The sequence below is a fragment of the Vigna unguiculata genome, chromosome 5 (genome assembly GCF_037176805.1).
Source record: "Vigna unguiculata cultivar grain cowpea cultivar isolate G323 ecotype 2 chromosome 5, ASM3717680v1, whole genome shotgun sequence".
Classification (NCBI taxonomy): Eukaryota; Viridiplantae; Streptophyta; class Magnoliopsida; order Fabales; family Fabaceae; genus Vigna; species Vigna unguiculata.
In genome coordinates this window covers 6,517,239-6,621,679 of record NC_140796.1, presented here as the reverse complement: position 1 = coordinate 6,621,679, position 104,441 = coordinate 6,517,239, and the positions used below count along the sequence as shown (strand labels likewise).

At 31.1% G+C, this 104,441-nt stretch overlaps 10 protein-coding genes across 18 annotated transcripts; 7 read left to right on the top strand and 3 right to left on the bottom strand.

Annotated features, from left to right (window-relative positions):
- Positions 1 to 13,596: 13,596 nt before the first annotated feature.
- Positions 13,597 to 15,832, top strand: LOC114182935 (uncharacterized). Its single transcript, XM_028069746.2, has 3 exons — positions 13,597 to 14,131; positions 14,929 to 15,032; positions 15,246 to 15,832. Exons 1-3 carry the CDS (start codon positions 13,970 to 13,972, stop codon positions 15,565 to 15,567), a joined length of 588 nt encoding a protein of 195 aa, XP_027925547.1. The 5' UTR covers positions 13,597 to 13,969; the 3' UTR covers positions 15,568 to 15,832.
- An 8,358-nt stretch (positions 15,833 to 24,190) lies between these two features.
- LOC114183135 (AP2-like ethylene-responsive transcription factor SNZ) lies at positions 24,191 to 25,011 on the top strand. The gene has a single exon (XM_028070036.2). It carries the CDS (start codon positions 24,349 to 24,351, stop codon positions 24,829 to 24,831), a length of 483 nt encoding a protein of 160 aa, XP_027925837.2. The 5' UTR covers positions 24,191 to 24,348; the 3' UTR covers positions 24,832 to 25,011.
- Positions 25,012 to 25,364: 353 nt separating this feature from the next.
- On the bottom strand, positions 25,365 to 30,609 carry PFC1 (Ribosomal RNA adenine dimethylase family protein). Of its 2 annotated transcripts, XM_028070530.2 has the most exons (10): positions 30,322 to 30,607; positions 29,764 to 29,913; positions 29,449 to 29,505; positions 28,839 to 28,928; positions 27,928 to 28,023; positions 26,760 to 26,844; positions 26,403 to 26,455; positions 26,240 to 26,323; positions 25,944 to 26,054; positions 25,365 to 25,816 (listed from the first exon to the last, which is right to left on the bottom strand). In XM_028070530.2, exons 1-10 carry the CDS (start codon positions 30,556 to 30,558, stop codon positions 25,751 to 25,753), a joined length of 1,029 nt encoding a protein of 342 aa, XP_027926331.1. In that variant the 5' UTR covers positions 30,559 to 30,607; the 3' UTR covers positions 25,365 to 25,750. The 2 variants fall into 2 exon arrangements, with proteins under 2 accessions (XP_027926331.1, XP_085529133.1); XM_085673007.1 differs by lacking the exon at positions 29,764 to 29,913 and having other exon boundaries at positions 30,322 to 30,609.
- A 1,285-nt stretch (positions 30,610 to 31,894) lies between these two features.
- Positions 31,895 to 37,079, bottom strand: LOC114183823 (5'-3' exonuclease family protein). Its single transcript, XM_028070974.2, has 8 exons — positions 36,754 to 37,079; positions 36,034 to 36,207; positions 35,641 to 35,811; positions 34,451 to 34,632; positions 33,454 to 33,697; positions 33,216 to 33,351; positions 32,668 to 33,128; positions 31,895 to 32,376 (listed from the first exon to the last, which is right to left on the bottom strand). Exons 1-8 carry the CDS (start codon positions 36,949 to 36,951, stop codon positions 32,119 to 32,121), a joined length of 1,824 nt encoding a protein of 607 aa, XP_027926775.1. The 5' UTR covers positions 36,952 to 37,079; the 3' UTR covers positions 31,895 to 32,118.
- Positions 37,080 to 52,627: 15,548 nt separating this feature from the next.
- On the top strand, positions 52,628 to 56,051 carry LOC114183190 (UDP-galactose/UDP-glucose transporter 2-like). Its single transcript, XM_028070117.2, has 7 exons — positions 52,628 to 53,268; positions 53,706 to 53,734; positions 53,833 to 54,034; positions 54,257 to 54,499; positions 54,726 to 54,827; positions 54,922 to 55,029; positions 55,612 to 56,051. The coding sequence occupies exons 1-7, from the start codon at positions 53,143 to 53,145 to the stop codon at positions 55,873 to 55,875; spliced, it is 1,074 nt and encodes a 357-aa protein (XP_027925918.1). The 5' UTR covers positions 52,628 to 53,142; the 3' UTR covers positions 55,876 to 56,051.
- Positions 56,052 to 57,827: 1,776 nt separating this feature from the next.
- LOC114184277 (uncharacterized) lies at positions 57,828 to 59,787 on the top strand. Of its 2 annotated transcripts, none has more exons than XM_028071566.2 (3): positions 57,828 to 58,140; positions 58,742 to 58,953; positions 59,174 to 59,787. In XM_028071566.2, the coding sequence occupies exons 1-3, from the start codon at positions 57,927 to 57,929 to the stop codon at positions 59,573 to 59,575; spliced, it is 828 nt and encodes a 275-aa protein (XP_027927367.1). In that variant the 5' UTR covers positions 57,828 to 57,926; the 3' UTR covers positions 59,576 to 59,787. The 2 variants fall into 2 exon arrangements, with proteins under 2 accessions (XP_027927367.1, XP_027927368.1); XM_028071567.2 differs by having other exon boundaries at positions 57,835 to 58,140; positions 59,192 to 59,787.
- Positions 59,788 to 61,194: 1,407 nt separating this feature from the next.
- Positions 61,195 to 68,306, bottom strand: LOC114183365 (SET domain-containing protein). 2 transcript variants are annotated; one of them, XM_028070376.2, is made up of 16 exons: positions 68,154 to 68,306; positions 67,942 to 68,032; positions 67,470 to 67,644; positions 67,282 to 67,387; positions 66,710 to 66,792; positions 66,026 to 66,052; positions 65,834 to 65,946; positions 65,578 to 65,697; positions 65,075 to 65,155; positions 64,861 to 64,925; positions 63,934 to 63,990; positions 63,587 to 63,658; positions 63,253 to 63,501; positions 62,704 to 62,819; positions 62,364 to 62,477; positions 61,195 to 61,559 (listed from the first exon to the last, which is right to left on the bottom strand). In XM_028070376.2, the coding sequence occupies exons 1-16, from the start codon at positions 68,202 to 68,204 to the stop codon at positions 61,397 to 61,399; spliced, it is 1,683 nt and encodes a 560-aa protein (XP_027926177.1). In that variant the 5' UTR covers positions 68,205 to 68,306; the 3' UTR covers positions 61,195 to 61,396. The 2 variants fall into 2 exon arrangements, with proteins under 2 accessions (XP_027926177.1, XP_085530112.1); XM_085673986.1 differs by having other exon boundaries at positions 67,733 to 68,032; positions 68,154 to 68,230.
- A 7,514-nt stretch (positions 68,307 to 75,820) lies between these two features.
- On the top strand, positions 75,821 to 82,882 carry LOC114185736 (uncharacterized). 2 transcript variants are annotated; one of them, XM_085674009.1, is made up of 13 exons: positions 75,821 to 76,175; positions 77,531 to 77,640; positions 78,325 to 78,363; positions 78,499 to 78,591; positions 78,691 to 78,807; positions 79,542 to 79,637; positions 79,922 to 80,035; positions 80,309 to 80,362; positions 80,550 to 80,597; positions 81,092 to 81,242; positions 81,443 to 81,608; positions 81,930 to 81,999; positions 82,087 to 82,882. In XM_085674009.1, the coding sequence occupies exons 2-13, from the start codon at positions 77,575 to 77,577 to the stop codon at positions 82,333 to 82,335; spliced, it is 1,263 nt and encodes a 420-aa protein (XP_085530135.1). In that variant the 5' UTR covers positions 75,821 to 76,175; positions 77,531 to 77,574; the 3' UTR covers positions 82,336 to 82,882. The 2 variants fall into 2 exon arrangements, with proteins under 2 accessions (XP_085530135.1, XP_027929422.1); XM_028073621.2 differs by having other exon boundaries at positions 75,821 to 76,177; positions 77,534 to 77,640.
- A 1,047-nt stretch (positions 82,883 to 83,929) lies between these two features.
- Positions 83,930 to 88,390, top strand: LOC114186366 (uncharacterized). 5 transcript variants are annotated; one of them, XM_085672878.1, is made up of 6 exons: positions 83,930 to 85,715; positions 86,276 to 86,314; positions 86,440 to 86,529; positions 86,627 to 86,746; positions 87,907 to 87,981; positions 88,062 to 88,390. In XM_085672878.1, exon 1 carries the CDS (start codon positions 83,948 to 83,950, stop codon positions 85,631 to 85,633), a length of 1,686 nt encoding a protein of 561 aa, XP_085529004.1. In that variant the 5' UTR covers positions 83,930 to 83,947; the 3' UTR covers positions 85,634 to 85,715; positions 86,276 to 86,314; positions 86,440 to 86,529; positions 86,627 to 86,746; positions 87,907 to 87,981; positions 88,062 to 88,390. The 5 variants fall into 5 exon arrangements, with proteins under 5 accessions (XP_085529004.1, XP_027930235.1, XP_085529003.1 ...); XM_028074434.2 differs by having other exon boundaries at positions 87,847 to 87,981; XM_085672877.1 differs by having other exon boundaries at positions 86,627 to 86,751.
- A 7,328-nt stretch (positions 88,391 to 95,718) lies between these two features.
- LOC114183128 (uncharacterized) lies at positions 95,719 to 96,359 on the top strand. Its single transcript, XM_028070023.2, has one exon. It carries the CDS (start codon positions 95,811 to 95,813, stop codon positions 96,141 to 96,143), a length of 333 nt encoding a protein of 110 aa, XP_027925824.1. The 5' UTR covers positions 95,719 to 95,810; the 3' UTR covers positions 96,144 to 96,359.
- Positions 96,360 to 104,441: the final 8,082 nt, after the last annotated feature.

Here is a 104,441-nt window from a genome sequence, read left to right as displayed (position 1 = left end):
TTTTAATATAGGACAATCCTTTCGGTGTGAGAAATAAAACCCTTATGCATAAGCTAGTTAATCAAACTCCATATATATGATTACAAGAGACCAAAATAAAAAACACAAACAAGTGTCTACAACTAGCGAATACATAAAGAGAAAAGGTTCTCAAATATGAAAAACATAGTAATATAAACCTAAATATAAAACAACAATATATAAGATTGGTTTCTCTAACAATAGACCTTCAATTGACAATCCCAACAATCAAAGTAAAAACTCACATGTGCTAAATATGTTGTCAAAATTTCAGTCTGATCCAATAGTGGACAAAGCAAAAATCACAATTTTATTGAGATGTTTTAGTGAATATGTTACCAAATTTTTCTCTCCTTTTTCTTTTCCAAAAGTTATAAAAATATCAACCTAGATGAACCTTCTCCACTTAAGTTAAGTGAGACAAAATAAGTTTGACTAGTTTGAACTTTTTAGACACATAGTTGGGAGTTCAACCTAACACATCTCCCCTTCATAAATATGTGAAAGCAATCATCAATTTGATGATCTTACAATAATCTTTTAACATCTGCCTTATTCATTAAAATCAATACTATTTTTTTTTTTTGCTAAAACAAAGTATTATAAACCTAAAAATAGAGTAAGGTTATGATACTAATTTCTCTAACCATAGACATTCAATTGACAATCCCAACGATCAAAGTATAAAAATTATATGTCATGAATGTGGTCAAAATTCCAATATGATCCAATAGTGGACAAAGTGAAAATCAAGAGCGTGTAAGTGAATATATCAACAAATTTCCACTCATTTTTTTTTTCAAAAACTATGAAAATATCAACCTAGAAGACACATATCCCCTTAAATCAAGTGAGACAAATAAGCTTAATTAATTTAAACCTTTTAGACACATAGTTGGAAGCTTAACCCAACACATCTTCTCCTGACAAATATGTGGATGTGACCGTAAATTCGACGATCTTATAATAAGTTTTAAATTTATGTACTTGACCCAATTAAATCAACATTATTTTTTTTCTAAAACTTTTAAGTACTGATATAATCTTATACTTTAAAGATGTAGAATTAATCTCTTGTTTCATCTTGAATATCCACGTGTTCTCTAAAGTTTTTTTTTTTGTCCTTAAACAATTTTACAAAGTCATTTAAAGATTTCATTTCATATCCACCTACTCTTTTCCTTTTCTTCACTTTCCTAAACTTCTTCAAAAACACTCAAGCTTTTTATCATCGGTCAAAATTACATGCTCGATAGGATAGCTGAACAATGTTATATTTGTTAGTAATTTTGGGTCATGCATATATATGACACATAATTAAATGTGTTAGGACCATTATTTATAAAGCCAAATAATAAAGTGATCTGACTAAATTAAAGATTTGGCTAAAGGCATGTATCATGAAAATAAATATTGAGTAGAGACCAGTTAGTAATTTCTAATTTGATGAGGGACCAAATTAGAAATACTAAAACTTAAGTAATTCAGCTTATAAATGGTCGTGGTCCCCTTCTGAGAGCACACACAGAGTCATAACATACTTTTCATGTTCCTTTCTCCCTATCCCCATCAAAAGAGAAAACCAAAGGGAAATAAAGGTGCTCTACAGGAGAAAGATCACTGTATCATTAGTGCTCTCTAATATTATCGTTATGGCCAATTCAGGTACGCTTCCGTTTACTTTTTATAGCATGATTATCAATATGGGATATTGTGTATGAGTTTATGATTGATTATTAGGATCATATTTTGCGTTTATGCTTACATGTGGTATCAGAGCCACCCATACTTGATTCATGTTTGTCTTTGGTTAATTTAATTAATTTCTATTCAGAATGCTAAATCCCTAATTCTGAAACCCTTAATCCCAATTTTGTTTTTTTTGGGAGAAAAACCCCAAATTGAGAATCTTAGGGTTTCTTAAAAGCCTAATTGAAGTAAATTATTTTAATTAATTTTGAATTTTGGGTTCAAGACATTTGAACATAAGGATTTATATTTTAGAATATAAATAATTTTATTTATTTTATATAATTTTTGGTTGTTTAATATATAAAATAAATATATTTGGTTTTGGAATAAATATATAATCAAATTTTGGTTTTGTTTAATATTTTAAATGAACTAATTGAATCAAGAAGTTACCAAAGTGACCTCTCTTGAGTAGATAGTTCGTGAAAAAATGTTGAATGTTGGTGTTTATGTACGTTCATGCAGTATTGATCGGTCCAAAGGAAGATTAATATTTGGTCGGATTGCATACACAATTGTGATGATAGACATATGATAATTATAAGGATTTGCTTTGTCGATGATAAATTAATCCAAAGATTAGTTTGTTGTTGGACGTGCTTTATTATCAATGTTTGATCATTACAACCAGATACCTCTAGCAGTTGATATTACTGTCCAAAGACTTGATATTAATGGTGCATTGGGTGTTTTGGGATGGGTTAAACCATTAGTTGAATATTTTTATAATGATTTATTTTATTATGTGAGCATAATAAATTATTCCTCTTGTTTTATATATATATATATATATATATAGCTTCAGTTGCTTTTGTATCTACTAATATGAATTCTGTTCCGATCCTCAACGGAACAATTTTTAAGGACTGGAAAAGGAACATGGAAATTGTTCTCAACTGCATAAGTCTAAAGCATAGTCTTGCTATGGTCTGTTCTGAGGTTAATTTAGCGTCAGTACCTAGTAACACTTAGTGGTTAGACTCAGGTGCTACTACTAACATCAGTGTTTCTATGAAGGGTTGTCTAAACTACCGGAAGCCAACTAATTCTGAAAGATGGATATATGTTGGAGATGGTAAATCGGTGGAGGTGGAGGCTATTGGGCATTTTAGATTATTGTTATGTACTGGTTTTTATTTGGATTTGAAAGACATTTTTGTTGTGCCGTCATTTAGACGGAACTTAATTTCAGTTTCTTATTTGGACAAATCCGGTTATTCTTGTTCATTTGGAAACAATGAATTTAGTTTGTCTTTTAATTCAAATATTGTTGGAACTGGTTCACTTTTGGCTTATGATAATCTATATTTGCTTGATATTGTGACCACCTATAATGAAATCCTCAATACAAAATCTCATGGTACTAAACGTAAAATTGACAATACTCAATCAGGAGCATTATGGCACAAGCGCTTAGGTCACATCTCTAAAAATAGAGTTGAACGACTTGTGTCAAATGGAATCTTAGAGTCCATTGACTTCACAAACTTTGATATTTGTGTTGAATGCATTAAGGGCAAACAGACAACGCGAAGAGATTAGGTGCATATAGAGCTTCAGACGTCTTAGAGTTGATTCATACGGATATTTGTGGGTCATTTCCTGCACCTTCTTGGAATGGTCAACAATACTTTATATCATTCATAGACGATTACTCAAGATATGCATACTTATTTCTTATTCATGAAAAGTCACGGTCTTTGGATGTGTTCAAATCTTTTAAAGTTGAAGTTGAAAATCAACTCAACAAAAGAATTAAGTCTGTTAGATCTGACCGTGGTGGTGAGTAGGGATGTCAAAAAAATCCGTACCCGCGGGTATCCGTGGATAAAACCCGCAATGGGTAAAAAATGGATATTAAAAATGGATACCCGTTACCAATGGGTACGGGTATTTTTGATACCCGCATGTTAACGGGGCGGGTACGGGTATCATAGTATCCGTATCCGTGGATACCCGTACCCGCTAAACTTACCCCTTGACATTTTTCTCTCTCCTTTCTTTGAAATTGGACATATACATCAAACCTTATATAGACAATGAAGTTTATGGTATGCATGTTGTCAAGTGATGGAATCAAAATAAGAATACTTGACACGTGACAATTGAGGTTTATTATTTGTTTGTTTTGTTTATTTTTCAGTATTCAATCGGAGAAGGTGGATGAGTTTGTTGATCAAAGCACTGATTAAAGAATTTCCATTGTGTTGAATGTCATTTTATATTTACTTTTACAATTATTTGGACTTGTATCAACTTGAGTTTATTTGAACTTTATTTAAAATTTATGACAGTGATGTATTTTATTTTATTTTATTTGAATTTATGATTAAATATTTATTTTTTAAATAATTTTGCAAATACCTACGGGTACTCGTGGATACCCGCGGATATGAAAAAAATAGACGGATACCCGCATAACGGATACCCGACGGATATGGGTACAGGTACAGGGCAAATATTTATCCAGCGGGTAGGGTACGGGGGAGCTACTACCCGTACCTTACCCGCCTCGTTGACATCCCTAGTGGTGAGTACTATGACAGATATGATGGATCAGGTGAACAGCGTTCAGGACCTTTTGCCAGGTACCTAGAGGAGTGTGGAATTGTCCCACAGTACACCATGCCGGGATCACCTAGTATGAATGGTGTAGCTGAGAGACGAAACCGGACTCTTAAGAATATGGTAAGGAGTATGATTTGTCATTCCACCTTACCAGAGTCACTCTGGGGAGAGGCACTAAAAACGGCAGCTTATATTCTAAACAGAGTACCAACTAAAGCAACTACTAAAACACCTTATAAGCTTTGGATTGGGCGAAAGCCTAGTCTAAAGCATTTCCATGTGTGGGGTTGTCCAGCTGAGGCAAGGCCTTATAAGCCAAATGAAAAGAAATTGGACTCCCGAACAGTAAGTAGTTACTTTACTGGTTATTCTGAGAGATCCAGGGGATATAAATTTTATGATCCCATATTAAAGACAATTTTTGAGACAGAGACGGCTACATTCGTTGAGGATATTGAGTTTGGGGGGAAGGATCAGATTAGGAAATTTGTTTTGGAGGAAGAATCGGTAATAATTCCAGAACCGATTCAAACAATTACTTTTGATGAAGTAAGTTTGGAACCTCCACAAAACATTGCTGATGAACCCCATACTCAAGATGATTTGGTTGTTCGTGAAGAACAAACTCAAGATCCTCAACAACCTATGCTTCATGAGCCAGCACCTTTGTGGAGATCCATGAGAGAAAGGAGATGTGCCATTTCAGATGATTATGTTGTATTTCTTCAAGAAAATGAAGATCCTAACAATGGTGTGATGGAAGATGACCCAATCACCATCCGTCAAGCCATACAGGATCCTAATTCAGAAAAATGGATTGAAGCAATGAGGGAAGAGTATAAATCCATGCAAGACAATAAGGTTTGGGAACTTGTCCCATTACCAGAAGGTGTGAAACCCATTGGTTGTAAATGGTTATTTAAGACCAAACAGGATTCTAAAGGTAATGTGGAGAGGTATAAGGTTCGTCTTGTAGCTAAGGGATTTACTCAAAAAGAAGGGATTGACTTTAAAGAGACTTTTTCACCAGTTTCATTAAAAAGACTCTTTTAGGACAATTATGGCTCTTGTTGCACATTATGATTTGGAGCTTCATCAAATGGATGTCAAAACGGCGTTTCTCAATGGTGACATTGACGAGACGATTTATATGGTGCAACCAGAAAAATTTTGTGTCGGGAGACCCAAAGAATATGGTTTGCAAATTGACTAAATCCATTTATGGACTAAAACAAGCATCCCGTCAATGGTACCATAAATTTCATCAAGTAATTCTCTCATTTGGCTTTGAGATGAATCTTGTTGATGATTGTGTGTATCACAAGTTTAAGGGGAGCAAGTTTATTTTCCTAATCTTGTATGTTGATGACATTCTGCTTGCCACTAATGATATAGGCATATTGCACGAAACTAAGAAATTTCTGTCAAAGAATTTTGAAATGAAAGATTTTGGTGACGCCTCCTTTGTATTAGGAATTCAGATACACCGAGATCGATCTCGGGGTATTCTAGGATTATCACAAAGGAGCTATATCGATAAAGTTCTTAAAAGGTTTAGCATGCATGAATGTAAATTTGGGGATACTCCAGTTGCTAAGGGAGACAAGTTCAATCTCAATCAGTGCCCAAAGGAAAATTTGGAAATTGAAGAAATGAAGAAGATTCCTTATGCGCCAGCTGTAGGGAGTTTGATGTATGCCCAAGTATGTACGCGTCCAGACATAGCATACATAGTTGGGGTTCTAGGCAGATACTTAAGCAATCCATGAATGGACCATTGGAAAGCAGCAAAGAGGGTCATGAGATATTTAAAGAGAACAAGAGGTTATATGCTCACATACAGGAGGTCAGACCAGTTGGAGATCACTGGGTTTTCTGACTCAGATTTTACAGGATGTCAAGATAGCTTAAAATCTACTTCAGGTTACATTTTTATGTTGGCAGGTGGTGCGGTTTCTTGGCGCAGTGTCAAGCAAACCCTTACAGCTTCATCCACCATGGCAGTAGAATTTGTAGCATGCTATGAGGCATCTAATCACGGGATATGGCAGAGAAATTTTGTCACAAGGCTGAAAATTGTGGAAAGCATTGAAAGACCACTTAAGTTATATTGTGACAATAAATCAGTTGTATTGTATTCCAACAACAATAGGAGCTCGACTAAGTCGAAGCACATCGACATTAAGTTCCTAGTTGTTAAAGAAAGAGTACAGAGTGGACAGATTTCCATAGAACATTTAGGGACAAACTCCATGATTGCAGATCCTCTAACTAAAGGACTTCCACCCAAGGTCTTTTATGAGCATGTTGCTCACATGGGTGTTTTACAGTTTGAGGAATCTGAGGTTTAGTGGGAGATAGTTATTTTTATATGTTTTATGTTCTATGTTTAATTTCTTGTATGCATACATTAAACTTTCAGACATATTTGGTTATTTATATATGTGGTTTTAATTTTACACTTTGTACATTAAGTTTTTATATTGATCTCATTAAGTTAAAGTTTGGACCAGTTGAAAATAGATGTGTATATATAGATCACCTTCACATAATTTTTCATGCTACACATTTCATGATGAATCCATGTCATTTGGTTGTGTCAGGATTAATGATCATTGTTGTTTTAGTTGTGATTGATGCAATGAAAAACTGGTTTGGTTCTAATTACTGATATAATCAATGGACGGGACTTTTGGAGTATACTCGAGTAATATAATGGCAATTTTGAGCTCATAAAGTCTAACACATTTATAAGGTTGTAAGGACATATATATTTGTGACCAGTGGGAGATTGTTAGTAATTTTGGGTCATGCATATATATGACACATAATTAAATGTGTTAGGGCCATTATTTATAAAGCCAAATAATAAAGTGATCTGACTAAATTAAAGATTTGACTTAAGGCATATGTCATGAAAATAAATATTGTGTAGAGACCAGTTAGTAATTTCTAATTTGATGAGGGGCCAAATTAGAAATACTAAAACTTAAGTAATTCAGTTTATAAATGGTCGTAATCCCTTTCTGAGAGCACACATAGAGTCATAACGTACTTTTCCTGTTCCTTTCTCCCTATCCCCATCAAGAGAGAAAACCAAAGGGAAATAAAGGTGCTCTACGAGAGGAAGATCACTATATCATTAGTGCTCTCTCATATTATCGTTATGGCCAATTCAGGTACGCTTCCGTTTACTTTTTACAGCATGATTATCAATATGGGATATTGTATATGAGTTTATGATTGATTGTTAAGATCATATTCTGCATTTATGCTTTCAATATTGAGTCAATCTTAAAAGAAAACATATATATATATATATATATATATATATATATATATATATATAAAGATAAGTTGATCAACTAAACTCAATCCATTTTATCATCTTTGTATAAAATTTTAACTTAAACGGCAATGTAATCCCAGCATCTAAATCGAAAACAATTTTAAGCATATTGAATCTCTACAAGGACTAAATTGTGAACCCAAGAAATAGAAAATTTATTGAGACTCAGATGAAAAAAAGAAAGTACAATACTTTTTAGGTAATAAAATCATATCAAAGCACTTTTTTTATCTGGGAAAAATACATCTGAAGTATTCTTTTTTTTTTCCTTTGTTTATTGCTAGTGCCTGGCTGTGACAAGGAGTAATCATCCAAAACATGAATCTCAATCTCGAAAGTTGTTTAGAAGGCCAAAAGTAAATAAGTGTGTCATTGTTTTGGGTTGGAGTGGCCCCGTTTGTCATCTTCCACTGTGAAAAACAGTTCCATCTTTATGGGCATGTTAATGATGTTTCCTTCCAAGTTCAGATATTTGTTTTATTTAATATATTTATGTCCTTTCATGAATCTGATTTTTCAGTACTAAAGTATGATGGAGTGAAGTACTTTCCCTTCCCTTGAAGAAGAAAATAAAAAAGAGAAAACAGCAAGATACTCACTTGGATCATGAGAGCAAGATACTTTACTTTGATCATGGAACCAACAACTATTTATGTTTGTTGGTTGCATTGGATAGAATTGAAGTACAATCCATTTACACTCAGAATCTCCAACTACTGAAGCTGTTGGGTCATGGTACTTCTTCATACTCAGAAACTCAACAAATTTGGCTCATTCTATGCATCTTGCTAGCTACTTTCTCATGCCAAGTTTAATATTAATTTCATTTTCTAAATCTGATATATATAAAATCATTCCAATAGTTTTTGTTAGTTTTTCTGTGTATATTGTTTTGACTCAAGATTTAACCTTTTAAATGTATAAAATTTGTAAAAATCGATATTTGTGGATCATTTTGCAATTGTCTAATAAAGGAGATTTCATAAATCAATCAATAATTATGAGGAAATATGTTGATACAAAGAAAATATAGATGACTTTTTCTTTTAGAAAAAAGAACATCCATGTTATCGATATCAATATTGAATAATATTGTTAGCGGAAGAAAATGTATTTTTAAAATGCTTTTGAATTAAAGTTAACGGTAAAAGTCTCACATTGATCAAAGATAAAGACAATCTTAATATATAAGTGGGATGCAAACATGACCTTACAAAATTAATTTTTTGAAATTGAGAAATGCACTCCTTAACATGATATCAAAGTCACTTAGAACCTATATACCTGGACGTGAGAGAAATATGTTAGAAGTTCACTCCTTAACGGTTAAAGACAATATAAATATATACTTTTTGTTTTAAAAGCAAAATTATGATAAGAATTTAAATAATATCTCGTGAATAAATCAATTAATCCTAATAATATTATCTCAACAAACTTATAACTAAAATAGTAAATATTTTATATCTACATATTTTTCGTATGAATATGAAATTTTTTATCTTTAATTATTAAAATTTAGATTTTCTTGTTCAATTTAATTCCCCACAATTTTTTTTAAATACAAAAGTAAAGTCCATTAATAAAAATGATAACTAGTCCAAGCCATGACTTAGGAACATTTCCTCACAACATCATCCTCATCCTATTGCGAAAAGCATATATAATTCCACACAACTATTATATTAAATGAGAAGTATATATATCTCATTTATATATATATCGTCACCACTCAATATAAAATTTCCAATGTTTACATGTTTTTTGGTGTGCGAAAATGATACATAGTATGTTCAAATCTTTAATTAAGCATTATTGTGGCTTTGCAACACCGTATCATATAAATTATTAATCAGCCAATACCAAAAGTAGTTATATTGAATCTTCCCCCACTTGCCTATAATTTTTCTGGATTTAGAGAGAAAGAGTACATAGATATGTCATACTTCAAAATGTTTAATAACTCAAATATTAACTGTCATAATTATATGATGTCACAATCCATTTAGCTTAATGTAATGTACTTAGGGAACATTTAAAAGAATTTGTAAAGTGATTTATGATGTGTTTATAAACTTTTTCTTAATATCAAACTAAGGTTTTTCTAAAGATTTTATCTCAATAAGTTTTATCATTATGAAATATCACCTAATATATCTATTTTTTCATGCAACCAAAATTATAATTTCCATTTTCATGCAATTGACAGAAGGAATCTTTGGTACCATATATAGTGGTCAGATCTTAAAAGGAGTTTTAAAAATCTGAAAAGTATTTTAAAGAGTGTCGTGTTGGAAGAAAGTGGATATCGTTTTCAAAAAATAGTGTTGACTATTATTGACACTGAAGTTTAATTAATTTTATGAAGAAAGTATCTAGTCTCTTCCCTAATTAATGGTTCATGTCTTTTCTCATGAACTATTATTTTTTTTTTCCTTGAGCTAAGTGCTGGTGTTTGTATTTTTCTCTTTTCTTTGTCACATGACACATTGAGAAGCTCACACAAGTCCATGATTTGGTCAACTAGGGGTTGGTGGAATGGGAACATAGGGGGTGTTAAAGCTTCATTTTATATTATCTTTCATTACAAAATGTGGTGTTTTATAATTAAAATTAATCTTAGTTTAATGTATTATGGTAGTTTTTGTTTTGTTGAGTATACAGTCACTGATTAAAGTTTAATAATAAAAATTAAATATTTCATATGTTAATAACAATTTTTTAATGTACATTTTGAAATAGTTAAATAAAACTTGAGTATATACTTTTAAAAATATTAATATTTGAAACATAATATAAATGAGCTTTAGGAAGGAAGTATAGTTGAGATGTGTAAGAGTGTATAATGATGCTTAGTATAAACTTTGACAAGATAATATAAATGGAAAGGTTTTATTTACAATTTTAATGGAAAAGTAATTTATTTTGTTTATATTTTTGTGTTATTTCTTTTCAAAATAAATCAAGATCTTCATTTTGTATTATAATTAGACATAAAACTTAAATTATTTTCCAGGGTTACAGTATTTTTAATTCCTTCTCACTCAAAGATTTGAATAAAAAAAATCAAACAATTCATGTTTTAAAATTGGTCAATTTGAATTTTAAAAAAATAAATACATAAATCTAACTCATATACAGATTAATCAATATAAGAACAATGTCTATTTGATTGTGTAATATTTCCATTAATATTTTATTTATTAATATATATTTTCCATACAATGAATTTAGTTATGTGTATTATTGTATTAGTTTCTTATATTTATTTGCATTTCAACAATATCTCTCGATGTGGTTGCATTTTTAAAAATATCACAGAACTGAAAGAAACCGCTTCAGGGCGAAAATTCAAATGTATTTAGATCGTTATCATATATATTTTTTAAAAAATATATAATGAAACGTAACCATAATTAAAACAAATATATGATTTTAAAAGGTGTGTGAAATTGAAGATAGTCCAAATCAACCATAAAAAAAAAATCCCCCCTATTTTGCATCACAAAAACTATCAAGTGGTACGCTCTTTAATATTCATCAAAGTAATTTAAATAAAATGACACTAATTTTCGAAATTAACATTATTTCTTAAAAAACCAATGTTGACCTATGAAAAAAATATACAAACCATTATTCTCTAATAACAAAAATGATAAATCACGTTATGAAAATCAAATCAACATTTTCTTACTTTGTTTACCTTTATCCGAAAAGTGCTCAGAAGTATGGAAGAATAACTCAACCTTGGAAATTGAAAATATTGAATTAGTATTTCTCAGCCTCTGCTTTTCGTTACAGATTTCTACATTATATATATATATATATATATATATATATATATATATATATATATATATATATATATATATATATATATTATAACATGTTAATTAAAAATTATGGCAGTACGTTAGATTAAAAGTAATTAGTAGAATATTAAATTGATTGACTTTGGTGGCAATTTGTGACAATAAAAACTGGGCAATTAAGACAGCACACAGTCACAGTGATGATAAGCATTGAGATAAGAATCCCATTAATTTAATTTTATATAAATCTGAGATTGAATATGAACACCATTCACTCTTCAACGGTATTGCAATATGAACACCATTTATTTTTAACTTCATATAGGGATCGGTTACTGCAAAAAAAAAATTTACATTTAAATGTAATTATTTTAAAAACGATAAGTAACATAGAAACTTGGATCTCAATTTTTTTTCCCCAAAAAGTCATTTATATATACTAACACTTATACTTAAAAAAAATCAAGGTAATTAGGAAAAAACAAAGAAACAAAACATAGCATTAAAGATGGTTTTCCTATCACGTTTGAAAATTCTAATTTAATAATTTGTAATGTAAGCATAGATAAATATGATTGGGATTTGAGTATAAAACCTAATAAAAGCAAGATTTATTCTTAATAGAAAAAATATATTTCTTTCTTAAAATTAAATTATACACCTAATTTTCCTATGCACCAAAGATGAGTAACACGTGAACGTCGTATTAAAAAATCGTGTGAATAACATCATTACTTTCCTTAATTAGTGAGATTATTAAAATCTTTTAGTGTTTTATTTTTCACTTCCAAAAAAGAAAAGAAATAGGGAAGTATATGGAGTGGTACAAAGAGACAAAGCACGAGGTAAAGTAAAGTATAAGTAAGTAAAACAGCTCATCCTCAAGAATTGATGTTACCGATGCATTTGGTGGTTTTGTTGTTATTTCTTTCTTACACACAAAGATATAACATCAGTGTTAGAATGGAGAAAGTGAAAAAATGAGGGAAAAACCACAGAAGACTAACATAACCTTATTTTTAATTAATTGTTATTAAGCATTTCATTAGTTTTTAATTGTTTGAATTAATTATTTCTGTCAATAATAGTCAATAGTTTACCAAATATTGAACAAATACATAATCTCTGATGACATTTTCAAGGATAAATGAAAAAATATATTATTAAATTATTTTATATTAGTTATAGCTTTTTTAAAACATAACTCTTATGATAGAATAAAATACATTGAGATCGAGACTTAATTAGTGAGTTTGTTCTCAATATTTCTTCTTCTTCTTCTTTTTTCTTTATTCATGCTGCTGTTTAATTAATTATTTGAAATACCTTACATGCATATATTTTATTGTTATTATCCAAAACATAGATTGCACTAAATATGTATGAGGAATTTATATACATTTTTCCAAATCACATTAATTTAAAAAATTGTAAACATATTAAAAATGCAAGATTTACGGAATGTGTATTTTTTTTATTTAAAATTAATTACGAAGGATACAAATAAGAAACAAAAATAAAGAGTAATAAAGATGTAATCCATGATTGTTAGTTATACATGTTTTCTTGGAATATCTAATCATATCTTAAATATTAATTATACATATTTCTCTTTTACATAGTATCATTGTTTTGTCTATCAGAAATATAAACATAAATATCAATTATTAAAAAATATAAATTAGTATGATTTTTAAACACATTACTATGTTAAAAGTAACAATTAATTTTAAATAGTAGTAACAATGGAAGGTGCATTTAGTGTATGTTAAGTCATATTCTTAAAAAGACTTTGTTGCATATCAGAATGATTTTCCAAGAAAGATGTAACAAGAGAAATGGACAGAACATCAAATCTTGTCCTCCTTAAGCTTAAACAAGTTTGAGAATTGTCAGATCTTCAAAATCCAGTGCTGTTCTTTCTTTCATAGTTTTTTTTTTTACCGTTAAGATCTTTTGCCGCCGAAAAATTGACAGCCACTCTCAACCGTCTGATCAACAAATCCCCAACATCTGTGAGGGTCCACCTCATGCAGTGGACCCCACCTGCACCGTTCTAATTCCCAAGTAAGAAAATAAGAGAGTTTTTTTTTCTCTCTCTACACGCTCTTGTCTGTTCCCCCACCACCATCCTTTGAGTCACACCAAAGCCACTGTGATTCCATTCCATCTCTTTTCTTTTCCTCTGAATAGCTCTAAAGTTTCCATTTTTCTGACATGGGTATCTCTTTTCTTCTGTGTTTTTCTTAGTTTTTATCTTCTCTTGTCTGTTCCGACTTGTCAAGTGTGGACTTTGTCTGGGGTGCCATCATGCGTTTGGGTTGAAGAATCTGTGAAGTGGCGGTGTTCTATATGCTGTGGTGCTGCTTCTGTCGCTATTCCTGCTTCTAGCTTGAGGGGTGTGTTTGTTGTGCTTGCATCACTTGGCGCGTGCGTGTGTGTGTGTGGATTGGTTTTTGGGTTGGAGATGTTGGGTTCAGGTACCAATTTGGTGACCACGGTCATTGGCTTTGGCATGAGTGCCACTTTCATTGTGTTTGTCTGCACCAGAATCATATGTGGAAGGCTAAGAGGAGGTGTTGAATCTCGGATGGTGTATGAGATTGAATCAAGAATTGATATTGAACAGGTAAGTTCGACTGTGCCTTTTTCTTCCTTCCCCCTTTTCCTGTTTTTGCCAGTGAACGGGGCTTGATTTTGCGTGATTTGTTCAATTTCTATGAAACTTCTATCAATACTGTAATCTCTATTTCATTTGGTCACGACTCATATGTTATTTTTCTGATCCGGTACTTAGTGTAAGAGGAATGATGATTGCTGCGATTTTTACTTGTTCCTTCTAACATTTGATTCTGATGCAAATGCTGCATTCTGTTTCTAAAAAGTAAATCTGTGGCTTGTCTCTAAGCTTTTAATCAGATGTTGGGAATTGGAAATAGGTATCATTAAATGTGTATTGCCCCTTAAGTTAATTGCCATTTGTCATGATAAGATTATGCTGATGTTCTAATCCAATTCGTAATCGAGACTTTTTCAATGTTAATGACAAAAACAACTACAAAGCCTTATCTTACTGGTGGGGTCGGGTAAATACATCACACCACACGACACACCATTGAGCTGGGTCAAAAACCAAATCTTTATAGTCAAAAACCAAATCTTTACAAGTATTCACACTGCATTCGGGTTCCGATGCAGCGTTTGTAACTCATTTAACAACTTAGCACTAGCCAAATTCTGTCATGAACAAGTTTCATTGTTAATACTTCGTATAATTTAAAGTTCATGAATTGAATGTTTCGGGACCCTCCAAATAAATGGTGGATCACAAGAGAATGGACTTTGTCTAATTTGCAATTTAGTTTGTGATTCTATACTGTGAAGGTTGGTTGCTTTAGATTTTAATTTTTCATTGTTTACTGATAGCCAGAACATCATGTTAATGACCCTGAATCAGAACCTGTTCTGCTTGATGCAATCCCTACTTTGAAGTTCAACCAAGAGGCTTTCAGTTCCCTTGAACACACACAGTTAAGTTTTAGTCTCTCAATTGTAGGTCACAGAGAACAAGTTCCTCATGTTTTCCTTGACAGAAGATTTCAAACTGTTGCAGCAATTTCTTACTGCATAGCATTGTTCATAGCACATGATATACAAACAACTTTGATAGATTATTAAGCTCTTGCAAGGAGGAGATAGATAGATATAGATATAGATATATATAACTTAGTTTGGTTCTGCAGGTGTGTAATATGTTTGGCAGATTACAAAGAAAGAGAAGTTTTGCGTATCATGCCGAAATGTGGCCACACTTTTCATCTTTCTTGCATTGATATATGGCTGAGAAAACAATCTACCTGCCCAGTTTGCCGTCTGCCACTGAAGAACTCTTCTGAAACAAAACATGTAAGACCTGTGACGTTTACCATGAGCCAATCCCTTGATGAGTCTCACACATCAGAAAGAAATGAAAATGTAGAGACACATGATGAAGAAGCTACTCCTACTGCAGCCAGTAACTCTTTGCAACAACCAACTTCAGGTGAAGAAGGAGCAAGGCAATGATCTAAGAAGAGAAGAGTGAAAAATTTCTGCTTTTATAGAGGAATGCTTCTAATTATAGATTGGATTCAAATTCTTTGTCTGTGATATGGCCTTCATATTTAATCTCTCGGTGGTGTAAATATGCTTCCTTTTGTAGCATATGAAGGCCTAGTTTTTGGTGGAATCTCTTGCATACCATGCTTAAGTTCTTTTCTCCATGGTATCACTCAATCAAACATACCTCTCGTTAATGCTTAACCGATTAAACAAATGTTTGATTTTCTTATTTTTCTTCTTGTAAATTTCTTTTCATTAGCAGATTCTTTGTTTTTAACAAATGTATCTTGAAAATTTGGATGGCGAGAAAGGAAATAAGTCATTATAAAATCGTAATTACATTAAGCAACCATTAGTGCCAGCTGTTGAGGGTCCATTTTTAATAATATTTATGGCAGAAAGTTCTTTACCAAATACTAAACGGCCAGTGGTCCCCTGTAACTACTAATAACAATAACTGCACACATAATATTATATCAAATATATCTGTAAATCTAACACATTGAAATATTATAAAGAATTCACAGAGAAAAGTCTTGTTATAAAATATGTTTATGTAGCAGGATAGGTTCTCTGAGTGATGTTCAAGCGAGATCAAAACGAATATGCAAAACTTAATGTTGTTAAAGGGGATATGCTATGATCACTTTTTCAGGATTCTTGTACAGATTAGAAATAGGATACAATCCATTAGTTATATATATTTATAATTTTTCTGATGTAAGTTGTACATAAAATGCCATTAATAATTGAAAGTGTGTCTTTACTATTTATGGAGGAATAGAGAATCAATCTAGAAAGGCATCAAAGCCAAATTTCCTAACATGTTTACACATGCCAGGTCATCTTGCAAGTTGTAACTATGATCATCTATCCATGTGCATTGTGTTACCTTATACTCTTGTTTTTGTAGGAAAATAGCAACCTAATGGACTTAGATCAATGTGCTACTTTCATGTGAAAATGTTGGTTGTTGGAGGTGTTGGTGTTGCTGATGATATTGTTAGGAATCTAAGTGTGACTATAAGTTTTATATTAAGTAGAAATAAAAAAGTTGAACAACACAAGAAAACAAATACTCATAAAATTATTGTTTAAATGTTTTACGTTGAAATGGTATTAAGTGTGTTATATAGTTTTGACTTAAGCCACCATCCATTGTAGACGTAAGCCACTACCATCGTTCGTCGTAGATGCAAGCCACCACCACTACTAGTCACGTGAGGGAGAGGATTGTGAACAAATCGTTTATTCTTTCCCTAAATCACGTTCTTGACCTAATCGCATTTTCCCATTTTCGATTTTGTCCTAATTGTGTTTTTTCCCTTTGCAATTTTGTCCTGATTGTGTATTCATTGTTCTCTTATTGTGTTGGGAATGTTGATTTAGCCCTGGTTTTGCCCTGATTGTTGGATGTTATGTTGATTTAAAAAATTTCTTGCTGTTAATTTTGTTCTTTGAAATGGTTCCTTAGAATGCAAATCATAAGAAAAAAAAATTCGAAACTGGCGAGCCAACCCGCCAGCTCGCTAGTCTGCCTTCATGTGGGTTGAGTTCTAAGTTGTAACCCATTTTTAGTTGGCGGGCCAACCCGACCTAATCCGTTTTCAGCTGGTCAATATCGGGTCGGGCTCAAACAGGTGGGGTTGACCCGTTTTGCCACCCCTAATAACTCTAAACAAAAAATATAATCAAATATTCATAATATTCAATAAAACAAATATTTCTAACTGTAAATAATAAAAACTAATGAAACAATTTTATAAAAAAAATTCAAAATTCAAAACAAAGTAAAAAAAACTTACCCGTAATGGAGACCAAGACACTGGTAACGAAAATAGATTAATGAAAACGGCTATGGTAGTAAGTAGCACCTGAATAGAAGGCCAACGGGTGCAAACTCAAAACGAAAATATGGCGCGTGAACGAAAGGCTAATGATGTGAAACGAAACTGTCATGGAGAGGGGTTGCGAGGCAAACACCACAATGGTGTGGGGACACGGCGATGCCTTTGCACGAAGATGGTGGCGACGCCGTTAACGTTTGAAAACGGTAGACGGTTGGACGAGTAACACAAATGAGGACGAATAAAGCAGTGACAGGAGGAACTATGTGTGATGAGAAGAAATGGTGGAGGTGCAGCGACAGGAAACAAAGAAGAAGAATTGTGCATCGAGGAAGTGAAAAAGGCAAGACCTTTTTATCCTTCGACAACTAATTAATAACGGTTATTTCACTTCATCGTGTCATTTCGTTGTTTCAACATGTTCAACGACGGGTCTAGGTCAAACCCTCGTTATTTTGTAAGTTTTCAACAATGAGTGTTGAAAGAGTCATAATTATCCAACTTTTGTAGCAATGTGACGACGGGTATTTGGAAATTGTCATTAAAAAATTATCTTTATTTGCTAAAATAACATCCTGTTTTCATTTTACTACGTGAGCATTAGAAACATTCTTAATAAGCATCATTGAAGACTCTTTTTGCACTAATGTTTTCTAGTGTCCCTCAACTCCTTTAGTATTTTTTTATGATCATTAAAATCTTCACCAAGTTCAATTTTTTTTACCCATTATTAACCGATAATAGTTCTTTATGTAAATTGAAAATCTTCATCATTGATTTTTAACTAGAGACCCATTTGCTTACTATATTTCAGAGCTACATGTATCCCAGCGAAAATTGAAGCTAAACACAAATTTTTTGAATCAATTATTAAACCGACCCTCAAATGTGACAAAAAATTGAATATACAATGTTTCAAAACTGATACCATATTTGTTTTATGATTTTGGTTAATAATTCAAAGTATAAATCAAAGAATTAAATAACATATAAGAAATAATGTTTATAAGAAGTAACATTTATTTTCTTATTCATATTTTATTATTGTTAAATCTTCATAAAAGTAAAAGTCATAAATAAATTATATAGAGGGATTATTTTTTACTTTAACAAGTGAAAGCTTGAATTTGTTCAACTACAAAAGAAAATATTTCTTCTAATTATTATTTCAATGCATTTTAACATTAATTTAGTAAAACTATATTAATTTATTTGTTTTTTAATAAAATACTAAACATCATATTGTTATTTAAATGTATTTATTAATTATGTTTTATTTACTTATTAAAGTTATCAATGAGACATTTTTTATTACATATATAGTTTATTGTCTACTTGTACTAAGTACTAAGACAGAAACGACTCATACATATCACTTCAATTTCATACTTAACTTATATAAAAACCTATTTTTATTGAGATCTACCAAATGAATGAAAACCATTAGTCTGCCTATGTGAGCCAACTTACACTTAAAAAAAAGAATTATAAATTGAATATAATCAAACTTCTATATTTTTTCAATAATGTCAAAATAGGTGATTATTGTCATAATAAGGTTATTGCCTTTTGAATTAGAAAACTATTATGATTGAGCTAAAAACTAATTCTATTAATTCTATATTTCTATTATCATAGTGTGGACCTTTTGCCGAACAAACTTGTTGATGTTATATCCTTTTCATGTTACATAACATTACCTTTGGTTTATTTGCTAACCTCATCCAAGTTTTTGAAGTATTGGAATAAACCACAATTGTATCTTTAATCAAGTTAAGAATATCTTGTTATGGTCATTAATCAACTTTTCTTATTTATCTTTGCTTCCACATATTGTTTGTATATGCAATAATGTATAAGGCTACTTTTTTAGTTTATTTTATACAATAAATTTTTACAAATATTTTTATTTTCTAATACATTTTCATAAGTATAATTCACCATTGTAATTGCATAAAGATGTTTTATTTATAATGTAATATTTTAGTGTCATGGCTTGTTTATCAACCTCCAACATAGATTGAAGTTCAAAACATGAAATATATATGTCAAAATTTGAATTATTATTAGTTAAATTTTTTTTCTATATGTATTATTTTTCAAGTGGTGTTGGTATAAGAAAAATATCTCATTATAATTTAAACAAAGAAAATAAAGAGACATTTGGAATATTTTAAAATTTTTATTTGTTTTCTTTTTATAATTTTTTTTAAGTTTATCAAATTTATTTCATTAACACAAGTGAAATTTCTCAACATTTGTAAAATAAATAGATTCTTTGATTGTCATGAAATTTTAGTTATGTGTAATTCTTTAATATTTTATATAATTGTTTGACTTTCATCAAATTGTCATTTTGTATGTAATTATAATTTCTTTCTTAATATTTAATGTGAAAAAAAAGAGAATATGTATTTTTTACATTAAATATTTGATAATATCATGTTTTATTTTTATGTTTTTTATTTTATTTTTTATAAAAAATATTTCATTGATATTAAAACAATAAGAAAATGAGTTCAAATATATACTCATTGTCTGGTGAAAATGAGGATGAGACAAAAATTATATATATATATATATTATATATATATATATATATATATATATATATATATATATATATATATATATATATATATATAAATAACATGAGATAAAGATAGAAATGATCATAAATTTTTATTTTAAAAATGAGAATGAGATAATAAAAACTCGTCCCCACCCTATTTTATTTTTATCCTAAGAGATTGTTTTTATCCTAATAAGAGATATGATAAAACTATTAAAAGTAGTTATCTCTATGTATCATATAGGTCCATGTGCCATAATAAATCTTTATGCACCAAATTCACCTATTAGTCTTCCTACAACTCATCACACTTAATTAACATTTAGATACCAAGGTAAGGTTGTGTATCCTCCAATTGTATATCACACACTAAAGGTTGAAAATATTGATTGAGTTATAGCATTCACTAACATATATAATGACTCTCCACACATATTGACCTCATGTCACTAGATAACGAAAGACTCAAGTAAATAAATTTAAAAGAGTGAGAAAAATTAAAAACTTTTATAAGACATTTTTTTCTCTCAATAATTTTTATAATTTATTTCAATTTTATTCTTATATTATTAGAAATTTCAATTAAGTAGTTCAGATTTTAACTTTGATAAATTTGATGCATTTCCTCTATTAATATAAATGATGTTATCAAACAACATAATAGAAGTGACCATACAAAATTCATACTAATTTAAACATTAAGAAAGTTAATTAAAACTTTTAACAATATAAAGATTGATAACATTATATTAATATATAAATATAGGATTAAATTAAATAAATTAGTGAAAATACATGGTCTAAGCGTATGTGTTATTTTTTATGGTAATAAAATCATTATTATAATTATAAATTTAAATATAAATATTTTTATATTTTTATTTTAAACAATTTTTATTTATTTTGTAGATAGTTTTATAATTAAAAAATTGTCAAATTTAAGAAAAAAAATTAAAAAAGAAAGTTAAATATAAAAAAACCGACTAAAAGTAAAATTGGAAAAATAATCATATTAATTATATATATATATATATATATATATATATATATATAATAAAATTAAAAACAAAATATGAAAAAAAAAATCGATATATGTATGAAAGATATAAAAAGTATATACCTAATTTGTTATCCCCTGATGGAAATATTTGTTATGCTGTATGAATCAGATCAACCAAAAGTCTTATTAATACAAGTGAAATTTGGACAAAAAGTTTAGGGGTTAAATTATACTTTTTATATATAATTTTTTTTAGTTAAAAAAAATTCTTCATTTACTTTTTTCATTTATTATGTTTAAAACAAGCACACATAATAATAGAATTCAAGAAAAATATGATTATCATTTATTATTATATCATGATACCAAATCATGAATACTATTTTATTTTAGATAAGCTCTCGTACTTCATCAATTTGATCGGGTGGGTATTGTCAAATTTGACGATGTTCGTCCGGATTGCGTTCTAATAAATTTTTAAATTTATTTTATGTAACTCTAAAAATTTTAGAGATTTGTTTTTCATTATCTTGAATTCTTCATAAAAATTGTCAAGTTTAATTATTGTAGATGCATTTTTTCATCTTTATCATAAACCTTCCTTCTTCAAGAAAATAATCAATTATTTTACTCTTTATGATAATCTTTCTAGTGTAAATTTATCACTTCTCATCTATTTAGAAAAAAGATAAAATTTATATTCACAAATCACATTTATCACACTGCAAAACATAACAAAACTCATACTTTAATTAAATAAGCAACCATGTATAAATTCAAAGCTTTACAAAATTTACCATAGGCAGGAAAACACAAAATCACTAAAGTTCACAATTAAGGATTATACTAATTTGGAAAAAATTATAATTAGGGTTCATATCAATTTCATAAAAGAATTCCTAAAATCATAATTAGGATTTATACCAATTTGAGAAGAACATCCTAAGAAGAATCATAAATCTAATATACATACATCATTATAAGATACTAACCTTTTATAATGTAAGAGATCATGTAAAAATGTATATTTCAATCTCAATCTATGTGTTCTTCGATCTCTGTTTTCCAATTTATCTCTTTGTATTTTTTTCTTTTTACACACTCTTATGATAACTTACATAGTAAAAACATCTTATAACAAAAAAAAAAACTAATCTTTTTTATAAATCAATGTTTTCATTAAATTTTTTACTTTACTTTATATTATTATTTCCATAATATAAACTTAATATAATTAATATATAATTCTAATTTAAGAAAGATATAAATATATATAAAAAAGAATTAAAAAGCTTTTGGAAGTCGTGCCTCACTTGTCACTATAATGTTCCGTCGGTGCTTATTAGAAGAAATATTAACAAAGCCATAAAATTTAAGTTATTTTTTGCTCAAAATTAAAGCCATTTAAACCTAGAACTTATCAATTCATTTTGTTTTTACACATTCAGAAATTGGACTGTAATAGATGGATATTTTTAAATGTGGGGTAGTTTATAAGATATCCAAAATTTCCAAATCTACTACTAATTATACTTTAGTACTAACTAATGTGATTTGTTCATAAACTACAAAACAAAAAAATAAAACAGAATTATAATTTCCATGTAAAAAAGCTAAATTTCCTAATTCCATATATGTATATATATAATTTATTCAATTTTTACATTTTTAAATTCTCTTATTTTTTAAAATAATGTCAATTTAATTATCCTGTCAAATGATTCAACACGGAGTGAAGGTACCAAACCAATTAAAAATTAAAAAATTTAGTCACACTTTTAACAATAATTGAATAAATTTTATAAATAAGAAACAATTATCTAATTTAACTGTTTGTAAAGATAATTATGTAAAATTTAAATTTATAACAAGAGATGTTATTTTTTGTGTCATTATTTTAATTTTATCTTTAATTATTTTATAAATAATTTATTTTTAATTATTATTCAAAAAATATTGTCTTAAATTATTATTTAAAAAAAGTTATACATATTTTATTTTTTAATTTTATATTAATAATTATTTAAAAATTAATTATATATTTATTATTTATTTTAACTTAAATTTTTATGAAAATTAAAAATTCGAACACGTGTTTCACTAATAATTATTAAGAGAATTAGAAAATAGCAGTTTTTAACGTATGACTAAAACATAAGTTAAACCATTATTCAAACATTTAAATAAAAACTTACCAAACAATCAATAACGTATTACCAAATAAAAGAGTCTAAATTTTAAATAAAAGGCAGTTTAAATAAATAATTCAATAATGGACAAATTAATTAAAAAGATATCACAGAAACATGATTTCATTCGTGGATGCAACCCAATGGGCCACAAAGAGACATGGTGAACCAAAATGCAAAAATAATTTAAAAGTTTACCTTTTTTATTATATTATATATATATATATATATATGTATATTATTTGTTAAACTATTAATATAAGTTGTAATTATTAATTATATTAAAAGTAACTTAATATATAACAAGTAATAGTTATTCAATTTATTTAATTAGAAATTTTTATTAAATAATAATGTTATAAAATTTTTATTTCTTTAACTGTTATATATATAATAAAAAATAAAAAAAATTATATAAAAATACTGACATAAAATTAACATTCCCTTGAAACCAATTAGCCTCTCAGCAAGTTTAACTATTATGAATCAATCTATTACTATTATTTTCTTTTTCCTCTTTTTCCTATAAGTTCATAATTTCAGTCTGTTTTTCAATAAACTTTTATAGTTTAGATTGTATAATTTGAACCGTAAATTTTATACTCTGAATTATAATTTGAAATATATTTTCTATTTTCTGTTTCAGAATATAGAATCTAAAAATATATAATTTAAAATATAAAAAATTATATATTTAAAAATAGAAATGTAGGTTAAAATTATAGAGCTACGGAACGATACTGCTCTATCTTTTATAGATCAAAATGTTAGACTAAATAATTTTACGGGCCTAAATATATCTGAGGCAATATAATCTACATTCTACATGCACTAAAATAAGAGTAGAAGAGTAATTTTCTCAATTTATATGAGGTGAAAAGAGTAAAATAGTTGGTGAGAATAGCAGAAACTAAGATTACAAGAAGAAGAGTTGAATTGGATAAAAATAATTAAGCCATTCTACACCTGACTGCAACAACAACAACCAATAATGTCAGTAACGCTCCCAATAAACAATACAAAAACATCCTCAATTTCCGCTATTCTCAAAACAGCACTTCCTCATTCACTATCAAACACTCAAGTTTTGTACTTGTGTTCCATCCAACACCCAGAAACAAAATTTCAATTTTTTCAATGGAAGAGGCACCCCCATCAATCCAAGACCTCATTTTGTCACTTCAACAAGCCACTTTAATGGCGAAGCAGTTACCATCATCATCCACTGCCAACCCCACCCATCTCCACCAAATCCACTCTTCCCTCCACCAGGCCCACCGCCACCTCTCCTCCTTCCTCTCTGCCCTCCAGCTGCCACCATCTTATGCCGCTGAGTCCTCTGCCACCGCAGAACCGATGCAGGTGGAGGACGGTGGCGATGGTGGGGTGGATGATGAAGAGACCACTTCAAAGTGCACCATTGACTTGGTTGAGGAGAAAATGAGACAGTGTTTCATCAAGAACAAACGCCCCAAACGGCCTCTGTCACCGTCTGCAACGGCGGCAGCCATGGAGGAGAAAGGGGTTGCCGGTGATGCATACGTCGAGCGGATCAGGGACTATGATCCTTATAATATGAAGTTGAGGGCATTGGACCTTTTGTATCAGTTTCATGCGTGATGTGGTGTCAGATGTGATAATGATGTTGCTAAATTTTCTTAATTGTTTTTGTTCTGGCTACAAAAATTTTTAGTTTTATTTTGGGATGATTGGTTTTGTTGATGAACATGTAATGGATGATTTGGGTTGTATAGTTAGTTCAGTCCATTAATTAATCATATTTAATATTAGTTATTTGCAGATTGTCTCTGATTTCATACCCTGCTGACTTTCTCTGATTGCTTATAAAGAAGATCAGAATTGAGTTACTCAACAATTGAGACTCCATTTAACTAGAATATGCTTCTAAAGTTGACAATATACAGAAATACAAATACAATTAACCGTGATGCATAATTCTATTGATCAAAGTAAATTATTATTCACAGTTATAGATCTAAATTGTCATATGGTTTTGTCACAATTGCTTAACATCGTGGGAAAATTCCACAATTGCAATTGTATTGCGTTTGGACACTTCAAAAGCCTTGACATTGTGGTCAAAATGACAGTTGCAGACCTTTTTTTTTACAACATTGGTTAGTCTAGCCATATTTATAATATTCAAACCATAAAACGTGTGCTCATTTTCCGATGAAGACCAGGCAAACATTTGTTTCAGCTTCAAGAATAGACTGCTCTTCATTTACAATATAGGGTGGCTGATTCAGTCCACTCTAATTATATTCACAGAACAAGTTAAGCGCAAATTTTTTTTCAGATATGAACACATGCCCGTGCTTAAAACCTTGATAGTTGGAAGGAGAAAACTGTTGGGAATTTAATATATCGCCAATCTGATATGCCACTTCATAGTTCTTGAAACGTTGGTTCTCTATTTGAATCGTATGTATTCCTGCAACAAAGAGCTTTATGAATATGTGAATCTCTAGGGGCTTCTGCTTGAGGTTGCTCTTCAAATCCACAGTAATCCAGATTGCTACTCTTTGGCTATCAAGTTATGCAACTTAACAAAATCATCCAATGTTAGTTCCTCAGGTCTTGACTGTAAACATCAGAAGTTCAGATGGATTAGCACAATCCTTAGAAACAAAATACCTGAAATGAAGTTTACCGAGGGCAAAGAAACAAACAAAAAAATTAAAGAGTAGTTGCACACACTGATCACTTACAGTAGCTAGAAGACCTATGCTTGTTAAAGCTTCTTCGATCTCAAGGGATGTGCATATGTGTTGAAGTGACTTGCGCAGCATCTTACGCTTCTCATTGAATGCTGAATTAACCTACAAATATATAGGACTGAAGTGTGATTGAAATGGTGAAAGAGGTTTGTAACACATACGAGACATTAGCAAACTCTGGTATCTTCAGTTGCTCATATTACAGTGCCACGAGACTTTAACTGAAATTAAAGATGAAGGTCCTTGCAAACTCAATGCATGACAGCATATGCTGGGCAAAGGAATACCATTGAAAAGAAGCTTTTCGTGGAAGAAACATGGGGATATTCTGACGGTAGCTTCAGCTTGAATGAGACAACAGCTGCGTCAACCTACACATTTATGAAAATGAGTCATATTGATGATTTAAGAATTAAGATCTCAGGCATATTTAAATATCATATCACTTACATTAGGCTGAGGGAAAAAATTGGTTCTTGGGACTTTAAATTTGTACTCCGGCTCTGAAAAGGAAAGTCCGAACTTACGCATAAAATTAACCAAATTGTGGGCAATGGATAACAAAATCTCTAGTTGCATTTTGATGTACAAAAAAGTAAAACCAATATTTTTACAAGCACTTGCTTGATTTACAGGTCCTTGTGTTATAAATGGCAACACAGATTAAAGGACAAGTCTGAGAGTTAAATATTTTCTATTAATGGATCAGTTTTACAGGTTTTGTTTGATACACTGCAAGAAAATTTATGATCCTTGAATGTAAAAGAATAGCTTAACATGATACTACACTATTTTTTGAATATATACCTGAATAGAAATTAACAAATACATTGATGGGACGATACTCAGGGGTGCGGAGTGATGACACTACCAAGCGGACAGCAGTCTCCTCCTGTAATGATTTGATCTGGTTAGTAAGAACTGTTATTGTATGAAGTTTCCTTTATTATTGGAAGTAAGTTGAACCCTTGTCATTTTTCGAACGGTGTTAGTTTTAAATATATGGGATTTAAAACCTTAAAGGGGAGGTTGGTAGAAACTAGATCAAAACACTCCCATTTGATGTGAATGTAATGTACTATCTTATGCAGATAATGATATTAGATATTTCAATATATGTGGAGAGGATTTACTACAGAAGACAAAAAACTAAAACAGAGGGAATTCAAGAGACTGCACTCTCCCCCAACCTTCTCCGCATTTCTGGTCACCCCTCTATCTTCCTCCGTCTCCTTATATCCATAAAGATCAAACTTTCCCTCTTAGTTACCCTTGATTGCTTCATTATTTGCATTGACTATTCCTTCCCTCGGAGACCTAGGTCCTTTGCACTCTCCTAATATAGCCATAGTGATTGGTGGTTTCCTCACAAAGGTTCATTACACCTGGCTCCCATCCGTGTGAGGTCTGGGGAAGGTGGGATATATTTAATTATAGTCCCCGTTTGTAATAAAAAAAAAGAGAGAGGCTATTTCTGTGACTAGACACTCAAACACTAGATCACAAGGCTACAATCTTATTTTATGCCAAGGTCTACACTTTGAACACAAGAAATATTACTTCAAAAAGAAAAGAAAAAGGAAATGCAGGGAATATATAACGTGGCTTTTGGATATCTATATAACTTGGGTTCTTTAGTATCCAAAATAAGTTCCACAACAGGTCACAGCTCTTTTGCAATCCCAACCAGTTCTTGCCAACAGATTTGGTCATTTCATAAACAATTTTTCCCTACCATCGAATTTCTAATTTCTGTAATTTCTTTCCCAGTTCTACGTAGATATCTGTGCCTCAAGCTGATAATACTGATCAAGATGCAAAAACAATGAACAATGGAAGCACTTGAACTTCAGATCCAGTAATTAGTGGGTAGGAGTTGAGTGATAGGAACGGAAACATTAGAGGTTAGGAGTTAATGAGAAAAACTAAAAACCATGCAATAAATTATAGACACTAGAGAGCTATCAATTCGAACCTGGAGCAATAGAACCACTTCTGAGAAAATGTCACCCATCGGAAGAAATAATTTGATCACATCTGTACTGATATTAAAGGGAATGTTAGCAACCACCTGCAAACAATATATTATACCAGGCCAATTCAGGACTTGCATTATGTTTTCTGGTATATTTTTGGAAACTTTAGCAGCAGAACGGAACAACATAACTTCATGGTTAATATATAGCTTCCTAATTTAGGGCCCTGAAGTTAAGCTTCCAAGTGAATTCATTTAGGCTTATAATATTAATAGTAGAAGATTCACAACAATCACATATATATAAAGCGTTAAAAAAAGTTACTTGACCCATTACACTCACGAATTACCCTTTCTACCCATATAAAGTGCAAGCTATGATTTCTAATTCTTACAGTGATGAGTGGAGAAGAATGGTAAGTTCAATTCCTTTGTTAACTTTGTTAACAGCAATATTTATCTTCAAATGATTTCTTCTGACGCCAGAGCTACCTAAAGGTTTTTACTACGGAAAGATCTCCAGAATTGAGTCTAGAAACATTTCGGTAAGGATTTCTTTTGTTCAAAGTTAATGCATTGGACCAGTGAACTGGCCTACATGGGGTTGTGGGCCACTGGAAACTCCCAAATTGATACCCCACAAGCAACTCAATAGAGTCGTGGATTTCTTTTTTAAATATTGTTGTTAGAGATGTAAAATATATCTTATATTTCTAACTATTATCATCATATCTATTCAGTTGTAACTTGAAAGGCTTAGGCTTCACACGTAACTTTAATTATGCAGATTATAAAATTAACAATTCTTTTTTATTCCAAAACCAAAATGAATAAGATAAAACAACATGATTTCTAAAAGATGACAAGTAATTAAATAACGTAGTTTGCTAGTTTAGGACGTAGAGCCTCACTTTGGCATTTCTGGATTTTGAATATGTGCTTCCAACCAATGATGACATATGAGAGCGCACATGACACTTGACAATATCCTCGGTCAAAACCTGCAGGTGTTGTAATCAAAGCGTCAACATAAATTATAATTTATACAGAAAAATTGGTCCTGATTTATCATAATTTCAGCAAAGAATCAGACTTATGACAGAGAGATTGGAAGACGAAATACAGACTTCCAACATAATGAACTGACTAAAGTAACAAATGAATTGACATATCAAGAATTATGAGGAAATTACAGACAGGCATTACTTTAAAATGCAATAAGAAGAAACTGGGGGAAAACAACCAACGCAAATGTGGTTCCAGCCTCTGATTTCAACAATCAAGATCAGACAATGAGTGTGTAGTAATCCCCAATTATGTCATGACAGATATAATCTATATGAACACTATAAGTAACTAGATTTCAGTGTTAAACAACATCAATTAGTATAACTACAGTACATATTGAGCTTCTATAAATAATATGGAAACTGAATTATAACTTATAAGCCTAATTTGCACCTCAGTAGCACAGAGATTACAGGCATGCAATATAAAGTTCAAATTCACCATGAGTTGTACCTTCAACTTTCCTGAACTTGAAAATCTTTCACTCACAAGGGCAGCCATGTGTTTATCCTGAATCAAATGAAAGATACAAGAAACATAAAACTTGAGTTGAAGTAGAAGACAGCAATGAAGAATTATTCACCACTCCAACCTACCGCAAAGGTGGAAATTTTACACAGCCTACATTGTGAGCAGAAATTATTTACACTGTAGAGATATACAAATTAACAGCAGCACAGATCAAGAAGGACACAAACACACTAATGCTTAGAAATTGGGATCTTTGTACTAAGATTATTTCTACAGATGACATGAAAATGACAAGACCTTTTCAACTGCAAGTACGTATGCTCCCGAATTCAAAAGAACATTAGTCAGGGAGCCAGTTCCAGGTCCAATTTCCAACACGACATCGCCTTGTTCAATACCGGCCGCACCAGCAAGTTGGTCATTTATGTCAGAATTCAACATATAATGCTACAATTACATCAACACCCAAATGAGAAAAAATTCGCAAGAAGATTCATTTTAAACCAAACCCCAAACAATTTTTACAGCCAAACAACAATTCATGCCAAAGCACCCAGTTAGACACCCATCAACTGTTTGATAACAGACCCCAGTGAAGCACTCAAATAAATCATTCCAAACAACAACAAAAAAAGGACTAAACTCACAAAACTAGACGTTGCGGTGGTACAGCGCAAAATTCAAGTAAAACCAACTATCCCTTGCACATACCTCAAAGAAGCACCCCAACCACCCCCCCATACAATTTTCATAAAAATATCTCAAAAAAGGAAATAAAAAATATTGGAGCACCGCAACATAATGGGTCATCCCAAATTTTCTAAGAAAACAAATAAAACAGAAAAAGATGCAAACCTGGCCAAGAGATTTTCTGGGGAATCGGCCTCTGGATTTGAGAGCTTTAAGAGTGGCATGGTAATCATCAGCGCTTCGCGTGGAAGCTCTGCTACTTCTTTCAGCACAAACTACGTATGGAGCTCTCCGCCTTACGCCGGCGGTGCTATCATGCGCCGGTTTGCGGTGGCGGTAAAGCAATGCGGAGTGAGATATTGGCGGGAATGTTTGAAGAGAACATAGCGACGAAGGATTCATGTTTGGTTGTTCGTTACTTCTGTAGTTATCTGTTTCGAAACTTCCCACGTTTATAAAATACACAATTCATAAAAAGTAGTGATCTTTAACTAACAATTTTAATAAATAAAAAAATACTTTTATTTTAAAAAATGTCTCTAAAGATAAAGGAGAATTGAATATTTAAATTATTTCAGACCTCAACTTTTAAAGTTGAATTATTAGGTGCAATAGGAACAATTTCTTAAACATTTGTAAGGTAAATGCAAATTTTGAGCAAGCTTTTAAAAGTTTTGATTAGTGTTACTCTATTAAAGTGTAAAGTAAATTGAAAGATAACAAATTTCTTCCTATCATGTCATATCACATGCTTGTACTATACACAATTATATTAGTTAATTTGCGTATTTCAATAAAAGGAAGACGAACAAGGAGTGTTATTTTCTACATATTTTATCTCATTTTAAAATTAATTTACAGCATTTGTTGTGTGAAAAAACAATGCTTTCTCCATTTTCCAGAAAAGATGAATATAAAGGTTTTTTTTTTTTTTATCTTTGAACAAAACTTCAGTTTATTTAGATCGAACTTTGATTCAAATATATTCTTTTTCATGTGATATATCATAGACTTTGACTTTGATACATTAGTAGTCACAATAAATTAAAAAACTTTTATATTTATATTTTGTAAGGATGATTTAGTTGAATTTCAAATTTAAAATCAAGTATCAAATTAAATTGCTTATTATGAGTTAATTAACAACTAAGAAATATATATGACTATATTTTTGAAAGATTATTTTACAATTTGATTACATTGTAATTACAATATTACAATATATTTATATTCATCCAAACATGATAGCAAATTTGTATTGTAAGGTTATAAATTATGTTTATTTGAAACTATCTATCATCCTATCAATATTATTCAATACCGTAATATAAGGCACTATTTCTTACAAACTTCTTGGAACTACATTAAAATTATATTTAATATGCTATGTTACCATTAAAAAATAGACAATTTTGAATATAAAACAACATTGCAGCATTTGGTTGAATATTTACTCATTGTTACTTATTTAATATTTTTGTTAGAAATATAATTGTTGATTCTTATTTTTAATTCACATACATATCTTGCTAAATTAGTCTTATGATGTAATGTATTCTGATTACAAGTCCTTGTGAGAGAGATTGGAACCGAATATATAGAAAATAAATTGAGAATCACCATCATGTATTGAGAATCCGGATCACATAGAGAATAAAATGTATGTTTTAATTACATCCTTTCAATATTTTGTACACACTCGTTACACTTGAACAAGAAAAAAAAAATAGAGATGTAATTAAACAGACAAGCTCTCATTTATTTAAGCACTGTTGGGTTTTTTAGAGTTAAGTTTTGCACATAAACAAAAATCTAAAAATTACAATAGAGAAAAAAGAACTAACTAAAAATTATTCACAAAATTAGAGAAGCAGGTAACAAGGTCAATACAACTCTATTTTCACTGCTTCGATACTGTTAAGGTCAGCAAATTCAAAACTCAAGCATATGTAAATATACTCACTAGTCAAACAAAAGGCGACGCCTCACAGATTTTGGAAGATTGTCAGAATTAGACACTTTTCTTTTAATTTTGGAACTCTTGCTGCCCTCACTATCAGCATCATTGGATGATTCTTCTCTTTGTTTTGATTGACGATGTTTAATTTTGGTTGATGGAAAGAACTCTGTGATGTTTAGCTGAGTACTTCTTGAGTTTGGAGAAACTGAGTTTTCATTTTCTTGGCACCTTGATTTTGAGTTCTTTCTCCTTTTCCTTTCCTGCAATTGAAGCACCAATGTTTGGTTGAGAAATTATATATACAAATATATTCACCAGTCACTCTTTTAGCACTGTTAACCAGCTTAGTTGATCTAGAAGGTTTTTCAGGATGAACATCAAGTTTATCTTCTACCAACTGCTACAGTTGTTATAGTAAAATCCTTGCATACTTCTTGGACTCAGTTTATGAAAATCAAGAGGGATCCAAAAAAATGGAAGCATAGGATATTAAAATGACAAAGCAAAAATAAACACAAGTTATAGGAAGAATGATGGAGAATAATAAACACCTGCTCCTGCAAAAAACTTTTGACTTCTGCTGGAAAAGCAGTCCCTACTAGGTCCATGTTTTCATCTGTAAACAGAAAGCTACATCCATCTACATGAATCTCAGGAGCGTCGTCCAGTAGATCCACCATTTCATCAAGCTCTACTACATCTTGTTGCGCACTGGATTCATTTGATGGAACTTTGCTGGTGTTAATGTTTACCCCTGCACGTTTCCACTTGACCACATAAAACTGATATCCATATCTCATCTTCACACGTTCAACCGAATCAAACTCATATTGCCCAAATAACAAAGTTTCTCCCGTAGGTGTAGTGGACATATCTCTCAGAAAGATAGTGGACATCATAGGAAACATAGTCCGTCGAATGTAGGATGGATCCCAACGCTGATGGAAGTTTAAAAAATCAATCAGCATCTCAATATTAGGTTTTCCCCATATGATCCGAGGACCATCACTTGCTGCAAACAGAAGTTTATAGAATGAATGCCAATACGATACACACCAGCAACTCTATATTATAAGATTCATATCACAGTTCAAATGACCTGAAAAGTAACCATTGTCATTGCATAAGTACATGTCAATGATTTCATCTTTGGGAAAGTTTGGCTCCTCTGCAATTTTGAGACAAATTTTTGAGTACCAATTTTCCTCTCTTTTTTGCTCCTTATGTCTCCTATTCTGCCAATCAAATATCATTGAAAATAATATTTTCAATTACAACCTGTTACATACATTTAATTCAAGTAAAACCAGAGAATTGCAAAGCCTTCTAAGATATACCAAAACACAGGAGCAGCAATCACATTTAAAACCCTCTGGTTTTCTCCGGCAGCCTTCATCATCCTTTTTGACACAGTATTCACAAGAAAATTTCATATGATCTTTCTTGCTGCCAGGATGCCCACATAATGAGCAATGAGGTTGTTTTATATTCGTGCAGTTTCCATCAACATCTTTGTTGTCCTCGAATATAGTGCAGCTGGGAATTTGTGAAGTATTGCCCCCTTTGCCTATCTCCCGTAATCTGCATCAAAAACATAATCAGAATGCCAACACCAAAATATTTATCCAGGTTATCAAAGTCTCACTTTGCGACCACTATTTCATTTCTAAAACAAAAAGGCCAGGATATAATTAAATGTTTAGTGAAATGGATAGAGATATCCCTTGAGTTTGTTAAATATTACAATAAGGTAAGGAAATACCAGAGACTTTGTCTTGTCACATTAAAATACTTAAATAAGCGGGGAATTTATTAGAGTTTAAAGGCATTTTTGGATCCCTTTAGGTTGGACTGTGCTATTTTGGTCTTCCAAGTCTTCTCGGAGACAATTATGTCCTACTTTTGAAATTTAGTAAATTTGGTCCCTCCTCGGTTTTATTTAACAAAAACCTACAAACTTTCGTTCTTTACTAAAAGTCTTTACAAATTGTATCAACTGAATTGCTTTCTGTTCAAAACTAACCAATCAAATTATAAAAAATAGTTTTTCTTCCTCTTCAAACCGTAACATCACACATTAAAACATCCTTCAAATTTTGTCAAGTTTCCACTAAATTTCTTACCTATAAACTTTTAAATAATTTCATGTCCCAATTCAATCGTGAACCCCCAAATATTAGGATAGAAAGATAGATTGAGCTTTAAAGTAAAAGAAAATGAACAAACAACCAAATTTTATTTAAATACTTCAGATGATACAACACAATGTTTTCCATAACATTTAAATACTTCAGATGATTCAAAAAAATGTTTATCACTCTGAAGGATCCATACCTGTTCAATATATCATCTTCATTAAAAGCCTTAGCAAAATGAAGTGCATTATCAAGCCCAATTCCTCGAACACCATTCATATCATGATCATTTCCAACTAAAAGAGAGATAGCTATCAAGTGTTTCCTCTTCAATCCGAGTCCAGCTTCAATATCTGACATGTTGTAGCATTCAAATGGTTCCTGCATGCAATGAATTTATTCAAATTTGTTCCTAACCAGTGATTTTAATGGTACTGAATGTTGGATGCTAAGGATCCAACCAAATCATAAGCTCTGTTTTGGTGTAGAGATGACACATTGAATGAGTAGCCATACTAAAAAAGATAAACATTAGTAATAAATGCATTCAAGAGAAAGCAGGTGTGGTATATATGTAAGAAAAGTTGATAGAGTTGCCACTAAGATGGTTTGGTGATGTGAGAAAAAAACCAACATAATCCCCAATGACTAAAGGTAGAGAAGGAGACTGAAAAAAACCCTTACTGAAACCAGTAAGATGGACTTAAATCTAAAAGACAGCCTCCTCACTGGCTTGGGTTAGATAAAATACAACGGCTGACCCCAGATAATATAAAAAGAAAAAGCCATTGATTTTTAATATGATAAATTGTTTCTTACTAGTAATATTTTCAAACTTAAATTAAAAAATATAAAAACTCAAATAGAGGTATATTTTACCAGATACAAATAATTATAGAAGTGTACGACACTCAAAAATATTAATACTCCATAAGTGTTCTCAAGTATTTCTTTTAAGCATAAAAGGAGCATGCAATGTTTGCAACTTCAGGGGATATACAGGTAAAAATTTTAAGTAAATGTTTGAAATCAATCAACTGCTGTCATTGCTAAGTTATGTTTTTCAAAAAGACAAAAAACTATCATAGAAGAGCAGGAAAACAATTCACTTTATAATATGGTCAGTTGAGGAAGAAGCTAGGGGTACATAGATAGATATCATACATAACTTTGAACTATATCAGGCCAGACAATAATAAGTTTGTAACAAGTACACAGACTATAAAAACTCAAATTTAAAGTGATCAGCCAATGTTAGTATCCGGATTGATGAAACTATTTAGAAAAAGTCATCTGGAATATAAATATGTGAACTAAGAAAACCTACATCATATTTTTTATAATAAATTGCCAGGAGATAAAGAAAATACAATTACCATAGTAACTTACTTTGGAATTGGGACAGAAACATTTTATAACGCATTTGGCCCCAAAGAGGAATGCATCACTGTCAGCTGTGATGCAAGCATCTACATGACCTTCATTATTTAATTGAGCGCAGAGTGCTTCGGCCTCTCCTTTAGCCTGTAGTACAGGCATTCCAAGTAGTTTGCCCAGTTCCTATAACAGGGGAACAGGTAACTATCAGAAAACAAATTGACAAAACCTGCATACATATCCGACAAACCGATAATTAAATAAGTGTTCTTGCTATAAAGTGTATATAAACATTAGAGAAACAAATTTAGATTGAAGTGCTGTGTAGCATGAGACACAAAAATAAGATTATCATAATAGTTTCAACTTGGTGGTAATCATCAAAGAAAAGTAAAAGCATCGTACCACACATTCTTGAACTCGACTTGAAAACAGACTGCTCCTATCTGCTGAAACACCTTCTGAGACTGGCAAGCTAGTCAACTCAATGCCAGAAGACCGAAAATATCTTGCAATCCTGGACTGTGCTTTCAATGGTGATGGAGTTCCATCAACAATGAACACAGGAAGTGCCCCAAACTGCAAAAATGAACATATCATCGTCAACCTTCAAGTTCATCCTTTGTTTTACCATTCCATATCTAAACTAACTTAACATACAAAATATTAAAAATAAAAGGAAGACTAATTTAGATTAAACCCGTCACCTTGCATGACACTCCAATCCAAGAGTATCAATAAGTACATTTAAGTCTACATAAAACATAAAAAGGAACAGCAATTCAGATAATGCTATGGCAACCAAAATCACACTCCAATCCAATACTACAAGAATATCAAGTCTAAATCATTAAACCTACTAGATACTTCTTTTTTGTATACAATATGGACAGTTCATACAAAATACCTAAACTTCCAACACTCCACTCAAAAAAAAAAAAAAAAAAGAAGACAATAACACCTCTTAACATAATCATTTGTTGAAACAATCAATTAATCTTAAATTTTCTTTCATGTAATTGAAAGGTGCTAAAAAATAAAAATCTTCAGAAAAAAAAAAAAACAAAATTCTTCTTCAATAAAATAAAATGCCTAACTTCCTGATACATTATTTGGGTAGAGAACCTTGGAGAAGAGATTTATGGTCCGGAAGAAGGTAAGTCTGAGGTGAGGTTTTCTGACATGAGTAGCTTTCATGGCATTTTCATGCTGAACAATCCAGAATGATAGGTCCACAGCAACTCGCTTGTTCCTCAAGAAATCAAAACCCTCGCGGCGCGCATAGGGCTTTAGCAGCTCCCAGAAATTACCACCAACCCCCATCGATCAGACAAGAAAAATAGTATGCGAAAACATTGTGAAAATTCTTTTTGTTCTTATGTTCAGTGAATTAGTTGTGTTCTAGGTTATCGTGTTGAGATGAGATGAGAACGCAGTGACTGCCATTGGTCGAGACGACGTGGAAATGAAAATATAAATATAGCCGTTGGATTTCTTACCGTTATAGGTGAAAGGAGAAGGTAAAAGTTCAAAAGCCCATTTGGGTTTATTGGGCTCAAATTTGTACATGGGTACGTAGTATTTGAAAAAAAAAAATTACGTGATTTATATTTAATATAATATGTTTTAATTAAGGTATGATTTTTAAATGTTAGTTTATTTAAGACAGTCTAATGTCTACATTAGTCTATATTATATTATCAAGCAATTAGAAATTATTTATGATATAACTTTTAAGGTAATTAAGTTATAAATAAAGCATGGGATGAAGTTCATATTTTTTTTAATTAGTTTTAGGAGTTTTAAAATATTTTTCAAAAACAATTTTTTTATTTTGTATGTAAAAATATTTACAATTCTAGTGAAAAAAATTATACTTATTATTTTTACATGAAAACAATCTCATTTTGAAACTAATAGATAGTTAATTACGCTTGACAAAAAAAATAACCCAAGATTAAAGAAAAAGAGTTCAAAATTGTGCCAGGTTTGATGCAATATTCAAAACATTGATTGGGGAATTATTAAGATTTTATATATATATTTTTTATTCTTAATTTTAATTATAGATTTGGTTTTCCTAGACTTCAAGAAAGTCTTTGGAGTTCTATATTTGTAGGTCAAGTATGTAAATCTTACAATAAAAGAGTTTTGAAAGAAAACAATATTTTTTTTTCTTTTTATGATTTTGATCATCTTTGTTTATTTGTATATGTTTTATGAAAAGGTAAACTATTTTTTCTTTGGAGATTCTACATTTTATTGAGTTACAAGTATTTGGTGAATTATTTAAAGATTTAATAATTATGTTATATTTTAATGAATTTTTAAGTTTTTTTTTTCTTTTTTAGTTTAATCATTGAGATTAACTAACCTCAAATTTTCATAGAAAATGAAATATGAAAAGACTTTTAAAATAAAAAGATATAAATGTTTAAAGTAGTTCGTACTAATAGACAAATGAAATCAAATCATTATTGTTAGATTTGTATGACAAATTACATTATCGTTGGACAATAAATCTCCTTTTAGTTGTGTCGGACGCCAATAAATGGCATCAGACGATACCAAAACAAGGAGTAGGCTTCTGATGCCAGTTTGGATGCGTCAGGTGGTACCAAAACAGGGAATAGGTTCCAAGCACTAGTTTGGATGTGTCGGGCAGTGGTGTAGCTGCTAACATTACCTAAAAAAATCACAAACCTAAGCTAAGATTGAAAGATAAAAGAAACAAAGATGTTAAGGGAGTGCAACAACCTTTAATATGAAGGTATATAAGTTGAGTTATCATAGCTCTCTGAGATTTTCTACTCTTTTGTGGTCATAAGAGTGTGTTCAAATATTTAATTTAAGCTTTCTATGTGTAGTTAGAGCTGCCTGAGGATTTTCAGTCTATGAGTGAGGACTCTCATTTGAGGTAAGGGAAGCTTTTGTATTTAGGAAACTACAACTATTAATATGTGGATTTGATCGGATATGTCTAAGTTAATTTGATGTGTATGTGATGGATTAATGTTAAAAAGTGAATTTGTTGATGTATGATATGCATTGATTGTTTAAAATTATTTTGTGTTGAATCTATGTGATGCACTTGAGAGATCTTCCCGAGGTATCTACCACTGCTTTGGTCTATCAAATACTATTTTGTAACTTGATTGATGTTGTTCTAAGCTAAAACTTATGCCTAGAGGGATGGATAGATCAATTCAGTAATCTAATAGGCTTTATGCAAGTTTAAATTATACAGACTCGTTGAATGAGAGCATAATTTCTCAAGTTAGAGAGACATGGTAGGCCTCTCTTGATAGACGAGTGATTTGCTTGCTAAGCGATAAATAATTTGTGAAAGTAAGAAAAGTATGGATGTGTCCTCTCGCTAGGTAAGATAAGAATCATTTGGCGAGATTTGAGAATTTGTCCCAATGGTCCTATTCGTTGGGTGAGAGACATGCTCGATGAGTGAATTATTGGAATATTTTCTTCTAGTTGTCAATCGTTGGACGAGTCAAGTTGTCCCTTAGTGAGAGAGGATGATTAGGTATGATATTTATTTTTTATTTTTATTGTTGAGAAGGAAATTATTAACTTGAGTTAAATGATGATTGAAAATCTAAATGAATTGAGAGCATTGATATGTTTGGTTGTATGGTTTTGCTTTTGGGGATAATGTAGAGATTTTTAAAGAAAAAATACTATATTTATCCTGTTTACGGTGTATTGAGATGTTGATTTGTAAATGGATTATACTAACTTTGCTAGTATCCTATTCATATAGTGAAAATTTTTTAGTTGTGAGAGTTGAAGAAAATTTTGTATGTAAAATTTTTGTAGTTGATGAAAATTGCAAATTAAACATAGAGTATTAACACATGATTTTATGATATGTAAATCAATATGTTGGTAAAAGTATTATAATTTAGAATTTTTTCAATTAATATTATTTATATGTTGATTATGAAAAAAATATAAGTTTTACATTTTTTACTAAATTATAATAAACACAGTTTATATTGGTAGAAAATTTTCTTATACTAAAATAATTATTAAATTCTATTTTAACAAAGTTAAAAAAAATAATTAAAGAATTCTTCTGTGAAAAAATAATGAAATTCTATCCAAAATTTGAACATATAATTCTTTTTCATCAAAACCAAACTCAAATATCAGGAGTTCATTTGTTTACATTTTTAATAGTTGTCCAAGTCTGGTTTCTATCATGTAACTTAACATTCATAGTCTGCTTCACAATCATGTTGAGCAACTTCTTTGAAGGAGAAAGGTTCAATTTGGGCAGAAATATTATGACAAAGGATAGTATGGTTAGGAGAACAATTATCATAAGAAACAAATAGATGCATTGGATTAGGCGTGGAAAAAGTAGAGTATGAAGTGAAAGCAACACCACAATAATATTGATCTAAGTATTGATGCCTGTTTTTCACTCTATGAGAAGTTCTAAGATCAGGATCAATAACTTCATTATTATAAAAAACAAGACTAAGAGCAGGGTTTGTGGCATGTGAAACAGGTAAAGCTGGGAAATCATACATGCTAGTATCACTTGAATGAGAATCATTAATTGAAACAATAGAGTTATCAGATGGCAAAGAGAATGAGTAAGGAAAAATATTTTCATGAAAGATAACATTCTTAGTCACAAAAATAGACTTGGAGTGAAGATCATACAAAACATATCCTTTTGTTCCAGATTTATAACCAAGGAAAACACATTTTAAGCTTCGAGAATCCAATTTCGTTCTTCCAGTAGTGACAGAACTGGCATAAGCTAGACAACCAAAAACTTTTACATCAGAAAAATTGGGTTAGTAGAATAGACCAATTCATAAGGAGATTGATTATTGAATAAAGGAGTGAGTAACCTATTAATGAGATGAACAACCAGTTTAAGCGAATAGGATCAGAAAATGTTTGATATTTTTCTTGAAAAAGAAGAGCACGACACACATTGAGAAGATGTTGATGTTTCCTCTCAACAATCCTGTTTTGTTGAAGAGTTGTGACACAGGAAGTTTCATGAAAAATACTCTTACTATTATAGAAACCATTAAGGAAACTCTTTTTCCATTATCGAAACATATTTTTTTAAGCTTACAAGAAAATTGAATTTCTGTCAAAGTAATAAAATCTTGAAGAAAAGGTCTGACTTCAGTTTTATTTTTAAGTAAAAGAATCCAAGTAAGTCTGTTATAGTCATCAACTATAGCTAAAAAATACTTGTATAATCAATGGAAGAGACCGAAATCGGGTCCTAATTATCAACATGGATAAGTTCAAAAAATTGAAGAGATTTACTAGTGCTTGAAGAATATTTTAGACGTTTTTTTGGCAAAAGCACAAGCATAAGAAGTAATAACAGAAGGAGAACAAATATCAGAATGATCAGAAACAAGAAGCTTTAAAATGTTATTTGAGGGATGACCAAGTTTCATATGCCACAAGTTACAAGGACTAGCATTACTAATGAGAGCAAAATGTGGTGAGGAAATATTTGTGTCAAATATACTCAAGTTACGTCTATCTTGAGAACTATCTAAGAGATAAAATAAGCATTGATGTTTCCTAACAGTGTCAATCGTTTGGAAGGTATCGGGCTGCCCAATAAGACAAGTATTGTCGGAGAAAAAACAAATAGTAGAATTAAGCAATTTAGGGATAAGAATGAGTTGAACAGAAAATTCAGGAACAAAAAGGGTGTTATGAAGGATAAGATTGTCCAAGATAATGGTACCCGAGAAGTTAGCAATGACAGAGTTTTGGTTGGATAATTGTATAGAAATAGAAAGAATAGGTTTGAGGTTTGAAATAAAGATTTAAAAGGACAAATATGGTTAGTAGCACCATAAATCCAAGAAAAAAAGGTAAAAACAAAACTTGTGAATTTGGTAGTACATTAATGAATTATAGTTGTGTGAGAAGAATCATTTTGAGACTAATTTGATTAAATTAAAACAATTAAATCTAAATTAATTATGTCTTTAATGGCTAATCAACTCCCATTAATCTCCTTGTCTATGTCTAGATTCGTAGAACCTAGACCCAGCTTTTCATCTACTCAAATTCGTCCCCAAGGCAAAAATATAAGATGTTATAATTTTATTCTAGCCAATGTTCAAACCCACAACCTCCCAATTACCAAGTACAATGCACAACCATTCAACCAATTCATATTTCATGATAATTACTATACTTATTATATTATCACTACATATGGACCCGCATATTAGTAAATAATAAAACAAATAAATTCACACACTAATAGCATCCATAGCACTCGAACCCAAGTCTCCTCATAATAGCCAAGTACTTTCAACCACTTGAGCTAATACTATTCGTTGTTTTTTTTTCTCCACATTAATTAACTTAGGTATTTCTGACCTCGCATTTATTAAATAAATATTTATTTATTTATGTAATTTTCCCGGGTCTTACACTCTCTAGAGAAACCAAACTGAGCTTCAACTTTTTCATCATTTCCGGCATAAAGATCGAAAGGATATGAGGCGGTATCAACCATACTAGCAGTGGGCTTGAAAGAATAGACTTTGGTGTTTTGATGATAGCCTTGAGGCAGGTCATGCTTAATCCAACAGTTACCAGAGGTGTGATTGGTTTGGGGTGACAGTGGTCACAATATTTGGGAATTGCGACCACCAGACGGATGAAAGCGTCCTCGTCCACGATTTCCATATAAACCACCGCAAAAATGTTTACCATATCCCTCGTGAAAGGCAAGATTGGCAATAGAGTCTTGAGAAGTAGAATAAAAGGTAGACTTAAATTCACATTCTTGTTGAAGAATCAAAGAGAAAATTTTCGCCATGGCAGGAAATCAACAAGAAAGGAGAAAATGCAGAAGACGATTTAAATCAGATACCATGTTAGATATGTATAAGCCATGGAAAGAAAAAATATGCACAAGAGGTGTTTGGTGAAAATAACTCAAAGAGAGATTGCTTGCTGAATTATTAGAATATTGATCAATATATAGAGTACAATGTCCCATCATAAAAAGAAAAGTAAAACCTAATAAAACATAATACAAAATATTTTATAATAATAAAAGAAAATCAAATATATAATATATCTCTCAATGTATAAATAAAAGTAAAAAAGATATATATTATCTTTATCAAATAGTCGTCACTATTATGGTTAATCATTTGAAACTTCCAACTATATGGAGAACAATTTCAGGAAGAATTTTCGTGGACCTTTAAAAGTGAAGCATTACATAATGTAAATTAATATAAAAAGTGTATTATTTATAGTTGAATTTTAGTCCAAGTTTCTTGTATTTTAGTTTTACAGTTCTAAAATAAAGTTATATACTTTATTTTAATTATACCACTAAATAACTAATTAACATGAGACTAAACCATGAAGTCGCATTGAAAATTATTTTCAATACATATCATTTAAAAGTTTATATAAATTGGTCTTCGTTCTCTTCCATATTTATACACAATACTTCAACAAAAGAATAGCATTTATTTAGGATTTAAAATTGTGTTTTAAGCACCTCCAACTATAATCATATTAGAAAACAACTTCATAAGAAGAAAGAAAACTCATACCAAATTGTAGAATAAGGCATGTGAAAGTATAATTGACTATAAGTAAAGCATAAACCCTAATTAAGTTATTGGACATGAAACTCAAATAAGTGATTTTTAAGAAATATAAAACATTAATTTATTATCTTCAAGGACCAATATGCACATTTAGCTTTTTGTTGAAGAGAAGAAAACTTTTCAAACACATTAATTTAAGGAAGAATTAGAATCCCACAGCCTAAGGCACTTGCATGTGCTTTGGAGAGTTGACTCAAAGTTGGCAAACTCGAGAAGTCAACATCTTTACATAACGTGTAAAATGGATTTATATTCAAACGTTAGTAATATTCATTCACCAAAACTTCCAAATATTTTTAGATTCCTACCATTTTACATGTTTCAACAGCTTCTATTTACATCCATATTTCATTTTTTTTAATTTAAGTTTTCAACCTTTTCTTTGTATTATGTATATTTTCTTCCTTTTTCAAACAATCTAGTAATGAAATTTGATTTAAAGTGTTTTTTTGTTGCATTTTTCCTTGAGTGTAATAGTGTTGACTAGTTATACCTGAAAATTAATTAACACTCCAATGGTTTTAGGTTAAGTTTAATTACTTTTTATTATATAAATCGAGTAACCTGTTATAATTTCGATTTTCATGAAATTAATTTTAAATCGTTCAATGCAATTAAGATATTTGAACTATATTTATTATACTTGCTTCTGGCATAGAAATATTATTAAAACACCTTTTTATTAAAATTACAGTAATTGGTTTTTCTTTTTAATTTTGAAATAAATAGGGTCCACTCTATATACTCATACTTACTCCCTTCTACTGTTATTATTTAAACTAATTGTCAGAATTAATTAAATTTAAGTGCACATCAGAAGAAAATTATTTAAGTTGAAACAATTTCTTTACAACGCAGAAAAAAAATTACTTTTTTTTTTTAAATCCAAAACAAACCAATCAATAAATAAAAATTCTTTTTCTCGCATCCGACTCCATAACCCGTTTTTAAAATAAATAAAATGAGTTTATTTTTGTTTGTATGTTTTAGTTTTTTTATAATTCATTAATAAAAAAAAACATTTGATTTTAAGTTTACATTATCATAAAAACTACTAAATATTCATTTTATATACAAGAAGAAACATAAGTTAGTGGTATTTATTTATGGGTTAAATATGTTTTTGATCCTTAACTTTTACTGAAAATTGGATTTACTCCCTCTTCGAAACTTTAGCCTAATTTAGTCCTCCAACCTTAGAGATGTTTGGATTTAGTCCTTTTAACCAATGTTTTTAAAGTTTAGTTAACGTTTTAAACGCGTTTCATAAGAGCATTTGAGTTGTTTATCCCGTTTGATATATTTTCGCTTCAATGTTAGATAAGAAACTGTTTTAAAACACGTTTGAAACGTCAAATAAACTTAACACAATCTTGTTACACTAATGCAGAAAGGGTCTTTGGCAGCGGTTGTTTTCACTATTCTGCACCGGTTCGGGAATCGAAGCATATTGGGGCGAGGCCAAAAGGTCATAACTTTTTGCCTCGGTTAAGAACCGAAGCCATAGAGTCCCCTTTGGCCTCGATTTTGGGTACACCCGAGGCCATATGGGCTTTTTTGATACCCTTTTGGCCTCGGTTTTGGATGCACCCGAGGCCATATGGGACAGCTTCCTCCAGCAGGGTTCCAGCCAGACGAGCCCTCGAGTCCCCCACCAATCCCCTTCTTGGCTCGCCGAATCCCGACACAGAGATCCCCGTTTTCTGCCCTCAAAAACACAATCGAGTCTCCTACAACAATCAAAGTACCTCGGAACAGAAAACCCCCCGCCATTGTTGGCATCAGATTGGGTCAAGGTTTTCGCAAATGAAGCAGGCTTGTCCTGAGCGTGCTTGCGAGAGAGACCGCGCGAGAGAGAGAGAGCGACGGAGAGACGCGAAATGGAGGGGGCTCGCGCACTGGCCAGAGGTGGTCGCAGGTGGCCGAAGATGGTCAACAGTGGTCGGAGGGTGTGGTGGCAGTGGGTGCAACAGAGAGAGAGAGAGCACGCGAGAGAGACAGCGCGCGAGAGAGAGCGCGAGAGAGAGAGAGCGCGCGATGGTGGCCGGAGGAGGAGGTCGCGTGGTGGTTGCACTAGCCGGAAGGTGTGGTGCAGCGGAGAGAGGCAGCAGAGAGAGAGAGAGAGATAGAGTTGCAGAGGCTGGCGCGGGGAGGAAGAAGAGGGTTCGCGATTTTTGAACCCTAAATAAACCCTATGGCTTCGGTTCTTCGAACAACCGAAGCCATTGACCCCTTTTGGCTTCGGGTCCTGATGGACCGAGGCCTATACCCTGACTTCCAGCCACCTTTTGGCTTCGGGTCTTGATGGACCGAGGCCTAAACACCTCTTTGGCACCGGTTTTGAGCGAACCGCGACCTATACCCCTCTTTGGCTTCGGGTATTTGGAGAACCGAGGCCTAAAACTTGGTTGTAATTGCAAAAATGCCACCGCGCCATTATATGCTTCGGTTCCTGGCCAACCGAGGCATATAAGGCGAGGTAAAATAGGAATTCTGCACTAGTGTTAAAATGACTAAATCCAAACATTTGTAAAGTTTAAAGACTAAATTGGGTCAAAGTTTCGGAGATGGACTAGTTCCAATTTTCACCGAAAGCTAAGGGACAAAAACATATTTAATACTTTATTTATTCAGATTTTTAAAGCTACCATGCTTAAAAACAATTAACAAAATTTTATTACAACAATAAAAAAAATGAAAAGAAAAAGCACATCAAAAGCAATTGGAAATATTAGTAGCAGATAATGGTTGACACATTTAAGTATAGTGATTTAACTTTTTATCGCTACCTAAGTGTTTGAGTGTTTGAGAAGAGGAAAATTATAAGAAAATCAACTTCCACTTAAATACTTATATTTAGATATACATACATATATATAGCATAAATTTTAGCATAAAGTGCTTCCATATTTTTTTGGTAAGTAATCAACCATATCTCGTGATCTATTGTTTTTCTTTTTTGGATTTAGGGATATTGCACCAATCGAGGACGTGACTGAAACGGAACACCACCCATGATTTCATTTCATGCATACTTTTTTTATTTATTAAAACTCCATGCATGGTATTGTGTAATTATGGCAAAAAAAAAAACGCATTTAGAAAATATGAAGCTTTATGGTCACAATCACTTATCCACGAGTCTTCTGTGCTTCTTCTACTTTCACAACTTTTTTTTTGTGCAACGTGTCAAAAAAGTTGAATTATTGTAAGTTTTCGCGTTTAATATACTAGTAAATCACATGTAGGGTCAGTTAAAATTGATAATGAAATTCTCAATTCAAATTTCGAAGTTCATAATTAATTGCAAAAGTACGTCGGTATAAAATATTTAAAGTACTGCTGGTAGACCCAGAATTCAAAGAAATCCATTCATGTGTGATTAAAATATGGATAATTGATCATGTGAATAATGTTTTAAATATTTTAAAAACCTTATAACTTGTTTCTCAAATACCTTTCCTTAACTTAATTAAACTAAATTTATTAGATATGTAAGGAAATGGATACACTGAAACTTTTCAGGTTTTGAGTATAGTATCTTTATATATATATATATATATATATATATATATATATATATATATATATATATATATATATGAATGGGTGAAACAATATTGTAGTCATTTAAGATATTCTAATAATATCGTAGTCATGTGAAAATGGGAGTGTGGTAAAAGTAAATGGTAGTAAAGTGGATATACATATATAATTTTATCTGTAAAAAATAGGTGAAAATGGTTAGACTTTTAAGATAATTTTGTATCTTAGTTCCATATTAAAAAAATAACATTTTTTTTACACTTTTTTTGTGATTGTAATTGAGTATCTTATAAAAATAAGAATTTACTGTGAGTATAATAATTAAAAAAATTATAAGATTAATATATTATTATCTAATACAAGTAAATATTACAAGACAGTATATTAGTTAAAAGTTGACTTTAAAAATACATAAGATTGGTATCAAATTAATTGATATTAATTTAAATAGATATAAATATTAAAAGAAGTAAGATTAGTATGGATTAAAATAACACTAAATATAATAAATACTAAAAATAGATTTCATTAATATCGAATAAATTAACAATAAATTAAGTAAATAATAAAAATAAATTAAATTAATGTGGGTTAAATAAATATTCATAAATATAAATATTAATTAAAATTAAAGCCCATTATATTTATATGAATATTAACTTTTAATAATTATTAAAAATAAATTAAACTAATTAATATTATGTGAACTTTAAAATTAAATTCCATGTATTTAATTTTATTATATCTTTTATTTTAACTTCAAGGTAAAATCAATTTAACAATTCTATTTGTGTCGGTTATACTGCCAACTCTATTCATTTTATGTTATCTGACCAATGTTATTACGTAGAAGTTAATTCACAATATCCCTATAATGAAATAAAGAAACATATGAAAATAATATATTAAAATAAATAATACAATCAAATATATAATCATACTTATAAATATATAATATTAATAACAGATTGGACTACAAAATCCGATCTGAAGCAAAATTCAGAAACATGACATTATGTGTATATGAACCTTTATGAATTAAAAATGTGTTATTAGATATGAACTTTAAACAAAATTAGATTATGAAATTTGTACTGTGATAATACGTTAACTTTAAAAATGTTTTAACGAGTGTTATGAAAACCTTCAATTAATTTTTTTATTTGAATAAGTCAACTTTTTTTCTTTTATTTGAGTTTCAAATATATGTTCAGTGAGAGTATGCAACCTTCTCTGGTTGCATGAAAGTGTTTTTATGTTCAATATGGGTTTATGTCATCTTATAAATCAAGTAGTATGATTCAATTTTCAAATTAATGATCTTTTTGTGTAAATAAAACAGTCTTGAACTCTTTCGAACGTATTAACTATTATAAGAAGTAAATTTATGGAAGAAAAAAAAAATACTACGAATCGACATATGATATCCACGAACATTACATTAACGTTAATCTAAGGTTAACTAATTTAAAATTTAGTTATGCTTTTCTGTTGTTTAAACTAGTTATTTATATTTATTATCGTCTTCTGTAAATTAAGAAAAATACAACTGTACTCCATCCATGTCAACGAGCCTGAGTCGTGACTGATTAACGAACAAAACGACCTTTTCAATCAACAATAATTAATTAATTGCATAACATAAATTATAATTTATAATCCATAATTTTGTTTGACTTCAAAAGCAGAAGAACAAAAAAAGTTTGGAAAGCCATTTGTCTTTATAAAGCTTAATTAACTTTTATTCAGTCTAATCCTTACCTACCACCAACATATGCTAACTAAAACAATTTTTCTAAACTTCATAGCTTTTTCCAAAGGTTCCTCCCAACAAAAAAAAATGGAATTCTACATCTACCAATTTTTCCAATATAGTCCGTACTTATAAATTTATAATAAAATGGTCCAAATGAGTGTCACGCGCCGTTCTTTTCTTAATTTTATTTATGTTATAGATTGATTTGAATTATTCACTGGTCATTTGAAGACAAAGAAACATCGCAAAACATTTAATTTTCGATCCGATATTTGTTTAGAGAAAATCTAAATTGTCGTAAATAATATTACATTTATATAAATAATAGTAGAGCAGTAGTCATAGTGACAATGATACTAATAGCCATAATATTGCTAATAGTTGCTAGTAGAGGTGTTAATAAAGTAGTAGTTAGAGATGAAAAAATATGTTTTTTTAGAATGTAACTTAAATCGAACCCATTTCTTAATTTCTAGATTAAATGGATTTGAGTCGAATTAAAGGTGAATTAATTCACCAACAATAATTATTTCTTAGTTTTTTTATAACTTTTTTATTATAATTTTAATAATTTTATATTTTTAAATAATAAACTAATTTTGAATAATATTTAAATAGTTTGAACGTTTAATTTATTTGTTTGTTAAATGATTTATGTTGACTCTTTTTTAAGTTTTATCTTTATAATAATATTTGATAAAATATGTGAATATTTTGATTACTATTACAAAAAAATTAATTAAGTTAATATACTTTAATTGTATTGTAAAAAATATATAAATAAATTGGAAGAACAAAATCTTAAGTGAATTAACTCACTAACTCACAAATCTGGAATGAGTTGAATCAAGTTACAAAATTTTTTGCTGGCAAAAAAATGAATCAAGTTGACATCCCTAGTAACAGAGGTAGTTATACGGTTAATAATAAGAATAATAATAATAATAGTAGTAATCATAATAATGACAATGACAGTGGTAATGGTATGACGTAGTAGTAGTAGTAGTAGTAACATCGACTGTAATAATAATAATAACAATAGTAGTAGTAGTGACAGTGGTAGTAATAATAATAATAATGATAGTTGAACTAGTCATACACTACATAAGATTTTAGTTTAAACAATAACTTAAAAATGTTGCCTAAAATAAGAAAACAATGGCCTTAAATTTAGGCAACGATTTTACCACGATTTTTCAGCTGTAGAATATGCAGTTGTGACCATTGCTAAAAGATAACATTTTTTTTAAGGTCACAAAAGTTTTGAAAACCATTGTCTTAGAAGAAAACAAAAATCTTGACCTTGATTTTGATACCAATTGTTGTATTGAATATTTACCACTAAGCCAAAAGCTATAACTAATAGTTAAGATTGTAGAAACCAAATTACCATGATTTGATTATGACTTGATCACTTACCCTCCACCATAAGACATTAATATATTTGTGACATTTTCTATATTTAGGCAACAATTGTATACACGTAGGCTAGTTCACTGGGCTAAAGTAAAAAATTGGTGTGACAACAATACAACTAGGGGTGGCAAAACGGGCTGGGTCCAACAGGCTGGTCCGTCAGCCCGTGTTAAAAGGTCCGTCAGCCCGTGTTAAAAGGGATGAGCTGGGTTGAAGATGTCAACTCGTCAACCGTTTTGGCCCGTCCCATCCAGCCTATCAACTTGACAGACCAAAGTACGGGCCAACCCGTCCTGACCCGTTGACCTGTTTTAAAAAAATAAAATAAAATAAAAGTAATTAAAAAGATTAAATTTTTATTATAAATTTTTTAAATATGTAAATATATAATAGTATTATAATTTAAATCATTAACACATATAAATTAAGTTTCAATTATTAATTATAATTGAATAATTTAATATGTAAATTTAATAATTATTTTAATTAAAAACATTAACTAATCAATTAAATTTTTTAAAATATTTTATTTGATTAAATATGCCTTTAATAATAATTAATATCTAAACATAAAAAAATTTTAAAAATTAAAAAAAAAGAAAAAAAGTGCACGGGCCAACCCGACCCGGTCCGTTAGCCCGTCTAATACGGGATAGGCTGTGATTGTTGGCACGTTTCTGTTTGACGGACCAACCCGGTCCGACCCATTTTTTTACGGGCTACAAACGGGCCAAGCCAAAATGGGCTGGATGGACCTGTTTTTGCCACCCCTAAATACAATAATGTTAATAATAGTGGTAGTAGTAGTGATAGTGACAATGATAGTGTAAGTGATAGTGACAATGACACTGAAAGCCATAGAGGTAGTGTTAATGATAGTTGTAGTACTTGTAGTAATGATAATTCCAATATCAATAATACTTGTAAGAATGATAGTTCCCATATTGGAAATGGTAGTGACATTTGTACCTCTACAACTATCACATAAACAGGTTTTTCAAAATATTGACTCAACCCAATTTAATCCTATAATAGGTTAGATCGAATTAAGTTTTATAAAAAAAATGCAGAAAATAAACCTAATCCAATTCAATATTTTGTTAGTGGGTTGGATAATAAGTTTATCTAATTTCTATATAACCTAACTCACAAACACTTTTGTTAAAATTGTAATAAGAAAACAAATTAATCTCTGTCCATAAATGTTTGGTTGAAATTTTATTTTTTTCATGTATTCTTATATTTGATTGGTGAGTTATAAATGGTTAAGCATAAAAGTTTTTATAATTAGACTAATTTATCATATTATTATAATTTTAAGGATTATTTTACTAATTTTGTATTTACGAGAGAATTATGATTATCTATAACAATATGAATGAAATTGATCAATAATATGTACAGTTTTAATAATATTATACCATTTTATTAGTTGTAGTGACCTATCGAAAAAAAGTTATAATTTCAATCATTGGTGGTTTACTCGTCACTAATTTCTAATTTATGTAATAATTACTTTCAAGCTTACGTCAAAAATAAATTTTAAGGAATTAATAATATAAAATTATGTATCTTAAAGTTAACGTAAATCATCCTACCTTTGCCGAAAAATATGGACATTACTAAACGTGTTTTATGGTACAACTTTAATTATCAAGTAAAATTCCTCGATGAAATTAACGTATTTAAATAACCCTCCAAAAGACGTACGTTTAACTGATAGTTTTTAATGTAAAATTTATTATTAAGAAAACGATTATATAGAAACATTTAATAATAAGCTATATTGTTATTCCTTTATATATAAGCAAAATATAGTTCAATTTTGTTAAATATCTACCTAATCAGTTACACTGCGCTAAAAAGAAAATATGTGTTTTTAATCTTTTTATTTTAATTAAATATGGACAAAATGTTTATATCCTTATTTCATTTTCATATTTAAAAAAAAATGGAAAACCAACGTCTTGGGACATTAATTAAAATTTTAAGAGTCCTTTTTTACGTGGAAAAACACATTACGCAAATTACTATAGATATGCTTCCTCATCATTTCCAATAGTTTTTTCTCTTCATAATTCTCAACCGAGGACGACAATCTTTTCAAAAACATGTAAATTAAATCTTTCCCAATTGTAAAAACCAAAACATGTTTTTTGAAGAATTCAAAAACCAGATTCATGGACACGATTATAAAAAAGTATACAGATAATGTAGAGAATTAAAACATATTTTTTTCATGGCTGATTACAATGAATCAAATTCATTGACATGATGTATATTTCCTAAATAAATTTTCTGATAAAGGAATTAATCATTGAAAAATCATAATAAAATACATAAAAATGGTTTTCTAATCATTCCTAATTTGGTGTATGTGAATGAGTGGAACTCCAAAATGGCCAATAACCAGAAGTTACATTGGTTATTGGGAACTTACACTTGTGAAGTTAAAGCAAAACTAAAGAAAGGTCCCCTCCAAAATCATTCCCATGTAGGACCTACCCTATGTGCTCTATATTTTTAGGACTATAATAATAATAATAATAATAAGACAACATTGTGATTATAATAAGAACAAGGAGCATGAAGTAAGGGATATATGCATGTAGCCCACATGACAAAACTGCCCTTAACCCCAAGCTGGTCTTCTCCTTGTGCCACAATTTAATACTCCTAAGTCCTTCCCCATGAAATGAAGAGCGTCCCTTGAAAATTGAAAAAATATTGAATCTTTCTCTTTCTTTTCTTATTTATTCAATTCCTTCCACCTTTGCTTGGAATCAACATTACATGAACATATAGTGGTACATAGGAGACAGCTGAGATTATGTGTATGAATGATCACATTTACACACACTGCTACTCTTTCAATTTCTCTCTCTTTTTACTTTCTCTCTTTCAATCTTACATGCACAAAGTGGTGACCCCCTGCAATTTGCTTGCAGAGACTGGTCACTGATCAGATAAGTTTCAAGTTTTTTTTTTTGTGATCAAAATTCTTTTTTTTTTTTTGGGGTTGGCGAAGTCGACATGCAAGAGCAAGATTTCTAGGCTGGTTGATGGTTTGAGTTCCAAAGGTGTTGTCTTTTTGGTGAATTGGATTCTGGGTGTGGAGGTTGTTGAAGAGTGGACAGAGAACAGATGAAGAACGAGGAGCAGGCTCGTAGTTTGTTTGGAATTTCACTCTCTGACCGACCAAGATGGCAGCAATTCCTTATTTGTTCATCGGGCTTCTTCTTTGGATATCTTGTTAACGGCATCTGTGAGGTAGATTAGATACCAAGATGGATCATATATCTGCTCTGCTCTGTTCTCTCGCTTTTCTTGAATTCTTGAGTTCGATGTTTTTGGTTCAAAGTTTCTGCAACTGGATTGCAGAATACAATGGCTGAGTAAGAGGAGAAAGAAAAAGAAAAAAAAAAAAAACAGAGTTTTTTTAGTGGTAAAACGGATTTGGTTTTCTTTGATTTTGTACATTTCTTCCTTTTTTTTTTTATCTTTCTTTTCTTTCACAATTGCTAGCCTAAAGATTATTTTTCAAGGAAAATGTTTTCTCGAAAGTGCCAAGATTTGTCTGGCTTTTGTTGTTCTCTCTGGATGTTCTGTTGGGACTTTTGGCTTCAGTTTTGTTTCTTTTCTTTAGTTATTGGAATGAGAATAATCATGTTTTAATAAAGTTTTCTCTCATTTGCTTTATTTTGCAGGAATATGTGTATAATAGGCTCCATTTTAGGTGAATGATTTACCTTGGTACTATTCTATTTATTACTGTTTTGCAGCTTTGAATGGGGTCTAACAGTGAAGTTGGTGGTTTGTTTTTACTTGTTTTAGCTATGGTTGGTATTTCACATTTGTTCAAGGGTTTGTGTACCTGTGTCTGATTTACCTTCAAGGCTTCACAAGCAAGCAAATGGTGAATCCATGGAAAACTTATGTGAAGCTCTCAGCTGTGCTTATGGGTTCTCATGGCCTAACAAAGGGTTCCTTAGCTTTTCTTAACTATCCTGCACAAATCATGTTCAAATCCACAAAGGTAAGTGCCAAAGGCCCCTGAAAAGAAATTCTATCATATCCTTACTTTACTCATTTTTGAAGGAAACATCTTTGTATCAGCTATAGTTAAAACACCTTAAATGAGGTTTTACCCTCAATGATCCCAAATCTTGGTTTTTTGCCCCTAAAACTGTGTCACCATGTTGTAGCTAAACTGAGCATTAAACATTGAAATGTAACTGAACCAGTTTTTGTGTTATAGGTTCTGCCAGTGATGATTATGGGTGCCTTCATTCCTGGTCTGAGAAGGAAATATCCATTACATGAATATGTATCTGCAATACTTCTTGTAGTTGGCTTGATCCTGTTCACTCTAGCAGATGCACAGACATCACCAAATTTCAGTGTCATTGGTGTTGTTATGATTTCTGGAGCATTGGTCATGGACTCTTTCCTGGGAAATCTTCAGGAAGCAATATTCACTATGAACCCTGAGACCACACAGGTGATTTTCTTCTCTTTCTATCCCTTCTTTTTGCCTTTTAAGGTGCTTGTTCACACTATGACTTTTTACATAAACTAGTGTTGAACAACATAGATATATTTTAACCATATATTATAACTAGTTATCAGTACTTATTCTGGTGTAATAGTTTAAGCCTCATAGGAACCATAAATACATATTATAGTACCCTTTTAAATTTCTTGTACTTTTTTCATTGTAAACACAGATGGAGATGCTCTTTTGTTCAACAGTAGTGGGTTTGCCTTTCTTAATCCCACCCATGCTTTTCACAGGAGAATTATTCAAAGCATGGACTTCATGTTCACAGGTAATTTTGGAATAAACACTGCCTTTTTTTCCATTCTACTAACATGTTATGCTTTTGTTTTTCTAAACAGAATCACTTTTTCTTGTCCTTGCAGCATCCCTATGTGTATGGAGTTTTGATCTTTGAAGCAATGGCCACATTTATAGGTCAAGTATCTGTCCTCTCCCTCATTGCCATCTTTGGTGCTGCCACCACAGCCATGGTAAATTGCTTTCACATGATTTTACTTCCTTTATTATCATGTCAGTTTTCTTGGACCATTTTACAGCGCCTAACATTAATTACCCCCATGTGAAAAAACAAACACACCATGCTCCATTCCTTCTCACTCTTAAATGTTATTCAATGACCAAACATTTGATCCTTTTGTATTGAAAAACTTAACTTGAATTGAAAGTTGTTCTGACATAGGGATAGTTTTTAGCAACACTATTAATAGTATTAGGTGAAAGTCATGTGAGCCTTCACTAAATATGTGAGTTCCAATGCCAGATTATCAGGACTTTCATTCATTCAGCTGATTGGAAAATTGTTGTTTAGTTTATCATTGCATGAGTATCAACTAATAAGACAGAGTGTTATGGAAATAAAGTAAAGTGTTAAAGTGTTAAGAGAGTCTGTTACTTTACTAGTCACAAATGAGATGAAAATGAAAACAATGTTGATTCTCACTCACCCTTTAACTTGATTCAATCATTCAGTGTTGTCATAGATATATAAAAACAAAAAACAGCATATGGGGTGTTAGAAAAATTCAACTTTAGCTCATTGAATGTTGTTGCAGATAACAACAGCAAGAAAGGCAGTGACATTGCTACTGTCATACTTGATATTCACAAAACCATTAACAGAACAACATGGGAGTGGACTTTTACTCATAGCTATGGGAATCACACTGAAGATGTTGCCTGATAGCAAATTCAGCAGCAACAAGAGGGACTTAAATTCTTCTCCAAGGGATCTCAGAGCAAAATCCAGTGGTGATCAAGAGTTGGGGAATCTGCCAAATTCTGAAGGGGAAAATGATGAAAGGAGGCCCTTGGTCTAGCTTAATATGTGTTCTAAATGAAACCAAATTTTATTTTTTGTAAGTCATATTATTTTTAAATTCACAATTTCTTTGTTATTTTCATGTCATGTGAAAGGAAAAAGAAAATAATTTGATGTTCAAATTAGTATTTTATATTATTTTTTTAATGGAAAGTCTCAGATTTTATTGCTTTACTGTCAAAACGTATTTAGAGCTTCTGTTCTTTCTCCAATGTTGCTATTACCTCAAATTTATTGATACTGTTACTGTTTTTTCAACAGTGAGATTTGACATTATAAGTTCTGCAGCTGAATGAATACTGCAATAAATATAATATATATATATATATATATATATATATATATGTATGTATAAGTTTATTAGAGTTAATTCTTAGGTATTTTGTAAGGACTTATTTCCATGAAAAGGAATTGTTTTATTTTTTATTTTTTCTGTAAGATGAATTGATGTGAATAACATTGAAAATGTATCTCTGAAAATGATTTTTAAATAATTGAAACTTATGAACGTATGAAAACAATTCACTTAAAATTCTCATATTCCCTTAACCAAAATACACACAACTAATAGCATGAACAATTTTATTTGAAATTAAATGAAAAACTTTGAGATATCCTTTAACCTCAAAACTTAATATGTAATTGCATGAATGACAAAATAAATAAAAATAGTTCGTTTTAATGATAAAATAAATTAATTGAAAAAAATAAAACATTTTTATGGAGTTTAGTTCTAGTTTTAATTCTTATATCTATATTTATATAGAGTGGTTCATTAAAAGCATAGTCACAAAAATGTTAATATAACCATTGATTATCGTATTACTCTAGCAACTTGAAATATTAGTAATAACGAATATTTTATTATTCCTTCACATAGAATATTGTCTTTATTTACTTAATTACATAGATTTAGTGTTATATTTATTATTTTTTTATTTTTCTTAAAATATTAAATTTATTTTGAGTCAAAATTTCATGTGTTAACGCGAGATGTAATATAAAACCATAAGATTGTAATATTTACACAAACTAGTCTTTAAAAATAGGAAAATTATCTTTTGACAACAAAAATTTTGACAAACTTAACAAAGATTCTAAAATTAGAATTAAAGTAGATTAAAATTTTATCTTTAATTAAAATAAAATAATAAAATAATATTATTTTACCAGAAAAAGAAAGTTTGTCAAAACTTTGTCAAAAACATTTTGTTAACCTATCATAACTCTTAAAAATAATACAATAGTAAAACAGTCTCTAAAATTATAAACCATAAATTATATTACTCCTTGAAATTGTTAAAAAAAATGAAATTATTTTTTACAACAAATAAAATGATAAAAATACATATGTAAATATAAATTATCAATTAATTTAATTTTTAAAGGTAATTGTGAAACAACTTATTCTATAATTATAGATATTTAATGCATTTAAAAGCCTAAATATATGTTCATATATAATTTGTAAGAGTTAAAATTTTATAATTAGAAACAGTTTATCTTATCATTATCATTACAATTATAAGTACTAAATTATTGAAATTTATACTTTAAAGAGTATTTTATGAATTGCATAGATCAATTTGAGGCAACTAAATTGATGATGAGAACTTTAAGAATTACTTTCTTATTTAATTAATTTTCAACTTACACTTTTAATAATTAAATTGGTAGTTTACTTTTAAAAAAAAATCAATTGCTTAAGTTTCAGTATTATTCTGAAAAGCCAAAAGAGCTATTATAACCAAATAAGTAAAGTGTGTTCTTCCATGGTAGTTTGCAGAAGAAGACAAGTGTTTTTGAAGATGAAACGGTGGGAATGTGGTGATGAATCATCATGGTAACGTGTCAATCAGACAATGAAAAACAAATCCACTCATTGCCAACGTGTTTGTGCAATCGCATGCATGGTGACACCAATTCAAGCTTTCTCACATGAATCAATCACTATCAAACCTAGAGTGAAAAACAGTTTCAATTTTTTACCACTCTGGTATACACCTCAAAGTTCCAAAACAAATAAAAAAGTATAAGGCTTGATTTTTAATGGTTGAGAGAGGTGGCAGCAGTGGTGGCACCACCACAAGGCTCCTCCCGACAGCGGCGGAGGACGGTGGTGACTCAGACAGAGAGAGTAGTGAGAGACCAAGAGAGCCTTGGAAGGGAGAATATGTAAAGAGCATAGTTTTTGCAGGGCTTGATGCCATTATCACTTGCTTTGCTCTCATTTCTTCCATCAATGCTAGCACTAGATCCTCTGGTATTTATATATGTTAATTTTTTCTTTTAACTGTAATTAGGGTCTTTGATATTTTGGTGAAATTTTGAGAATGTTTAACAGTTGATGCTTAATATCAGTGAATCTGTTTGCTTTTTAATCACAGCAAATCTAAATGTGTTTGCTTTTAAACAAACACATTTAGATTATGTGTTGAAATTTCATTTTCTTTTAAACAAATGTCCAGTGTTTCCTTGTTGAATGGCTGAGCATAAAAGACCTCGTGATTATGTGATGGAGGTAAAAGAGATTTTCAGTGCTATGATTGCATGTATTTGCAGCTTTGGTCCTTTTCACACATTTTTAGTGCTAAGATTGTATGATAGGTACTCGAAGCAGCTTGTCCTTTTCCGCAACAAATCACAATAATTTTTACAATGGAGATTATGGGATTTGAATTTAAGACTTTAGGCCTTTCAATCACAAGGAGATTATTATGTTGTGTGGCTAAGATTCTTGTCACTGTGTATGCATTTGTATATTTGTCAGAAACACTGATACAGATTGTGATGCCATTGATGCCATTGATGCCAATACATAGAATAAATGCTATTTTAACTTATATGCTACACTTAAATTGCAGGGCATGTGCTGGTTCTTGGATTCTCAAACCTTGTGGCAGATGCAATATCAATGGGGTTTGGGGACTCTGTGTCTGCTAGCTCTGAGCAGGAAGTGATCATTGAGGAAAGGAAAGTGACAGAATGGGATGTTATCAACCAAAGGAAAAAGGAGCAATCAGAGTTAATCAATCACTATCAAGCTCTTGGGATGGACTGCAATGATGCAACCATGGTATGCATGAAAAAATCTACCATTTGAAATAAAATTAGAGTTTCACAATGTGTAAAATTTTATACTATCTACCTACCCTTTAGAAACCATCACAGATACTACTTTCAACTCAACTAATAGAAAAACAAAGTTATCATGCATTATAAATAAATGCCAGAAACACTCTTTTGAAGACACTGTTATCAATAAATTGCTTCTAACTTGTACACTTTGGCTGAAGTTTGTTACTTGGTGCAAGGTTGTGAACATATTCACAAAGTACAAGGACATCATGGTAGACCAGAGAATGATGGCAGACAAGGGAGTGCTGCCAGCAGATCAAGAAGTGAAGCCATGGAAGAATGGCCTTGTGACCTTTGCATCCTTTATGCTCTTTGGCTCAGTTCCTTTGCTATCCTTCATCATCCTCATACCATTCACTGACAATGAATCTATCAAGTTTGTTAGTGCTTGCCTAGCTTCTGCACTTGCCCTTGCTCTTCTTGGGGTGGCAAAGGCAAGGATTGCTGGCCAAAACATCATGTTCTCTGTGGCTGTCACACTTTTCAGTGGTTCCATAGCTGCAGCTTCTGCTTATTTAGTAGGGTGGATGCTTAAGCATATAGCAGGATTAGAGAGTTGATGAATGACTATATAGTTGAATTTAATGGATCTGACAACACTTTTTTTTGGATAAATGTAGTTTTCATACCATGGCTAGCACACAAAGTTCAAGTTCTGGTACATAGGTTTAATAGTTATATTTTGGATAGTTTATGAACTTGCTATTTATCCAAGCTGTTGGCTAACTTTTCTGAAAATGCTACTTATGCTAAGGCAATGTTTTTAGTTGAATTTCTGCATATGTGCCTTTAATTCTTTTTCCACCCAATATTAATCTTTACCAAAATTTATATAATAATAAGAAACCTTCATTCATTCATGAGAATGAGAATAGAGTAATGCTTTATTCGATTGACTTTTAAGATATAATTTTATTATCACTGTATTTTCTTACCTGATAATTATGTTCAAAACTGTGTATGATAATGTCTTTTCTTTTTTCCATTTTCAACTCCTAACATTTCAAAACAGGTTTACTTTTAAATATTTTAAAATATTTTAAAAAGGTTACACTCTGATTAATTATTTTATGAAGTTACATCCTTCTTAAAATCAACTTAGTCTTATTTTCGGCATTTAAATTTGTTTTTAATTAATTATAAACATCATAGTTTTAAATATTAAAAAATTACAAGACTTGATTATGGATAGTTTTCTGAAACATTTTTGTATTATCTTACTTGTAATACTAAACTCGAATTCAGAAATATGCATGATTGCAAGGCACAATGCTTATTTTATATATTCAGCAAAGAAACAATCCTATTTTATTTTATCACAAGATAGCTTCCATTATTAATGAACCAAAAAGCATCTTCCATCATTAATTTAATGGCAAACAACTTACCCTTCAGACACATGTTACAGAGAAAACCAGAGTCCTGGATCACAAAACGTCAAACCTACAAACTTCTATATTTCTTCTTAAACTTTTGCACATTAAATTATTCATTTAATTCTTATACTTTCTCATTTTATGTTTTAATCTTATACTTACTTTAAATTACACATTATACTTTCATGTATTTATAAATTTATTTTTGTAGTGATCAATGTGCCTTGACTCTCTTAAGTAACATAACATACAAAAAAATTTCTAGCAGAAATTTGTTGTTAAATATACAATAGATATGAAGACTAAAATATTAAAACTGCATAGTTTAAAGACTGAAACGGATAACTTTTATATGCAGAAAACAGTAAAATGTTACAAACACAAAGATTAAATGTTAAATGCGTAATTAATTTATTTTATGATCGTTAAACATAAGTTTTAATGAGCAATGGTTATCCAACTTGCAAACCAATCCTCTTGAGTTAGCTACTGAGATAGGGAGATCATGTTACTGATAACTTTTGACCAAAACTGTTTCATTCTTGCTATTATGCAGTTCACGCAAACAGATTCAAGATTAAGGTTTTTTCTTCCCTCTTTATCGAGCGTCATTTTTCTGTTCTTGGTGTGTCAACAGTTATCAAACTCCAAGAGTATGTTTAAAAAATTAATGATTTTCTATCAAATTAAGCATATAAGTTCGTAATTTGTTTTTATACTATTACACTTTTAAAGGCCCGCAGTTAGACAGGTCTAAATTTATTACTTTTAATGAAGTTGAAAGAAGTAAAGAATGAACAATGTCAACCAATAAAAATGACTAAATTGTAGAACATATAGATGGAGCAATTCTTGAATGAATACAGTGTTTACAATTATTTCAATTTATCTTTTGAGGTTTGATTGTGCCTATAGGCACTTGGCCTATTTAAGAATTACTCAGAGAAAAGGAGTAACCATTGGCTAAGATGAGAGTGAGAAAATAGCACTAAACAATGTACATAGTTAGCAAGAAGTCACTTCTTCTTCATTGAGTGATAACTGCAAAGCATGTTCTGCTTCTTTCAGGAATAACCTTGTTAGCTCTTTCTGTCCACGCCTATATACTATAGCAGACCACTTGTTTCTGGTCATCAACTTTGGTTCCTCTGAGTCATTTGTCTTTGTGCTGAAATTTTGAGAAAAGCAAATTATACAATGAAATGGTGTGTAAATAGATGTTTCTGTATATGTTGTCTCTGTAATAAACAAGGAACATAGTAAAAATATTTTCATATAAGTTGTTTTCATAGGATATCAATAGCTTATTCAAATAAGTTGCAATAAAAAAGCATTATAAATTAGGCTTAAATGTGTTTTTGGCTAAGGATAACATTTTGGTCCCTAACAGGTTTTTTAAACTTTTGTCATTAATAATTTTTTTTACATGGTGAAATAAAAATATTTAGATAATGTTTTGGGGACAAAAACAAAGTAAAATATTTATTAAAGTTGGAAAAAGTTTAACAAAAACTATCAAAAACCAAAACCAAAACCAAAAAGCAAAATTTAGTAATTTATCAAAAATAAAAACATATTTAAGTCTATAAAGTATATGTGTAAGTTCTCCTAACTCCTAAACACTTCCACAACTTATGTGTGCTCATCAGTGGGCTCTGGTAGAAATCTCACATCTATTACAAGCATAACTAAATTATAATATATAAGTGAAGGTAAACATTAACATGTAAGTCAATTTTATAAGATTAATTTAGGATTAAATTCACTCCCAAATGGGCTCCATTAATCAATATGACTAGTCAAATATTTCCTGGTTGGCAGCTTAATATTGTTTTAATATTTGAAAAGCAATTGAAATGATGGACGACTCAGTGTAACTACCTGTACCCTTGAAGAAAGATAGGCATCAGAGTCATCATCCCTAATAATTAAGGCATATATGAGTACTAAAATCATGTATACTAATTTCTACCTTAAATTGCTCGTGCATTGTTTGCTATCTTCATGTTCATCAATAATAAGGGCTTTCCTGAGTAAATCAAGGTCATCTTCATCTGGTCCAGAACTCTCTTCAAGATTCATCATCCTTGAATGCAGTGAAATCAGTTAGGCATTGCACATAACATTTGATGTTCTGGTGTGTCCTTATTCACTCAAAAAATGAAATGATGAATTAAAAGAGATTAAAGCATCATTTGCAGAAACCAAATGGCAATCACTAGCATGCAGATTAGAAGTAGGTAAAAATCGTTTCAGTTTATAATTAACATATTCATATCAGAAATCATGGCTATGTAATTCCTGGAACTTACTTCACACGAAGAAGATCAACAAGCAATTGTAAAGCTCCAGAATCACCACACACCTCCCATACTGCTGATTGGACATCTGTATCTGATAGTTCTCTCTCCCTTTCAGGTCCAGCAAGCTTTTCATAGAAAGCATGAAAATAAACAATTAATGAAACATGTAAAATTGTATTGAGGTTGAAAGTGAATTGTACTAAAATGGATTGGTTCAGTATTTGAATAGTCATCAATAGCACTGTTTTGCCATATGCTCGGCAGTGACTATACAGTAAATTGTTTTCATTTAGTATTATCAGTCTGAATATTACTAAGTTGTAAGCAATTTAACCGTAGGTAAGGCAAGGGTTTTTGTTTCTCTTTCAAAGACAAAGAGGTTGTCATTGTCACTTAACCTGTAGCAGTTAACTAATGGAATGGGTAGGAAATGTGGTAAAACTAGATAGCAGACTAACGAAAGAAAGAGAAAATACAATTTCAGTGACAAAGGTAGGAACCAATAGTCTAACATTTCAAGGGAAATATGAAAAGAAAATTTTTGTATAGAAACTGAACCTCTTCCAGCATTGATGAAACCTTGTAAAGCTCTTCTTCTTGCATGGCTATGGTCCTCAAAGTAGTCATAAATTTCTCAGGAAACACTAGCTTGTTTGCGTAAGATGGCATCTTGCGCTGACCACTCCAACTATAGTTGCAAACTTGTTCAGCTTTTCCCTTTTTATCTTCTCCACTGATTTGGGTCCCTAACGGAAAAAACCCATTATCCAGAAACGTTTTGTGTAAAAGACATCTCATTTCAGCATTCTGTAAACATTTAGAGAAACAGAAAGTGTAATTACAGAAGTTGGAAATTTTAGAACAGAAAGATGAAGGTAAACTATTAGCATACCTGCACTTCGAGAAGCTGTCCTTTGGACTCTGAAAAGGAAATAGTACTCATTGCTTCTGTTGGATAGTGGACCTGGAGGACCAAACAATTCAGTCAAGGATTGAAATGCTATTATAGTTGCAACACTGATTGGGTAATTATTGCAAGGAATTGATTAAGAAAAGAGGTGGATATCACTAAATACTTTTACTAAAACTTGCCACAAATTCAAATTGCAATTAAGCAACAAATAAAGGGGGTGGTAGCCATAATTAAAAAATGAACACAACAAAGCTTCTCGAGAGTTTAAACTGAATTATGCTAACAAGAACAATCTGGGTGCGCAATGTCTAAGTATAAGTCATTACCATGACATAGTCATCTGTGTTCTCATCAATGACAAAACCATACAGATATAGAAGTTCCTGTGCCAGGTGGAAAAATACGAAAACCATTAGCACTTGAAATAAGCTTCAAAGTAACTTATACTTCAATTTTTATTTATATATATGTATATATCTATATCTATATCTATATCTATATGTGTGTGTGTGTAACTATATAAAAATGGGATATACCGCTTTAGTGTACACATTTTGTATATTCTATTTTTACTCCTGTAACTACCACTGCAAAGTATTATTTCTCTCCCAGATTCCCCAAATCACTAACTTCATCCAAAAACCCACATTTTACCCACTTAATTATTATCATGTGAACTTTAAAAAAAGATGTTTTCGCACATTTTACTATAATGTTTTCCAATTTGTAAGCATTTTATCATGATGTTGGTAACAAAATGATGTTGGTTTGAAAAGAAAAAAAAAATGGTAACAAAACAGCATCATGTTTTAGGATGTCACAATTTTGTTGAAAATTGAAAAATGTGATAGTAAAATGTGCGAGAAAAAACTTGACGGTAAAATTTGAAAAATGATGATAGTTGTGTAGTAAAATGCAACTAAGACATGCATATAATGGTACATGTGAACTCAAAGAAGTTAAAGGGGCAAATCTACAGGGCAACCCAGTCTTGCAGTTGATTGACAAGGCAATTATGTATCTGGGTCAATGAAATCTTTTGCAGTGAAGTTAAATATATTGCCAACAAGACATTACACCAGAGGTTGCCACATGGAAAACCTTATTTCCCCTTGCAGACTCCTCGGCTTGAAGCCCACAAAATTGGAGCTTAAAATGAATGGTAAAAATAGAACAGAAAAGTAAACGAGAATATAAAAAATAATATAGGAAAATTGTTTCAGTTTTGAAAACCACAGAACAATATAAAGTACCTCATTTCCCTTGTTTCCATAACTAATAGAAATTTCTTGGTCATTTTGCAAGTGACTTTGAGCAGCTTCGCAATCAACAAATGAAAAATGGAGAGAAAGAAAAATATAAATTAAATGGAAATTTGAAAGAAACTACAAATTCAGAGGCACAGAAGTGGAAAACAGTTATTTGGATGTTAACAAGGAGAATGAATGAAAAAAGAAAATTTGTTACCCAAAATAAGATACATGGAGAAAGGTACTCCTGTTGCTAAACCAGTTCCATCAACTTCCCACGTTGCTATCGGCTTCAGATCTGATTGGCCATATGATCAAGGTAAATAAGGCATTTGTTATATCTAACATATATTACATGAAGATGACACACCCAGGCATAAAGCCCGGAATACATGTTTATGGAAACAAATAGTTCATTTATCTCTCCCATTTATCAATGCGCTATGGCACCCTGAAGACATGAACATCATCACTTCATAATTTGCACCAAAGTTTATCAGAATTGGAGCAACAAGGACTGACATCTAAGCTGTTTGTTCATAAAGGCTTTGATATGATATCAAGAAATTAATTGACCAAAATCTATACGCTTTTGCACATCTAAGAATGGGTTTTGTATCAGACAATATCTAAAGGGGAACAACAAAAAACATTGAATAAATGAACAGGAAAGTAGAGTAAAAGTGAAACAAATATCAACGGTTCAAGCAAAACAATTACCATGGTTACAAAAGTCAATGCCAGGGACAAGACCCTCTACCCAAACAGTTTCTCCTGTCACTGTGCAACTGTTACATGTCTCTTTCGTTGTCAGATTGTTAGATTTTTTAACCTGGCTTCCTGCATTAAACTTCCCTATTTTAATACCATTTTGAACTCTCATTCATAGAAATACTAAATTCTGACCTTTTATTATTGGATACAAAAACAGAAGAGAAATAGGAAATCAGTGAGAAAAAAAAGAAGACAGACTCACTTTTTTCATCAGCTTCAGGAATGCAACTCTCATGATCATCTTGCATTTCTGGAAATACATAAGATCGAGGCATTGGAATGTTCAAAGCACGGGTCCAAAATACTGAATTCGCCCTAGAAAGAAGGCAAGTCTACTATCAACCTCCAATGATTTAGTTGCAGCCATTAAAATTCACTAAAGTACACCACATACCAAAGGAAATCTTCAAAGGATACCTCACTGCAAAAAGGTCAGGCAGAAGATAAGCAAAGTAAATGGACGTTTAAATTTAGCTAACAAGTTAAATAGCTGTTTGAAAACAAAATCTAAAATATTTAAATTCATCATTCTGAAGATAGTTGAAAGGTATATAGTGAAGGCATTTTTTAATGTAGGATGAAGAAATATTAACTGCAGATTGATATGGGGTATATCAAAAAGACAATGAAGAAATGTAAATAGCATTGCATAGAATGTCATATTGATCAATCAAATCCTATGTTCCTGTACTTCAGTGGCAGACTATAAACAAAAGAGAAGACGATATCTTGCTTTTTTCAACAAAGGACCATATTCTACAACATCAACAAATAGATTACTTACATCTGAATGAATTTTGTTGAATAGAACTTAATAGGAAAAGCAGCATAATATAGAACATTCGCATTTAAATCTTAATGCCAGGTGAAGTAGTGAACTAGTAACAAGTAAATTATACATTCACAAGTGTAAGACTCAATCCCAAAACCAAAATACATCATCAAAGTATATCCTACATTAATTAGCTCTAAATATAAGACATAAAAAATTCAAGAAGAGTAAACTGTTTTAATTATGAATTAACCACTTAAAAAACATAAACTAATCAATAAAAGTACAATTTTACCCAGCACATACATCTCGGAATTTCCATCAAGAGTCAAAAGTTTCTTCACTATATCCTTCACTTTAGTTTCATACAGAGAAAGCAGGCTCTTCTTCTGCAAGATAATACAGTTATCAAACATAGTGTTGAATAAGTGACCAGAAGGTAATACCAGAGTTGAACTCTGGCTCTGGTTGTGTTTCAAACAGACAAACACCATAAAACAAAACTAAACATGTTTACATGGAAGGTGAATCAGACAAAACAAAAAACTAGCTTCAGTTTATTTTAAGTGGTTTTTAAAGTGTATCTACTGCATGCTCCTTCAACGCCATTTTATCACATTGATCATTACTCCTAGAAGAACACGTGTAAAAGCTTCAGAACAGAGTGGTCACACAAACTACTTTCTGAAATTATGGGAAGCAAATACATATAAGGTCACACAAACTAGCTTTTGAAGTGCAGTGAAACAAAGACAAGCCAACACAGGAATAACCAGTCTTGTGTTTTTATCATGATATGTCTTCTAATTGGCAAGAAAAGCCCAACTGTAATTCAACTGGTAAATGGTACAAAAAGGATGAGTCACAAGAAAAATTACCTGCAATTCAGTCGCACGATATAATGTTGTTCCTCTTAGTTCTTGAAGTTCATCATCACTAAACCAAAGTGGATTCCCAAAAGTGGTTGGAAGCATATCGAGGTACCTGATTTAGTTTCAACCACCCAACAAGTGAAACTCACAACACAATCTGATTCCCAAAGTGAAACACAGTCAACCATACATACGGCTTCCATAGAGAATTCTTACGCAACCGCTCCACAGTCAATAACAGTATCATTAGTAACCTGTCATCTACATCTCCTTCTTCAAACATTGCTCTACATGCTGGTCCTAGGAGAGGATCTTGCAACACCCTCATTGGAGTAATGGCTAAATCTAGTGGAACAACCAACATAACCCCTGATTTTCAAAGAAAACAATATTACATTTTCTCTTTTTGGTGGTCAAGGCACAGAGCTATAAATATTCAGATGACAACACTAAGCACCTAAAATATTTTCCTTTTCTGCAGATGGCCATTTCTTTAGCTTCAAAGGCAGGACCAGCGCTTTCGAATTTCAATATTTTAAGATTATAACAAAAGAGAATTAACAAAACTTCACACACTTCCACATTCCAAACAACAACAATGTCAGGTATATTCTAACAACCAATGACACTAACTCCTTCTCTCTACTCAATTCATATTGATATTACCATCAGAAACATCCTTTTCAAAAAAGATGCCAAACCCTCGTTTTGAATCACACCACTTGATCTTGCAACCTCGTAGCTCCACCCCATTTGCCTGAATTCAATCCCAAATCAAAATTCAAAACTTATCAAAAGTCATCATTAGTATTCAACACAAAATCAAATCTTAATATAAGTTGCCCTTTGACCACAAATTCGTAAGCATGTTACCGAACCTGTAGCCACTGCATGAAAGTTTCGAGCTTTGCTTCTTCTGGGCTCGCCATAGCTACCAGTACCTAGTCAATTTTTGGTTTGCGCCTACTTGGATAAAAGAGGGGCCAAGGGCTTAAAGGGTTTAATCAATTGAGTAAAACCTTTCAAAAAAATAATAAAAATTAAGTACAAAATATAATAATACTAAATACTGAACTTTCTTTTTTAGAGAACAAAAAATAGTCAATATTCATTTAAGTGTTAAGAATAAACATTACAAAATTAGAGAAAATATTCAATCCATTCTTCCATTTCCCTGGTTTAAGACAACGAATATCAATTTCCATAAAATGTAAGTATTTTTAGAGAACAGATTCACTATCTAAAAAAATGTGTACTATTTATAATTTGTTTTTTCTCATTTCCTGCAATTTTTCTAGTAGCTTATGGAATGAGAAAATGAAAGTTGTTTTAGGAAATACAATTATATAATGAAACTAGAATGAGACCCGTCGTTGCTTTCTTTTTTTATTTTATTTATAAACTGAATATTATTTTATTATATTTAAATAATTATAATTAAATGATTTGATTATGTATAATTATAAATATAATATTTAAATAAAGAATAAATAACATTAAAAAAACTGAATAATTAATTATGTTTTTTTAGTTAAATTAATTAATACAAATACTAACAATAGTAAAATTAAAGAATTAATATTTACATATGATATTGACATAATTGATGAGTGATGTTGATGAGTGATGCTTAGTAAAATTATATTATTATATCATTAAAATTTATAATTAAATTTTGTAATTATATATTATATTAGAATAAAATGTGTATATTTATGTCACTGTGAAACCTAGATATATTGTACAATACGATCTCGTAAATACTTACGGATCAGACGTTTCAATATATGTTGTTTTCATGTTTTTTCAACTCCTCTTACCATTCAATTCTAAACAATAATAATAAACCTCAAATTATTTTCTTAGTATAGTTTGACGTATATCGATGAAGTAGGTTATTTTCATGATAAAGTATGTTTAAATTATTTATAAAGAGTTTTTTTTTTTAATTTTACCATAATTAAACTATAATAAGACTTATTATTTTATATACTTATTATATATATATATATATATATATATATATATATATGTCGAGAATTAGTTATTGTGTCTTCGTTATCTTTAAACCTATTAAGAGTGAATGACTTCATCAAATATCTTCACAACCAACTTCGTTAGCATATCAACATAGGTACAATATTACGTATGAAGATGTATATGACATTATTATATCATGAATTAAAATCTTTAATCCATACTTGGGTTTAACTTTAGAAACTGTAATATATAATTGATTATAATTAAAAAGTGTTCAACAAATAATTAACCATGACTAAAAAGTGTTCTACATATAATTAGTCTCATGGAATTAATTATTTTTGTTCTTAAATCAACAACAGATAGATTAATTAAATTGATGCATTCTTGGCCTAAAGCAAAAAGTTGACAACATTTTTGTAATGAGAAACTTGAATTTCAAGCTTGTATCTACAACAATGAATTGAAATCTAATATTAACATTGCAATATAATGTAAAATATATAAACATCACATTTTATAACCTGATTATTGGTATCATTATAGGCATCACAATTGATATACTTAAAAAAATTAACTTTATATGTTATTTTTTAGGGTTAATTATATTTTTTGTCTCTCAAGTATTATGCGATTTTGCTTTTAGTCCCCTAACTACTGTTTGTTCCAATTTGGTCCCTTATGTTTTGAAATGATTGGAAATAGTCCTCATTTTTGGACGCTGTTAGTTTTGTTTGACACCTGGCAAACAGACTGCCACATATGGATTCCGTTTTAAGCTGTGTAAGTCATCTATGTTTCTGCACGTGCTAATTAAAGAGGAAGACAACTAAATAAAAGAGGGGTTGGGAGAAGTTTGAAACCCTAAAATTTAAATTTGAGAATTGGGGCTTTGAGGTAGTGAGGAAGTGGTGCATATCGTGACTGTGCAAGCAAAGTTTGGCAAAGTTACTGCATTCTTCACTGATGAAGAGTGGTAGCAAAGGGTTTCCATGTACGCCGCGGAATACTGGTTCTAAAATGTCGCAAAGTTATGTGTCATCTTCAGAAATGTCATCCAAAGTCTGTGGGTGTGGGGAAAGATTGTTGCTCCTAAAGGCATCTACTGTGAAAAACAAAGGCGGATTATTTTGGAGATGTCGAAATTGGGCTGTAAGTTGAAAATTTCATGACTTTTACTGGATGTTGCTTTTGTATTTGTGGTAATGGTTTCATCTTTTTATTTCGCAGACCAATTCACATTGTAATTACTTTGAATGGGTTGATGATGAGGAATCCGATTTTCAAGGGAAAGAAACTGAAAGTGAAGCCAATGGTGGGAAAAAAGGTGAAAAAGATAAAGTTTCTTTGAAAAGGGAGAAAATTATACTCGATTTGATGAAGAAAAATGAGAAGTTGAAGATGAAATTGCAACAAGAGAAAAAAAATTGGGACATTCCTGCTTTTTTTATTTGTGATATCGTGGGCCTCAACAATTGTAATGGTGTTCATGTTGTTGTTCAAAGTTAATTGTAATGTTTGAGATTACTTTAGTGGGAAGTGTTTTGTATTTGTGATAATGGTATTTTTGGAATGGTAATGGAATTTGAAACATTTGGTTACTGTTATGTGTTAGTTTTTGGAATGGAAATGGAACTTGTAGCAGTGATTAATTTTTTATTACTGTTATCCGAATTAGTTTTTCATTACTGCAACATATCCACTTATTATTTCCCATGAATCTCAGAATGTGCAAATTTTGCTTATTACCAGATTGAGCATATTGAAATAGAACTCACGACAATGAAATAATTACAACATAATTTACTGACATAACAAAGTGGTCTGAATTGTTTTCATTCATAAACAATAAAAAGTTATTCAACATGAGCTGTCAATAAAGTGTAGCAGACAAGTGGTCCATAATTGTCAATACAATAATCCAACAGTTCTTCAATCAAAAAAGTGGTTCACTATCACTATGCCCAATATTCTAAAACAGTGCTCCACTATCACAATGCACTATATTCCAGAAAAGTGGTCCACCATACAAAAAAGGCAACAAAAAAACTTGATTCTTTCACATTCACGTGGGTTGTGCGGAAGTTGCAGTACTTGCTTGAGACCCTAAAACCTGTGTTCCCATTCTTCTTCTCCTTATGGTGGTTGGTGCTATTTCTCCTTGGTTGGTGACTGCTGCAACCCGTGGTGTGGATCTGGTTCTACTGTGGAGCTTTGGTTTGATGTTCCTGCAGTGTTGCTAGCTACACTACCAGTTGTATGCATCTGTCCCTACCAATTGGGTATGAATTAAAGATTCAGAAGTTGTATTTAGGAAGAAAAGAAATTGTAAATATTACAAATGTGCGTTTACCTTTCTATTTCTGATTCCCCTTCTATAGCTTCTTATGTTATGGCCTAATTGTTTATACCTGCTACACTTGATGATAGTATTCTTCTTTGAAAGTTTGGAATGGCTGACATGTTCATCAACTTCCCTTCTTTTTAGCTTTATGGGTCTCCCAGCTGGAGTTTTGTAAATGGATGGCAGTAGTTATGGTTGATTAATTTTTGGCCAAAGTTGTTGTCCATTGATTGGGGTAATTTGAGGGCCATAAGAAGCCAGGTAGGCATCCCTTTTGTAATACGCATGAACATAATCCTCTGGGTTTTCTACCTTGTAATTAATGGCTGCCACAACATGTCTACAAGGTATACCTACTAAATCCCAAAAATAACAACTACAGTTATGATTACTTAAATCAACAATAATTTTTTCCATTATGAACCCCTGCGCCACTTCAAACTTATAATCCCCTGCCCATACAGGAAGCCAATTCCCATTTCTTTCTACTTCTCTGTCCAACCTTTTCTGTGGTTTAGGCATCACAGTTCTTGAATATGCATTAAGTTTCTCTCTAAGGGTTGCAAACCTACTCATTATATATGATCTAATCCATTCCATCATACTAATGATAGGTTTATCCCTAGCCAATAAAATAGTACTATTAAATGATTTGTCACAAATGCCCCTTCACCAATATCTCTTTTCCTCTTCACTATGCTTGAATTCCATTTGAATGATTTCCACCTATCCAAAACAGGCCCAATCTTCCTAACAGGTGGATCAATATCCATCCCAAATCCATCATCATCATCTGCCACCCTCTTTTCTTCACTGTCATCTAATTTCTCTCCAGCTAAACCTTCTTCATCTTCACAATTAACATCTTCAACCACTACTTCCTCTTCTGCTACCACATTCTGTTGAGCCACAACTTCATCTTCTACAACCACATTCTGTTAAGGCACAACTTCCTCTTCTACAACCACATTATCTACAGCCACTTCTTCCCCTTCAACAACCACATTATCTGCAGCCACTTCTTCCTCTTCTACAACCACATTGTCTTTAGCCAATACATCCTCTTCTCATACCACACTCTCTTCACCCAGTACTTCCTCTTGGCGTACAACATTCTTTTCACCCATAAATTCCTCTTCTCCTACCAAATTCTCTTCAGCCACTACCTCCTCTACTACACCATCACAAATAAAGTGAACGACTTCAGGCTGACTAGGTACATGTTGAACGTATATATCAACCTCTTCCTTAGTCTCCTCTACAAAGTTAGCTAATGCCATTGCTTCCTTGTCATCATTCAGTATTCGTAGATTGTTTAATAGCTTTTCTTTTGAACCCTTCCACCACAGTTTAACATCACCCCCGAATTTAAACTCTTTGACAATGCCCAATGCTTCAAAATAAGACCAAAAATCTGGGTCAATCCCTTTAACTACATGAATCTCACCCCCAACGTATTTAAGTCCCTTATTCCTTTCGAACCTACCCATATGATGAAAAGCAACTGCAAACCCCATTTTTAGCCTTACATTTTCAATCAATAGACAAACTAAACAAATAGAACCATACACGAACCAAAAAATGCAACCAAACCAAACCAAGAATAAAAAAAAAACATGAAGGAACGAACTAACCTTAGGTCGCGATTCTACTCTTCAATACTTTAATCCCTTACATCAAGCACCCGATTCTACTCTTCAATGCTTTAATCCCTATCCTCAAGCTCCCGATTGCTGTGTAGTAGTTTAATCCCTTCCCTCAAGCTCTCGATTGGTCTTTGCAATGCTTTCGTTCAAACAAAATTACTCTCCCACCGAACAAATGACCTTTCCCTTTCTTTTTAATTTGAACAACCACCTTCTTTTTAATTTGGACACGTTTAATGCTTTTCGTTTTACTTAATTGAAGCTCCTCTTTAATTAGCAAGTGAAGAAACATAGATGATTTACACAGCTTAAAACGGGATCCATACGCGGCAGTCTGTTTACCAGGTGTCAAACAAAACTAATGACGTCCAAAAATGAGGACTATTTCCAATCGTTTCAAAATATAAGGGACTAAATTGGAGCAAACGGTAGTTAGAAGACTAAAAACAAAATCGCATAATACTTGAGGGACGAAAAACATAATTAACCCTATTTTTTACGATTAGTTGCACACCAAATAATTTTGACCATCATTTCTTAAGTTAAATTGAACTGTATGCATAAGAGTTACACATAAAATCTTTTACATCAATAAGATATATGTCAATATTAACATAAAGTCAAATTGTTGTAAACACAACTAAAAAAAATATTTTTGTGAGCAATGATAACATCTACTTAGAAATCAAGTCTAATTAAGGTTATTTTGATAATTCACAACTAATTGAATTTGTTTTCATTTTAATTAAAATGTAGGAAATCGTCTTAGACACGACATGCACATAAACATATAAGACTATAAATATTGGACCAAATCACATTAATGATAACATTAAATGTAATTGAATAGCTTAATAGAAGCAATTTCACGACTATGAGATAGTTTGGTACTAAACTTATGGAGCACATCTCTAATTTTTTTTATGGTTGACTCGAATGGTAAGTGGTACAATATAATTTTGAGTTGGCTTGCATTGACTTTTTAATCAAAATTAGTATTTTGTTAAACTCAACTACCTTCTTTAATGATAATAATTTTTATCCTCCGTTTTCTTAAATAAATACTCGTTTGCGTTTTACTCAATTTTAAAATATTTCAATCAGAGAATTTTGTTATAATTACTATTTAGTTTAGCTTCGTATTTTGTATTTAAAAGTTTATTCTTCTATACTCCGTGTTTATTTATTTATTTTTTCACAATATACTATTTTACCTACTATTTTTTCTAATTGGTGTTTCCTTCCATGTTTTGAAACTTGGTCGAGGTTGATTTTCAATTTATTTTAGAGTACTAGAAAACAAATTATAATAAGCACAGAACCTTTTTCAAATAAAAGTTAAACATAAATATACGTTTTACTTTCTATAAATATAATTTATTAAAACATTGTAAAAATATAATCAATTTGGTTCATGTTGTTTAGATATAAATAATCTCATTTTGGTTAAAAGCTAAAATAAAAAACAATTTAAATATGTTATTTTTTTATGAAAATTTCAAAATATTTTTTAGGGTTAAATATGATTTTGGTCTCTTAAGTGAATTTTGGAATTAATTCATTTAGAAACTTTTGACCAATTTAGTCTTTTATCTTTCAAATTACGTGAATTTAATCATTTTAATCAAATTTTGTTAAGTTTATTTGACATTTCAAGCGTGTTTCATAATAGTATTTGACTTAACATTAAAACAAAAATGTGTTAAATAGTATAAACAACTCAAATCCAGTCCTAAGATGCGTACGAAATATCAAATAAACCTAACAAAATTTAAATAAAATGACTAAATACATGTATTTCAAAAGATGAATGACTAAATTGGTCTAAAGTTTCAAGATGGGCTAATTTAAGAATTCACTGAAAGTTAAGGGACAAAAACATATTTAACCATATTTTTTAAAAATAAATTACGATGAAATTCCGAATTTCAAAATAGTTTTAAAACAGATAATATCTTTATGTATAATTCAGAATTCTAAAACAAGATAATAAATATTTAACTATGTCACCAAGTTGTCAACTACTAACAATATTGATAATAGAAAATAAAAAGAAAACATTTTACCTCTCTTATTTCTTCTTCTTTGAACGTATTATGTAGAAGAATCACTTGTTTCATTCCACTTCCCAATATCATCACCTCACAATGATATTGGTAGAACTTAAATTCTCAACAAAGTCTATACACAAAAGGAAAGCATAATCTATTAAAAATGGATAAATTTTTATTTTTTTATTTTCTCTTTGAACTTTAGTTGTTAATTGATTCATTGTTGACTTTTATTCTCTTATGTGTGTGTTGTGAATGTGATTTTGTGGTTGATTTTCACCAATTTTCTTCTTATACGTGCTTAAACATTTTATGAGATTATTTAGTTTTTCTTATACATTTAATTATTACAATAAACTCAATTTTTTATGACAAATAAACAGAACAATGTAACATTGTGAATACGCAAAACACGGTTTTGAATAATAAAGACATTTAGTAGCATCGAGTACTTTGAAAAAATTTTCAAAGTCATAAAAAATCATAAAAGTCTTAATTTTAATTTTCAAAGGAAGTTTCAATGTTTTCATTGTTTTCCATTTTCACCGGACAAAGAAAAGAAACGAATGTTGTAAGAACATGATTAGATCACAGTAACCATTTTTCTTTTTCTCCGAAGTGAATCCAGCGTCCACTCTTTTCTCCTTTATCTGCTGTGGAAAGTGTAATTCAGAGTGGCGGGCAAAATAACAACACTGCCACGGTTTTTGTTTTCACCAAATCTCTTTGCCAGCAATGCAAGCAAGCAACGTGCTTTGAGATTGACGCAACACCTTCACCATCATCGTCATCATTCTCCTCGGTTATGTAGCGTCCTTCGCGCGCAAAAGTTTCTCGTAATTGTGCAATCAGATCTGACTCGCTTTCTGACTGCAACAGAGGTGATTAATTGATCTGATTCATTTCGGCTTTTTTGCTTCTTCCCGGAAGCTGATTGTTGGATTTTCCCAGGATGTAGGGCTCTTTTAATGATGGGAGATTCTCAAGTTTTGATTTTGATGACTTTTGTTACGTGGGGTTTTTTGCTTGATTCTGTTGTCGTTGTTGTACTTAATGATGTGCTGTTGTTTGTTAAAGCGGTGGTTATTTGGGTTTGAACTTTTTAGTTGTTGGATTTCAAATCTGTAGAGGATTGGGAATTGGAAATGAATCTACTCCTGTTGCCATGCATGACAATAGTGTGAGCTTTTATTGTTGTAATTTTGATTTTTGTCGATTTTGGTGACAGGAAGGTTAAGATTTATTGAAGTATTGGATATGTTTGTACTGTAGTACACGCCGAATTTATGAGCTTTGTATGTGAGCCGTTGGATTTAGCATTTATAAGCCTTCTTTTTGGCAGTTGACTATCCTCGTTTATGTGTTTCAGTGTATGAAAACCCCAGTTTAGCTGCCCAAAAGTGATGAAAATTAAGAGCTTCTGGTTGGGTGTTATAGTACTTGTATAATTTTTATGACTGAAATTAATAATTAGAATGTTGGAGATGTGACCCTGGAGCCCATGCTGTGTGCACAAAAGTTAAGGAGACCTCCTTTGCAAGTTGCAGCAGATAAATCCCATTGCTATGTTTCCGAACATAATTTAGAAGTATGAGCTTAAACACAATGAATTCTGTAAGAAATAAATGGAGTTTTCATGCCTGCTCTGTGTTAATGTGTGTCAGGAGTGGAGCGGGTTACATTTTGACAATGTCATGCATACGTGGTAATAATATATAAGCATGGTGCTGGTTACCTTTTGAAGAAATTATAAAACATTCTAGACTGCACTCTCTGAAAACAATATAGATGTAGAACTTTAGCAATGATATTCATTAGCAACTTCATTTGAGCTTTGAGTGCTTAATGCTTCTGGTGGAAATCCACTAGTATTGTTGAAGATGATAAGTTCTAGCCCATGTTTCTCCCTTTTTTATTTGCTCAATAATGTCCTCTACCTTGGTGCTATGGTTGGAGTTGTCATCATGTGGCGTAAAGGTCACAAGTTTGACTTGTGGCAAGACCTTTATTGCTGATGAAAGAAAAGGACCCATTCAGAGGATGTGATCCCTCCTAAAAACACAGTTAATAGTCGGAGCTTCATTGCACAAAGCTGTGCCTTAATAGTCCTTTACAATTTATTAAGAAAAGTAGAAATTATTTCTGTTTGGGTACCCTTTCCATTGTCCCCCAAGATGTTGGTTTGCTTTTCTTACAGTTTGACATTTTTTTCTAACTATTTTAATTTTGTTCTGCAGAATCATACATATCGATCCTATAATACAATAGCACAAATTCAATGAAGGGTATAATTTCACCTGTGCAAAATGCTATGCCATCTCCAACTTTTCTTTGGAGGTTCAAGGTCTGTCTATCTTACAAAATTTGCATAAGTTCAGTGGTCGAGATCACTCTGTTCAGGGGGATTTGTTTTTTCTATCTGAAGAGGGACTGGGAAGGTCCTTTAAGCTGGAGTATTGTTTTAATGGTTCATAGGTTTGAAAGAAAGCTGACAAAATGTAATACTGATACATAATAATTAAGAACAAAGTGGAAAAAGGAAACATGCATCACTTTTATGATAACTGTAGTAATGGGATTGCTAACAAGTTTCTTTATATTTATCTGGTATTTGTTCATATTGGACCTTCTTGGATCTCTCCAAGTTCAGCAGGGATATATATAATGTTTTCTCCTCCTCACTTTGCAATTTATTTATCATGCTGGTGATAATTAATATATGCACAGCTTTGATTACAATTTCTGATTGTGGAAAATTTGCTGATGTATGTTTTTGTTTGCAAACTTGTACCTTACTATAATTTGTGTCATTCTGGTGTTCCTTCGTTATGTTAGAAGAATTAAATTTTGAAAATATATGAAGAAATTCTTTTGTGTAGATTGTAATTTGAGGTTTGTGGAAGTGTCTGTCAGTTTAACTGTATTCCTATCATTGTTAGATATCTTTCTTTAATTTCTCAGTTTTTTTTTTTTTTTTTTACTTGTACTGTATATGAACTTCTGTTCATCTATGTATATATTTTTTCAGGTGACACTCTTTCTTATATGGGGCCTTACTTGCTGCAAGGTCGGAACCTGTCTTCCCACTTTTATAATATATAAAATTGTCCATGGATGCCAATGAGCATGTATTGAGTAGACCTCTTATAATTTCCTTACCTATTCCATGCCTAATATTTGCCTTTTCCTGGTCTTACATCAGATTAGTTGGGATTCTGTCATGAGAATGGATGCAAATTTGAGAGATCTATTCTTATATGAAGCATTTTTATATTACAATCCTCTCCTTCTTGTGGTCAGTTGGGGGTTTAATTCTCCTGTATATGTTTTACATTCTTCACAGTTTTTATGGAACTTTACTTGATGCTTTTGTTGTTTTTTCACTGTTATACAGACTATGATGGTTTGGCTTTGGGGAGTAAATTTGTGGGTATTTCTACAATCCACTGTAAGCTATACCAAGGTCTTTGATCTTGATCAAAACCACCTTACTCACAAAGAGACGTGGAAGGTAGTCAAGTTCTTTGCTTAGCCTTCATTCTAGAGAAAACAATGATTCATGATTTTTAAAATCAATATTTCAACCATATTCGTATGTCATTCTTTGAAACACATACTGGTAATCAAAGTAATAAATGCTTATGCACTTAAAAGCCAAATTAGCCTTTGTATGGGTTGTCAGCAGTAAAAGATAAGACAGGATTTGTAGAGGGACAGTAGAAAAAGTCAAAGGTAGAGAGGAGAGAGAAAGAGGATGTTGGTAGAAACAAACTTTGCTCTAGGCATACAATTGAATTAATACTAAAGGGCAAGTGAATGTCTCCATTACAAAACAAAAATATTCCTCAGCATTGTTAGCACCTCAGAAAAAATAAACAGTCAACTATGTCTAACATATCTGCAATAAGAAATGAATTAAATGTGGACTTTACTAACATGAATAAATTGGATGCGGAGACAAATTGTTCTACAAATTAGCTTATACATAGACACTTTTTGCTTTTGGAGAGATGTAATTAGTTTATACTGCATATTTTCTTCTCCCTAAATGTTTATAGAGAAATTTGTGCAAACAAACTGATTTTGTAGCCCAGTCTCTAACCCATGTATCTGCATGAACTTTAATTTTTTTGTTGGGAGTGTAGCTTTTGGATGTTGTGTCAGTAACATGGATTGCTGCTGCTACTATGTAGATCCATTATCCATGTTTTATGTATTAACTTCAACTGTTAATATTATTTTCAGTGTAGCACTTGGATGACAATCATTGTTCCTACTAGCATGACTGCTTACCTTTATCTCTATTCTCATGGGGAAGTATCGCTGGCTGCATCTCAACCAGTTTAGTATCTGTTTCTCTCTCCTCTCTCACCAATAGTTGAATGTGACTGCTTTGAATTTGATATTATTTGCTTGTTTTCATATACATTTTTTCATTATGTTAAACATATATGTAGTTGTAATTTTTCATGTTTGTGTAGTTATGGAAGCTGATGCCTTAATTTTTTTTCCTAAGGCCAGGACTAACTCTTTCTGCCAGGAAATGAATTGCTTCCTGTGATCCTTTCTATGAGAAGCATTTTGGCTAACACTTATTCTGATCACATACTTATATTATATTGCAGGTGCTTCTCTACATTCTTGTTGCAGTAATCTTGATCTTTCCCTTTGATATTTTCTATTTGTCCTCTCGATACTTCTTTTTGAGGACATTATTTCGAATAGCTCTCCCTTTGCAGGTAAGATTTTTGACTGTCATGCTTGTCAAGGAAGTTTTGAGTGTTGGTCAGCATTTGGTTCCTTTTACAAAGCACCTGAAACATCCAATAATTTTTGTGTTTTTAGTTTGTTGTTGTGAATTTACAAATCTGAGAGCTAGTGGTTTGATTCAATGGTTTTAATAATTTTTGTTGTTAATTTTACTAGTTTCTATAAGTTCGTTGGTTGGTTTTCTCATGTCTGACCTTTATAAAATTTATGGCTTATGAATAATGGTTCTTTTCTTCTTACAGCCAATTACGTTTCCAGACTTTTTCGTGGCCGATATTTTGACCTCCATGGCAAAGGTACAGTACATAGCTTAATAACGTATTTCCTGGTGCATTCTTCTATCTTGATGATCGCCTTACCTATTTAATCATTTATTTGGAAAAAAGGGTTTGGTGCTGTTATATTTACCAATGTTTTTTATTATGTTAATGCTTATAATTATTGTTTTTCTAGTTGTTGCTCCTAATTGTGCATTGCATGCAGGTGTTTTCAGATTTGGAACGTTCAGTTTGCAGAATGGTAAACAGACAGGTATGCTTTACCAAATCCTCTTTTTCTTTATATTGCTTGTAACTAGTCGATCTCTATAGTTCTTCTGTTTTTCAGAGTCCTAGTTGAAATTGAAATAATAACAGTATTTTAATATTGTGGCAAGGAAATTACACGCAGAATGCTTATCATTAGATCGTTTTGAAGCATTAATCTTAATGATTTTATTAGACCGTTTTGAAGCATTAAACTTGATGATTATAGATCATTTTGAAGCACTAAACTTGATGACTTTGTTAGACCATTTTGAAGCATTAAACGTGATGACTATTAGATCGTTTTGAAGCATTAAACTCAATGACTTTGTTAGACCGTTTTGAAGTATTCAACTAAAAACTTCATACCCTTACTTTGCATACACACTTCATTTTGGTCATTGATCTTCTATTATGTTTATAATCTTCTCATTTGCATTTAGATCCTTTTGATACAATTGGTGCCAAGCTGAGTAGCATTGTATTTTTCATAATATGCAGGTCGCCACAATTGCTTGGCTTGAAGCTGATTCAGTTTGTGGTAGCCATTCAGTTGCGATACCAATGTGCCTTGTTCTTCCTTATTTATGGCGTTTATTGCAATGTCTGCGCCAGTACAGAGATACCAAAGAAAAAAATTGTCTCTTCAATGGTAATTGCTTTTGGTAACTTTATCCTTGCCTCCTGAAAGTGTAAGATGCCCCAGTTGAGTGGTTGTCCTGATGGTGCAAACGCTCGTCATCTTAAGGCACAAAAATCAATCTTTGTCTTGCTTATTTAAAATAATGTCTGTGATGATTGCATTGTTTGATATCCTAGTATTCTAACACCATTTTACATTTTGTTTTCCAGCTTTGAAATATTCAACATCAGTCCCAGTCATTTTTCTTTCAGCCCTTAAATACCATGTTCTCCATGAGAAATGGGAAACTCTTTATCGGCCACTCTGGCTTCTCTCTAGTGTCATTAATTCCCTTTATTCGTTTTACTGGGATATAACCAGAGATTGGGATTTAAGGTACCGAATCTATCATCTTTCCCTTTCATATTGATAATACCAGGCCTCACAATTTTCTCAGATGGAAATGTTTCTTTTACCAAATTTAATTTTAAACCTAATGAATACAAAATATACTAAAGGTTCGACTCAAGGTATCCATAATGCAGCCATTTTTTTTATTCCTCACTAGGACAGGTGCTTAACTTTAGTGTTCAATTGTACCTTCAATAGGGTCTATGGGCTAGTTTTACGCATCATTCTACTTTTTATGTTAAGTAACCACACTGATTTCACTTTATATTGACTTTTTTTTTTTATCTTTTTTCCTTTGTCTGACAGTGGATTTTCTCGCATATTCAAGTTCAACAAATCAAGTGTAGTCTCCAACATGTTCTATGGTCGACAATGGGTAAGAAGCTGAAGCATCTTACCATTTTAGAACAAAGATGCAAGACATTTTTCATTTGATCTGACAAATCTAGTTTCTGAGCTGCAGATATACTTCTGGGTGATTGGAAGCAACTTCGTTCTGCGCTGCTCATGGACATACAAATTATCTGCTCATCTCCGCCATAACTACCTGACAGTGTTTGCTATCACTCTTCTGGAGATGTTACGTCGCTTCCAGTGGATATTTTTTAGAGTTGAAAACGAATGGAACAAGATCACACGATCTGGTGTTCAACTCACTGAAATTCCGAGGGAGGAGGAGAAATTGCTAGGTTCCAACATTCATGATGTATAGAAAATCTCAGTCAACCAATTTTTGCCAATATCTTCATATCAGCAACAGGTCTAATTCAATTTTTAAGCTAATATTAGTTCTAATCCCAAAAGCATTTTTCTTCATGTGTTCCTGGTCCACCAACATGAGGGAGCTTTCAACATGCATATGCATGGTTGTCTGAGAATAGTTAATTCCATTGCTGAAGCAGCCCCGGTCGTTCCTTCTGTAAGTTGTATCAGTAGCTTTCTTCTGAAATGGGAATAGATTCTGTCACTCACTCAGCAGTTCAATGTATATGAAGGAGCAAGGCTACAGTTGCATGCATAATTGAAGAGATTCTTAAATGAATATATTCACTTATACATGAAGAGCTGCAAGAAGTTGTACTTAAGAACAATGGTGGCCACAATGGATGTTGCATTCATTTTCCCTTTCTTTTTTGTCGTGGTTCTTTAAATAGATCAGCATTTGTAACGAGAATGGACACAAAAGATATGTTTATTTGCTACACTCAATCAAATCAGGATACACTTCTAATACAAAGACTTAACACAGTTTTCATTTTTCTTTTGTTCCATAACAAATTTCGGTGCTTTTATTTAAAATTAGAGATATTTGATCTTTATTGTAGAAAATCTGGAATTATGGTGTAACAGAAGCCACTGACAACAAAATAATAGTAATAGTATGTATTGGATAAAATTGGTATGAAGAGTATAATGAATCTGCTTACAAGTATGGTATGTTCATAAAGGATTTACAGAGACTAAGATCTCAATCCAGTACAAGAAGTAAATTTCACAGAACTATCAACCAGGACCAAGGTGACAGGTGTTAGGATCACAGAACCTGATTTGATTAACAAAAGAGATTTAGAAAGAGAAAATACAGGAGGCATAGAGAGAAGATGAGCACAGAATTTCCAGATTGAAACATACCAAACAGAAAAATTTAGAACATTTAGTCTTTTACAAATACATTATCTCTCTTAAGTCTCTTGTTTTTCCTATGTCCTTTTCTATATGGAACTTGAAATTTTGGTGAAATTTTCCTTCCAATTTGAGCCAAAATTGATTTTTTTTAAATGGGTGAACCAAAAATTTCTATTTTGAAATGGAAAGACCAAAATTATAAATGAAATAAAACAGGAGATTAAAAGTATACTAAATCTGAATAAAGGTTGCATCTAAGTTTGAGGTGTTGACTGTAGCAGGCTCAGGAATGAAATACGAATAGGTAAATGAATCTCACAGAAATAACTGGAGCAATTAATTGTAACAGTGTCAAAATAAATAGACATATAACAAGGTAGTTACTCAACAATCCCATCCTTTAAAATTTGTGGTGAATTGAGGATTGTGCAATAGCATATTGTTTTTATCAAATTAAAGTGAACTAATGATGGTTAATGATGCGTTTTTTTTTTTCAAGATAAATTCATATCAAAATTTGAGAAGAAATTACATCATCCATTTTCTTGAACATATTATTAACAAGAGTTTAATTTCTATTAAGATAAAGAGACTGTTAAAACTAAAACCTGATACAAATTTGTATGTTAAAACTAAAACCTGTTGCAACAACCAAGTCTTCAACCACATAAATGCAGAAGATTTTCTACATTCGAATTATGACTGATATAAATCAAATACTATGTTCTGTAAATACTCTGTTATGTTCTGCATATACTCTGTTTTTTTCTACTTTGTTCCACAAAACCTCCAATGTCTCCTTCTCCACCATGTTGAAGTCCACCATCCTTTTCACTTCCTTTCCTTTCCTCACCCTCTCCACTCGCTTCTTCTCTCGTACTCGCAAATCCCTCCCCATCCCTTCTACCTTCGACGACGCCGTTTCCTTCTTCCACCGCATGCTCCATCTCCATCCCACACCCCGAATCAGCTCTTTCAACAGGATTCTCTCATCAATCATGAAGACCAAACGCTACTCCTCCGTCGTTTCACTCTGTTCCCAGTTAGACTCAACGGGCATCCCTAAACCCTCTCTTGTCACTCTCAGCATCTTCATAAACTCCCTTTCACACTTGGGCCAAATGGGCCTCGCCTTCTCTGTCATGGGGAAAATCATCAAAAGGGGTTATGAGGTCGACCCATTAACCCTCACTACCCTTATGAAAGGATTGTGCCTCAAAGGTAGAATCTTTGAGGCACTGGACTTGCATGACCATGCTGTGTCCAAAGGGTTCTCCTTTGATGAGGTTTGTTATGGCACTTTGATCAATGGGTTGTGCAAAGTGGGCAAAACAAAGGGTGCCATTGAGTTATTGAGGAAAATGGAGAGGTTTGGATATAAGCCTAATTTGATAATGTATAATATGGTTGTTGATGGTTTGTGCAAAGAGGGACTTGTTACTGAAGCTTGTGGGTTGTGTTCTGAGATGGTTGGCAAAGGAATTTGTCTTGATATTTTCACTTACAATTCTCTTATTCATGGTATGTGTGGGGCTGGTCGGTTTCAGGGAGCGGTTAGGTTGTTGAATGAGATGGTAATGCAAGAGAACAGAGACATTTGGCCGGATGTTTATACCTTCAATATATTGGTTGATGGGTTGTGTAAGTTGGGGATGGTCGCGGGGGCGAGGATTGTGTTTGGTGTGATGATTAAAAGAGGGTTGGAGCCTGATGTTGTTAGTTACAATGCTTTGATGAATGGTTTTTGTTTGAAGGGTTGTGTGAGTAAGGCCAAAGAGGTGTTTGATAGAATGGTTGAAAGAGGTATATCACCGAATGTTGTTAGCTATTGTACCTTGATTAATGGGTACTTTAAGGTTAAGATGATCGATGAGGCCATGATGCTGTTAACAGAGATGCAGAAGAGGAATTTGGTTCCAGATACCGCGACATATAATTGCCTTTTTGATGGTTTGTCGAAATCTAGGAGAGTCTTGTTTGAGTGTGATCCGGTAGAGGTGATGCGTGTGAGTGGTCAAGCACCAGATTTGATCACTTACAATGTGTTGTTAGATGATTATCTCAAACGCCAGTGTCTTGATAAGGGGAATGCGCTTCAGCACATTGTTGACATGGGAATTTCTCCAAATATTCGTACGTATAACATACTTATAGATGGTCTTTGCAAACGTGGAAGATTAGACGCAGCTAAAGAGATTTTTCAACTTTGTTCTGTGAAAGGCTGTGGTCCAAATATCCGGACTTATAATATTATGATCAATGGGCTTTGTAGAGAGGGATTGTTTGATGAAGCAGAGGCCTTACTTTTGGAAATGATAGATAATGGTTGCCCTCCTAATGCTGTAACTTTCGATCCCTTAGTTCGTGCTCTACTAGCAAAATAATAGGATTTGTTAGGACCATCAAGATTTTTTACGATACAAACAGCTTCTGGGAGCCTTGTCTCTAGAAAAATGACATGACAAGGTTAGATACTTCAGTGCTAACTAATGTTATTTATATACTGTTCACAGCTGAACACGTCTATTAGAACAAAGTAAAAGAAAGAAACAAGCATCCATTTTATGATAACTGTAGTAATGGCATTGCTAGCAAGTTTCTTTATATATATTTGGTCTTTGTTCATTGTAGACTTAACTATATGTTATGTTATCTTGGATCTCTCCAACTTCAGCTGCCATATATATAATGCTTTCTCCTCCTCACTATGCAATTTATATATATCATGCTGGTGCTTATTGATATACGCACAGCTTTCATTTTAATTCCTGATTGTGGAAAATCTACTGCTGTATGTTATTGTAACTTTTGCTTTATTCTAATGCTCCTCCTTGGTAATGTTTGAAGAATTAAGTTTTGAAAATATATGAAATTATTTTGGCAGATTGTAATTTTATGTTTATGGAAGTGTATGTCAGTTTAACTGTATTCCTATCATAATTGAAAGTCTTTCTTTAATTTCTCTGTTTTTTGTTTTACTTGAACTGTCTATGAACTTCTGTCCACGTATGTGTACATTTTTTCAGGTGACATTCTCTTTTATATGGGGCTTTACCTCCTACAAGGTCAGAACCTGTCTTTTCACTTTATAATATCTATAGTTGTCCAATGAGCATCTATCGAGAAGACCTCTTATAATTTCCTTACCTATTCCATACCTAATATTTGCCTTTTCCTGGTCGTACATCAGATTACTTGGGATTCTGTAATGAGAATGGATGCAAATTTGCGTGATCTGTTTATATATGAAGCATTTTTGTGTTAATATCTTCTCCTTGTGGTGAGTTGGAGGTTTAATTCTCCTGTATGTTTTACATTGTTCACAATTTTTATGGAACTTTGCTTGATGGTTTTTGTTGTTACTTCACTGAATACAGACTATGATGGTTTGGCTTTGGGATGTAAATATGTGGGTATTTCTACTATCCACTGTAAGCTATGCCAAGGTCTTTGATCTTGATCAAAACCACCTTACTCACAAAGAGATATGGAAGATGGTCAGGTTCTTTGCTCAGCCCTCATTTTAGAGAAGCATTATTCAATGCTGGAAAGTTGTTTGGTGTTTTTCTTGATTCATGATTTTTAAAATCAGCATTTCAACCATAGGTTTGTCTTTATCTGGTTCTTTGAAACCTACTGGTAATCAAAGTAATAAGTGCTTATGGACTTAAAAGCCAAATTAACCTTTGTATGGGGTGTCAACAGTAAAATATAAAACAGAATTTGTAGAGGGACAGTAGAAGGAGTCGAAGGTGGAAAGGGGAGAGAAAGAGGATGTTGGTAGAAACACACTTTGCTCTAGGCATACAATTGCATTCATACTAAATTGCAAGTTCATATCTCCATTCCAAATCAATAACATTTTCCCAGCAATCCAACATTGTAAACATGTCAGATAGAATACACAGTCAACCATGCCTAACATATCAGAAACCCCCACAAGATGATGCATCCGTATTTCTTTGTGCCAATCATTTGAATGGAAAACCCTGCTGCCAAGACCTTTTAGATGAACTCTGCATTCTGGAAACTAATCTTTAGATTTTACGAAGGGTTTGCAAAGTATATTCAGTCTCTCTTATAAGTTCATCTTAATGTCCATCTGCTTTATTATATTTTATTGTACTTACTGATTATACCATCCTAGTCACATTAAAGAGAGATATTGAGCCTTTTTGGTGAACCAGTATAGAAGACATGAATTTACCATTTAATTCATATGAATTAAACATGGACTTCATTAACGTGAATAAATTGAACGCGAAGTTATGTTGTTCTACAAATTAGTTTATATATGAACAACTCTTGGCTTTTGGAGATGCGTATTTATTCTGACATCATATTGTCTTCTCCCTAAATGTTTATTGAGAAATTTATCCAAACAAAGTGACTCCTAGCCCCACCTCTCCATTCCGTGTTTCTGCATTAACTTTTGTTGTACAGCATTTTACTACCAGAAAAGGTTGAGATTGCCATTGGTTGTAATATGTCTTATCTGCCTAATATCACCATGAGATCTTTGCTCAATCCATTGCTGATAAAATCGGCAATGGTTCTTCCTGAAACCCCGTTTCAAATTTGAAATGATATTGTACAGAATTTTAAATCCCTTTTGAAAATTCTACCAAAAGAAGTAAACAAAGTTTGGGCACAACAGATGATTTGGTTGAGCTGGTTGATGTAAAATCTTCACGACATTGCTACCAGGCTCTTGTGGCAATACCAATTGCTAGTGAGTATTTCTCCTTCTTAGGGAATTTATATATTTATCTATTGGAATAACTTGTTCACCGTTTCTTCTATTATAATCAGGTATAAATGGTGTGTTTGATGTCATTCCAAGATCCAAGGGTGGGTCTCCATGCATTCCTTGGCCGGTTTAATCGGGTATATATTACCACTCAATATATCAATAATTTGTTGTGATGCATATCTTTTATTTATCTGTCAAGTCCATAGTTCAATAGATCAAGATCTGTAAATTTTTCTACTTGGGCCATTCTTCTCTTAGTGTTTGTTGAATTAGTTCTTGGATCGTTCTACCATGGCTGTCGAGTAGCTAGGCTTGGGTAACCATAAACATTATTCAATAACTCCACATTCTATTTATGGAAATAAATTTAAAATTTTCATTAGTTGTATCTCTTGGTTCGGCTTGGATAGACTATTACAACAACTGATACACTGTAGCTTATATGTCTGAAAAACATATACATGCATGTTCCAAATAAACTTTTAGTTGATATTAAAATGGTTTATTTGGTGTTTAGTACAAAAGTTGCAAAAGGAGTAGTGTTACTAAGAATTAGTTATATTCTTTGAGAACCATTCATGAACTATCAACTAAGAATTATCTGGTTAATATATTCTGTATATGTGTATAAAACTTAGTATATATTATGCTTATCTAAAACCCAGAAAATAACTAATAGACTGTGTTCCTTCTTATTAACATAGCGAATCAGAAATCTAGAAAATATTATATTATTTTTATAGCCACCTATAAAACAATAGGCAGAGGATGAATGAGTTGGGACAGAACTAAATTGTGTGACTCAGTATTTGGTTTTTGTTGGTACTGGAAAACCTGTGTTGGGGGTAGGAATTTCTGCAAATTCACACTGTTAATGATGTTATATCTATTAATGTTCCAACTCTAAGAAAATTGTGATGTATTTTTCCTCCCCCTTTTGTTATAGATCTTCTAGTTTTTGATGTAGGTGGATACAATATCATGTGGTTTAAATATTTGGGATGAATCACATAAAATGATGGAGAAATTGTCACTGTTATTATTATTGCCACTATTTCATCATACCACACCATTAAGAGTGAGGACGTTACAGAGGAAGAGAGAAAATGCAGAAAAAATCGATTTTTTTTAAATGTATTTCATGTGTTTCAAAAAGCTTTTTCGGAACACATTTTATGTAGAAGTGTTATGGAAAACTCGTTCCAAGAAGGTATTATATATGATTCAAAAATTTATTTTAGAAATCTTATTTCGAAATGTATTCCATTGTATTTTGAAATGTATTTCATATGTTGGAAATTTTATTTTGTAAATATTGTTCTGAAAATTTTATTTCAAAAATTTTGTTTCGAAAATCTCTTCTAGAAATCTTGTTCTAAAAAGTTTCTGTAATATGTAATCTGAAAATCACTTTTATGAAGAGTAAAATGATTATTTTGAAAATTTTGTGGGTGTGCAAGAAAAAATTGGGAACTGTAAGAAGTAAATTCCTAGCTTTAGCCACTTTAAAGCTACACAACTTCTTTTTGCACCTCCATAAATTTTCCTTTGCATCTCAGAAAGAATTCATTTTGTCATTCTTAAATTGTGTAATTTGAAAGTCGTATTTTTATTTTAAGATAACACATTTATGAAGTTAAAAATGACTTTTAAGTTTCACAATATGAAAGTAAAAAGTGAATTTCAAAAGTCGGAGAAAATTAAGAAAAAAATGAGTCTCATTTTCTACTTTTCGATGGTTCAATCTGAAAATATCTTTCTATGGAAAAAAAATGACTTCAAAATTACTCAAGGCTTTCAAATTATAAAGACAAAAGTGAAAATTTTAATATGTGAGTGGAAGGAAAATTTTATAGAGATGCAGGAAGAAACTCTCTAGAAGAAAGTTTGAATGAGTTTTACAAAAAGATTTCTAGAAGACAAAAATAAATTTATTTTATTTTATAAATTAAAATTAATTCATGTACAAGTTAATTTTTTTTATATATAGAAACTATACGAGAGTTTTTGAAATTTAGATTATTTAATTTTAACTTATGAAAACTATTTTGTTTTTCTCTTAAAGTAGAAGTTCGTTTGAACAAGCAGATGAAATACTTGTATTTTTTTTGTCGTATTAGGTGCCGACAATTCTTAGTTTTCCTTTCTTTTTCTTTAATTGTGTGACACTTGTTTGTTTGGTAAGAGTCTGCACTCTTTCTTTTTCTTTTTTCTTTTAGATAATCAAGCATGAAATTAAGCATTTATGAAAATAATTACAACCAATAATTCATTTGATTATGATTATGATTCTATATTTGTTCTTATTCTAGATTCATGTGTTTGTCAAAGAAAAAGACAACACCCTGTTACCTCTTAAACACTTATCATAAAGAATATTCCAATATCAAGATTATGCTCCTCCAACACATTTAACAATCTAGCCACATTAAAATATGCAAAATTGTTAAATGTATTTCCCAATTGCTAACCGAAAGAACATGTCACTAACCAAGAAATCCATGACAAAAATAAGAAATAAACAAATACAAGTGATGACTTTTGATGACCTTCGTCTTTGTTAAAGTCGTTTATGTCTTGATAAAACCGTTCGAGAGTGTTTCGCTTCATTGTTACACATGTGCATATGATATTTAGAACCAGAATGAAGTGTTATGAATTCTATGAACTTTATTGGTTATTCAGATTATGAAAATTATTATGTTTCGACATTGAAAATGATATGAATGAATTAAATTAGACATGAAATGATTTGGAGTGATGTGTTTATGTTTCAGAAAATGGACTTGATTTGAGATATCTAATGTATGAGTTAATTAGTAAAGACAAATACTTGGATTACTAATTTTATTAAATTGTGATTTATTACGTTGAATACATTACAAATAGAGTTATCAACATAGGTAACCTGGTCCGACATGGCTCGATCCACCACAGGTTGATCATTTAGTGAGTCAACCCAATCCGACTCCTTTATTAGCGAGCTAAAAAAAATTCTAACCCCACTTGGCCCACCACGGGTTGGTGGATTAAACGGGTTGGCTCATGGATTCACTTAATTAAAAAAATACATTTTTTTTATTTTTTTTAGTCAAAACTAAATTATAATTCTAATTAAAATCTAAATAAACTTTAATACAATCCAACTACAAACCAAAATCACAAAAATACAAATTATCTATATGTTGGTTAAAAAAAATAACCTAACATGATCCAAATGAAAAATTCAACTTAACAAAAAACACTTGTGTGACCTTTTATTTGTGGGTTGGTGAGCCAATTCGGCTCATGACGGGTTCAATCCGGTTGAGCTGAGTTCTAAGTGAGTCGAGTCAAAAATCAACCCGTATTGAAATTTGTAAAATAATTTCAACCCAACCCAGTCTGAACCCGTAGTGAGCCGGAATAGCTCACAAGTTTTAACCCATTTTGACAGCTTTAATTACAAATAATTGGATTGATAATTTTGTTAAATTGTGATTTATAGTGTGGAGTATCGGAACTCATTACAAAAATAAGATATTTTAGTTTCTTTAATCGTTTAAATAAAGTAAATTAACATATCGGATAATGAGAAATTAAAAAAGTTTTTACAATTTACATTACCATTGGCCCCACCTACTTGTACCTCTCTTCTCCCCATAATTTCTATTTGTTTTACTATTACAATTTGAAAAACTAAACTAATTGATATTTTTTTCCGTTTTATTTATTTATTTTAAAATCAATTTGATTGTTTTTTTTTTCGAACACTAAATTGACTAATGATATATAATTTCAGGAATTATTTTATCATTTTATTAGCTTTAAAGACCACCTATTTAACCAAATGAAACCATTTCGAAAACTGAATTCACAGTTTAGTCCATTCTTTTACACCAAATCAAGATAGATTTTTTTTTTAAAGACCCATTTTTCATTTATCTTCTCAAAATTTCATCTTCACCAAACAATTCAAATTTTTAATACCTACCACTCTGTTTCTATTGAATCCTCTCAATTTCCCACCAAATTTTCTCAACTAAAGACATTCTTAATAGTAAATAGCAATTATCTTGTGTTATCTATGAACCCTAAAATCAAAACTTTGTCTTTTACCATTACCACTGTCGTAGCCAATTAGTTCTCTTATTCTAGTCTACTCATTGTGGAAGAGACACTACTCCACTTCATCTTCCTTTTCACACAAAAATCATATATATATATATATATATATATATATATATATATATATATATATATATATATATATATATATATATATATATATATATATATATATATATATATATATATATATATATAGACAAACCTTAGTTGGTGGGGGCAACTATATATAAAACGTTTAAACACAGACTTATAAGTATAATGGGATCATGTCACAATCATAAGCACTTCAAATATCCTCTTTACATATGTGCAAAATTAACACATGCAACTTGGCCACAAAATTCTTATTAGTGTAATGATGTTAATGGAATCACTTTTTTTTTTCTCTTAATTTAATTCTTATAGTTTGGGATAATAATATTTAAATTTGTATTTTTTATTGAATTTTTGGTATTATTTATGTGAATTGAATAGATTAAAAAGTTTTTTAATATATTTTAGGACATCAAAATTCAAACCAAAGATAATATGAAAAATTCAGCACTGAATCTAGACTCATAAAATTTATTTAAAGTAGAGTGATTTTGTGTCAATTAATGATGTATGCATTCTCAAATTTCTTGATGAAAACCGAAAGCACTCAAACAAAATGGTGACCACCACATTTGCAAGTCAACATTCCACCATTCACAGTCCAAGGTCTAATATAATATCTTCCATCAAGCATGTTATAGATTTCAGTAATCATTAATTTTTGTACCAAACACTTATCATAATATTTTTGGGTTAAATATGCCTTTGATCTCTCAAGTTTTAGTGAAATTTAGAATTGATCTTCTTTGAAACTTTTGACAAATTTAGTCATTCATCTTTAGAAATGTATGAATTTAGTCATTTTAATCAGATTTTGTTAACTTTATTTAACATTTCAAGTGCATTTCATGATAGCATTTGAATTATTTACACCGTTTGATCCATTTTCGCTTAAATGTTAACTCAAATATTATCATAAAATGCGTTTGAAACTTCAAATAAACTTAACAAATTTTGATTAAAAGGACTAAATCCACGTATTTCTGAGGATGAAGGACTAAATTGGTCAAAAGTTTCGATGATGTGGACTAATTCCAAATTTCACTTAAACTTGAGGGACCAAAAATATATTTAACCATAACATTGTTTCTCTATTTTCCCCCTTCTTATTCTATTTCTATCTTTGTTAACATTAACACACAAACTATACTAAAATACTATATAAATACATTTTCTTGTATCAACATACTACTACTCTCCTAGTCACCTTCCATTATGTTTTAAAGATAATCGACAATACCATAGTTTTGTCCCTCTCTATCTTATAATGATTCTCCATTAGTGATACTTGTGGTTCTACTTCATCCACCTTATTAATTAACACAAACTTTTTTAAATCAATGTTGTGGAGTCTAAGGTGATTCCTATAATAATTCAAATACTAAACTCTTGTTTTATTTACCTCAAATTTCGTTATCTTTTTATCCACTAAACCACAATCGTAGCACTTCTAATTAGTTGGAAATTGCATTCTTCTTTCAGTTTATTCACACAAGCAATATATAATTTGGAGTCTAGAACCAATCTTTTCTATTTATGGCTATCTCTGCATTCATACGAAGATGACCCCATGAAATTCCCCTTGTTTTTTCCATTACAAATGTGGTCATTGTTGCTTCATCAACATTGGTTTAAAATTTATACCGATTAGAGATAAAATAAATTTATAATATATAAATAAGTATAAATCTCACTTTACAAATCAATTTTGTAAAATTAGTTAAATTTAAAATTCACTTTTTAATATGATATTAGATTCGTCCAAAATTTACTTTAATAAAATTTATTATCTATTGAATTTATCATATCATCTATTGTTTAATCATTTTTGGACCACATATTAATATATATATATATATATATGTATATATATATATATATATATATATATATATATATATATAATGATTGATAGTACTTAAGAAATCTAAATATAATGTTTTGATTTACATTTTTGTGGTAGAACAATTTTAGAACCAATTAAACTACAAATTTAAAGAAAGAGGCAGAAATAACCCAAAAGTTTAAAACAAATTAATTTTAGAAAATTCGCTTATTAAAACAAATTCTTTTCAAAAAATTCGCTTATTTTGTGTAAGACGTTTAATTACAACCCATTAACATTGTGTTGTTTTCTAAAATATTTATTTATTAAATAGTTATATATAAAATTTCACCATCTCATATATAATATTGTATAGGAGAGCTGGGTACATCTCCATCTCACCTAGAGATGAGTACATTCCGACCTCAACAAGGATAAGATACATCTCGGCTCAATCCACATGTGAACTTAGATGTACAGACGTATATCACATGTGAGCTCAGAGGTACAAACGTACATCACATTTGGACTTATGGGTACAAACATACATCACATATGGACTTAGGGTAATAATTGTACATTCCAAATGGATTTCAAGAGCCTCCATGGGGAAATGAGAGGCTGCAATGAATGTGAGTTTGATAGGATATTCATGGGATTTATAGGTATTGATGAAAGAATAAAAATGGTCTTTAAGAGTAATAAAAACACTAGAGTCAAGTAATATAAAAGAGGGTTGATACCAAAGGTAAAACTCATATGGGAATACTCTTTACAAATACTTAATATTGGGATTTCTCTAACTTGAGCTAATATTATTTTATTACAAGAAAGAATCTAACTATTTTTTTCTTATATCCCAAGGTATTATCTGCTTTGAAGCATGAAATTCTATCACAGTTTGTTCTTAAGAGACACCTCAAAGGGTGAAGAGATGAAATAATATTTAAATTGCGCTTGATCTCGACTCTTCAACGATGTGAGATTTATCGGGTGTACTAGAACAGATACGACGTGTATTTGATAAGTCAATACAATTATTTTAAAAATAATATATTGTGTATATTTAAAAGTGTACAATAATTTTTAAAAAATATGAATATATAATTATTACTATTTAAGTCCAAAATCAAATTGTCTAACATAAAAATAATTATAAATTATTGTTATCATAAAAGAGTGCTTTATATATTAGATATATACATGTCGAATATATAAGTAACCCAAATTAAAGTACGAATAATACTGTTTTTCTTCTGTATTTATTTAGTGGCTGAAATTCATATAAAAATTATAACAATAATAATTTGGACTTATCGACTGTGTTAACTTTTTAACTTTAAAAATACATAGAAATTAAAAGTTAAAATATGATAAGAAGAAAACTTGACATATAAGTCGATGATCAATTATTGTATTATTTGACTGTCTTAACTTTGCATTAAATAATATTAGATTCAAAGCATTAATAATTGAAAAATTAACATGTAAAAGTCATACTAATATATAATAATTTTTTACAGATCAGTGTTTTAAAATTTTGGCCATAAAAATACATAGAAAGAAGAAAAAAGTTCCATAAAGAATGATTTTATCACATTTTTATATCTAAAAAATAAATAGAAGTTAATTAAATTGAGAAAATTTGGGTTATAAAAGGTGTTCAACACTTTGTCTCTTTTGTACAACCTATCATCTCTAATAGATCACCAAAACTCACTCTCTTCCTCACTCCAAAACTTCATATTTCTTTCTCTTTCTCTCTCTCTTTCGCTAAGTGATGGCTTTGAATCCAAGAAAAGCATCAAGTTCAAAAGCCATGGCTGATGCAGCATCATGGTTGTGTGCATGTTTTCTTGTGACCCTCATATTGCTGTGCATATTCAGTGACAGTTCTGTTGTTGGGGAGGATGATGAAGGGAAGCTGAGGGGTAAACGAGTGTTGTCGAAGGCTTGTGATGAAATCTATGTGGTTGGAGAAGGAGAAACACTTCACACAATCAGTGATAAATGTGGTGATCCCTTCATAGTGGAAAAAAACCCTCACATCCATGACCCTGATGATGTTTTCCCAGGCCTTGTTATCAAGATCACACCCTCACACAACAATTGAAATTTTCAATTCCTACACATCTATCTATATATATGCATGTATCTATCTATTTACTTCCATATATACAACAAAGAAAAGAAAACAAATTCCTTATTTTGACACCTTTATAATGTTTTTGTTGTAGTTTTCGTTAGCTTGTTGTATACTGCACTGTGATTAACAGGAAGAAAATGTCTTATATATAGTACTAGGTTTGGATTGTATTCATCTTCTGTATATGTCAGTGTGAATTTAGTCTTCCGTACTTTGTGAAAACACGTATATACTTAGCAGAAGGTTTTGTTTTTGGGTGATAATATAGCAGGGTTGGGTTATTTTTCTGAAGTCAAAGGTGAGAAGTTAAAATTATTCCCACCAGAAAGGAAAATATATATAGTCTAATATGTATTTTAGAGAATAGAAGGAAGAATAATAATTTTTAATTAATAATAATTATTAAATTTACTTATACGTGTATTTTATTATAATTTTAACCACTAATTTCTTATTTTATTCTTAAATGTTCTTCTTTTTATTTTTTTCACTTTAGACGAGAAAAAAAATGAAAGAAAAGGGTACTTAACCACAAGAATAATCTATCAATCTTTCTATAGTGCTTACACAAAACATATTTTTTAGATTAGAAATTTCATATATTAGTGTCAATATTAGATTGATCAAATTCAGTAACCACACATTAATATTTTAGGTAACTTATAATTTATTTGACCAAAAATAAAAAATAACTTGAAAAATCAGAGTCACAGACCAGAAAACTTCTCAAAAGGAACCTCCAAAAAGTGTTATTGTGATGGAATAATTCTAATAGGTATGGCCGCCACTGAAGTTTTGAACACTCCTCTCTTGAGACTTTTCCCCTAGCGAAGGATAATATGATAATATCATTTTTTTTTCTCTAAAATTATTAAGATTATCTGTTTGGATCCAAACTATGGAGACGTATGTTTTTTCTTTAAAACAGTGATTTTTTTCAACTTTACAAATATAAATTTTGTTGTCAAAGTAGTTCAACATCCCTTGTTAAAAATTAAGGTTGTATGGATCCATGCAGCTGGAATCGAATTAATCTATTAGGTATTTATAAAAACCACTTATAAAGGTTTTTTATTTATAATTTAAGTCTTATATATTCTAAATGTGTAGATAATTTTTATCCAGAATTTTACGGGTACAAAATATTTAAAATATATTACTATAATTATACATTTATTTTTAATTTGATAGGTTCTGTGGTTGTATTTACTAGGGATGAGAACTGAGGTGATGGGATGAATTTTATTATCTCATAACATTTTAAAAGAAAATTCATCTTTATTCATATTCAATGAGTATAATTTTTTTTTCTATCTTTTGTTAGTATATGTCCGTGTTTTAGGCTCTCACTTACTTATAAATTTTATGATTTGTTTTATGTGTAACACATCTTTTATAACATTTTCTACAAAATCAATACACAATTTCCTTTTTCATATATTTTTTTTGTTCTCTACAGGGTATTAAGAGTGTCAAACGATCCATGATTGAGAAGAGATTTTTGCACTAATTTTTCTTTCCTAAAGCCTAAAGCCTAATCCTCTTTCGCAAATTCTAAATCCTAAATCCTAAATTACAAACCCTAAGTCTCTTTTACAAATTTTTAGGCATTTCATTAGGTTTCGTTAGTTTTTCGCAGATTTCATTTTACCTTATCGCAATTTCATTTTTTGCTTTGAGACGTTTTTGGAGGTTTCGCACCATGTTCTTTATGCCATTTTAAGGTATTTGCAACCCTCTAATATTAATATGTTCGTATTATGTTTTGTTCGTTGCTTCCACGGTGCCATGGTGCAGTTCACATTTTTGTTTTGTATTAACTGAGCATATGAGATCAACTTGCCTTGAGTGAACATGTAGAATTGAGTGCATTTGCATTGTATATTACTCGTAGGGAATCAAAATGTTTGGCTCAATTTCTTATGGCCTTGCGTAATGATTTTGAAAGTTTACGTGATTCAATTGTGCATCATAGCCCTTTGCCTTTTGTTGATGATGTTGTTAATGAATTATTAGTAGAGGAAATTAGACTTGTTTCCCAATCGCAGGCCAATATATGGTTGTCATGACAGAATAAAAGTCCTGATCTCATACCTCCTTTGCAATATCATATTTTGCCAATTGAGCGTCAATCGAGTGTGTGACAGAATTATTAACCCAAATGATAATTTTATAGTTATCAGCTTTCCATACCTCTAAAGCAATATCATAATCATCATTTTTTGTATCAATCAGTTTTGCCTTAACACCTTAAATATAACCCCATATGAACTTTCCACAAAGAAAGTTTTTCATAACATAATTCTATTAGGAATAATTTTTACCCTCTAATTGCACACTAATAGACGGAATAGAATCACTTTTACAAGTTGTCATAACAAATTGAATATAAAATGAAAATGTAAATCATAACGTGGAAGCACAAACAAAACATAATACGAACCTAATATTAGAGGATTACAAATACCTTAAAATGACATAAAAAACATGGTGTGAAACCTCCCAAAACGCCTAAAAGCATAAAATGATCGGATGAAATGAAATCTGTAGAAAACTAACGAAACCTGATGAAGCGTCGAAAAATTTACTTGTGAAAAAGGCTTAGGACTTAAGGTTTAATAAAAAGAAACTACTACAAAATCTCATTCTCAATCATGAATCGTTGATACCATGTAGAAAAAAAATATGAAAAATGAGATTATATATTATTCTTTGTATAAAAATTGTTGAGGAAGTATATTATATAATACACAAAACTAATTATAAAAGTCACAAGTAAATAAGTCTAAAATATAAGCATGTTAAAACATGAGTCTATACTAAGAATATAATTTTTTATTAGAAATAAAAAAGGAGTTTACAAAATATATATATATATATATATATATATATATATATATATATATATATATGAGTGAAACAGGTAAAAAAAACTAAATAATTAATCATAACTTGCTAATATGATAATAATATGTATTATTAAAGAATATGGAAAATGTTAGTGTAACCTTCATTCACAATTCTTTAGTTTTTAGAAGTATTATCACAATTTAATTTCATCGTGTTCCGAAATTTATTTTCCGTATAAAGGATACAAAAGCATGTATAAAGATATTATTGAAATAAAACGTTGATAAAACACCGATCGAGGTATGCTTGAGTGCAAAAAGAAGGCGGCATTCTTTATTCTTCTTTAACGGGTTGGGTCATTAAAAGTAACTTGGACCAATCAAAATCTTACATAGTATATAGTGGGGTATTTCTTCATGCACCCCCATGGTTTCTTCCTGCACCTCATTGCCATTTTCTTCTGCAGCATGCAGCCTGGTGTGTTCTTCTGATCATACATTTTCTATTTCTCACATTTTCTCTACTTAGAAAAAGACAACATATCACACCATATTATAATGGAAGATATTTTTTCTCTCAAGAATGACTTCTGTAATGCTTAATCCAGAAGCAAATTCCACAATCCATAATCCAATTTTTTTTTTCTTTTTCGAAGAAATAACTTTTTCAAAACGTTTTTCTTATGAAAAAAAATAATTTTTTATGCAAAATTTAACTTCCAATTAGGTAATTTGAAATTAAGAGTACTATAACTATGAAGTCGAGTATGTTGCTATAATTTAAAGGTAGATCATATCTTGACATAGATTAAGGACACATACTTATGTCATTGTTGAAATATGGATCCACTTAGATAAAAGACAAGCAACATAACAATTAAGGGTAAGTAACATATTAAGCAAAACCCTAAAATGACCTAGTCATACATATCCAGGCTCAACAATTTGCATCTATCTAGGTAGTATAATAATACTATTCACAAGGTAAGAACGTATCTCACTTTGTTACAACCATACTATTTATTGCAGTAACTAACTTGAGCGACAAAGTGTCTTTATAGGCACCCCACATCGAGAACTCTAAGCTATCATTGGAAGAGGACACCATGACAACACCAGTGCAGAAAGGGCCTTTGGCAGCGGTTGTTTTCAATATTCTGCACCGGTTCGGGAACCGAAGCATATTGGGGCGAGGCCAAAAGGTCATAGCTTTTTGCCTCGGTTAAGAACCGAAGCCATAGAGTCCCCTTTTGCCTCGGTTTTACGTTCCACCCGAGGCCATATGGGCTTCTTTTTTTTTTTTTTTAATTTGATACCCCTTTGGCCTCGGTTTTGGGTACACCCGAGGCCATATGGGCTTCTTTTTTTTAAATCTGGCCAATCATACATTGCCACATCATCATCTCCTCCATCCTTCTCGCCGGCAGCCACCACTAGTCACGACCACCACGCACCTGCACAAGCCACATCGTCGGACCACCATCAGCCTCGCACTGCAGCGTCAACGTCGCAAGCAACCACCGTTCGTGAGCAGCACCTCCATCTTCTCTCCACGCACCACTACACTGCAACAGCGCCTCTATACTCGCGCACCAGCAGCCACCAGAGGAGAAGAGAAGCTCCGCCACCATAGCCACCGCACCTGCAACGCACAACAGCGACGAGCAACACCATGAACGAACCTCCACAAATCAGCACCACGCACCAGCATCTTCGTTGCCGCAACGCCATCCCTGCACTAGAAACGAAACAACACCGCTCTTGAAGTCGCTCACTACAAAAAAAGCCATGAAAGCTCCAGGAAACCTGATGTCGTCAGCCATTGTCACTGGACCGCCATGAACGCGTGTGAACCAGATTCATTGCAGCACCAAATCCATTACAGCACCAGATTCGAACCTGCATAACGTTCCTGCATCAAATCAAAATGGAACACCCTTGCCAGAAGTCCCAACGATAGAAACCACAATAGAGAGAGAGAGCACGCGAGAGAGAGAGCGCGCGAGAGAGAGAGCGCGCGAGAGAGAGACACAAAATGGTGGCCGGAGGAGGAGGTCGCGTGGTGGTTGCACTAGCCGGAAGGTGTGGTGCAGCGGAGAGAGGCAGCAGAGAGAGAGAGAGAGAGAGAGAGTTGCAGAGGCTGGCGCGGGGAGAAAGAAGAGGGTTCACGATTTTCGAACTCTAAATAAACCCTATAGCTTCGGTTGTTAGAAGAACCGAAGCCATTGACCCTTTTTGGCACCGGTTCTCCTTGGACCGAGGCCTATACCCTGACTTCCAGCCACTTTTTGACTTCGGGTCCTGATGGACCGAGGCCTAAACACCTCTTTGGCACCGGTTTTGAGCGAACCGCGGCCTATACCCTTCTTTGGCTTCGGGTATTTGGAGAACCGATGCCTAAAACTTGGCTGTAATTGCAAAAATGCCACCGTGCCATTATATGCTTCGGTTCCTAGCCAACCGAGGCATATAAGGCGAGGTAAAATGAGAATTCTGCACTAGTGCAAGAAGAGGTGAAAAAGATTCACAACTTGTAAAAAAAGACTGAAGAGTAGACCAAAATGTTAACCTAAAACATCTTAATCTCAGTAGAAGATTTGTCCTTGGGATATATTTAATTTTCGTAGAAATAAGTACCTTTTAAATTATACAATTTGAAAAATTTTATATAAAATACAACTTCTAAATTATTCAATATCAGATACTTTCAAATTGTAAAATTTAGTAAATTTCTTAATTGCAAAATTTAGAAAAATCTTTAAACCAAAAGAGCATGATAAAATTATTCATATTTACAAAGGTTCAAAAGAAAAAGAAAGTGCAAGAGTGACAAAAAACATCCCAAATGGTGAAAAAGAAATTGTACTTATTCATAATCAATGCCAGGAAGTTTGGATTTTCCATTCTAGAATATTGATTGTGAAGGGAAGAGGCAGTTAGGCCATTCCATTTTCAAATTCAGGGTTCACAATAAATAAATTGAATTAACTTCGGTATATTTTATTAAGAATTTAAGCGTAATGATGTGTTTTATTATCAAGAATTTAAGTATAATTTAAATATTGTATTAGTAGGTTTATATTAGATAAAAAAGATTAATGATAGTTAATCATTCGGAAAAATCATAAATAAAATAGATCAACAGATTCTAGGCCCATAATAGTCTAGGTCTATTCAGGTATTATATATAGTCACAGTTTATGAGGTATGTCAATGATGCATTTATTAAAGTATTTATCATATACAACAAAATGATAACTTGAATATTAGAATGTCTTTATAAATTTTCTATTCTATCGAAAGAAGACATATTGATAAGATTATACTAAGAGGATCTCAACTCAAAGTGTGAAAAAGACAAATAGACATAAACTGCTATGATATTTCAGTCATGCAAAAACAAATATGATGTGTTTCATTATTAGGGACTTTAAGTATAATTTAAGTATGATGTATTTTATATTGACGGAAACTAGATAAGTAGAATAATATATAAGAAAAAATGTGTATAAATTTAATGTCATTTTCTTTCTATCTCTTATTTTTCAAATTTGATTGGTCAAAGACTAACTTCACATAATATTAACTGCTCCAATAATTCTTTAACGTATATTGGAAATAAAACACAGATTTTTTAATGGACTGTTATAACATGTTAGTCCATAATGCATTTAATATACCAAGTGTCTATTTATTATATATATATATATATGCCAATCCATTGAAAAAAAAGTAATACTATATGATAAAGTAAAAATATCCAATCTCAAATTCTTCACACTATATGATCCTTATCATTAACAAACTCACTATTAGCATGTTGAAGTTAAATTAATAGCCAAAAGTGCAAAACTTAGCTAAGATATTTTTAGTGCTCAAGACTATTAAAATATGAAGCTAAGATCTTAAAATAGAATCATGCCTACTCAAAATCTTAACCTAACACTTGCAAATAAAAAGAAAAGACTCCCACTAAGGTAAACTCCAAGGACTATTAGCCAATGCTCATTAATTATTTTTTTTAATGAAAAAGATTAAGAGTGCTCTAAACTTTTACACCAAAAGTAAAAAATTGATTGGGATTGTAATCATATTTTAGTTTAGTATATGTGAACTGTGAAGTTAATATCTTTCTCTTCTACAACATTACATCACTCCTCTTCATTATTTTAAGTAAGTACACGCTTATATGTGCCTTTTAATTTAAGTAAAAAAATTAAATAAGGTTTTTTAGACAGTAATGCAAAAATATTTAGTCTAGTTAAACCTAGAGATGAATTATTAGTGTGAATCGGAGATGATCTATTTTTATAATATCAAATCAAGAAATATCAAAGAAAAAATATTAGTGATTGTGGTTTTACAAGAGATAATAAATAATAAAGGAAAGAAAGAAGTATTAAAAGAGTTGTATAAAACATTAACCCATAGGTTTAAATTGGTTTTTATTAATGTCAAAAGAAATTATTTTTCTTAACCAAAATCCACATTTAGCTGAAAGATACATAAAGCATCAAATCTAAATTAATAGTCACATTTAGCTAAAATCCACTAAAATAGTAGAAATAAACATTGTTTACAAAGTTAAAAAATAATTCATTAATTATTATTATTTTAACTATTTATTGTTTAGCGTCTAAATCACTTTTCAAATATTTCATGGTATTCTCATTTCACATCAAATCATCCTTGTAAATACACTATTCAATTTATTATTTTAAATTCTAAACCTTTTAATAAATCTTTTAAGTGAGATTTGTGAAAGAGATTTAACTAATGAAATTTAAGATTGAAATGTCATATCATTTTTAACTGAAAATATTAAAACAATAAATTTATTTTACTCCTTATCCATATATATTTTGTTCAACAATTTCATATTTATTTAACGTCAAACAAACACTTATATTATTTCATACACTTATATTTATTTAGCGTCAAACATACACTTATATTTAACGGCAAACATACCGGTATTTTGACACTATTTTTCATTTTACTACCATTTAATATTATTTCTTGTAATTATTTACTTTCCTTTTCTTCTAAAAATATAAAAATTATTTTTTGTAAAGACTATTTTATCATTATACAAATTATCAAATAGTTATCAAACGGTATCAAACATCATTTTTCCTATTTTTTAATCTGTGCACTCTTACTAACCTAAATTTCTATATAACTTGGTGAAAGATACAACTTCTGAAAACCAAAATCCTTTCACTTTCTGACTGATTCTAAGAAAATAAAAAATAAAACAAAAAAGAAGAACCAAATATCATAATGTGAACTGAGACCTTTTACATGGTTTACATTAATAGTTTGTTTACTACCACATTTGGGTTTTGTGACTTACTTTGTCGCAAATTTTGATTCACGAATAAGATCTAGACAGCACATAATCTTAGATGTTCTT

What these genes read in the sequence shown, in the direction of transcription:
- LOC114182935 (XM_028069746.2), top strand. Translation starts at nt 13,970, where the DNA reads ATGTTGGGTTCAGGTACCAATTTGGTGACCACGGTCATTGGCTTTGGC. An exon ending in CAAGAATTGATATTGAACAG is followed by an intron (nt 14,132 to 14,928) that starts GTAAGTTCGACT and finishes GTTTACTGATAG; the next exon opens with CCAGAACATCATGTTAATGA. An exon ending in AGTTCCCTTGAACACACACA is followed by an intron (nt 15,033 to 15,245) that starts GTTAAGTTTTAG and finishes TTGGTTCTGCAG; the next exon opens with GTGTGTAATATGTTTGGCAG.
- LOC114183135 (XM_028070036.2), top strand. Translation starts at nt 24,349, where the DNA reads ATGGAAGAGGCACCCCCATCAATCCAAGACCTCATTTTGTCACTTCAA.
- PFC1 (XM_028070530.2), bottom strand. Translation starts at nt 30,558, where the DNA reads ATGAATCCTTCGTCGCTATGTTCTCTTCAAACATTCCCGCCAATATCT. An exon ending in ATTTGTTAATTTCTATTCAG is followed by an intron (nt 26,456 to 26,759) that starts GTATATATTCAA and finishes TTTCCTTTTCAG; the next exon opens with AGCCGGAGTACAAATTTAAA. An exon ending in CGAAAAGCTTCTTTTCAATG is followed by an intron (nt 26,055 to 26,239) that starts GTATTCCTTTGC and finishes ATATATTTGTAG; the next exon opens with GTTAATTCAGCATTCAATGA.
- LOC114183823 (XM_028070974.2), bottom strand. Translation starts at nt 36,951, where the DNA reads ATGGGGGTTGGTGGTAATTTCTGGGAGCTGCTAAAGCCCTATGCGCGC. An exon ending in ATTGCTGCTCCTGTGTTTTG is followed by an intron (nt 33,352 to 33,453) that starts GTATATCTTAGA and finishes TTTGATTGGCAG; the next exon opens with AATAGGAGACATAAGGAGCA. An exon ending in AAAGTTTTTTGCAGGAGCAG is followed by an intron (nt 32,377 to 32,667) that starts GTGTTTATTATT and finishes CTTCAATTGCAG; the next exon opens with GAAAGGAAAAGGAGAAAGAA.
- LOC114183190 (XM_028070117.2), top strand. Translation starts at nt 53,143, where the DNA reads ATGAAGAACGAGGAGCAGGCTCGTAGTTTGTTTGGAATTTCACTCTCT. An exon ending in TATAATAGGCTCCATTTTAG is followed by an intron (nt 53,735 to 53,832) that starts GTGAATGATTTA and finishes TACTTGTTTTAG; the next exon opens with CTATGGTTGGTATTTCACAT. An exon ending in CATGGACTTCATGTTCACAG is followed by an intron (nt 54,828 to 54,921) that starts GTAATTTTGGAA and finishes TTGTCCTTGCAG; the next exon opens with CATCCCTATGTGTATGGAGT.
- LOC114184277 (XM_028071566.2), top strand. Translation starts at nt 57,927, where the DNA reads ATGGTTGAGAGAGGTGGCAGCAGTGGTGGCACCACCACAAGGCTCCTC. An exon ending in TGCTAGCACTAGATCCTCTG is followed by an intron (nt 58,141 to 58,741) that starts GTATTTATATAT and finishes CTTAAATTGCAG; the next exon opens with GGCATGTGCTGGTTCTTGGA. An exon ending in ACTGCAATGATGCAACCATG is followed by an intron (nt 58,954 to 59,173) that starts GTATGCATGAAA and finishes CTTTGGCTGAAG; the next exon opens with TTTGTTACTTGGTGCAAGGT.
- LOC114183365 (XM_028070376.2), bottom strand. Translation starts at nt 68,204, where the DNA reads ATGGCGAGCCCAGAAGAAGCAAAGCTCGAAACTTTCATGCAGTGGCTA. An exon ending in TCCTTTGAAGATTTCCTTTG is followed by an intron (nt 65,947 to 66,025) that starts GTATGTGGTGTA and finishes CCTTCTTTCTAG; the next exon opens with GGCGAATTCAGTATTTTGGA. An exon ending in GACAGCTTCTCGAAGTGCAG is followed by an intron (nt 63,502 to 63,586) that starts GTATGCTAATAG and finishes AAATGTTTACAG; the next exon opens with AATGCTGAAATGAGATGTCT.
- LOC114185736 (XM_085674009.1), top strand. Translation starts at nt 77,575, where the DNA reads ATGAAGGGTATAATTTCACCTGTGCAAAATGCTATGCCATCTCCAACT. An exon ending in ACCAGAGATTGGGATTTAAG is followed by an intron (nt 81,609 to 81,929) that starts GTACCGAATCTA and finishes TTTGTCTGACAG; the next exon opens with TGGATTTTCTCGCATATTCA. An exon ending in TGTTCTATGGTCGACAATGG is followed by an intron (nt 82,000 to 82,086) that starts GTAAGAAGCTGA and finishes TCTGAGCTGCAG; the next exon opens with ATATACTTCTGGGTGATTGG.
- LOC114186366 (XM_085672878.1), top strand. Translation starts at nt 83,948, where the DNA reads ATGACTGATATAAATCAAATACTATGTTCTGTAAATACTCTGTTATGT.
- LOC114183128 (XM_028070023.2), top strand. Translation starts at nt 95,811, where the DNA reads ATGGCTTTGAATCCAAGAAAAGCATCAAGTTCAAAAGCCATGGCTGAT.